At 44.1% G+C, this 121,896-nt stretch overlaps 5 protein-coding genes across 15 annotated transcripts in view; 1 reads left to right on the top strand and 4 right to left on the bottom strand.

Annotated features, from left to right (window-relative positions):
• Positions 1-1,378: 1,378 nt before the first annotated feature.
• AMPD1 (adenosine monophosphate deaminase 1) lies at positions 1,379-19,652 on the bottom strand. 2 transcript variants are annotated; one of them, XM_054026949.1, is made up of 15 exons: positions 19,569-19,652; positions 11,848-12,022; positions 10,495-10,657; positions 9,019-9,184; positions 8,117-8,336; positions 7,560-7,689; positions 7,117-7,311; positions 6,676-6,807; positions 6,381-6,544; positions 6,073-6,199; positions 5,306-5,469; positions 3,345-3,465; positions 2,491-2,664; positions 2,109-2,219; positions 1,379-1,756 (listed from the first exon to the last, which is right to left on the bottom strand). In XM_054026949.1, the coding sequence occupies exons 1-15, from the start codon at positions 19,588-19,590 to the stop codon at positions 1,598-1,600; spliced, it is 2,223 nt and encodes a 740-aa protein (XP_053882924.1). In that variant the 5' UTR covers positions 19,591-19,652; the 3' UTR covers positions 1,379-1,597. The 2 variants fall into 2 exon arrangements, with proteins under 2 accessions (XP_053882924.1, XP_053882925.1); XM_054026950.1 differs by lacking the exon at positions 19,569-19,652 and adding an exon at positions 18,724-18,818.
• Positions 19,653-33,397: 13,745 nt separating this feature from the next.
• Positions 33,398-40,143, bottom strand: NRAS (NRAS proto-oncogene, GTPase). Its single transcript, XM_054026347.1, has 6 exons — positions 40,068-40,143; positions 39,641-39,767; positions 37,458-37,636; positions 36,782-36,941; positions 35,014-35,137; positions 33,398-34,195 (listed from the first exon to the last, which is right to left on the bottom strand). Exons 2-5 carry the CDS (start codon positions 39,749-39,751, stop codon positions 35,018-35,020), a joined length of 570 nt encoding a protein of 189 aa, XP_053882322.1. The 5' UTR covers positions 39,752-39,767; positions 40,068-40,143; the 3' UTR covers positions 33,398-34,195; positions 35,014-35,017.
• A 636-nt stretch (positions 40,144-40,779) lies between these two features.
• Positions 40,780-84,212, bottom strand: CSDE1 (cold shock domain containing E1). 4 transcript variants are annotated; one of them, XM_054028439.1, is made up of 21 exons: positions 84,105-84,212; positions 78,145-78,535; positions 74,518-74,667; positions 72,234-72,432; positions 71,265-71,374; positions 70,799-70,891; positions 70,056-70,153; positions 68,704-68,785; positions 67,573-67,701; positions 67,335-67,460; positions 65,993-66,205; positions 62,677-62,817; positions 62,440-62,598; positions 61,645-61,752; positions 57,776-57,951; positions 56,761-56,873; positions 55,073-55,192; positions 54,601-54,779; positions 50,357-50,520; positions 47,919-48,051; positions 40,780-41,797 (listed from the first exon to the last, which is right to left on the bottom strand). In XM_054028439.1, exons 3-21 carry the CDS (start codon positions 74,656-74,658, stop codon positions 41,750-41,752), a joined length of 2,532 nt encoding a protein of 843 aa, XP_053884414.1. In that variant the 5' UTR covers positions 74,659-74,667; positions 78,145-78,535; positions 84,105-84,212; the 3' UTR covers positions 40,780-41,749. The 4 variants fall into 4 exon arrangements, with proteins under 4 accessions (XP_053884414.1, XP_053884418.1, XP_053884415.1 ...); XM_054028443.1 differs by having other exon boundaries at positions 74,518-74,609; positions 84,105-84,211; XM_054028440.1 differs by lacking the exon at positions 70,799-70,891 and having other exon boundaries at positions 84,105-84,211.
• Positions 84,213-86,240: 2,028 nt separating this feature from the next.
• Positions 86,241-92,238, bottom strand: SIKE1 (suppressor of IKBKE 1). 4 transcript variants are annotated; one of them, XM_054025418.1, is made up of 6 exons: positions 92,150-92,238; positions 90,851-91,017; positions 90,658-90,763; positions 89,767-89,909; positions 89,229-89,342; positions 86,241-88,575 (listed from the first exon to the last, which is right to left on the bottom strand). In XM_054025418.1, the coding sequence occupies exons 2-6, from the start codon at positions 91,007-91,009 to the stop codon at positions 88,474-88,476; spliced, it is 624 nt and encodes a 207-aa protein (XP_053881393.1). In that variant the 5' UTR covers positions 91,010-91,017; positions 92,150-92,238; the 3' UTR covers positions 86,241-88,473. The 4 variants fall into 4 exon arrangements, with proteins under 4 accessions (XP_053881393.1, XP_053881395.1, XP_053881394.1 ...); XM_054025420.1 differs by lacking the exon at positions 92,150-92,238 and adding an exon at positions 91,986-92,143; XM_054025419.1 differs by lacking the exon at positions 92,150-92,238 and adding an exon at positions 91,986-92,070 and having other exon boundaries at positions 86,241-88,595.
• A 17,596-nt stretch (positions 92,239-109,834) lies between these two features.
• Positions 109,835-121,896, top strand: part of LOC128837422 (bile acid receptor-like) — a 20,146-nt gene continuing 8,084 nt past the window's right edge. For 2 of the 4 annotated variants that reach the window (XM_054028607.1, XM_054028611.1), the window contains exons 1-3: positions 109,835-110,020; positions 117,289-117,415; positions 120,809-121,171. In XM_054028607.1, the coding sequence (XP_053884582.1) occupies positions 117,325-117,415; positions 120,809-121,171 (454 nt within the window). In that variant the 5' untranslated portion in view covers positions 109,835-110,020; positions 117,289-117,324. Of the gene's footprint in view, positions 110,021-116,514; positions 116,633-117,288; positions 117,416-120,808; positions 121,172-121,896 lie in introns of those variants that run through there. The other 2 variants (XM_054028609.1, XM_054028610.1) reach the window with 2 other exon arrangements.

Below are 121,896 nucleotides of genomic sequence, written 5' to 3'. Positions count from 1 at the left end.
GTCACTTCCCCATCATAGAAAAAAAGCTGTCATGTCTAAGCAACCCCGCAAGGCTGCACAGTTTAGGACCGTAAGTGAAGAAACATACTCTGGCTGTGTAGTGCCCATCACAAGGGAGCCTTTGCATGCTATGGGTCTACAAATAGTAATGATGATGAGATATGGCGGCAGATCCGTATGTGCTTGATTATGTTCTAGCATTCGTTACATATCACTGATATGAACAGAGCAATTTCAGCCTTCAGCAACCTAGTGAAGGATTTATTTCCAGGCATGACCATCTTTGTTCTGTGTTTGTACAGCACCTAGCACAGTGGGGGACTGGTCCATGACCCTGGCTCCTAGGTGCTACTTCAATAGAATATTAGGGGCTGAAGCAAGGCAACAACCAGCGCTTATACCATTCTGGCTGCAGTTTACCTTTTAATTGTATTTCTTGTCCCCACTCAATGCAGCCATAAGTCATGGGGATGTCATGATCAAAGTAAGAATCTAGCTAGCTAGATGAACTAACAGAGAAAGGGCATTTGTGTACTGACGACAGCTGAGAGAGAAAACAGCAGCTGTTTAAACTATTGGTGGGGACGGCTCATAGATGGGATATTAGGCTATCTGTTAACAACGACTAGGGCTGAGGCTTACAAAGGCAAGGAAATAATGTAATCATTTTGCACTTAGGATGCTGAGTAACAGTTTCTGAACAAAAATGGACCAGTGGGAGCTAGGCCAGTTATTGGCTACCACCTGGGATTCACTGGCTACTCAATTTGTCTTTCAGTCCAGTGAGAGCAAATTTCTTCCTGTCACTGGCTCAGGACACCTCCAGCACATGCCCGTGTGTGTGTGAGAGAGTGGATGCCTGCCAGCTCCACCCTTCCCTGACTCCCACCCATGCAGGGCTGCCATTGCCTTCTGGGCTATTGCTTACATGGGCTCCAAGGGACAGAGATAGCATAGCCTGGATGCTGTGCCCCCTCACTGTCAGCACTTGCCAAGAGGACAGGCAGCCTGAAGCTTTTCAGGGCTGATTCCCTCAGAATAGGCTTATCCACGCAATGCGGGCTGGTGCAGTATAACCTGTCATAGGGCTGGGAGTTATTCCGTATACAGCATCGATACAGCACGTGTAGAAGTCTGGAGCTGAGTCATTTGCTTCTGATTTGTGAATATCTGAACAGGCAGAATTTGTGTTACCACCTCTGGTGATTTAATCGCCACTCACCATATCTGATGTTTTCGTAAAGCTCCAGCTCCTGGAGTCCTGTGATTAAGAGAGATTCTCACCTTTTGCTTGCAAAAAGTACATTTCCAGCCCTCATGGCTACAGAGAAATGCCTGAAAACATGACACCAAGTGACCCAGAAACCACACAGCAAAGAAAAAGAAGCCAACTTTATTATTTGTTAAAAATCTCATGATTTTCAGGGCCCGACTAGTGATTTTTGAACACCCAGGGCTAGTAACATCACAGAGAAAGGACATGATCTCCCAGTGCTGCCACCACAAGAAAGCAAAGTGCAGTCATGGGTGGGGCTCTGGGCTGCCCCAGGCCCTGACAGAGTAGAGGAAGCGTCAGGGTCCAGGCAAGTTTGAGGATCTACTCCATGGTTTTCAGCCCCTCTGCGATGAGGTTGAGTTCATAGCACCAGGTTTCATAGCGATAGGCCATGCGGATCTGAGCTACATTTGTCTTCCAGATGTTGTTGCCTTGGGGCCCCTCCTCACGGTAATTCTCCCCCAGGAACTTGGTCTTCTCCTGGCAGAGACAAGGGAGCAGAATGAAAGGCACTGCATGGATCTATGCCCTCATCTCCTTCGGACAGCCTCCCGCTGCAGGATCCCAGCTGTCCATGCTGTGCACGGGTTAGCATTGGCAGGCTTCTGCAGTCTCCCAGAGAAGCTGCTTCTGTGTCTCAAATTCCCTTTAGCGCCAGGTCTGAGGTGTCACTCTCCGAACAGGCAGAGCCATCCCTCCAGCTCCCCCACCCACTCTGATGCACACATGGAGACAGCTGCAGGAAGGGACATCCTCACTGCCAGGCCAGTGGCAAACTGCTGAGCAGATGGCCCCTCCCCCAGGGAGATGTGGCAGACAGACAGACACGTACCTCATGGGACAGACCGCATTGCAAGACACTGTTCCTGGCAATCTCACACATGTCACAGGTGCTGAGTTTGAAGACTTGGGCAGCAATGGCGTATTCCTCCATCAGGGGCTCCTAGAGCAACACAAGCATCATATCGGGGGAGAGGAGCGTGCACAGTGCTGCACCAACAGCTGGCCCTGCAGCCAGACTCCTCCCAGCGCCTGCTGCACAGCTCTGTGCCTAGGCATTTCCATTACTCCGTTATGGCAGTGCCTAGGACCCTCTCAGAGCAGGGCCCCATTGTGCTGGGTGCTGTACAAATAGCTCCCATGTCCCCATACTGCAGTGCAATGGAAAGACCCTGGGTGGTATTTCCATGCTCAGGCCTGCCCTGGCACCATACCTTGGTGTAGTGGAACTGCATGGGGTCGTCCGTGGAGAGAGAGACCATCAGGCCTTTCTGGTGGAAGTCCAGCAGCGGGTTTTTGGCGTATTCAAGGAAGAGGCTGTTGTTGCTGAGCGGGGACATAGCAATGGGGATTTGGGCAAGAAAGTACAGGTACTGCAGCACAGGACTCTGAAAGGAAGAGCGTGGCCGTCTTCAGGGCAGAGGTGGGGAGCAGGGTGGTGGCAGACGCTGCTGCTTCTCCACTACCTACAGCCCAACCCTTCCATGCCCCGGCAAAGAGAGCTGGGAGGCAGAGCTCACAGCTGCTTTCTGAGAAGGGGAAGGTCAGTCACCGTCCTATAAATCCACGGGGAGTAGATCTGGGCTTTGCCCTTGGCTTAAGCCAATCGTCTCCTCCATGGTCTGTGCACCCTGCAAGCGCAGATTCCCACCTCCTCAGCATTTTCTCCAAGCAGACGGCCCAGAGCAGGGATCTCAGTGCTGGGGAACACGTGGTGCTCCAGGCGGGGGGCTGCATCTGAGTGACATGGGACAGCATATTACAGTTCAGTGTGTAAGAGTCATGTGGGGTGGGGCTATGGCACCAGACTGGGGCTCAGGAGACCTAGGTTAAATTGCCAGCCCTGCCACACACACCTCCAGGGTGCCCTGGGCAAGTCACTTAATGTCTGCGGGCGGGCCCCAGCCCTGCAGGGCCAGTGGGAGGGTGTGAAGCAAGAGCCACTGGCATTGGCTGTGAAGATAGGGCCTTGGCCAGACCATCCCCCTGTACCGCTGGAGCCATGCAGCTCATAAGAGCGTTGTTGGTGGTGGGGGAACAACATTAAGCGACTCTCCCGCACACTCACCTTCTTTAGGTTCAGGCCATGGGAGATATTATCTGCTGTCATGAAGGCTGCGAGCAGGTGGGTGATGGCCCCGGCTTCCCCGCAGTGGGGTCGGAACAGGAAGGTGTTCATGCCGCGTTCCCTATGTATAGACAGCAATACAGTAACCCCTGTGTCTGATGGAAACCTCTCCAAGCCGCACCCCCAGTACCCCTAGTTCCAGCACCTAAACATGGGGATAATGCAGAGAGTGGGAGGGCATTGCTGGGTGGGAGCTGAAGCTGAACAGGAAGCCCACTTCCAGGGAGGAACCCCCAGAGCCCAGCCAGACCCGCTCCCAGGGACAGGACCCCCAGAGCCCAGCCCAGCCCCAGGCCTCAATGTTTGCTCTTTTTTCTCCCTAGTGCATTCAGACTGGGTGCAAGGAGACAGTCTCAGCTGAGCCCAGGTGTTTGCCACAATCGCTCATGTCTCCCTGCTGTCAAGGAAGCTTTAGAAATGCCTGGCTCTGGGCTCCTCCACTGGGCAAGCTCCACGATGGAAGCACAGACCCCAGCAGAGCCGTCCTAGCACCGCCTGCACAGCACGAACTCAGGTCCCTCTCTGCTGGAGGCAACTCACAGCCAACATCCCCTCCCTCCATATGGGGCGCAATGCCCGTGTGACGCATGGCTAGAAAGGGTTAAACATCCTGCAAAATAAATAACCCTCAAAAGACACCCTGGGGAGATCATGTTTGTGTTTTTGTGTATTTACATATGTATGAGTAAGATCCACAATGTAATCTACAGTCCCTGTCTATGCTGGATTCTGAAAATTCAGAGTTCAAAAGAACATCCTATCGTTTAAATGAATTGTAAACACGGGATAGGTCTGTATTCATCTCTCTTTGAAATGTACAGCAAATAATCTGTGAATGATGGAGGAACAAGCAAATTGCCTTATATTAATTCTATAGCTAAGTACCAGTGATGGACCTCCTTCAAAGTCAGGCTAATCACCTTTTGAATTCCAACTTGTCAAAAGACATGAAATTGTATCAAAGATCCTTGGGTCCTGATTCTGTCATTTCAGATCTGCTTGGGCTTCATCAGGGGAAGTTTGAGTCACAAGACTGAGGTCCCAGTTATGCTGATATGCCCTGAATATGATCTTTGGATATTGGACTATAACCTATGAACTATTTCTGAAAGAGCTCTTTGCAACAACAAAGCTCACCATCTATGCGATTAATCTGAACATCAGTGAATTGAACTCATGTCTGTATATATATTGATCTTTTAACCCTACTCTCTCTTTTGTTTTTGAATAAAGTTTAGTTTAGTTATTAAGAATTGTCTGTAGCGTGTATTTGGGTAAGATCTGGAATATTCAATAACCTGGGAGGTAATGTGTCTGATCCTTTGGGATTGGTAGAACCTTTTATTTTATATGATGAAATAAGACTTAAAGACATTTTCATCATATTTGATGTGGGTACCCAGATGGAGGCCTGAGACTAGATTACTTTAAGGCAGTGGTTCTCAAACTTTTGTACTGGTGACCCCTTTCACATAGCAAGCCTCTCAGTGTGACCCCCCCAATAAATTAAAAACACTTTTTTATATATTTAACACTATTATAAATGCTGGAGGCAAAGCAGGGTTTGGGGTGGAGGCTGACAGCTCGTGACCCCCCACGTAATAACCTCACGACCCCCTGAGGGATCCCGACCCCCAGTTTGAGAACCCCTACTTTAAGGGAACTGTGTTGTTTGGACTTCTGAGTAACTGGTAAGGTAATAAAGAAGCTGTTTTATGCTGGCTTGATAAATCTAAATATTGGAATATCCACCAGCTTTATGCGGATTGTCTGCCCCATTCTTTGCAGCTCACCCTAATTGAGTGACCACAGATGGCCCCCACTAGGACTCAGTCACAGCCCGTGACCCAGGTCCCCGCCAGAGGGCACCAGCAGTACATATTCCCCGTGCGGTGACCCACCTGCGGAGGTTGTTGAGCACCACGATGTTGGCGTACATGTAGTACAGGTAGTAGGTATACGACGGGTTCTTCTCATGGCTCCACTTGTCCGGCTTGGGGCTCTTGGTGGAAAACATGTGCCCACTGTGCTTGGACTCGTCGTCCACGCTATCGAAGCCGGTGATCTGCTGGCACGAGCAGACAGGAGTGGGTCAGCCCCACCGCCCTCCGCTGGCTCCTAGGGCTCTCCCAATTGGGGGGGTCTCTGTGAGCAAAGCCAGACGTCACCTCCCTCCCCATGGGCTAAGCAACCTCGGACATCCATCTCCCCGACCCAGGACACACGGCACTGAGTGCCTGACACCGCCCTCACCCCAAGCACCACAGCACATGCTGTGCAGGAGGGGGCCCAGCTCCCACAGCACATCCCCTGCCCACCCTGCCCAGAACCCCATGCAGAGCCTGGCACATGCAGCGCAGGAGGGGTGCTGGGCTCCGCCCACTAGCCTGGGCCCCTCTTAATGGCCCAGCACCAGGCAACTCGGAAAGGAGCTTGCTCGCTCATCTCACAGGCCTCCCTCTCCTGGCACCTCCCAACCCCAACCCATTTCTCTGGTTGGGGCCAGAGCAGGGAGGGTGGAAGGCTGACTTCCCCGACCTGTGGGGGAGGGCTCGGTGCTAATGCCGAGCTTACCAGTGTGGCAGATAGTGGTGGGGTCTGAGCCCCAGAGGCACCACCCCTCCCGTCAGCGCTTCGTCAGGCCCAGGCCTCTCTGTACAGCACTCACGTGTCGCAGGAATACGCTCAGCTCCTTGTTGGCCTGAGGACTGACTGTCGCTTCAAACACCGGCACAAAAATATTCTCCAGCATCTTCCCAAAGTGGGGGAGGAAGTTCTTGGCCCTGAACACGTCACTGGGGACAGAGACCAGGATTAGCCTCCAGCAGGAGAGCTGCACAGCCCCCAGCATGGACAGAACGCCTTCCCCTGAGGCCCCTCTACAGACGCCCCACAGCTGCCACGTCAGTAAGTCAGGATGCTCCTGCTCCCGCCAGCCTTGCCCCGACACCCGGAATCTCACCCCGTGGCACGTACTAAATCCTGGGCACTTGGATCATCCACTTCATGTTGGGGGAGTAGACCCTGTGCCTGTTGAACCAGCTGGCCAGCTTGGGCCACTCCTCTGGCGAGCGCCCATAGATAGACAGGCGGGGTTCCGCATGCTGGTACCTGGCATCCTCCAAGTCAGAGCCGACTTCCTGCAGACGTAAGGGTGCAGGTGGTCACGTGTGCCCCACTCACTTGGCTGGAACTCGGCATACTGTGGGCATACAGGCTCCTTCCTGCTGCGTTGGGTTCCCCTTGTGTCCCCCTCCCCCCCCCAGCTCACCTTGATGATGGTGGCAAAGTACTCGCCATCAATGGTGTTTTCTGTCTTCAGGTAGAGATCACGCAGCTCACTGGCTCCCACCGGGTTGTACTTGTCATTAAACTTGTCAAAGCGCTGGAAGGTCTGGCGCCCCTGGGGTGCAAATCAGGGTCAGAGCCGAGGGCGGATAATGCTTCATGAACCTAACGGGGCGGGGTGTGATGGACTAAGGCCTCGCTGGAGAGGAGAGGGTTAACCCCAATTCTAGAGAAGAACATTGGCCACCCTGCCATGGGACAGAGCTGGTGCAGTATGTGCCGGGGGAGGGGTCCTGGGTGACAGAAGGCATGTGATGGAGTGCCCCTAGGAGACGTAGGTGAGGGTGCCCATGGGGCATGTGGGGACATGGCCCGGCAGGAGGGCAGGCATGGGACGTCTTACAGCAGAGGCCAACAGACTCACAGCGTGAACATCCAGAGAATCCACCGTCAGGTCATAGGGGTGCATGTTGAGCTGCTCGAAGAGCTGCTTCAGGGTGAGTTTCTTGCCCTTGGCGTCATACACGACCCTCTCCGCGTCCACACGGTACGACTTCTTGATGAAGCGCAGCAGGTGCTTCTGGTTCATGCAGGCCGCAGCATGAATGTGGGTGTCCACCTGCCAGGCAGAGGGGAGCCATCAGTCTAGCCCGGGCCCAGGTGGTGCGGAGGCAGGGAAGCCAGGCCCACAGAACTGACACTGACTGCAGCCATGGCAAGTCTGCCCCGGCATCAGGGAGCACATCAGCCTGGATCCCAGTAAGCGATGGTGACCACCAGGGACTAGCGGGGGGGTACTCCCTGTGCCTGCACCCCAGCCACGCCTGACAGGCCAGCAATGTCTGTGCGTCTGTCCCAGGCCCTCACCTTCCTGCAGTTGTAAAAATCCCGATGAGGGTTGTTCTTCAGCTCCTTCAGCTCCTCCATCTCATTCAGCATCTCGTGCACATTGAACTTGGAGGAGAGGAACTTCAGGCGCCGATGAGCGTAGGTTTTCCTGACAGAGACAAAGGGTCAGAACCCAGGCGCGTTCAGGACCAGCTGAGTGCGTGGGACCTGGGGGATGCTGCAGGTGGTGCAAACAAGGGCACGGCTGCCACACAGCTCATATATGTCATGAAATTCCTGCTGTAATGACCTGAATCCTATAGCACCAGCGGCTGGGGCAGTGGCAGCATCCTGCCAAACGCCTCCAGGCCAGGTTTCAGTCCCAGAGCGGGCCCAGTCATGGAGGCCTGCAGCAGGGCTGGGCTCCTCTGGGCACCAGGGGCCTGGCAAGTATTGCTGGGGGCCTGGCCAGCCCCTCTGACTGAAGTGGGAGCTGGTGTCCTGCCTGAGGGCTGCAAAGTTCTGGAGCACAGCCGGACTGGGGTCCCCTGACATCCCTCTGTGTGGCAGGGGTGGGGACCTGGCTGGGCACTTACATGGGTCCCTGTGCAATCAGGGCGAGGAGGAAGTTCATGTCATCGAGGAAGTCCTCGAGGTTGGGGTAGGGCAGGTCCTTGGGCTTCCCTCGTCTGGCAGCCGCTGCGTCGGCATAGACGTAGACCACGCCGCCCTGCATGCAGACGCAGTAGCCCAGGTCCTCGGGCAGATTGTCCGACCGGAAAGGGTCCTCACCCTCCTTCACAGGGGGGGTGAACACTGTCCCGAAGGCAGAGTGCAGGTGAGCAACGGGCCTGGCAGGGCAGCCTTTGCCACACGGCTGTAGTCCGGGGCTGAGGGCAGAGTCAGCACCGGCCTGCGCATGAACACAGGTAGCCCACCCTGGAACCCAAGGCCAGGCCAATGGCTGCCCAGCATGGGGCCCAGACAGACACAGGGTGCTGCCGCCAACGTGCTCCTCTGGGGGCCCTTCCCTGCCCCAGTGCCTGGGCTGCTCCCTGCCTCTCTGGTGGTGGAGCCGGCATCCCAGCTCTCTGGCTGCTGAGTCTCTCCAGGCCCGCAAAGCCTGAGCAAGAGCACGGCTTGCCCAGAGACACAAATTGTTGGCGGAGATCTGACAGCCCTGGAGGGATCTGGGGCACGGAAACGAATGAGTGTATGCGTGGCAGAGAGCTAGGGCATTCAGAGGGGCTCCACTCCCCCCACATCATGGGGTCAGTCTCTGCAGGAGACTGGTTCCAAGCTAGATAGGGTGAGGCTGCATTCCTGTAGCCTCAACAACAGGAGTCATTTCCTCCAGATAGATGCAGGTTCAGCACCCCCGGCACTGCTACCGGGGACACCCCCTTGCCTGCACAGCCCTGGGCTCCCCAGCTGCTCTTCAAAGGCGTCCTGTTTGTGCTGGTTGTGAGTTACCCTGGAAGTCATGGCTGCTAGGTACCTGGGGCATGCCCATCATCGGCTTGCCAAACCTCGCCTTCCATGTTGCGCAGATACTGGGACGGGGTCTTGGGGAACCTCTGAAACGATTTCTGCATGTATTTCTCCCGGATGCACAAAGCCCGGTAGAGGCCTCTGCAGACGACTTCAAAATCCTCAATTGTGACCTGCAAAAGTTCTTTGTTGAGGACAGTGCTGTGTGCAGCATGTGGGGGCCTGCTCTGGGCCTGTGGGAGCTCCCGGCCTGGCTGGGACGCGCAGACAGACACGCTCGCTGTGCACGTGCTAGAGAACAGCTGAATCAAGGCAAGGCCTGGGTTCCCCTGGAGCCCACCCCCACATGCCTGGCCCAAGCAGGCAGCCTGGCCGCCATTCTCCAAGCCCTGCCCTTTCAGCCTGGCTGACAGCGTTGTGTGCTTCTCAGTGGCCAGGGCCAATGGGAAAGGTCCTTGCTAGGTAGAAGGAAAGCCCCAGAGGCCAGGACAAGCCATTAGGGGCACTGTCCTGGAGCGCAACTCCCAGCTGCTGTCTGACATCTCACTCTGAAGCTGCAGCCTAGGGTGCTGCAGGGGCTATTTTAGGAGCACAAGCTGGTCCCGCTTCAATTTCATCTGACCCAGCACATCATCAGCACCTCTCATTTACTGCAGAAGGCAAGTGTTGTGTGGGCAGCCCCGGGAGGTCAGGCCAGGTCTCTGGCGAGCGACAGGAGCAGGGGATTGCCACCCAGCAGCTGCAGTGGCTGGCTGGAACCACGGCTGGGGAGTGATGCTGGAGCAGCCATCTCAGTGCACCGAGGAGTGTCTTGCCAGAAGAACCTGTAACCCACGCCATCCTGTAATGGCCCCTGCCTTTGCTGCTTGGCTCCAAGCTGACCCAGGAGGGTGGGGCTGCACCTGCGCATGGTGGGGGCTGAGGTGAAAGGGCCTCTCTGTGATTCTCCACAGGCAGAATGCATGCTGAGCATGGGCCTGGCAGTCACCGCACCAGGTGTGTGCATGCAATTCACACAGTGACAGACATAGCGCATGCACAGTCACAGCCTTGCATTTCTGCCCCCCTGCCCTGGCCTCGTGACTGGCTGGAGCAGTATGCAGGGAGATACTAAGGGGTCTCAGCAACTGCTCCATCTGCCACCCTGCAGCATCTCTTCTTGAGGGGCCACAAGGGCCCTGTGCCTTCCTAGCCATCCCACAGAGAAGAGCCCATGAGTTTCTCTGCCACATACATTGGCTTGCACCTTTGGGATCACTAGGGAATCAGCAGGGTGCTGCCATCTGCCCAGAGTGAGCTGGGAGAAGTGGCCTCTCCTATGCTTTTAAACAAGGGGCACGCCCGTGCACATTCCCAGCTCCCTGGTGATAGCAGGGATTGAGGCAAGCAGCCAGGAGAGAGGAGGGCAGAGGGCGTGGAGGGGGAGACCGGGAGAGGAAATGGCACTAAGACATGGGAGGGAGGGAGGCACGCTGGCGCTTACCCCTGAGGCATAGTCCCCTGTGATCTGCACACGCTGGAAGTCAGGCACAGACTGGTACAGTGGCGAGGCAGCGATGAACTCCTCAATGGTGGATAGTTTGGTTGCAGAAGTTTCAGCAATGGGCAGAGCAAGTGCAATTGTCTTCAGGGAAATCAGCTTCTTCCTGCATAGGACGGGGGGAAAACCTCAGCCTGGGCACTGGCAGCACCATGTGCCCTGCAGGCAAGGCAGGGCCCTGCCCAGTGCTAGGGGTCAAAGGACTATGCCCAGGTATTCAAAGGGAAATAGTGCAATTAGCAGCATGTCCTTTCCTGTCTCAGTGCAAACCCGGGCTGTCTGCATCGATAGAACAGTACAATCCAATGCCTCGGCCATCCCAGATGCTGTTTGTCTCCCTGGGTCAAACCATGGCTGGCGAGAGACATGTTCCAGCTCCTGTCCCAGGTGTGCCAAAAGGTGGGGGGAGCAGAGGCTGCAGCAGAAGCTTTGGTCCCACAAACTTGGCTCTCCGGGAGTCAGAGCTCCGTGATGTTTCCAGCCATAGCAGGGTTTGCAACTTTTAATTCAACACTAATCCTAGATGATTGGCTGGAATAACTGGACGCTGTCTGAGTACTTGCATGGCCCTTGTCACCACAGTCTCTGAATGCCTCACAGTCACTAGTGGGGGTTGCCCCTCTGCCCCCTGTGCGGCAGGGTCGGGAAAGCTAAGTGACCGGTCCAAGGGCACACAGGGCATCTGTGGTGGAGCCTGGACCAGGCCCCTGGTCTCGAGGCCCAACCCAGCACTCGTCTCTGGGGCGCAGTGGCTGAACGCACCAGCCTGTGGGCGATGCTCAGGCAGCACGATGAGGCCTGCAGCACAGAGCGACTGGACAGACAGTCTGGATGGATGGATGGCCGGAGTCAATCAGGGCTTTCAAACACCTTCACAGGGGTGTACCCACCTCTTACCACAGGGATTTGTTTGTGGGCCCAGCCCCTAAGACAACACTCCTGGGGCCACCAGACACCAGCATCCATGGAGGAGTGTGTGCTGGGGGCAGGTAATGTGATGAAACACCTGGAAACAAACAGCATGAGCTGCCCAGCAGGCGCTCCATGGGCATGGCCGGGGAACCTCTAGGCCAGACAGACAGTGGCCAGCCCAGGTTGTCCCAGAGAGTTCACTGAGATATTCCCAAGCTGTAGTTAAAGTTTCCATCGTCTTCTCTTGGTATAAGGGCATGCAGGGGCAGGACAGGGGCCAGCGCTGGGGGCTAGCAGGGCCAGGGCAGGTGTCAGAGGTGGGAAGCTTTCAGCCTGTCCCTCCCCACAGTGCCCCAGGCCTATTGCCCTTCACCCAGCTCTCACCGCTTATCAGCCGTGGCTGTGGTCTCCTGGTGGATCATGTGTTCCCTCATTTCATGGTGCAAGATGGGGCAGATTTCTTCCACATCAAAAGGTGAGATCTCGTGCCTGCTCTCCTCGTCCTTCACCTCAGAGGCAAAGACCTTCTCAGCGAAGGAGCGCATCGCCTCATCCATCTCTGCAGGGAGAAGGTGCCCTGGTGACCTGGCCAGTCTGCACCCAGCCACCCATGACCAGGCAGGACTGCTCCCACCCAGCAGGATGAGGTGCTCCAACCCCCATACCCATCTGGCAGAGCCAAACTCAGCTGTTAGCTACATCTTTGGTCCCTTCTGCCTGCACTTCATCTCCCAGCAGGACTGCGTGTCCCAGCCACCCAGGACAGGGGAGCAAGGGAACAGCTGTTGTCTTGATGCTAATTTCTCAGGGCCTGTCATGGGCTAAGTGGGGCTGGAGACTTGTCCTGACTACGGTGACCAGATGTCCCGATTTTATAGGGACAGGCCCAATTTTGGGGACTTTTTCGTATATAGGCACCTATTACCCCCACCTCCTATCCCGATTTTTTACATTTGCTATCTGGTCACCCTAGTCCTGACTTCACCCAGCTCCATAGGCAATGCTTGCTTGGGGCAGGTCCAGAGCCATGGGGAAGGCTGGGGCTGAGGGGGGAACAAGTCCATGGGCAGGGGACTGAGTGGGGGTGGACCCAGAAGGGGCAGGCATGTGGGAGAACACACAGGAGGGGAGTGAGAGTTAGCACAAGCCCCTTCCTGACCCCCCAGCTGGGTGCTGCTCTCCGCATGTCACTTACACACGCATCCAAGGTAGGATGGAGGCAGTGATGAGGCTGAAGATGGACATAGAGCTGCTCCCCAAGTGGTATATGGAACATGACAGGGGACTATACGCTCCTGAATGGTGTGGAGAAAGTGACTAGGAAAGTGTTATTTACCTCTTCATATAACTCATGAACCAGGGGTCACCCAATTAAATTATTAGGCAGCAGGTTTAAAACAACAATAAGGAATTACTTCTTCACACAATGCACAGTCAACCTGTGGAACTCATTGCCAGGGGCTGTTGTGAAATCCAAAAGAACAACTGGGTGCAAAAAAGAACTGGATGAGTTCATGGAGGCTAGGGTGATCAAGGGCTATTAGCTGAGATGGTCAGGGACTCAGCTTCATGCTCTGGGTGTCCTTAAGCTTTGGACTGCCAGAAGCTGGGACTGGATGACAGGGGATGGAGCATGTGATAGTTGCCCTGTTCTGTTCATAGCCTCTGGCACTGGCCACTGTCAGAGACAGGACACTGGGCTACATGGGCCACTGGGCTGACCCAGTGTGGCTATTCTTATATTCACTTGACCCTGGGGGTAGGACTGGGAGAGCAGGAGTTTCCCTGCTGCTGCTCCAGGGACCTTGTCTAGCAGTTGGGACCCAACATTTGCTAAAGACGATCCAGCCTGAACTGGGAGAGCTGGTGCCTGTGCTCAGTGCCATGGACGTGATTTGGTGGTGGCCCTACTCTGTGCCATTCAGGGCCTTCCACAAATGGGGGCTGAATGGCGTTGGTGTTTGGCTGCCCCAGACACCTCATCGCCATTCGGTTGCGCTCCACACTCTGGGGCAAGGCTGGGGCCGCTGGGGTTTCTGGCCTGTTTCGCTCCATGGGGCTGGGAGCACTAGGTAAGGGGACTGCTGGCCGCCCACTGGCACTTAGTAGGGTTTTTGGTTGGCCCTTGCCAGTGCTTTATTTGTAATGGCACAAAGGGAGCACTGGCACCTCACCCAGTGCCAAAGGAAAGGGGCAGAGCCAATGAGAAATCAGGAGCCTGAGACTGACAGTCCCCAGGGCCAATGGGGAGAGGTCAGTGCTCCAGGTCAGCCCGATTGACAGGGCAAACAGGCCAATGAGGGAGTCAGGAGCCTGGGGTCCTGTCCTTCGAGTGGGCTGGAGCTGCCTGAGGCATCACGGCTCCCTGCATCCAGATCACTTTCCCCTCCTGGGCTGTGTAAGTGCTTGGTGTTGCTCCTCGCTCCCCCATTCCCAGCCCCCTGGGGCAGGAACACTGGGGGAAGTGTCTGTGCATCTCTGCTTGTCCCCCACCCCGTTCCTCAGCCAGGAGGAAACAGGGAGAAATCTGGGCGTCCCTCCACGCGTCACTCCCGTCAGCCAGGAGCAAGTTCTGACTTTAAACCGGCAGTGCGCACCTCTATGCTGCTGCACGGCGCCCCCTTGCCCATGGAGCCCCCGGGCAGTTGCTTGGTGGCCCCGCCCCTAAGGCTTGCCCTGTCCAGGAATATGTCCAGCCAAAATTGGCAACCACATAGGCCAGGAAAGTTCCCCATGATAGCAGAACCATTCCTCCGCTTACCTCTAGAAAGGGGTTTCCTTAAGCTACCAGATGTTATAGCAACAATGGAGCATGCAGAAACAGGCACCTGGGAGCCCAACCAATGACCTCCTGTACCCCTCAAGGTGCAGCTCCAGAGATTGTTGGAAGGGAAAGGGGCCTGTGCAGGAGGCCAGCATAACTATGCACAACTGACATGCCACCTAAAGCTGCAAGGCACTAGCAAGGACTCAGCCACTTCTGGGGGGTTGAAGCAGTGCCTGGCCTCCTGCGCGGCCCCCTGCAGGGCACAGACACTTTGGAACAGCTCCAGAAAGTGAATGCTCCCTGGACCTAACTGCCCCACAGTGAGCCTGGGCAGCCCGTGAACGTGAGCTGAGCAGCCCATGAATGTGATGTATGGCAGGAGGGATGTGAACTGTGATGAGCAGAAGGCTGGAGGATGGCCTATGCTGGGGATATGCACATGCAACACCACTTCATGGAAGCACAACGAGCAGGTGATGAGGTTCCAGGACTGGGCCCCATCTGCACGACAGAAACAACTGCATTGGGGGAGTTCCTGCTCTGAACCCACAGCTTCTACTCGGACATGGCCTTAGGGAGGCAACAGCATTTTATCCCCTGGCATTTGAAATTCAGCTCTAAGGTTCCACCCTTGAGAGAAGGCTGCTGAGGCAACCTTGTTCCCAGCAGCTGCAAGATCCTGGGGCAAAGAGACTCATGCTCAACTCTGCATCCAGCAGCAGCGTCACTGCAAATTCAGGAGTTGTGTCCATTTCTCAGCAGTTCAGGTTTTGCTATATAAGCAGCTCCAGATCTATGTGACACAAGGGCCAGGCAGTGGTAAATTGCCGTGAGCCTGAGGGATGCACTGAGTTGTCATAGCTATTTGCATTATCGTTATCAGAATAAATGCAACTTCTGAACCACTACTCTGCTCATATCTTGCTGGCAGATGGGGACACTGGGTGTGTGAGTTTCCCAGCATTTGCAGATTATCAGTTTGTCCTCACCATGTCCACGGTAGAAGGGGAGGGTACAAGGGCCTGCGCATTGTGGGCCCCTGACCTGGATAAAGGAGACTAAGTCTCCGGTCTTGGTCCCAGTCAAGTCTGTGGATTGACTGCAGTGAGAGCAGGAGGTGGCCAGAGAATACTAGGTTAGCAAGAGTCATACAGCAGAGAAGTGAGGTACTTGTTAGATTTGGAAGAAAACCGAAATTTTTCTCCCTTTAATCCTGCTCATTTCACAGAGAACGAGATATCACCCCAAGTTAGGGTGACCAGACAGCAAGTGTGAAAAATCAGGACGAGGTGGGGGGTAAGGGGACCCTATATAAGAAAAAGACCCCAAAATCGGTACTATCCCCATAAAATCGGGACATCTGGTCACCCTACCCCAAGTTATGGAGGCCCAGCCTCCCCACTGGCCTGAGCTGCAGGCTCAAGGAGTTAAGGGTCAAGTTGGAACTTTACAAAACACCAACTGTTAAGGAAACATTTAACAATAAATAGCAGCTTTAGTGATTGTAAACAGCCAGACAGTCAAAACATCTGGAAACCAATTCTACTTGTGGTCCAGGCTGGTTCCTGGCATGTACTGCTGAGAAATGGCTGCTTCTTGGATTGTTAACATATTGCCATGGTCATTTGTCTATTGGCTATTTCCAGGGATAATTTATCTGGTTCATACTCCAGCAGCCACACAAGAAAGGGCCAATAATATTCACGTTTCTCTTCTGCTGTTGGAGGTAAAATAAAAACAGAGATGATCAGCTCTCAAGTCCCCAGATGCTTCTCCCTCCCATCAATATTAGCATTTGTGCAGAAAAATGTGCAGAATTATTTCAGTGGCAAATATTCTAATTGTTCTGTTTGCACTAGACTAGTGCACTGTGTCACTTTGCAGTGATAGGAAATATCTCAGTTACACATACAAATTCTGCTTTGACTGTTTTACAAGGTTGCCTTAATGCTACACCTGAAATAACTGTATTGCAAACATCTCATTCCTACTTGGGGGCTGTTCAGCCATTACATGGAGCCTAAAATCTGCATCAACAACTTCAGCTCAGTTCTGTGCAAAAGGTCTATCTAAAAACCTGGTCCGGGATTTTCCTATGTCCATCTGAGGAGAGCAGCATTTGATAACAGGATCTGACCAGGGTTAGATGGAGAAGAGCTGGGAACCTCCAAGGCAGCAGCTTTTGCTAATGGAGTCTATCCTCTGGCCAGCCAGAGATGGGACAGCTAGCACTCCATAATCGTCACTTAGGTCATGGCCTATTCAGAATTATATAAGAATAATTACTGAATACATTTACTCATCAAATAAGATCCAGGCACCCTTGTCAGGTGTTTCCACACTCCTGCACTCAAGGGCAGGCAGCACAATCCAGCACAGGATGCCAGAGCACAGAGTTAGCAGAGACTCCTTTGGCTCCTAACAAGAAACTGATGTTTTAGCGATTTGGCTGGTCTGGGAATTGTTCTGGATCCACCAATGGGAGAAACAAAGGTTGTGAGAAACTCCCACAGCCTGTGCCTCAGCCAGGGGAGGGTAAAGAAATGAATATTGCTACAAGCTTGCGCTTTTGATTTGGTGCCTGAGAAACTCAGGTTTATAGCATCATAGAGATGTAGGGCTGGATGGGGACTCAAGATGTCATCAAGTCCAGCCTCCTGCACTGTGGCGGGACCAAATAAACCTAGACAATCCCTGCCAGCTGTTTGTCCAACCTGTTCTTAAAAACCTTCAGTGATGGGGATTCCACAACCTCCCTTGGAAGCCTCTTCCAGAGCCCAATTATCCTTAGAATTAGAAAGTTTTCCCTAATATCTAACCCCCATATCTCTTGCTGCAGATTAAACTTCTGGTCCTACCTTCAGTGGATATAAAGAACAGTTGATCACCATTCTCTTAGTAACAGCACTTAACATATTTGAAAACTGTTTTCAACCCTCCCACCCCCCACGTCTTTTCTCAAGACTAAACATGCCCAGTTTTTTAACTTTTCCCCTCGATCAGGTTTTCTAAACCTTTGATCATTTTTGTTGCTCGTCTCTGGACTCTCCAATTTGTCCACATCTTTCCTAAAGTGTGGTGCCCAGAACTGAACATAGTACCCTAGCTGAGGCCTCACCAGTGCGGAGTAGAGTGGGACAATTACCTCCCATGTCTTACACACAACACTCCTATTAATACATGCTGCTGGAGGAATAGCAGAAGGGGCAACTTTGATCATATGTGGTGGGAATGTTCTTTCACCAAATGTTTTTGGAGGCAGATGTTCCACCAGTCTTCCGCTACTTTTCAAACATAGTTCACGCTAGGGCTTGCTTTCCTGGTTATGATTACAGTTAGGTATTGGGGAAATACCTGTCATTTATATTCAGCAAATTTCCAGCTATTATCTTTATTGAAAATCAATTGACAATAGGCATTTCATTAGCTTTATACTCTCTAGAGCTCAATATAAAAAGCTGAGCTCAAGGAGTCTCTGCTAACTCTGTGCTCTGGCATCCTGTGCTGGATTGTGCTGCCTGCCCTTGAGTGCAGGAGTGTGGAAACACCTGATCTGGAATTCAAACTATAGAGCAAACAAGTTCTATGGGATGATTGTCATAGGGGCCTGACCCGCTGCCTTTGGTTGGCTGCTGCTTGCTGGACACTTCTGATTAGAGTGAACCTGGATCAGATGAATTCCTTGGCCAATACTTCTTCCTTAATGACCTTTACCCCCTCCTACCAATTTCCTTTGGCTCCAGTCCTTCTCACATTGTACCTCTCTGACACACGCCAGACCTCTTCTATTCCACCTAATGTTTTCTTTGGTTCTAGGTAATTCAGGCTCACCGCCTGTCCCACTCACATTGGGAAGAGATTAGTGAAGTTTACTCTCCTGTCACTGAGACTGGATGATGCATACCAGAGCCCCACCATCCCCTTTAGTCTGAATCATCTGGACTAATGATCTGTCACTAGTGCAGTCTGTAGAACTGAGCACAGATTGTGAGATCCACATGTTGGGATCCCTGAACACATCCACAATTATTGATGTACAATGTATACTATATAATGTATAATCACACTTCTCATATAATTTGCCAAGTCTCAGGGGATCCTAGTTATTGCCTTGCAGGTTCCATTTCCAGCTCTTTTCTTTTGTTTGCTCCCTCTTTCTCCCATGTTACAGGCTGCTCTGTTCTTGCCCAAGGCCAGGCAATGCCAGACACTTGTTTGACACAGTCAGTGTGAAGCTGGCTGCTGGGTGTGGTCACTCAGAGAGGATCCTTTCACTTTTCCGTGTCCCAAGCAATTGGGATTTGTATCAGTACGCTAGGATGACCAGATGTCCCAATTTTATAGGGACAGTCCGGATATTCAGGGCTTTTTCTTATGTAAGTGCCTATTACCCCTCACCCCCATCCCGATTTTTCACAGTTGCTATCTGGTCACCCTACAGTACGCTGAGCCATTAACCTAGCACAGCCTTAGAATCCAACAGCCTTACACACCTCGGTATACCTGTGATGCGGGCAGACCCAGCGTAGCACTTGGTAGGAAGGCTGATCTGATGAATGCTGGAGGCTTGATGAGTGATGGAGGAGCAGGAAGGATGTTCAGTCCTGAACTCCTAAGTCAGCTCCTTACCTTTGCTGCAAACTCCCTTCACGTTTCTGCTCCACGTTCTCCCTAAGTCACAAATCATTTCTTGCTAGTTTAACGTGCGTAGAGCACCACAGCTTCACTCAGTGTCCAAATCTGCAGGAGCACATTGCTTCTCTATTTGCCAGACAGAGCAACAGGGAATCTCCAGTAGCCGCAATTCTTTTTGCCGACCTTCAGATGCATTCATGATACATCCAGACATTTGGCTTCAGCTGGGGTGCTGGCATCAGTCACCGTTGCAAGTTGAGTGTTAGGACTGAACCCAATTTGCTTCAGCACCACTCTACATGCTCAGCAGGTCCTAGTTGTGGGGACCTGTCCACTGGCTTTGTCTTCTGCATGGTGGAATCCACTCACCTGACCATTTAATTCAGTCATTTATTTACAGCCCTGTATCTCTCTTATTTGGCTTATCACCCTGTACATCTTCTATGTGAAATCCTGGCACCATTAAAATCCACCGCAAAACTCCCCTTGACTTCAGTGGGGCCAGAATTTCACCTTGTGTCTGTGCCATCTACAATATAGCATGTAGCTGATTCTTTATCCCCAAACAAAAAGCAAGAGACCCCTTTAAGGTTTGGCTGCTGCCATCTGCATCACCAGACATAATGGGCACATCAAGAGAGACTTTGCAGTTGGCAAAGAGCGTTCTCTGGCTGCTCACCTCATTGACTTTCTTTAGACCTACCTGCAACTTTCACTTGTGGCATCTTTGCTACAAGCTGTTGGAGCCCTGAGGAACTCACTGCGGTGAGGGAGTGCGGGTGGCTGAGTGAAGCTGCACAACAGCCTAACACAAATGTTACTTCTCTATATCCCCCTGTAACCAGAGTCCCTTCTCTAAAAGGAGAAGAGGGATCAGATATGGAACTATTTAAAGTTGCAGCCAAGAGCAGTCTCAGTGAAACAGGTGAAGCTGAAGGCCAGCATTCACTTTAGTGACCCTGAAGTACCAGAAAGCTAATGCAGAACTTAGAGTCTGTGCCACCAGGAGAGAATTGCTGGAATTATTCATCATGCCCTTTTGACTTGGCAAATGTTGACATTATTCCCTGATATTATTTGACTTAGCAAATATTGGAATTGAAGAGCTGTTCCTGGTTAAAGAAACACCGGGAATGCGTACAGCACAGTATGCTGACAAAATCCCTCTTCAGATTCGGACTCAGCAGTGGGGGGAACTGTGCTGCCTGGGCAACACGGGGAGCAGACAGCACTGGGTCTGTAACGGGCCCAACTGCTGGCTTTGTTTTTATTTATTGGGGAAGGGGTTAAAAGAATCTGAATGAAAATTAGTACAGCTCAAAACACCCAGGGCTAAACTTGTCATAGTCACACAGCTTGTGATTGTGCAACAGAGAAGAAAACAGACTGACCAGTTCTCCCACAAGAAGACCTTCTTTATTATTTTATTATTTGCATGACTGTAGCCCCTAGAGACATCAGCTGAGTTCAGGAGCCCATTGTGCTACACACTGTGCATACACATAGTGGCACTGCCCCAAGGAGCTTACAATCTAAACAGCTGGATGGTCTAAAGAAGTATTATCCACATTTTGCAGATGGGGAACTGAGACAGAGAGAAGAAATTATTTATCCAAGGTCACACAGGAAGCCTATAGTAGAAGTGTTGAGTCCAGTCCAGCACCTTCACAAATAATTTCCAAGTCACTCAAAGCACCTTTCAGAAACATTGTTCATTCAAGTTCTGTGGGTGTCATTGCTTCTCATGTTAATGCTCAGCTGGGTTATAATCAAGATACTCTCAACAGTTCTCGGACTATATCACTGATTTTTACACTCTCCAGTTATCTTCCCTGATGGTACATTGGGACTTGCCCTTTGCCAAAGACTCTTGGCAAATGAGTTGCTTTACTTGCCTGCAAATGAGCGTGCAGCTGGCAATCAGGAGAATGGTGGGATGGTCCATCTCATGTTATGATTATTTATTTGTATTACCTTAGCACCTGGGGGCCCTCATCATGACCCAGACCGCATTGTCAATCAAGAGAGATTTCTGTGTCCTCTCCTCGGGCCTGGGCTTTATGATCTTGGTCTAAGACACTATCAGATATAGAAGACTACTGACTAGAGCCAGGGCTTGCACTGCTTCCTTCTAGCCCTGCTCCTTTGATTAACCTTTATAAATAATAAAATCTGAGACTTGGTTCTAGGAACCCAGACCCTACATCACTGTCTGGATGATTCTTTTATTTAAATACTATAAAACCACTGTCTCCTGCACATTATTACTCTATAAAGGCTACATTTGCTTATAATCTTTTTGGGTTGGATGTCAAGGTCAGAGGATTCACATCAGAAACCAAGAATGACTTTGAAGGCTAAAATTTCTTCTTTTTCCTATGATCTCTCGATCCTCTCACTGTTTTAAACTGAAAAGTCAGTTCAGCTGAGCTCCACTGATAGGGTCTGTGACATTGTGCAGTCTATATGGTTTTATAAAAACATGATAATAAGTGAATATAATGTAACTGGAATATGCTTCATGCAAAAGGTTTCTTGTAAGGTATCATTACAAAGCTTATAATCTACTGAGTGTGATCCATCCCATTTGTATAAATGTACCACTCTTGTATCTAAAACTAGAAATATAAAATATATATAAAAAATATAAAATATATAAATGGAATACAACTCTGAGGGCCTATTGTAATTATGCAAAGTGTGGGCCATTAATGGTGGTTTGGAATCTTGATGACTCCCATTAACAAGGACCATTGTCTGCAGATGGCTGTGTTTTACCTGTGAGTCTTCCTGTATGTGTGTGTGCTGGCAAGTGAGTAATGAAGTCTTGCAGTGACATGTGATCATGCAGTGGGAGCTGCAGCAGGGGCTGCTCCCGAGTCCCGCTGCCCAGGTGGGGAGAACAGCCGCCGCCTGGCCCCGCGCGCCGCCCCCCTACTCTCCCTACCGCCCGAATGAGTCCTGCCTGCGCTCGGGGCCAGGCCGGACTCTCACTCACCCCGGCCCCGCGCTTCCCCTGCGTCTCCCGGGCCTCCCTCCAGCGCTTGTGGAGGGAGGAGGAATGGCGTGCTTGGGAAAGAGGCAGGGATTTGGGGAGGGAGCCAATGGGGGAAAGAGGGGGCAGGGGGGACACGAGCCCTTCCGGGCTCCGGAGCCTTTGCTTGTTTGTCCCGTGTCCCGACCTAACATTGCTCGGGACACGGGACAAACAAGCAAATATCGGGACAGTCCCAATAAAATCGGGACGTCTGGTCACCCTAACCAGGGGAAAGAATTGTGCCCAGGCCTGGAAGGTGTCCAGTCTGAGAAAAAACTTACTGAAGCATCTCTGAGGGTGAGATTATCTGTATTCAGTTTGATTAGACATAGATTTGCACATTTTATTCTATTTTGCTTGGTTACTTTCTTTGTTCTGTCTCTTACTACTTGGAACCACTTAAATCCTACTTTCTGTATTGAATAAAATCACTTTTTACTTAGTAATTAACTCAGAGTATGTATTAATATCTGGGGGAGCAAACAACTGTGCATCTCTCTCTATCAGTGTTATAGAGGGCGAACAATTTATGAGTTTTATACAGGGTAAAACGGATTTATTTGGGTTTAGACCCCATAGGGAGTTGGGCATCTGAGTGCTAAAGACAAGCACCCTTCTGTGAGCTGTTTTCAGGTAAACCTGCAGCTTTGGGGCAAGTGATTCAGACCCTGGGTCTGTGTTGGAACAGATGGGAGTGTCTGGCTCAGCAAGACAGGGTGTTGGAGTCCTGAGCTGGCAGGGAAAATAGGAACGGGGTAGTCTTGGCACATCGGTTGGCAGCTCCCAAGGGGGTTTCTGTGATCCAACCCATCACAGGGTCATCTGCAGAAACATTAGTAGGGATGTGTTATGTGATACAATAATCAGAATTAAATCTTCATGAAGTTGAAACACTGAACATGAATGCGTGATCTTTCCACTTTTGTCCAGCTGTGACCTTTTTCAGCCTTTGGTCTGCATCACTAGTGAGCCATTTACTCTCACCCTTAAGCAGCCTGACCAGGCACAGGCCTCAGAAACCCAGCACTAAATTCCTACTAGTCTTGCTTGCTCCCGGCCGCTCCTCAGCACAGGCCTCCTTACAAGAGAGGAGGCTGAAACATTGTCCGACAGTAGGGCAGATCTAAGCGTGTAGCGACATCCTTCTCCCCAGTCTTGCTGTCTCTAGGTGCACCTGTTGCCAGATGAGGTGTCCAAATCCGGACCCTTGGCTGACAGTTTTGCCAGGCAAGCCAAAAGGCAGCCTCAGTTGTCAGAGAAATATTACATTTCCATTAATTTCATAGACACACCCTGGCTTGTGAATGATGTGATGAAATTCACGCAGTAGGTCCTCACCAGCACACTGGGCTAGTTATTAGCACTAATTCCCAGAGAGAGTTCCTCTCAGCCATTCGCTATTCATTGACCAGATTCCTCCAATACGGGCTGAGCCTGTTCAGTTAAATGGCCTTGCATCCCACCCTGCAACATAAGCCACTCAGATCCCAGGAGGAGGTCAGTAACAGTCAGAGGGACAGACCAGAGTCCTGCCAGAGTAACGATTTCCCTATAGCACCAGAAATAAAATGCTGTTCTACGGTAAACTTCACCTAAACATTCCACATGGCTCTCTCAGCGTCTTATCAGCTTCATTTACACTAACAGCAATCCCTGATGCTTCACTGTTGTGTCATCTCTGCTCAGATTGCAGTCCTCAGCTCCAAATTTTACAACAATAGTTTCCCCCATGGGAGCTGGGACTTGCTGTGTGATTGTCACATACTCCATTTCTGTTGTGCCTGTTTGGAGGGTGAGGAAAATAAGTACAAGTGATAGGCCTCATCCGACCTACTTATTTTGGGGGATATCAAATAACCATGCAGCTAAACTCGACTTTGGGTGACCTTGAAGGCTACAGGGCTGGCTGGAGTTAGCAGCAAAAACTGGCAGAAGTCCATTGCCCAGAAAGAACTGGAAACCAGCACACTCCTTACATGCAGCGGCCACCACCTGGCAGATGGGATTTCAGTCTGGTGCGAAGCAAAGGCTTGCACCAGAAGGCAGCATGGCACTTAATCCCACTTGAAAGAGGCAGCTTCCTCCATCCATGTCTTCACAGCCCACCTTGACTTTAACACTCTGTTAAGGTATAGCTCTCTCAGGAATTGCGGTGAACAGTAAGTGTATGGAGGGAGAGCAGTAGACTCCAATCCTCCACAAAGCTCACAAATGTGATTCCTAAAGATGGAAAAATAAATGTTTTAAGACAGTCTTCTTCTGCATGACCAGAGAGGTTTGGGGTGCATTTAGATGGGGAGCTCCTCAGAGTGGCTGTACAGAGCTGAGAACTGTCAACATTTAAATAATGGCTTAAGTTTCTTTGAAAATTGAACACCACACCAGCACTCTGGCAGCAGTGACAAATATGGCATAAAAACCTAATCAGAGTTCAGACTTGTCTCACTTGTCTGTGATACTGTGGTTTCAGTGATTCACGCTACTTGGTTTCACGCATAGAGTTCATACGCGTAGACATTGAAGTTACAAAAATTCAAATTGGAATGGAGGTAATTTTTTTTTAAAACAGCAAAGATTCTCAATTCCCCATCAGTTGGACTCTTTAAAACAAGGTTGAATGACTTCCTAAAAGATACTCTAGTTCAACCACAAGTTATTGGGCTTGATGGGGTCACTTATGTAGGAGGGAAAATGAATTCTCTTCACTGCCAGATTCACTGGGTGAAACTCTTTGCCCTGCAATATACAAGAGTCAAACTACATCACAATGGTTCCTTTCTAACATTAAAATCTATTAATCCGGATTGTTTAACATCAGTGTTCTTTTTATTCACTATCATTTCAAATTGTGAAGCATTCTGTGACTACAAACTCCATAGTATTGTTCCTTTTTAACATTTAAGGAACAGTCTAGATTCTGTCCACCACCAAATTGCAGCAACATGATGGCAAAGAGAAACATACACGTGGTCTAATGGTCCTAAAAGAGCACTTGCAACCCACTGGATGCAGAAAACCTGACGCCATAGAATTTATTAACTCAAAGACTGAACAATTGCAAAAGCTATTATAGAACAAGAATTGAAGATGGAATTTTCCCCAGTACAACTGATTTTGCATCAGGGACACTGATCAGCAGAGAATGAACAGGAGGTATGCAAATATTTTTCACACTTGTAGGAAGTGTCCTGTTTCAGGATAGTGGCCACCAAGAATAGTATTGGTCCCTTGTAGCAGTTTCAGTCCCCCATATAGCTCACAGATGTATGTGTGTGGCTACTGCTGATGCTGAGAGACAGTGATGACAATTTGAGGAATTGTTCAAGAAATCTACAATTCTTGCAGAGAAAGGATGGCCAGCACTGTCCAGTGAGCATGCTGCAGTAAAGCGTGGGTACCCTTCCCCAGTTAATGATCCCCAACACATATAAATAACCAAAGATTTCACAGGATTATTCTTTTAAAAAATAATTTTATAAGCAAAATAACTGACTTTAAATTTAAATCAATGAGAGTCTATTGAAAACGGAACATAAAGTAGCCCTTTGATCCAGGATACAGACTCCCGACAGTTCCCATCTATCCCGCAGATTGCACATTACCATTTTCATCTGGGTTTGGCAGTCCAAAGGCATGTGGAGTGTCATGTGAATACAACTGAAACACCAAAGAGCCCAGAAATTACTTGAAACCAAATCTACCCTTTGTAAATACCTGAATTCTATTACAAACAGTAGAATGAACAGTGAGAATAATACATATTGAACTTTCTTAAACATTAGCAGGGGGGGATGTTAAAGCAATATTGTGCTAGTCACCACTTTGCTATCTGGTTAAAGGGATACAAGGGTAGTCAGGATATAAAAATCATGTATTTAAAAAAATATCTTTCCTCTGTTACCATCACTTGAGATTATTAACCAAAGATTACCTTTAAAAAATAATCTCATTTTCTTGGTCTCATTTATGCTGCTTGTGTCTTTGTTTCTCTCAGCTGAGACAGTGAAAGTAGCATTGCGAGTTTCACTTCCAGGCTACTGTGCACTAACAGACAGTGGACGTTCACATTGGAAGACCTCTCAACTGAAAAAAGCAATGAAGAGTCCAGTGGCACCTTATAGACTAACAGACGTATTGGAGCATAAGCTTTCGTGGGTGAATACCCACTTTGTCAGACACGTGACATCAAACAAAGTGGGTATTCACCCACGAAAGCTTATGCTCCAATATGTTTGTTAGTCTATAAGGTGTCACAGGACTCTTTGTTGCTTTTTACAGATCCAGACTAACACGGCTACCCCTCTGATACGCTCTAAACTGACTAACTTAAAAAAAGAAATTACATTAAAATATTGTTTGTATTTGGATTTGTGGCCCCCTCGCTTCCCAACTAGCCTTAAAAAATTCCTGGGTTTGAGTCCCACCCCCACTACACACAGAACTCTTACAAGTGGCCGACGACACACTGACGGAGATTTGGCCACAGCTATGTATATGCAAACCCAATGTAAAATATGTTTTAAAAATAATAAATCAGGTTTTGTAGCTTGACAAATCCCAGCAGACAAAAGCATTAACCAGCAAGATGAGTGCTGTGCTGGTTTCACGCTATATGCTTAGATTTTCCCCATTTAGCTCTCTCCCAAATCAACTCAAAACCAGTAAACACATTACACTCTGTAATGGATGTTGTGCATGGAGGATACAGCAACCTTATTCTTAATGGGTGTTAGAATCAGTCAACTAGCTTGCAGTACCAGAAAGGATTTATGGAGAACAATCAGAACAGCAAACATACAGCTCAGCCATGAAACACTTGGAAGGTAAATATGTTTGCTGCGAGTTTTATTGAGATCACCCCATGGGGTAGCAACATATGCAAAGGAGGAGGGAGAAGAGAAAGAAGAAGAAATGAGAGTGCATAAGGATGAGTCCAGTTTCATCATGACCACACACCTGGTTTAGATTTGATGTTTGTAGTAACAGAGCTATGGTGTCAGTGCTGATGCTAAGAGGAGTGAACCGCTAGAAAGCCCTTAGATAGATCAGACTTATCCTGGCAGGAGATCACCACTGAGCAATATGGAGTATGAGAGCCCATGTACAATGGGTCCGATTCAAAGCCCAGTGAAATCAATGAGAGTCTTTCCATGGACTTTTCTGGGCTTTGGATCAGGACCTAGGAAATGACCTGATGTGACCCAGACAACAGAACCAAGGAGAACAAACAAAACAGAAGAGCAAGGAGAAGAGAAGAAGCCTTCCACCAACAGAGGGACATAGCTCAAGGGCCTGCTCTCATGCTGCAGAGGCAATGGTACAGAATGCAATACTAGGTAAGAGCTAAGCACACAGACGAACTAGCTCCCAAGTGAGTTTGGGCTTGCACTTGACCATCTCATCTACAGTCTCTCCAATTTGCCTGCCACAGACTTTTGCCCAAACATGCATTTCCCTGATCAAGCCTGTCACTCTAAGTCTCTGGACTGGGAGAGAACGAGCCTCCTACAGCAGGTTACCCTGAGTGAACGAGGGAGGGATGTGCTCAGTTTGGCTTATGGCGCTCAGCTGAATAATAGATTAAGGCAGACATTCCTGAGGTGAGAAAAGCACCTGTCACAACACCACTTCAGGTGTTATAACACACAGGGAAGAGGGCTCTTGAGATCTTATGTACTCTGGTGTGGTGTGCCTGAGACCTGAGTGCACTGGGGGCTGTTAGAGTTAATGGCCTTTCTATGAAGGTGATTACAGTTAAATATAGCTAGGAGGCAAAGTACAGTCAGTTGCCTCACACTGGTCTTAGCCACAGTTTTTGAACCACTTTAACAATACTGGTTTAGGAATACATATAGTTAATACGTGCAACCCCTAGTGTGGATGCCGTTATACTGGAGCTTGTTATCGAATTTTAGAATCATAGATTAGAAGGAACCACAAGGGTCATCTAGTCTAGCCCCCTGCCAAGAAGCAGGATTTGTTGGGTCTAAACCATCCAAGACAGATGGCTCCAGCCTCTCTTTGAATACCTCCAGCAAAGGAGCTTCCACTACCTCCCTCGCCAGTCTGTTCCCCTGTCCTACTGTTATTACAATTAAGAAGTTTTTCCCTGAGATTTAATCTAAATTTGCTATGCTGTAGTTTGAACCCATTACCTCTTGTCATGCCTTCTGGGTAGCAAGAGAGAACAACTTTTCTCCATCTTTTTTTATGGCAGCCTTTCAAGTATTTGAAGAGCGCTATCATGTCCCCCCTTTATCTCCTCTTTTCCAAACTAAACATACCCAGTTCCTTCAGCCTTTGGTCATATGGCTTGCAATTCATCCTTTTGATCATCTTTGTCACTCACCTCTGGATCCTTTCCAGTTTCTCTACATCCTTTCTATACATTGTTGACCAAAACTAGACACACTACTCCAGCTGAGGCCTCACCAGCGCCGAGTAGAGCAGTACTATCACCTCCCGTGACTTGGATTCCTCTGTTAATACAACCTAAAACAGCATTTGCTTTTTTTGCAACGGCATCCTACTGCTGACTCATGTTGAGGTTGTGATCCACCACAACTCCCAGGTCCTTCTCCGCAGTGCTACTGCCAAGCCAGTTATCCCCCATTCTGTATTTGTGCATTTGCTTTTTCTTCTATAAATGTAGTACCTTACATTTATCTGTTGAATTTCATTTTGTTGTTTATAGCCTAGTTCTCCAATTTATCAAGATCCCTCTGAATTTTAGCTCTATCCTCCAAAGTGTTGGCAAATCCCCCCCCTCGTTGTGTCATCTACAAATGTGATCAGTATGCTCTTTATTCCTATATCCAGGTCTGTAATAAAGACGTTCCACTTTACTCCGTGCGGATTAGGCCTCAACTGGAGTACTGTGTCCAATTCTGGGTGCCACATTTCAGGAAAGATGTGGACAAATTGGAGAAAGTTCAGAGAAGAACAAAAAAATTTATTAAAGGTCTAGAAAACATGACCTATGAGGGAAGATTGAAAAAATTGGGTTTGTTTAGTCTGGAGAAGAGAAGACCAAGAGGGGACATTATAACAGTTTTCAAGTACATAAAAGGTTGTTACGAGGAGGAGGTAGAAAAATTGTTCTCCATAACCTCTGAGGGTAGGACAAGAAGCAGTTGGCTTAAATTGCAGCAAGGGGGGTTTAGGATGGACATTAGGAAAATCTTCCTGTCATGTAGTTAAGTGCTGGAATAAATTGCCTAGGGAGGCTGTGGAACCTTCCGTCGTTGGAGATTTTTAAGAACCGGTTACACAAACACCTGTCGGGGATGGTCTAGATCAGTAGTTCTCAACCTATTTACCATTGTGGGCTGCATCCACTACTACTTATATGGCCCTGAGGATGTCACATGGACCACAGCTCTGTGCTAATTGGGCCGCAGGTTGAGAAGCACTGGTCTAGATAATACATAGTGCTGCCTTGAGTGCAGGGGACTGGACTAAATGACCTCTCGAGGTCCCTTCCAGTTCTATGATTCTATGTTAACCACCACCGGATCCAGACCAGATCCCTGTGAAACCCCACTTGAGACCTTGCTCCAATTACTAGTTACTCTTTCTTTGCAGTTATCAGTACAGCTTATTCCTGTACACATACACCAGCACACTGGGATATTTGTGGCCACACTAGAGGATTGAACTGCTTTAACTATAGCTGTTTCTAAACTCATATGATACAGAGACTGTGAAGGTCAACCCTTGGGAGAGTCCTACAGAACCTCCCACTGAATCCCCTGTCCAAGGATCCTAGAGTAAAATCCACATTACACAACCCTTGTCCAGTCTCATTAACTTTACAATTTGGTATTTCCCAACAGGAAGGGTTCTACTTAGGGGGGCTATAGAAAAAGTAGATAGAGTTTGCAAGCTCAAACATTAACTCCAGAGCTTCCCAGAAGCTGGAGTCATAGTTAGTGTGTTTTTAACAACAAATAGCATGTGTTACACTGTTTTAACAGGGAGAACACATCTCAGATGCACTTTCAGCTAGTTAACATGCTGCAGACCCAGCCAAATAGGATATTTAATCTTCATATGGTTGAACTCATGACCTTTAAACATCAAATACCAGCTGTAAAGGAACAAGATTTAATACTTTCCTGTGAGTGTGCTCTGACAGCACACTTTCTAAAGAGATCCCTTAAACACTGCACTCGTCCCTTTTCCCACACAGTCTGGCAGAAGAAAATAGTTCACATTTCCAGGTAATCTACAAAATTTGCACAGACCTGGCTAAAAGAATCTTAGCGGCCAGAGACACCTGCCTCTCCTGCACAGGGCATCCCCACGATCTTTCCAGGTGGGTTCTTACTTTCAATAACCTGAGCAGATGCAAGACACAAGACCCAAAGTCCTCACAATAGGGCCACCTCAGAACACAATCATGGTTGCTTAGAGAAAGCAGACAACACATTGTGTCAGACTCACAATTCTCGTGTCCTCCTGCCGACCCCGGACACATAACCAACCACCAGCACAAGGTTTTAGGAATGTTTTTGCAAATCAAGAACTACATCTTGTCACATAAGAAAATGTACACATTTCCAGTTACTGACAGACAAGACAGTAAACGTTTTACTACCAAGGGTTTTCTTGGACCTGTCCCCGTAAGGAGGGACCTGTGACTTCAAACAGTGGGATCAAGAAATCACAAGACAAAAGGACCCCTAGTCAAGAATCCAACATGCAGATCTGAAGCAGCTCTCTCCATAATACTGCCCTTCCCTGCGCACATGTGCGTATCATTGGAAGCTAATGTTTTATGTACAGAGATTTTACTCTGAAATAAGGTATCACTTTCACACCAGCCAAAAGCAAAGTTATTTTAGGAACTACACTTGATTATAATGTCACCAATGATTATTTGGGGGTATACAGTAATTAGAGTAGCATTCCCCTCTGCATTTGAGGAGGAGGAGCAGGCATGTAGCTGATTATGGAAGAATCATTAAAGGGCTAACTTTATCTCTCAACATTTTCTAATTGGAGGAGGAAATCTCAAAGTAAAATCTATGATCCTGCTATCAGCAAGCTGAAACAAAACCCTCACCAGCCGCTATCTGTGTGGGGTCCATGTTAGGGCTCTGAGCTCCCTCTGTCAGTTATACACCAACTGCTCTTCCTAGAGCCAACACACTATCAGGTTGGATGGGATTTGGAACCACACTTTGCTTTGGAATCAACAATGGACTGCATGGCAAAGGCAGGGATACTCCCTACAGCTCTAGACCTAGCTTTTCCACTGTCAACCAGATCTTTACCTTCAGACGGGTTTTTGAGAAGGTGTCTGACTTTAATAAGCCCTGAACAACACTTTGTATAGGCTTCTGTCAGGCCTTTGATTCAATGCCTCAAGTAAGTGTGTGGGATCTGATGAAGTGATTTATCATCCCTAGGAAGATAGTGTCATTGACAGAAGAGCTCTATAATGGAAAGGAAAGCTGCATTTGAGTTAATGGCAGATACACAGCTTGGTTTCCTAGCTCCACAGGAGTTTGGCAAGGCTGTGTTCGGTCATGATTGTTGTTCCGTTTCGGCACTATTGGTTGATGGATAAGCTTGAGGCGGCAGCTGTTGGTGACGTTGAGCTGAACACCACTGCGCTCCGAGATCTTGAATACGGAGATGACATTGTCTTGTTGGCTCAGTCTGGTGCATCTACAGCTGATGGCTGATCTGGTCAGGCGAGAAGTAGCAGGCATTGGTCTGGTTATTAATCCAGATAAAATTAGGTCCCTGGCCATTACCATCAAGCAACCTCCAGCTCCAGATTACAACCAGTTTACTATTAATTTGTTTGGATGAGATACTGAAAAGATGGGAGCTGTCAGATAATTGGGCAGCGTCACTGACAGTGCTGGAGGATGCTTGAAAGATGTGGACACTTGTACAGCAGAACGTGACGTCACATTTCAGGCCCTTCAGTGGCCGCTGTGAGGATATCATAATGTCGAGCTTGCTACAAAGCTGTGGATCCATAGAACCATGGTTATATCAACTCGGTTGTACGGAAGTGAAACATGGGTGCTGAGGAAGGCTGAAGAACATAGGCATGACATTTTCAATTCTCATCGTCTTCATCGGCTGTTCCGTATCAAATAGCAGAACAAGATCAGAAACAAAGACATTTGAAGCTGAACCCAGCAACCACGTCCTTCAGCACTGTTTTTTTTCCAGAAGCTTTCTTGATATGGACATATTATTAGTATGAAAAAACAACTAATTCTGAAGCACATTTACTAAGGAATGCTGCTAGATGGCCAGAGATCATGTGGGTGCCCAAAATTTTAATGGTGTGATAAAATTGCCAGTGATAGACCTAAACTGAACATCCAGCCAGACCACCTTAAGGTCCTATCCAGAGACTGATCCAGGAGGCACTTGATCTGCAAGGAGGCCATGTCCCTTTGGGATTTATCACGATGATGACGACGACGACTGGTTTTGAAATATGCTACTTTAGCTCATCTGGTCACAGAGTCCAATTCCAATGGTACGTTGGCTAGTGAAGGACCCAACATACCACAGGGTTGTATAACTGGGAGAGTATTACAAGAGTGCCCTTACTTGTAAGGCCTAGTTCATGCCAACTAGCAAATGGTATCTTGCTCCAGGAAGAATCTCCATGATTTGTGCAAGGATTCGGTCATACTCTGCTGGGGGTAGAACAAGCACCAAAATCCCATCAGCAAACCAAGAAAACTTCTCTATGCTGATCACTGAATTTCCTTCCTCATTCTGCCAACCCCTGCCACAGATGATTCTGAAGTCAGACATAATCAGAAGCTAGATCAGTATTCTGTGCTATATTTTATCGCTAGCTTCTCCCCCACTTTTGGAGGGACTGCATGCACTGCAGTCTGGAGCAAACACTACACACTGTGCAAGCCAGTCAGAAATCCAAGACTCCTTCCCCATTGAGAATGTCCTCCAGCTACTCTTCTCAGAGATTCATTTGACAGAGGCTTTATTTGAAGTTTGGTGATGAGGCAAATCATTTTAAAATAGAATTGCAAGTTCTAGACAAATCTGAACAATGAATAGTCACCCAAACCGGTAAAATCCACTGGTGTGGTTACCTGTCAAGTAGCAGATCACATATATTTCCAACCAACATTAACAAGAGCAGCTGATTAGTTTGGTCCTACCTGGAGATGAAGGAAGCCCTGGCACAGTGACAAAGCTAGAGGGAATGTACGTGAGTCTACCCACTAAAACAGAACAGAAAATAGATCCATCGCCTTGTGCTCCTTAGACATGGAGAACTCCTCCCACATGTCTACTGGAGCTTCCAGCCGGGAATTTTCTCTAGATGAAGAGGCAGAGTCCAGTAACGCAAATAAATTGACCATGTGCATTTCACAAAGACATGATAATTTACAAGTGCACCAGCTCTCAAGGGAACCTGAATCCTTGATAATTCCTTCAGTTTGACAGTGGGGAAAAGCCCTAAAGCTCCTTTGCAAGCAGGCACTTAATTAACAAAGATCTCTCCTTTTTATTACAGAAAGATAGAGGATCGGAGTAAACGGCATGACACAATGGTGTGCTGTGAGTAGGCTGTGTGGGGCACACAGAGGGCAGATACCAATCTGGAACAGGTAGCAGAGTATTAAGAAACAGTGGCAAAGCCATTTCTGACATTATCTGCCAGTCAGTGATTAGTGACATTTCTCAGTTAGCCCTGCAGGTCTTAATAATAATATAATATATGGAGATACCCTATCTCCTAGAACTGGAAGGGACCCTGAAAGGTCATCGAGTCCAGCCCCCTGACTTCACTAGCAGGACCAAGTACTGATTTTTGCCCCAGATCCCTAAGTGGCCCCCTCAAGGATTGAACTCACAACCCTGGGTTTAGCAGGCCAATGCTCAAACCACTGAGCTACCCCTCCCTGCCTGAGCTATTCCTCCCCAGGTCTTAATCTGATACAAAGGAAACAAACATCACTTCTAGCATCTACTCTAGAGGTAAAAATGTTGTCATCTTTTTCACAGTATTCGGTGTTTAAAGTTCGCTTTTCTTGTGACCAGTTTTCTGTTTGAACCTACCCAGGAAAAAAAAGAAAAAGGAAATCCCAAGTGCATCAACAGACGCGGCTTTCTCTGCTCAGTTAGCCGAGCAAGGAGGTAGCTGTTCAGAGATGTTCTCTTCAGATGGAGCACAGAAAAGGACTTTATACTGCTTGGCTGGCACCAGGGTATCATCGTGAGATGCTTTACAGTGGCATCAAGACTTGTCCTCCAGCTACATCTGAACCAGGTATTCTTGGTGGCTAAAAGGGAAAAGCATCTTTGATTAGCTTTTATACTATTTCATGATGGACATGTGATATGACAGGGTGTCTGTGTAACGAGTACTGGGGTAACCTACCCACTTTATTCAGCAGGGCAATGCTTTCAGAACAGCTGTTGGAAAGAATCTAACCCTCCATCACAGCGTTCTTCATTTGTTTGAATTACTGCAGTTTTGTTTGAGCTGCTCAAGAATGGCACATGGCTCTCCCTCTGTTGCCTGTGAAGATGCAATTACAAACCCCCCTTTCCCCCCAGAGCTGTGCTTCCCATGTTAGCTGTACAGACGCAGGTCACAAGCAAAAGCTAATTTTAGAGCTATGAAGATCATGGGTGGCATTGGTGTGAGAATAAGGAAATATGAAGTGTGTGCTGGGCTTCTCTGGATTAAACCAGTGTTTCCCAAAGAACAGAGGCAGCTGGCAAGGGGACACAAAGACGGGAATTGCCATTACATGCATCCGACGAAGTGGGCATTCATCCACGAAAGCTTATGTTCCAATACATCTGTCAGTCTTAAAGGTGCCACAGGACTCTCTGTTGCTTTTTACAGATCCAGACTAACACGGCTACCCCTCTGATACATGAACAGACTATTCACTTTCAAACTTTGCTCCTAATTGATGAAACAAACTTCAGAGAAGTAACTGGTTCTAGGTCTGGTTAAATCTATGGGACATCAACCAACAGGTTCTACAATATAGCAAAGGCTGTGGCAACTGGTCCATTATAATCTACTTTTGCCAAGGCTTATAGATGCATTCATATGAGTTAAATGAAAGATTTAATCTCAGCTTACCTCATCACATCACAATGCATGACAATCCCATACAGCCTTGATTCCCATCTTCACTACTGTTGAGCTTTTTCATCCGGTATTGGCGGATCTCTCTCACCAATGTGTAAAAAGCGTCTTCGACACCCTGAATGCAAAGAGTCCTGGTCAGGTATTCTCTCCCCCTGGTGCTTGGACATCACTTTGCACTCCATCCATCATTTTACTATTCCGCCAAAGTATTCTTTGACATACTTACTCAAAATGCATTCCTCTTTCCAGGGCAGCTCCTAGCCAACCGGGAGCCAGGAGCATCAGGGGCCAACTTATCCCACAATTCATTGCAGCAGGGAACCAATACTATACGCCCACATTTCCCACAATTACATTCTTGACTTTGATAATTTTCCCTCTGAGAAAACCGTAAACAAGCAGCCGCCTTCTAACGATGGAGGCAATGGCTGACTGTAGCTATAGGAGGAGGTAGGTTTCTGAAGCTTATGTCCTCAGTAGGAAATGGGGTTATTTCTTGGCAAATTGCCTCCCTGTTCAAGTTTCATTTTCAGACTATTTCTTAGCAATTTATTGCCCCTTTCCAGATTCATTCTGAAAAACGATGTGGATAGAGCAATGACTTGGGGGAGCTTACTGAACAGAGGGTGATAAGTGAAGAATGCTCTCTATATAAACACACACGCTCTGAGGACATGTCACGGACTTCGCTTCAACACTGGCCTTAATTAGAAGCCAAGGGAAACGTGGCAGTTTGGGACAAAATCTCATAAGAACAGCATTTGCTCTTACTACAAACTACTCCAGAAGAGAGGGATGGCTGAACTCTCATCTGGTTGGTAAGGACTTGGCATTTTTAGAATTCAGCTACTGAGGCCATCAATGTGAGCCTGAGAAGTCACTGAGGTGTTGATATCGTCCAGAGCAAAAGAAATTAAATAAAGACAGAAAATATCATATTGCCTCTATATAAATCAATGGTACGCCCACATCTTGAGTAGTGCATGCAGATGTGGTCCCCCAGCTCAAAAAAGTTATATTGGAATTGGAAAAGGTTCAGAAAAGGGCAACAAAAATTATTAGGGGTACAGAACAGCTGCCACATGAGGAGATTAATAAGACGGACTTTTCAGCTTGGAAGAGACATGACTAAAGGGGGATAGGATAAAGGTCTATAAAATCATGACTGGTGTGGAGAAAGTAAATAAGGAAGTGTTATTTACTCCTTCTTGTAACACAAGAGCTAGGGTCATCCAATGAAATTAATATGCAACAGGTTTAAAACAAACAAAATGAAGTGTTTTTTTCACACAACATACAGTCAACCTGTGGAACTCCTTGCCAGAGGATGTTGTGAAGGCCAAGACTATAACAGGGTTCAAAAAAGAACTAGATAAGGATAGGTCCATCAATGGTTATTAGCCAGGATGGACAGGGATGGTGTCCCTAACCTCTGTATGCCAGAAGCTGTGAATGGGCAACAGGGGCTGGATCACTGGGATAATTACCTGTTCTGTTAATTCCCTCTGGGGCACCTGGCATTGGCCACTGTTGGAAGACTGGATACTGGGCTAGATGGACCTCTGGTCTGACCCAGTATGGCCATTCTTATGTTCTTAAAGTTCTACTCTGCATGTTCCGGTTGAACTCAAAGGTAAAAACGGGAAAGTGATTTACACATCTCCATCTCCACCCCCTGGCCATCAGTACCACACAGAATCCAGGCTGCTACCATATTTATAGCACCAAGGAGAGAAATGGAAGAATGGAAGCTCGTCACCTGTCTTGTTTTGGCTGACGTCTCAATGAAGGGGATCCCATAGCTCTTAGCTAGTTCTTGAGCCTGTTTTGTATCCACTGTCCTTGTGGGCAAGTCGCACTTGTTTCCCACTAGCACCATTGGCACATCATCTGAATCTTTCACTCTCTTAATCTGCTCTCTGGAGAAAGAATACATTAAAAACCAGCTTTTCTTGTACAAAAACTGAGTTTTAAACTGACATCTTATTACAAACCAGACATTAGTGCTGGAAAGGACCTCACAGAACTTAGCCCCTAGCCCATTAACCAATATGTCCCTCTCCTTACCCCATCAGTGCATCCACCTTGATGTGCTCCCCCTTCGCTACTATTTCAGGTGTCTTGTCCTGTATGCTACGCCACTGAAATACCACCTAATCTTCAACACGCTATCTTGGTGGCTGTTCCATTCTCCATTTGTGGACAATTTATGTACCACTCTAAAACACTGAGTCTGATTTTAAAAGGCATTTTGAAACCCAGTATGGAATTTTTCCAGCATTTATTATTTGAAGATCATTGATTGTCTTGCAAGTTTGGTCTCCACTAATTCCAGTGGTGAATAATGTTCAATGCCAGTTGAAGATTGCGCCACTCCAGCCTTCCCCCTCCAAAATAAAACTAGGAAAAACTTCCTCCCGTAGAGCAGAACGTACCTGTAGAGATTGATATCAGCAAATGATTTGCTGTTATTAATGGCAAAGACACAGAGGAAGCCTTCACCAGTTCTCATGTACTGGTCTCGCATAGCACTGTACTCCTCCTGCCCTGCAGTATCCAGAATGTCTAGCAAACAGGTCTCACCATCAATAACTACCTGTTTCCGATATGAATCCTGAGGGAGATACAAAGACAACTTTGAAAACAAAGACAAGACTTAGTGCTGCTGCTGCAATCCCTTACTTCAGACTCTATTAGTGAGTGTCTTAAAGGCACCTCCTAGTCTAAAGCTTAAAACTGGCAGCAGTGCCATGTCTTGCCCCACTTTCTCTTGAACTCTAACTGAGGAAGCATTTCAAGTGCAGGGTATATTACTAGTGACCTTAACACAGCATGGACTTTTGTGACAAAAAGGCCTTTCACCTCTGGAAAGGCAAAATACTGGCTTCTACTGCACTGTTGCTGTAGGGGGAGGAGGAACCTCTGCTGTGATTCATTGAATATATCTACAGGAAGTTATAAAACTGTAGATCAGCAAAGGAAACCCGAATATCTTACAAAACAGCCCCCATGATGTACCTCTGTACCATGCATCAAGGAGAATATGCCCCTAGATACAGTGGACTCTATAATCCCCAAACAGAATCCCAGAAAGAAGAAGTTAATATTGAGCATGACTCAGAAGAGGTTTCTCCAGTTTATGTCCTTTTTAGAAGAAGCAAGTGTCCAACATTTGGAGGTTGCTTTATATACTTACATCTATTTTTATTTTTTATGCATGTCTCACCTCTAAAAACAAATAATTCAATGCTATTTACCTCATAAAACATTACTCAAATGATACAACTAATGATAATTTTACTGCATTAACTATAGGATCATCCTGGTCAGACCAGCACCAAATAAAGCCCCATTAAGTCATCGACAGCCTGTCCTGGGAACCAAATCAAACCAGCCGTGTAGGACACAGGAATGTGCTTCCCCCGGATTTATGACCCTACTCATAGTTACTTTTATTAGTTGTACCACTGTAGCAACTAGGAGATTTAGTCATGGACCAAGATGCCATTGTGCTAGGGGCCGTACAAACACAGAACAAAAAGGTTTCAGAGCAGCAGCCGTGTTAGTCTGTATCCGCAAAAAGAAATTTGGTAGTACTCCTGTTCTTTTTACAGAACAAAAAGGTGGTCTCTTCCCCCACAGAACTTACTCAACTGACAGAGCAATGGAGAGGATGCCCCCCCTTTCAGCAAAATAGTAATGATGAAAATACATGTAGTGATTGATTACACATACAGGCAAATAAAGGATACATGAATATGGGATGAAATGCACACAGGTGCCTACCTGTACTGTAGTGCACTCAATAGTTGTGTCTCAAAATAGTCCTTCAAAAGAGGCTCAAACTACAACCACTTATATTTGAACCACTTATACAGACAACACCCATTGTTTGCCTCATGATAGATATATTAGTTTCCCAAATAGTTTCATAATCAGACAGCACTCTCCCTTGTCCTTTCCCTCTCTGTGGGACAAACTGGAGGAGATGACAATCTACGCTGTAAAGCATCATGTACAGAAACAAATAAGCTGTACATTAAGGTACATGCAACTGACCCGCTTCAGCTCAAATGGCCATAGTCTGGTTTACCTGGAGTAGTGGACCTTCAAAATAAACTTTTTGTAGATCTGAACATGAAGACCAATAACAACTGTGAACTTCTCAACTTGGAAGTCCAGCATGCTGTCAGCACTTAGCTGGGTTGTACAATGTGGCATTGCGTGGGAAGCCCAAGTAATAAATCTGTGTATATGTTACAGTGGAGAAGGGTGAATGAAACCTGTTGCACTGAAGTGCATTACAGCCTAAGTCAGCCCCACCTGGAGAGCTCGGCGAGGGATTGTACTACTGCACTAGTTTACAGGAACTACAAATGCGTTTGAACCTTGTTAGTTATTTCTGAGCCATGCCACTTCCCTGAATGGGTTCAGAAGCTGCAGTGCAAACACAGCCCACCTGCAAAAAGTGACCGAACGTCAAATCAGCCCGAAGAATAAATACGTCTGTTTCAGGAGCATTGTACAGACCAAGCTTTGCCTCCATGCGCCCAGCCTGCCACGCCCAGCCTGCCACCCCCAGCGGGGCAGCGAGCGCCCGCCCGCAGCAGGGACTCACCTCTATGGTCGGATCGTACTCGTCCACGAAGTGGTTCTGGATGAGCTGAATGGTCAGGGCGCTTTTGCCAACGCCACCAGCTCCCACCACCACCAGCTTGTACTCGGTCATCGCCCTGCCCGGGAACCTGCGGTCACAGCACACGCGTCAGTGGGGCGAAGGCCCCGGCCCCGCTCCCCCCGAGACACGGGGCGGCGGGGGAGAGCCGGGCCTCGGACCCCCACCCCAGGGGGCGGGGGCAAAGGCCAGCCCGCCCCCCCCCTCCCAGACACGGCGGGGCCTTGGCCCCAGTTCGGACAGAGCCCTGCGGGGCCCCGAACCCCCCAACCCAGGCTCGGGATGCCGGTCCCGCGCGGTCCGGACCAGTGACAGCCCCGGGCCCAGCCAGTCCGGAGCGGGGCGGGGCACGGCCCAGGGAGCCTCTCACCTTGCGAACCGACAGGCTCCGCGGGGCCCGAGAAAGCGGAACGCCCCTGCGAAGTGGGTCCGTCCTTCCGGCTCCCAGCCCTGACGTCATCAGGCGGGGCCGGAAGGGCAGCACGCCGCTCGGCGCCCCATGGCCCAGGCGCAGCGGAAGCTGTAGAGCCCCTGGGGGCGGGGCCCAGCCGGCCCAGGGGGGCGGGGCTCCTGGCTGAGGAGCGTTGCAGGGCCTGGCGCGAGGGCAGGTCTATTGCCGGGTGTGCAGGCGGGGACTGCATCAGACAGCACCGGCGTTAAACAGCCCCACTTCGTGTGAACGCCCCGGTGCTGGTGAGAGGCTCCAACCCCTCCTTCATAAGTCCAGCAGGCACTGCTGGACACTGATGCAGAAATAAGAGGGCTAACTGAGCATTAGGCTTGGGAATTAAGATACCTTGAGCACAGAATGGGTACGTTGAGACAAAACTGGAGGCATTTTTTTTTTCAAAATCAGTAAAACTTTATTCTATTTCCATTCTTTGCCATTAACAGAAAATTGGAGAAAGCAATGTTTGTTTCACAAAGATAATGCATCTCCCAGAGAAGAAAAACCCTAAATTGAGAATAGAGGTAATATGGAGGGAAAAAAAAAAAACACAGTACTGCCCTCTATTCAAAGAAAATAACTCCTGATCTTTTTGGTTAAAGTAATACTTAGACCAATCATTCAGTTTTCTTGCTTGATAAAGTGTGACTGGGGAAAAAAAAAAAAAAAGCACACAGACATTAACTATTTCACCTTGATGAAAATCTCAATACAGCTATGGAAAGCCTAAGTATTTATTCTTTTACAGTACACTGGGTGCTGGCTGCAAAAAGAAAAAAATGTATTCACTTCAGGCACAATTTTTAAATTTAAATCGGTAAAAGAAACTGGGTTTAGAAGCTGCAGTGTTCTAAGCAGCAGCAAAATTTGTGCATTGTTTTATATATTTAAATTACCACACCGATGGCACACCTCATCCTTCTGAAATTCTGCACTGCACATACTATTTGCAGAAAGTTACAAAAACAGATCTACTCTGGAAGGTACTTTCACTGAGATCTAACAGAACTTTCCTACCTGGACTCAAGTTTAAATGAGATATGAAAACAACATTGTAACATTTGGCCATCAACTTAATAAAGTTATCTGAATGCTCATACAGATTTATATAAAAAAAAGTTAATATAGTCCACCCTCATATGGTCCTCAGAATTAGATCTGAACAAACAGGAAGTGAGCCTCCCACGTGGAGGGGAAGATAATGCAACTGAGAGCTAAGGCATAGTAACACCTTGGTAGAAATAATGAAGGTAGAGTATATATATATCTTTTTAGTGCAGAATTTCATAAGGTCTACCAGAGTAGAACTGTCTATAATGTTCACTTACATAGGCAATGTAGATTTGCAGTTACCAGTTGCGTTAAATGCACCATTCAAAAAGCGTCTAAAATGTGATACTATAAGGCGCCACCTTAAGTCTTCAGGATGCAACTGTGCATAATTTTAAAATGGTTTCATAAATTTTTTAAACATAACATGAGGAAGGTGTTAAAACTGGTGTAACAGCTTCTTAGAATTTGGAAGGGATGAATAGGGAGATATTCAGTACCCTTCACCAGCTCCCACTGCTTGATCGTACTTAGTTATGTGCTTTATGGATCAGTTAGTCAATAACACCAGCTTGACGAATCTTTCTCTCTGCACCAAATCCCTGTAATGACATAAAACCTCATTAATCAACTGCAATGTGAAATAATGCATATGGTTAACAGAGATGGAGAAATTGAGAGAGCTGGAATATTCAAGTGTAGCCCACTGTTCAGGTTTTGTTTCTAACAGGATACAGTGTTAGCAAGGTTTCTGATGAGCCAGCTTTGTCCCCAAATACGAACAAGTTAGCACAGAGCTCCCATGCATTTGTCTGCAGCTAGGCCAGCAGCGCAGAGCACTGTGCAGTAGTTTGGAAAGAAGGGGAATTTTGGATAGGAAGAATCTTTTCCACTCCATGCTAACCAAAGTTCCTATGAAATTCAATGAGCTGAGGCTCCAGCTCTTTCCCCTTTCTCCTAGGTGGATTATTTCTGCACAAAGGAGAACAGGTTCTTTCATTAGGAAGCTGTTTCTCTAGGAGTTTTAAACAGGTTGTTCCAGAAGAGTACATTTTTCCTTCTAGCAATCAATTTGTCATTCTTAAAGACAGTTAGCGTCACCCGCCAGTGGAGGTAACTATACACCCAGCTCTGAAATTTGGATTAATTACGTTAGTGCAAGGTGGGCATGCATTACAGTCCTTTCCGGGATAAGCAGCTTGAGTGGCAAACACAGCAAGATAGGAAGCCTTGATTTTTGACTTTTACATTTAAATGGATTAAACAAATTAAGAACAGTTTTACCCTTAATCAGCATTTAGCATTATACAGGTTATGAAAAGAACGGTTACTTACCTTCTAGTAATGTGGTTCTTCGTGATGGGTCATGCACACCCATTCTGCTCTTGGTGCATATGTGGCCGATATAAACAAGTTGCGATATAAACAAGATCAGATTCTTTTAGCCGGTAGTGTCCTCTGAGGCTACCCGTGCACCCTAATGTTCTTGCATCCCCATGCCAGATAAAGAGCAGAGCAGGCCCAATCTTCCCCACTTCCTTCACCAATACAGAATCCCAGAGGAATAGGAATCCACAGTAATGGAGAAGGGTGTGTTGTGGACCCCATGTGGACAACACAAGAGCCAGTTACAGTATGGTAAGTAACCCTTTTCAGACATTGGTCCACATGGATGCACTTTTGGGGACTCAAACCAAAAGTTAGGCGTTTCCTTGGCAGGGTGGGTAATAGGACTCATACTTAGATAATGACTGTAAGACAACCCTATCAAAGCAGGCATCCAATCCGGCAGCCTCTACCAAGGAATACTATATTGTAAGTGTGGGGACTGAACTCCAAGTAGCTGCCCTAAAGATTTTAGAAATAGGAACAGTCTTCAAACACGAGAAAGACTGGGGGGGGGGGGGGGGGGGGGGAGGAGGAGGAGGAAGGAACGCAAGTTTTAAAAAAAATCTAGGCTTTGAAGGGTGGCAAAGTACAGTATGGCCCTGAATAGGAGTAGGATGTACAGATTCTGCTCCCAGATGGACCCTCGGAAATATTCCACATTGTTTCAGGGCTAGTCAGCAGTTCACTAGTGCTGAAATGAGCAGTCAAGGGCAATAGCTAGGGCCACTGCTGAAAAGGATCCAGGGATTACTGCTGACTCATTCAATTTGCAAGCCAAGAATACTATGTCCAGTTCCGGTGGTCACAATTAAAGAACGGTGGTAAATTGGAGAGGGTTCAGAGAAGAGCCATGAGAATGATTAAAAGGAGGTGAAAACACGCCTCAGTGATGACTCAAAGAGCTCAACCTATTTAGCTTTACAAAGAAGGTGGGGTGTCTTGATTAGAGAGTAACTACATGGGAAACATTTAATAATGGGGTCTTCAATCTAACAGAAAAAAGTTTTAACATGATCCAATCGCTGTAAGTTGAAGCTAGACAGATTCAGGCTGGAAATAAGGTACATTTTTAACAGTGAACATAATTAACAATTGGAACAATTTACCATGGGTCATGGTGGACTTTTAGAAAAGAAACCAAATCTTGATTTTAAGAGCTTGGCTCTAGGAATTATTCTGGGGCAAGTTCTATTGCCTGTGTTATACCTGAGGTCCGACTAGATGATCATAATCGCCTCTTCTGCCCTTGTAATCTATGAATAGGGCAAGGGCTGTTATAAAGAGGACGGTGATCAATTGTTCTCCACTGAAGGTAGGACAAGAAGTAATGGGACTGAATCTGCAGCAAAGGAGATTTAGGTTAGATATCAGGGGGAAAAAATTAAACTATAAAAGGGCAGAAAAGTTCTGGAACAGGCTTCCAAGGGGGGCTGGGGAATCCCCACCATTGGATAGTTTTTAAGAACAGGTTGGACATTAACTGGTCAGGGATAGGTTAGGTTTATTTGCTCCTGCCTCAGAGGGGCTAGACTTGATGACCTCTTCAGGTCCCTTCCAGCCCTACATTTCTAAGATTCTATGAGGCCATGTGTCTCAAGAGTCCGAGAGGCCAGTCTTGCTAATGTTCTTGAGTGATCTTGATAAACCTCGAACAACTTAATCTCTGTAAGGTAAGCTCTCACTGACCTGGAATCTAACATGGCTACTATGAGTGCTAAGTTTTGAGTGTATATGGATTTCTCTTGGACTTTGAGGCCCCAAATGGTAAATTTAAGGTTATTTAAATTGGTCACATGTTGGAGGTGGGGGAGATCTTCCTTGAATCAGTCACTCAAGGTATATAGGTAGATCTGGATCCCTCGTCTCCTTATATGAGCTGCCACCAGGTGTTTGGCAGATGTGAACATCCTCAGTGCCATGGAAGACCAAAGGGCAGGATCCCACACTGGTAATGAGGTGTTCCTACCAGGAATCTAATTCATCTTACCCACAGGAAATAACTTTACTGTAAAAATAGAGGAGTTCTGCAGGTCGAGAGCTCTGAACCAATCTTGTGGAAGGAATTATGGAGGCTAGAGTCACCATCCTGAAATTGAAACAGCAGATGAAGGTGTTGAAACAAAGGTCCAGAATGGGAGGCCAATCCCCTTTTCTGGAATAAGTAATGGGAATAAAGACCCTTGCCCCTGACTACCAAGATCACCTCTTCCACTGCTTAGTTGTAGGAGTCCACTGTTTTAACAGAATCTTAGGAGAAGGATCCATGAAAAGGGATGAGAAATGGGGATAAGAAGTAGGAAGGGATTGTAATTGGCTTGGTTACAATTCCTTGGACCCACAGGTCTGAGATGACTGAATCCAGATTTCTCAAAAATAAGAGGTGGTTGCCACAGGGGGCAGAAGTGACTAGATCCTCTGGAGGTTCTGCTAGGCTCATGACCACTGTGTCAAACTGAATGCCAGGGGAAAGACATTGTGAAGCACTAGAGAAAGAGTCAGTCACTGTTGCTGAAACCTCTACTTTCTCAGCAACTGAGGTCTCTTGAGGCTGGTAATAGTAATCAGCAGAGAAATAGTGCCCGAAAGTCTAGTCTTGCTTGCCTCTTTCTTGGGGCCGAGAGGCCCAGGGAGCACAGAATGGCCCTAGATCCTTCAAGAAATGTATGGCCTCATCCCCCTTTGGATTAAGGAATTTGTTGCCATCAAAGAGAAGACCGTCAGTTGTTTGAACCTCCTTGGGAATCCCTGATGATCAGAGCCAGGGAGTTCTCATGGCCACCAACATAACCATAGTATGTGGTGTTGTGTCGGCCACATCTGGCACAGCATGTAAAGACATGTGGGCTATGAACTGTCCTTCAGACAAATAGTCTTTAGTTACTCTTGGTGTTGAGGTAGCCTGTTCACATACTGAGACAGCTGAACAGGAGAGCTTTGTAATCAGTGACATCTGGAGGCTAGTACATAAAGAGGTTGCATGTCCAACAGGTCCAGTCTCTGGGTCTCACACCCTAGGTGTAGGGTTGGAAAGCCACTCCTGCTAGGACTTTTCTTGGACCACAGCTATCACAAACAACCCTGGTAAGAGGTGACAATACAAGTACTCAAATACCCTTGTAGAGACTTGACGCCTCCTGTCAGCTCACTGATATGGGCAGAATGGACACTGGCTTGTGCCACAGGTTTTCTGAAGGCTCTAACAGTCATTTTTAGGAATGGCAGGGTGAAAGATGTCCTTGAATCTGAGGTTTCTTCTGCACCACTTCCAGAAATATCTAGAGTGTCTCCCATGTGCTTAATGGTGAGGTCCTGAAATACCTTGAAACCAGTCAAAGGAAAGGAGCTGAGGGATATTTACTGCCCAGTTGGAACAGGATAAGGAAGTGGCAGCAGGGACAAGTTCTTCCCCTTCTAGATGTTGTTCCTCTTCACTCCCCTCCTTCTGCAGTCTCAGATCCTGGAAAGGCATTAGCTGACCTGGCTGTGATGGTTTATTTTGCCTCTTTGGGGACGGTGAACCTACCCTAGAAGGGGCTGATGATGCAGGCTTATGTGACTATGGCTGCATCCCACCCTCCCACAGCATCCAGTATGGCCCAGGGAAGTACCACATGATCATCCTGAGAGTCCTAGGATAGCAGGAAACTTGGAGACTCCAGTACCAGGCCCAGTGAAGACTCACCTAGTAGGTTGGGTACCAAAGACTCAATATCAAGAGACATGGTTTGCAGGTCCACTGGATACCATTGGTGCTCTTAACAGTTGATATGAGGATGCCAGAGGGACCCTTCTTTAGCCGTTGGGTGCCCCTTCACTGTTGAGAGGCCTAGAAGAATCTTGTGCTTTAACTCTTGTCGATTATGGCAAAATCCTTTTCGCTGGCCTTGACAAATGTAATCTTGCCCTATTCATATCCATTCAGAATGCTGCTGCAAAGATCATTTTCCTAGCCTGTCACTTTGCCAATATTGCTTCTCTTTGCATCTTTACTGGCTCCCCTTCTCTATGGATCAAATGTAACCTGCTTGTTGTCATCTTAAAGACTCTTCACAGTCTATCCCTGCCTTATCTCTATCTTATTCATCTAGATACCTCAACTCTGATTGGCCTATGGTACCAGTCTCTCCCCACCTGTTTGTAAAATTTTCAAAAGCAAGCAAGCAATTTCATCCTTTCTCCCATGCTGTCCCTTGTGCTTAGGAGAAGCTCCCCATAAGCATCCACAAAGCTACCTTATTATCCTCCAGCTGCCGTGATGCCTCTGAAAAACTTGACGATGGTTAGACCACTGATGCACAACTGCCTATTATGCTTACCAACATTGTCCTGTTTTCTTGTACTCTTCCCCAGACCCTGTCTATATCCAGCTGCTGTCCCTTGTCCTATATGTTGATTGTGAATCTTTGCAGCACGGACTGTCTTTGTACAGCACCTAGCACCATACTGTCCTGGTCTAAGACTAGGACTTGTAAACACCACAGTGATATAAATAACTTGCTCAGTAGGGATAGGTGACCTACACTTCAGCTCAACTCTGGCGTGGCGCTCCTTCCTACCTCAGAGGTTGAAGCTGGAATGGGTGCAGATGCTGGGGTCTCTTGGTTGAAAGCCCAGGGGCTTGGGGTGGAATCGCTCTTCACCGAGGTGTTCAAGGAAGACTGAGGTCTAGCTGCATCCTTCCTTTCACTGTCCAGGAAAGCTTCCACAGAACACTCCAGGAGGAACCATTTTCAGCAGGTTTTTTTTCCAGTTCTTTGAGTCACTCAGATCTACATACATACGACACATTGCCCGCAGTAGAATGCTCTCCCAAAATAGGCACCAGGTGCCCATTAAGTGGCACTGAGGTTTGGCACAGAAGGGCAGATTTTAAATCCTGGAGATTTCACTTTGGCTATTTTGCTAGAGCCCTTGTACAGAGGGGAAGGTTTCTGTCCTAAAAACCAGAAGCTGATTAAAATAAGGATTTTTTGTGTACTGCCAACTGGCAACAAGCCTAACACACAACTACATACACACAGAAGCAAGTGGATACTGCAGAAGTTTCATCTCATTGCTATCAGAATAAAAAGGAATTAAGATAGTTGGGCCTACTGCCCCCCCCTTTACATCCTTCGATGGAGATGTGTATGTTCAAGGACAGAGCACAGGCACTGTCCCCAATGGGTACTGCTGGCAAAAAAGAATCTGATCTCATGTATCTGGGGTACATGTGCACCAAGAATGCAAATCATATGAATAATACATCTTGAAGAATCACGATTCAATTACCATTATTTCTAGACACTTATGTAGAGTAATTCTGCACACTAGGCTATTATCGTAAGAGTGTACCTTTGAGTTATCCGGTCCCCTTGGTTGACGAAGAACTGTTAGGCGAGGAGCACTGGCATCATCTAAAGTAATGCTCTTTAAACGATTAACAAGTCTATCAGGACGCGGAGCAGCAACAGCCTTTGCGCCTTCACTGTAACAGAAACGGAGCTAGTTACTTGGAGCAGCAGCCATTCCCTGGACAATGTGCTAACATTTGGGAAGAAGGCACATGACATGACAGGGAATTGGATAATTTGTACCAAGACAAAAAGGAAATTGAGACTAAAGAACTCATCTTATTTTGAAATGGGGTTTCTGGAAAGTATGTTATACCAGCCTCAAGGTCCTAGGATATCTACTGCTGTCTCTGGATTCTCAGATGGCAGCAGGGGACCACAGAGCTTTATCCTCTACAACTAGCCAGAAAGCTACAATCTTTCTTCTCAATGCAAACCTTCAACAGTCAGCCCATGTGTTTGTCACATCCCAATTAAGCTTAATGCCAGTGCTCAGGAACCATTGATATGCTGTAGTGCAACATGCCAACAACTCTCCAGAATCTCTGGAAAAACAACTGGCTGTTACAGTTGCAGAGATTACCTCAAAAACGTAAAACGCATGAGTCTGCAGAGCTTGGAGCAATAGCTCTGACTAGCATGAGATACCTATTCATCTCAGAAGGGGTTAGTGCAGATGCCCAGTGATCCTGATATTTAAAGTAATTCCTCACATCAGAATTAGGGGGGTATGTAAATTTTGCACACAGTCAAAGTCATAGGTCCCCAGAGCCAATGGCTCCTCAGGCTGATGCAGTTAAGGCACATCAATTTCATGGCCAATGGTACAGGAATCGCATCCAACCACCTTTGACTGCCCTCACAATGGATCAGGTAGCCATATTGAAGCCAGGTGAACTGGAGGCAGGCTCTCACAGTAGTGGGTTAAGCGAGTCAAACCCATGACCTTCAGAATTGTAGTTGAGCGCCATAACCACTCAGCCACTACACCGCTGTATGCAGAGCTTGGAAAAAGCACCACACCCCCCCCTAGCCTGGCTGCTCCTTAATGCCCTTCTCTTTAGGAATATGCTTGAAATACATCTGGAAGATCCAGCAGAAAGCCTGAATTGCCTGCTTCCTGAGTGGGGCAGGCCACTGTGACTGCACAACTCCTACATTCGAGTCATTACATTGGACTCTCAATACTTTAAGTTAATTGAAAAACAATTGTCTGGGACCTAGTTATCTAAGACTGACTGGCCCATACCTCTCACAGCATTTAAGAATAGCTGGGAGGCTCTTGCTGTCAGCTTCTTTGTTAAACATTTTGCAAATGGTGGCAGTGTTCTCCCTGGTGGGCCCCTCGCTTGAGTGTGACAGAAACAAAGGCTATTAGCTCTAACTCAAATGCAAGAAGCTTTTTGATTTAGCCTTTTCCCATTTTTGAGAGTGACCACATGGCTTTAAAGTTTGTGTGTGCCTAGCTACTACTGCAAAAGGCTTTTTAAAGTAAAACTGATGTATTAATGGTCAGCTATTAAAAAAAAAATCAAAGCAATTTATTCAAACATCTACAAATCTCTACCTTGATTTGTGCACTCTTAGCCAGCACAGGGCAGGAAAGTATTTCTTCTCTCCGTGTTCTACACTTGCTTCAGGGTGATTTCTCCCTCAGTTTGGCATAGTTTTCAAAAGCTCCCTCAGTGCATAACACTCAATTTTCCAAAGCACCCAAAGTTGGCTGCCTGCCATATTTTCTTGCCATTAAATGTCTACCAGTAAGGGATTAGTGGAAAGAAGTTTATAACACAAGTGTGCAGCCTCTAAATACAGCAGAGCTACAATGAAGTTTTTTGAATATCAGTAAAATGCTAGTCATAAGCTTTGACTCCAACCCTTGTTGAACTGCCACACATTTTGCGTATGTTGTATGCAATGCTGTTGTAGTTATGGTGGTCTCAGGGTATTGGAGACAAGGTGGTTTACCTGGACCAACTTCTGTTGATAAGAGAAGCTCCGTAAGATTGAAGAGCTTTCAAACTTATGCAGCTTGTCTCTTACCAACAGAAGTTGGTCCAATAAAAGATATTACCTCACCCACCTTGTCTCATACTTCACAGAGCCCTGTGGCCCATTCTAGTAAATCTTGACTTCTAATTTAATTATTTTACTTGGTTTACCTGTGCTTCCCATTGTAAATTACAATACTAATCCTTTCAATAGGCAGGAATGCTGCTGTCCATCCGGTGGCTATTAAGAACAGGATTTATACAACATGTTTGATAACACAGGAGGCAGTCATTTACCAAATATACCCAGTTAACACAAAGCACATTAAGGTCTGTCATGTAAAACAAGCATCACTTTCCCACACAGGAAACTTTGTGCTTTTCCCCCCCCAAATGCAGATATTTGGGTATTTGTTCCTGATTAAACCAGATAATCCCAATTCCTCACCAGACACGCCATACGTTACAGGCACTGCATTTCCCTGTGCGCTGATTCAGGATCACCGAGAACTCTACTTCATCTCCAGCCTGCAGCTCCACACCATCTTGAACTTCTTTCACATGAAAAAAGAGCTTTTTGCTGTCACCCACTTCATAGTTAATGAATCCAAACTGAAAAACAGCAGTGCAATTTAGTTCATTTATGTCATTTCAAATGGACACACTATTGCATTTCAACTCCACTTTTATGTTGTATTAAAAAGGGACAGAGTATAGGCAAGGTTTTCAAAAATGGATGCCTGACATCAGCCTTCTAAATCCATATTTAGACACCTATTAAGCCAAAGGGCACGGTTAGTGTTGCAGCATCATTTTTGGAAGTCAGGCCTCTTATGGTCCGAAATATGGCCTTAGAAGCCTAACTTTTACGTATTCGTTTTTAAAATCGTGGCCTAATACTGATCCTGTCATCTTTCTTTTTGGGAACACTTATGTGGAATACTGAGTTAAACTGCAGACACTCAGTCTCAGAAGTCTGATAGCAGAAAGGGTCCAGAGAAAGCAAATGAAAGGAGGCAGGAGGTAATATATTCAACTCTTTTGAAAGTATACATAATAAGTGGCCGAAAACCTCCATCAGGTGCTCCTATCGACTCTTAATACAAGAAGCGAATGCCCCGTGAAATTAAGGTGGCAACATATTCCATCCTTCCACCTCCTGCACTCAGCTCTTCCCAAGCAGATTGTGGATTTTACTGCCACAAGATACTTGCACACAGAAAGTTTAGTAGAAAAATAAAAAAGGATTAGACATTTATACGAATAATCTATTGGCAGTGACATTAGCTAGGATAAAAACTGAAGGGATATCAGCCCTTATATTTCAGGACACAGCTACGACTAACTACTTGAAGTTGGAACAGACTTCTCCCATAAGAAAAACATCATGCATATCAAATGATTTGAAAGCTTATTTCCAAGATGAGGTAGGATATGGGACTGTCCAGTGGTGCTGTTACCATGGATGTGGGTATGAACAATGACACCATCAACATGTTAAAGACCACTTTGAATTGTTTGCATTAATTTGTGTTAAATTACTATGTATTATTTCAAGACACTGGATTTCTTTGGGACCTGAAAGCAACAACAATCTAAAAGCTAAACATAGCCAAAACTTTGTACAGGTATCACTGAAATGTAATAGTGCTGGTGACATTTCTAGTTATCAGTCATGTGCATATGGGATACCAGTCTTCACTGCCTTGGAATGTACACAGTTCTGTGCAAGGAAGACTTAACTTCAGATAATTAGTGGATTGTGCCTAAACAGTAGCATCACTGCAAAAATAAACTCCTGCAGAAGCTCAAATGCTATTGGATCCTTGAAGAACATAGAAAGTAGTTCATCATCCACATTTTTTCACCCATGTTGCAATGATGATCCAATATCTGGTTTACCTATGTGTGAAGGCATCCAAATCTGTTTGCCAAGATGCTCTTCTGACATGCTCTCAGAACAGTCCTCACATGGGGAGAGTTTGGCCAGTGATTTGTTCTCTTTGATGGACAGATTGAGGTGCAAGCAATTCAGGTCTCTGTGGAGCTCCTCCTCTCTCTTTCTGGTCATGCAGCACTGCTACCAACATCCTTGCTGCAGAAATTGTGGCTGAGTTGTGCTCTCCCCCAATTTGGTAGATCTCTGAAGCAGTGAGCTCCATTTGTTTTGACAATATTAAAAAGGTTCCCTCCCCTCCCCCGCATATAGCAAATAGGGGTAGCACAGTCACATCGCTGGAGGGGCGCGGGGAAGAGGAGGAGATATGCTCCTACACTCAGGTGCATTTTGAACCATGTAGTCAGAAATTTTTACAAGCGACTGCTTGCTGGTTGCCACTTTAGTTTAGAAACTTTCTATGGAGGCACAGGGCATCCGCCAGTCAAGCTATTTGTTGCATCCAATCTTAGAGCCTATCCAGTGCGGTCTTTCCAAAGTTTTCAGAGTTACTGTTGTCATATTTGTCAAAGATTTTGATTACAGAATTAGCTTTGTCAAATCCTGTTAGGACCTACCTCAAGTACTCAGCAGCCAATTCAGTGAAAGTGTGGAATGCGTCTCCAGCCATTTGTATGACAGCCATGGGCATTTCTAATGTACACCGTGGTTTCTTTGTTGCATGCTCTTAGCTCTTGGATTTTCAGCTTGAGCTTCCAGGTGATGCCCTAATTCAGTTTAGTCTGACCTTTTAAGGGCTTGTCTACACTTAGAGCACTGCACCATGCTGCACCACTGTAGCGCTTAGTGGAGACCCTACCGACACAGACAGAAGAGATTCTCCCATCAATGTACATATTCCATCTCCACAAGAGGCGATGCTATGTCAATAGGAGAAGCCCTCCCATCAACACAGCACTGTCTACACCAGGGGTTAGGTCAGTATAACTATGTCGCTCTGGAAACGCTACACCCTCCACCCGAATGACAGTTATACCAATGTAAGTTGGTAGTGTTGACCAAGCTTAAGTGTTCCATCAGCATGGAAGAGGGGCAGCGGCACAGGTCAGACTGTGTGACTAACAGTTGCCATGGAAACATTATCTCTGCATCTTGTGAAGGACAAGGCTCTGTGGAAAACAAATTTCTGGACTGACAGCTGCTGTGATTAAGTCCTTCCCTTGCCAGACTTAAATTCAGTCATCTTGACCATGCCAGCAAAGTGTTTTAATGACAGATGTATTGACTGGGCTGAAGTGGTGTGTCCCATCAGAATCAAGTACACCTCTCACAAATCTCTATTTGTTCTTCAACATCTGGTATTTTCAGTAGAGACAGTTGTAAATCTGAGGTTACATGCAGTCCAGTACATAAGTTAATAAGCACCTCTGGATGGGATTCAGAGTCAAATGGATTTGTCATATTGTTGGTGACATGGCTGGTCAAGAACTGTACCATGCTCTTCATCCCTCTTCAGTGCAAAGAGAAGGACTTGTTTGTGGACTGTCCTCACTACTTCTTGTTAGGCCACTTCTCTCATACCTTTTGCACATTCATAGTATGAAGTTGTGTACTGTCATTTCTAACACTAATGACTTATGCATAAATGTCACAATTAAAAAGCTAGTTTCTAGAATATTTTAAAGACTAGTACTACATGCCTAGGCAAATTACAAATAAAAACCTAGCAAACAGGCTAGAAACTACATTGTATGTACAAAGCTTACAAATGGAGAAAAATTACATTAGGAATTCTCACATTTACATCTATTCATTATGCAGTACAAAACTAGGGTGCACAACCTATAGCTACGGGTGCACAATCTTAATTGTGACACTGATCTGCTCAGCATATGTCAACTGAAAATATAATCACTGTACAATATTCTGACAACTAAGATGTGATATGAAAACAGTTCATGTTAACATTTGCAGTATTCTATTTGCCATTTTTGCCACATGCTAAAGTTCTTTTCTGGAAAAAAAAATACCTGTCCTTGCAAAACCAATACAAATCTTTCAATACACCATTGTTTGGTAGCTTTGATCACCACAAACATTAAAGTACTGAAATTAATATCAACAAACTGCAATCCATCATGTTGGAGTGTTTCTGGAACTGTGCACAAAGTCACTCATTTTGGGTACCATTGTTTCATCTTCCCCAGAGGCTTATGGCACCACTTAACAGCTCTACATATTACCTCATCTAAACATACCCAAAATAAGCTTTCAAATGATACATGATGTGGGTGTGTAGTGTGGGTACATTAAACTCCAAAAATACGGCTCTTTTTAGAGAATTGCCGCGTGCCTACTGAGGCTGAATGATGCAAGCTCCCATGACTCCTTGACATAGGGAACTGTGACTGGGCACATGGGATAACAGAACAAATGTTGCTGTGTAATTTTGTTTTCCTTCAAAATTCAAGTCCCAGTATTTCAGATCTTCACAAGTTAGAACCATTTGACGGTCACTCATGTAGTAGTTAGGAAGTCTTTCCTAATACAAAAACTAACTACCCTTATAATTAAGTTCTGGAATTTGTTGACTGGGAGGCTTCCAAGGGAGGCTCTGGAATCCCCATCATTGGGAATTTAAGAATAGATAGGACAAACATCTGTTGGGGATGGTCTAGGTTTACTTAGTCCTGCCTCAATGTGGGGGCTGGACTTCATGATCTCTCAAGGCCCTTTCCACCCCTGCATTTCTAGGATTATGTGAAAACTCTTGTCTCAAAGAAGAATCCACTAACCTGATCTTTCACACATTCCACAGTGGCTCTGCGGAAAGGTGTAATGTTACAAGCCATCGTCTGTTCATTCTGACCAAGGACGCAGAGCTGGAACTTGACTGTCTCCCCCTTTTGCAGGCAATCGCCCTTGTTTGCCATCCCCACAATTCCAAATGGATAGACCTCTCCTTTCATCTCCCCTAGCAGAGAGGGAAGGAAAACACAGTTTAAGAACTATTTCTGTTCCTTCATGAGGAAGTATTTTGAAGTGTTTCTACATTGGACACAATGGTTTTTCTAGCTAGAAACTCAAAGAATTAAAAAGTTTACATAAGTTGCTAGTTTATAGGTTACTACGCTACAGCCAAAGCTCATTGTCAAACTACATCAAGTGTGCGCTGAACAGACCCATTAACAAAGTAATCTCAATTTTACAAACAGTATGTTGGCACTTTAATCAGAGAAGTGCTGAGTCAGGTTTGTTTCTACTTACCATCCTCCATGACCTCAATCATTCCCTGGTATTCAGTCTGTGTGGGATCTACACTCCGCAGGGGACGAATTACTTTACCCGTGTAGACAGTTGGATCAGCTTCCTCAGTAGCACCATTCACTGTAAAACAGACAGTACACACTGTTTAGATTATATAATTTGGAGCCTAACCCAATGAGACCTTTACCCCTGATTGGGGCCATTCGATAACACCGCAATATTACTAGCAGTTTCTGTATTCAGCCCAATACCTGAGACACACAGAATCTAGTAGAGGGATGGGCAAGTGTTAATCAAGAACCCAGAAGCTTCTAGAAACTGGATAGCAAACCAAAGAGTCAAAGTATTCTCATTCTACCCCATGACAGCCTATTCAGGAATGCTGAGTGGGTTAGAGCATCCTGAGCCATTCTAATCATTCCCATTGTAGAAGACAGGAATCCGTGAGGTCTCCACAGGCATTCTATAGTTTTCATTTCATTTTAAATTCTTCCTACAAGAACCAAGGCTATTCAGCTGCAGCTCTCTTTTCTGGCGTACTTGATTTATGTGCAGGAGTAAAGAATATAAGTATGGCCGTACTGGATCAGACCAAAGATCCATCTAGCCCAGTATCCTGTCTTCTGACAGTGGCCAATGCCAGGTGCCCCAGAAGCAATGAATAGAACAGGTAATCAAGTGATCCATGCCTTGTCCCTCGTTCCCAGCTTCTAGGCTTACAAATGGAGAAAAGTTACATTAGGAATTCACACATTTACATCTATTCATTATGCAGTACAAAACTATGGTGCACAACCTATAGCTATTGGTGCACAATCTTAATTGAGAGACTGATCTGCTCAGCATATGTCAATTGAAAATATAATCCAATTCCAATATATTTTTTTGAGATAGGGTGACCACATCTGCACACAGTATTCAAGATACGGGTGTACCATGGATTTATATAGAGGCACTATGACATTTCTAAATGCTCTTTTGTAAAGCATTTTTTTCTTCTGCTTAACACAACCATGACTTCTCACTCACATGTTCTTTCCACCCTGATCTTCTATTGCTCATCATTTTATCTCTCTCTCTTCTATGCACTGAATTCCCTCTCACTCCCCAAATATCAGGGCAACAACCCTTTCCTCAAATCCTTTTGAGAGACCTATTTTTGTTAGGAATCAGCCCCCAAAACAAATGAACAGAATTTAAAAGTTTGAGGAAAGTTACCCAACAACTCTTCCTCAGGGCCTCACACAATCTACTTTACGCCCCTCCTAGACTAAGCTTTTCATAGCATGGGTTGCCAATTGTCTTGTACAGTCACAAGCACGTTGTCAGTATTTGGTAGACAAGAGTAATCCAATCATGATACAACTCAGGCAGCATACTCTAGAAGCTGGAATCAGGTAAGGGCCACTATCTTTGAGCTGTTGCTGTCTACAGACTTCTTGCTTGATTAGCTCCCACTTCTCCTGACACAGTGAGCAGCTCTCAAAGAGCTCTTTCTGAGGGATCTCTCCCCTCTTCTTAGAAATCCTAAAGTGATCAGCCCAATTCTGGTCTGCTGTGCACCATCATCACAATTTCCGTAATCGTGTTCGATATGTACTTTAGACCAGAGTTCCACTAATCCAGGACTCCTTACAAAATTGCAAGTGCCCTTTTGCTAAGAGAGAAGTTATTGAACATAGTTTTACCTGCATGTGTTTTGTTCACCTTTTCTGCACTGACTTTATTTCCTTTGCCTTTTGACAAGCTGTATTCCACCATGTCCCCAAGTTCCAGGCTATCGACATCACCAGAGAATTCACTGCATGAGAGAAGTTATACACGTTCTGCTTTAGTTACATGCTCATCAACAAAGCCACTCAGCAACAAAGTGGAAGGGACAGAACCTTTACACTTCAGCTGGCTCACCATTTTCATTACTACAAGATGTTACAGTTTGGATGCAAGCACTTTGCTCAATGTTTACAGATTAAGTTTGCCCAATAGCCATTTTCCTCTTCATATAAGAAGTTTACAGTAATCCATTTGGCTATTGGAACAGAATGAAATAAATTATGCTTCCCATGAAGCAGGTTACTGTCAGTAATCCAAGTTCAGGGCATGAATAACTAGACTTAATCTGAACCAGCAACTGTTAAGATAATGCATTAAATTCTGTATGAAGGATACACCAAAACTGAGCATCCCTTAAATAAACCCATGTTAAATGAAACGGCTGTTCCAAATCCCAGAGTTTCCCAGCTCGTTAGAAGTCAGGACTGCATCTCTGATCAATTCCCAAGTTCTCTGCTGGGCAACTTACCTGATGTAGGATATTGGTTCCTTACCATTACACATGCTTGCCAGAGTCTCTTCAACCTGCTAGCAGGCAGTTAAGACTGATTCAGAAAAGAAGTCTGTCATTCCCATTTCTCCTAAGGGAAGTCCTCTCACAGAATACTGAGAGCATACCTTTGCACCAGGAGTCTCAACCTGCATAAGCCACCACCAATGAAGCTCTAAGAAAGTACAATCCTCTAGCTGTAGTTATACTACTAATCTACAGTATAATCTCTGAATACTTAAGATATAGGATGTTAAACAGCAAAGCCTGCAGCAGCCCTGTGGAAGTGGTTAATGAGAAGTTTCTCAGATATTTGAACTTATGCACATGATGCGTAGAAAACAGATTGACTCCCTTTTATATTGCTGAGTGTTACTCACCTGTAATGGAAGAAGATCTCCTTATCATGATTGGCCGTTTCAATAAATCCAAAGTTATCTTTCAGGGTTGCCACATACCCCACAAGCCTCTTGGAGCTGTAGTTGCGACCAAGCATTCTGACAGAAACTGCTGTCTGTGAACCTGTTCTCTTCACTTCACAAACACTGAATTCAACCTGTTTGAGAAAGAGAGAGACTTGTCAAAATGAAGAAAAAAGTAACTTTCGTATTTATTTTATTAGAAGGGTTAATGAAATGTCTGCACTCTGGGGAGGAAGAGAGAAAGCAGTATTACTCCAGCCACTGCTCTTCACCCAAACAAGGTAAAGTTATAACATCACACAATAAATGAATAAACTAAAATAATTGGCTATAATACAAATGTACAGATCTATCAAACCTTTGCATTTCTGATCTTATACAGATCAAAAACATGGACATTGCTTACAGAAGACCTCAGGAAGCTGGAAGCATTTCAGTGACTACTATGCACATGATGGTTTGATTTTTATCAGCAATAGGTATGTATTACTCAGATTTTAAAGGCCACAAGGGACCACCATGATCATCCAGTCTAACCTCCTGAATGTATTGCAGGCCAGAGAACCTCAACCACCCACTTCTGCAGGAGGCCCATAACCTCTAGTTGAGTTACTGATGACTTCCAGTTACAGAAAATCCACCATTTACTCTAGTTCAAAGCAACAAGTGATACAATGCTGCAGTTCCTCCAATATTCCTGGATGGAGATTATACAGGCCTGTGGATATGGTCCCATTGTTTGAGTTTGGCTTCCACCTCAGATGTGGTAATTTCTACTTCCTTATCCCCCCAAGTCACCCTGCCACTGCCCCCAAGCTCCTCACTATCCCTGTTAAAAACTGAGAAAGTATTTGTTTAGGAGGTGGCCCAAATCTCCACCCCATCCTCAATGCTTAGCACTCCCATTTCTTCCTTTTTCTTCTTTAAATATGGCTAAAGAATCAGCTTTAATTTCCTTTGCAAGGTCCAAAGATGCATGGTTTTTAGCAGTTCTCACTTTCCCCCTATACTTTAAGGCAGTGGTATCCAAAGTGGGGTATGCAAGAGGATCCTTGGGGGTGTGCAGCAGGAGGAGCGTTTTTTCCTTCATCCGAGCAGCTTTTTTTTTGGTGCGCTTTGGCAGTTCGGGCGGGAGTCCATGTGGCCTTTTTTTTGGGGGGGCGCTTTGGCAAAAGTGGTAGAGCCAGCGCGGCAGGGGGTGCGTGCTCAAAAAAGTTTGGAGATCACTGCTTTAAGGCCTTCGAGAGGTAGCGTTCCTTGCTGATCCATCCATTCTGCTTTCCTCACAGTAACTTGTTTAGACGCTTTTTCCATCCAATTTGATCTGCAATCCATCCCTACGAATTTCTTCTGCTTGCTTGGGATGCAGGCTTCCGATACTATTAAGTTGCAGAAACTAATTTCAAGCCTCCTCCAACATTCAGATCCCTGAATTATTCAAAATCAACTCCACTTCCCTAATTCCCTTAATTTTTTAAAGTTTGCCCTTTCAAAATCGAGGACCCTAGTTGGAGACCTATTCTTGTTTATCCCTCCACTTAAACTGAATTAACTCACGATGACTCGAACCAAGTTTGTCCTCTACAACCAGTTCTTCTGAGGTCCTCAAGACTTAACAATACTAACCCTAAAATGGTTATGCACAAGCACTATCCCAGTGGAGCCTCTGTTACCGTTCTCTCTCAAGTGATTTTGACCCAGTTTCCATTTTATCCATTCCATCACTGCTACATTTCTCTAGGGTATGTCTTCACTTACCGGAGGGTCCGGCGGCAGGCAATCGATGTTCTGGGATCGATTTATCGTGTCTGGTTAAGACGCGATAAATCGATCCCGGAAGTGCTCGCCGTCGACGCCGGTACTCCAGCTCGCCGAGAGGAGTACGCGGCATCGACGGGGGAGCCATCCTGCCACGTCTGGACCCGCGGTAAGTTCGGACTAAGGTACTTCGAATTCAGCTACGTGAATTTGTGTACCTTAGTCCGAAGTGGGGGCTTAGTGGAGACCAGGCCCTAGACTACCTCATCATTAATAAACTGCTACTCTACCACCCTTGCCTTTTGTCTTTTTCTGACCAGCACATACCCTTCAATACCTATATTTTAGGTCTGACTACTATTCCACCCTGTTTCCATTATCCCCATGATATATGGTTTCAATTCCTACACCAGTAGTTCTAGCTCCTCCATTTGTTACCCAGTGTCTTTGCATTGGTGTACAGACACCTGTTTCTGCTTGGCTTCACCCATATTCCCCACCCAATTACATAGTAATTTTACTGCCAGTATTGCCTACCTGTTACTGTCATCATATTTCCTCATTATCCATTTGCCTATCCTCTGTTCCTTTCCCCCATTACTGTATCATCTGAGTTTATTTTCCTCCCTCTCAATATTAGCATCTCCCAACCATCTATCCTGAACTCCTAGTTTAAAGCTGTTCTGCCAACCTCCATCCCAGAAGTCCATCCCTAAGAACAGTCCTCTGTCCAGAAATACTTCCTAGTGGTTAAACATCCCCAAACCCTCCTTCTACCACCACTGCCTGAGCCATCTATTGATCATCATAATCTTGTCCCGCCTTCACACACTTCCTCTAGGGACAGAGAATCCCAATGAGAACAGGCCTTCAGAAGACTGAAGTCACCGTCTGGCACTTTTTGACCATATACTCTGCCTCAGAGATAGAGTCCCACACATTTAGCCCTCAAGACTGGACTTGAGCTCAAGAGAAGAAGTTACCTGCCACGGTCTGATGGCAGTCACATAATCGTCCATCATTATTAACTTGGTTGCATTGGATCAGTAATAACCCTGTCAAGCCTTTAGATACCTGGAATAAAGCTATACAGTGTAGCCACGGACACCAAGTGCTATGGACCTTTGCTAAGTGGATTCTTGATGACTGCTCTTCAAACATTTGCCCATTACACTTATATCTACTTCAATAGGTTCCCTTTGGACTTCCCTTACTCCATTTGAAGCAGCAGGTGAGCAGTAAGCAGCTACTGCTAAAGGCAGACTAACCACGTAGCATGATGTATCAATTCTCTTACCCACATACAAGGCATAATTTCCCTATAGTTCACCTTTCTGTCCTACAGTTGTCTCCATCCTCAAGAAGCTTGAGTGTCACAACACTGTCCATTTCAGTTTAGGTCTTGTGGCGAGGAAGGGGGTTATTAGCTTGAACAGTATCTTCATAGTATGCCATCCGAAGACCACCCGCTCTCTGTACCTGGGATTCCTTCCAGATCTTCATTGGTCCCTGCCTTTTATACTACCACTCACAGTAAGAATAGCTTCCTACATACCATGAACAAGCAGTCTCCCTCTCCTTCAAATCCACTTTGCATAAAGTCTTCTTTCATCCATCTCCTCTTGGACAGTCCTCACAGGAAAACATGTAGACAGTTGTCCCATGCATATTAGACTGAATTAGTATATGTTCTTCAGGAACAATCTCTTATCATTTGAACACCCTTTACATGTATGATGCCATATAAGTAATTACCAGTAAAGCAATGTATAACTCTTAGATGAGGCACACCTTAAGAGCTTCAGAAATATCTTCTGTATAATTGGTGGGGGGGAAGGAGGGAGGGAGTGGGGCTATTCACCAGGTCTGGTTGAAGAAGTGTTCTGAATACCAAAATGGGAAAGGGAATACCTTGCAGAAGAGTAGAGTAAAAAGGAAAAAAATTCACACATTCTTCACTCCTTTCTGAACTAGTCTTTGACTGCAATAGCTATGAAAAGCAAAAAAGTCACACTTTGTAGCTCACAGAAAGATCATATATATATATTTTGGGAACTTAGTTATATTGCCTTATCTCCTATCTGAGGGTTAGTAGATCCTTCCACATCCTTTGCCTGATAAGGAACAGTCAGTTTCTCTCCACAATCATCATATGCGATTATTCCCTCTTCAGCTTCCTAAAGAGAAATAGCAAGATTCATTATGAAGCAGAGACTAATTGATAGATGCATGCTTTTTAAGTGCTTGAGTCAATACAAATGCAGTTTATGTAACATGTTTTACAAGACAGCTGTCCAGTACTCTGTAAAGGCAATAACCAAATGGCAGACATAATTCAGAACCTGAAAACAGGAACAGTCCCAAATTTTATGCTATCAGTTAAACACGGTTTACCTATACAACATTTTTGAAATGGGCATGTGCCACTATTTCAAATAGGCATTTAGCTGAAACTTAAGTAGCGAGCACTGTCACTTTTCATGGTGCAAATTTAAACACTTGGGAGACACGGATATGCCTACTCTACCTCTAGGTTGTGTTTTGGAAAATTCACGCATCTTGGCAAACCACTACCAGAGGAGAAGTTTCCCACAAGTCTCTTAAGACAATTATCCCACACAAAACAAACTAATTTTTTCAGCTACTACATCCCTTCTGAGAGCCAGAAGTTGCACTTCTATTATTCTGCTTCAGCCAAATACCATACCAGTTGTTTGGCTGACTTTTACCATTAGCCATGCAGTACAGTCACTCATGAATAGGCAAATATTTCCAGAAATTAAGTTAAATACATTTTGTAAGTGTATCCTCAGTTCGAAGCAGAACACTAAATAGCTAATGCACACCTAGAGAAACAGCATTACCTTTTCTTTGCTTTTATTTGGGCTAGTGGCTTTGGCAGGAGTGGCTTCTTTTTCTATAGTGCCCACAAAGCGGTGATCTGACTGGCTGTGGAATGAAACTGTGCCCTTAGGAAGCTTCTTAATCCTTATAGCATGATTTCTTTGGGCAGACAACATATCCTGGAAAACAAGACCCACAGTACTTTAAAATGAACACAATACTTGTATTAGTATTTTAAAAGTTGTAATTTTACTCACAGGAACCACAGTAAACTCTACTTCATCTGAAATGTGGAGCTGGTTTCCATCCAGAATTTCACTGAAGTGAAAGAACATGCGGGCATCCCGGTCAACACATTTAATGAAACCAAAGCCATCTCTCATTGCTGCAATCACACCCTGGGGACACACAAAGACAGAGGACACCTTGTCAGTTGCTGCAGCCAGTGAAAAGTAATTAGAGTTCTTAGATGTCTGTCTGAACAGAGCTGCACTTGTGGGATGTATAATATCCTTAGTGCATGGCTAGAGCATTATAAGAATGATTGCTGGTACATGCACATGTTCCCTTGTAGATCATAGTACTCAACCCCAGGGACAAGAGGAGATGCAAAACAGGTTCAACCAGTTTCTTTTGCATCTCAAAGTCTTTGAAAAGGGAGATGAGTGTAAGTATGGATCTTTATTCAAGTAACATCATCATAGGACCTAATCACATCAGCCATACCATCAGGGGCTGGTTCACCTGCACATCTACCAATGTGATATATGCCATCATGTGCCAGCAATGCCCCTTTGCCATGTACATTGGCCAAACCGGACAGTCTCTACGCAAAAGAATTAATGGACACAAATCTGACATCGGGAATCATAATACTCAAAAACCAGTGGGAGAACACTTTAACCTGTCTGGTCATTCAGTGACAGACCTGTGGGTGGCTATATTACAACAGAAAAACTTCAAAAACAGACTCCAAGGAGAGACTGCTGAGCTGGAATTGATATGCAAACTAGACACAATCAACAAAGGATTGAATAAGGACTGGGAATGGCTGAGCCATTACAAACACTGAATCTATCTCCCCTTGTAAGTATTCTCACACTTCTTATCAACCTGTCTGTACTGGGCTAGCTTGATCATCACTTCAAAAGTTTTTTTTCCTCTTACTTAATTGGCCTCTCAGAGTTGGTAAGACAACTCCCACCTGTTCATGCTCTCTGTATGTGTGTATATATATCTCCTCAATATATGTTCCATTCTATATGCATCCGAAGAAGTGGGCTGTAGTCCACGAAAGCTTATGCTCTAATAAATTTGTTAGTCTCTAAGGTGCCACAAGTACTCCTGTTCTTTTCACCTAGAAGAGTTACAGTATAAAGAAGCATCTTTCTCCTTTTCAGAATTGCTGATATAGATCCTATTTTGGGAAACTAGCAGTAACAACTCTTAGAGGGTGGTCCAAAGGACAAAAGTAATTCCAAATTTCCAAGACATCACCCCAAGGCTCAAAACCTGTCTCTAAGCTCTGCAAGCAATGGACAGAAATCCTAAGACTCAAGTGAGGAAGGATCAGTAGTCCGTGTAAGAACTTAATAGGATGTACTATTAGAGGATTCATGCACAACCGTAGTTGTATGCAGATACAGCTACCAAGTGACCCTAACAGAACTCAGGGAAAGTCTGGAACATTTGACTGAAACCAAATATTATATTTTCAGCTTTAAAGCATACGCTTCTCTTGTGAAAGATTTATGGCTGCCTAGAAAGATTTATTTTCTCATTAGCAATCAGTATCTGACCTCATGACTAATGCCTTGATCCCAGCTGCCAGAAATATTTGATCTTGGTGAAGAACCTGCCTGCGACAGGACCTTCACATGAACTGGAAGAACCACCAAAGGTTTGATGCTAGCAAAACTGAGAAACCGAAGTTGAAGTTTAGTACGTAACTGGGAAGAAAAAAATCATCCCATAAGAGACTAGATCCCCACTGTCTAACAAAGTAGGGACTCAAAATACATAGTTTTTACAAAGGAGACATTTGAAGACAAACATCAATCCCTTTGAGACACTTCATATTCAACATTGCATTTTCAGCTCAGGTAGGTTCACAAGGTATTTTCTTTGCTTGAGCTGGTCAAACAGTATTTGAACACAAGTAATTTAGGTCTTTCTGTATGTGAGTAATTCCTGATTTCTGCCAAATAGTTTGGACTAAGTTCAGACCTTGAATACTTTGTGAATTGTTCATTACAAGTATCCACTCTCTGCAATAAACAGCATGCAACTGGTCACGTGGTATCATTTCTACTCTGTTACTAGAAAAGAGACTAACAGGCCAATGGTGAGTAATCCAGATCTGGGGAGAATTTCAGGAAACATGAAACATTTGTGAAAACTTTCATGAGTGCCAGTTGTCATCCAGCTACTCAAACAGTATGACCAACAAAGGAAGAGTGAGTTATTTAGCAGCAAATATTTTTTCTTTAATAAGTCAATTAGTTCCAGGACTTTGTTGAGTAAATAAAATGCTACTCAAACAGCCACTTAACATTGATACCAAGAGCAAGCTCCTCCTTGTCCACTTCTATAATATATGGAAAATGCATGTCAGGACTTACAGCAGATGAAAAGTTCTTTAAGGCAGATCACCTAGAATTTAGTATATTTTATGATGTCTGGTTGGATTCGAGATGCTGAATTATATGGTGGCCCAAGCAACTTCCCCAAATTATGCTGAAAACCACAATTAATTCCTTTTCAACTGTCTATAGGGATGAAAGGCACCCCCCTCAGCACACATTCTTTGGTGTTGTCCACCACAGAGTCTGAGCTCCTGAAATCACTAGGGAGCATAAACTGTCCTGTGAAGAAGAAAATGAAGTCTTTTAACCAGTTTTCCATTACACCATACTGAAGGTGTCACATGTGCAGGAAGCCTTAGGAAGAACCTTATGTAGCAGTCAAGTAGATCCTGCAGCAGCTTTTACCTTAAGCTTCAGGAATCTATCCCTTGCAAGTATGCTGTTAGAGACTTTGCATCCAAAACAGCTCTCTGAATTCCACTATGAATTGGAGCAAACATGGAATTTTTTATGCTTAATTCTTAAACTAGAAGTAGAGAGCACGCACAGTTTGAAGAGCTAACAAGTTCTTATGTGGATTTAGAGAGGAACAATTGGGGTTAACATCAGTTTACAGAGTCTGAACCTCAGGGCGAGTGGATTGATTTAAAAGTTGGCAAGCAGGAAGCCTTAATTTAAAATACAGTAGAACCTCAGCAATATGAACTGACTAGTCAACCACACATCATTTGGAACCAGAAACACACAATCAGGAAGCAGTAGAGGAAAAAAGCAAATACAGTATAGTACTGTATTAAGTGTGAACTACTAATAAAGGGAAAGCATTTTTCTTCAGAGTAGTTTTCAGTGAAGATGTCAAAAGATGCATCAGAATATATCAACTTAAAGCAAAAAAACCTCAGAACAATCCTGATTAAGCCATCATACCCCCCCCCCCCCCGAGTACATGCCTATGTACACAGATCCATTTAAAAAAAAAGATACTTGCCATTTCTCTAGCTTCAGTAGTAAACTGGAAAGTATTGTGAAGAACTTCAATATTGGTGGCTCGTTCCAATTTGTCACGTCGATCTGTAGAAATGTTGAATCTAACATGGTCACCTTCCAGTAGTGTCACCTTGGATTTTGTATCTTTGTCTCCAAATGGAAGTTCCTTCGGAATCACAAATTCAACTTTGATACGTCCAGGCAATGGGTCATTCTAGTGACCATGTGGAAAGAAAAAGAAATTTTTCATGAACCAGCAATTCCTTCCAGACTGTAAACTGAGCCTTGTAAGAAATTAATTAGTTGTACTTCAATTGACTATGAACTGGTCTCTGAGTTTTCCCGGAAGTATTGGTAGGTTACTACTTAGGACTTCAGAACTCAGATTTACATATGGGAACACTAAGACAGATGTTAAGTGACCTGCCCAGTGTTACAGCAATTCAGTGGCCTATGCTGTCTGCCACCTACATAAAACTAATAAGACTTCAGCTGTTGCCCCAAAACAGAATTAACGTTTTCAAGCACTTGTTGAATAAGAATGTCTACTTGTTTCTATATTCAGTCTTCTGACCTACAGATGGGGTAGTATGTCTAATGTAGGAGTCCCTTTAGCCTCAAGACAATAATAGGACACTGAGATACCTTCTATGATAGAGTACTTTCTTGAAGAAACAGGGATACAGCAACACAAACTGTTCTGAAAGGTAAGGTACCAAGCATACACCTATTAGGCTTTCCTCAAAAGACAAACATCAAATCAATCGATGTCTGCATTTAGGACCTTGGATGTTGTCTGGGTTATCACCCACAACAATCCTCAAGGAGAAAAGACAAAAAAACCCAACCCCCAAACTTTTCAACCCAGCAGCAGATGAAAATATCTTTCTCCCCTTTTGTCTCTCTCCTTTTAAAAGGCAGGATTCTCCCCTCACCACAGTCCCTTTCTTTAGCTCACATTTCTACAACAGTTCTTTACATTCAGATGATAGTTTTTAACATTCACATAAATATGTGGAGTCACCTTAACACTTGTTCTTTAACTTTCCCCATTGGTAGCAGCCACTACAGATACATGCAGTGATTATATAGTAACATAACAGCCATAATAATGTAATAATTTTACTTTGAATGATGTTATGGGACTACGATGCCAGAGTCTAAGCTGTGCTGTTGGAGATAAAGCCCTCATTCATACCACTCTACAGCAGTATTTTCATGTTTCAGCATTTGTGCTGAAGTGTACGAGTAGCACTATACAATTCGGACTAGATGAATACCTTTCTTCTATTTCAGACATGCAAGTGTTGGGAAGAAGACCTCTAGGAAATATTTAAATTTACCTGATTTTTGTTGGGTACTTTTGGGATTACTTTGGTTACAGTCCCATCAAAATGTTCAATGCTGATATCTTCAAAAATAACAGTTCCTTGAGGCAGTAGTCTTACATCTGTTGCGACTTCTTTACCCTATGAACAGAAAGTAAATCAAAACAAAGATGGAAGCGCTATAAGTTACTAGAAGACTCATCTTTTATATATATTTGAATCTTCTCTTCAATTTTACTGGATTTGATCTTACATTTCTGTCTTTGATTGTAAACTCCACATCATCACCAGGCTGTAAGGCTTCTAAGTCACCTTTAAATTCACTATAGTGAAAGAATATCTCCTTTACGACATCGCCCCTTTCAATAAATCCAAAGGCCTCCTAAGAGAACATACAATGTTTAGCAAATAGTCAACTGTCTAAAACACCAAGACAATAGCTTGTACTTTGAACTCTGATAAAAAGCAAAGTTCTCAGATAAAACCAAGCAATGAGAAAAAGCCAAATAAAATGTTACAGACTAAGTGTGCCCCCAGATGATCTACAGCAGGGGTTCTCAGGACAAATTTTTTGGTGGCCTCAGAGTGCAGCCTCCAACTCTTGCTGGTGGCCGCTCTCAGTTTTTCTTAAAATACTTAAATATGCGCATATACGCATCCAAATCATTGTAATTTATTTATTGCAGTAAGTCTGTTGTGAAAAGTGATATTAACAAGCATACAAGTATTGCTTTACACAGCAGACTTACTCAGCCCTGTCAAGCCTGGGGACAAATTAAGCCCTGGATAGGAGGTTTGGTGGAGGCAGCGGGGACTGGGGTAATGGGGGTGGGGGCCTGAAGCCCAAAGCCCTGTGGCCAGAGCCTGCCTCCCCAGGGCTGAAGCCTAAAACCTGAACCCCATCACCCCGGAAAGATGGGGAACTCACCAGCTGCCTGGTCCTCCAGCATTGTGCCCCAGGTGTCTCTACAGGGAGAGCAGGGCCCAACCACTGCTGGCGGCCCCAGCAACCAACACCAAGACAGTGCATCCAGGAGCAACAGGGCGGGGCTGCTACCTCCCTTCCTCCCCCATAACAGCCCAGGAGGCTGTGACTGCAAGCAAAGCCCCTGGTGGCCGCATTTGAGAAACGCTGATCTACAGCTACTGAACCGTTCGTATAAAGATATTTTTGAAACTTAAGACACACAATGGGAAAAACACACATTAAGATGGCTGTAGTAAAGAAAAGGAATAGTCAAGAAGAGTAATTGTGTTAAACTGTTAATGGATCAAGTTCTGAAGTGTTTAAGTGCCCTCTGTGCCCAACCTTTACTATGGAGAGCATATACATATATTGCTCCTTTCAAACAGCTTTAAAAAGTTAAGAGTAAATTCTGCTTACCTTCATGGCACAAACTACTCCTTGACAGCGGGCTTGTTTCTTTTTCAATAGCATAATGTTACGAGCACTTACAGCACCAGTACTAGGAAAAAGGGTAGATTACGATGACAAAGTAGACCTAAGCAGTGCCTCTAAACAATGAGACAAATGTAATAATCATATCAGATTTAACGCAGCCTTCTTATTTGCTATTTGACTGGGCAAGGTAGAGAAAACTAGAACATACTACTCTTACCAAATAAACCTAGAAATTTTAAGTAAAGGTCTATTAGCTAATCTTTTCTTGTTTTAAATATACACCCATTTGCAATTTAAGATCTTTGAACTAAAGCAAGAAATGCTAGACTTATGTTTGAGATTAGATAGATCTTTACAGTACTAAATATACAAGATACTTTTAAACTTGATGATAAAGTAATTACATCAGACATATGGTGCCTTTGGCCAACACCATCAAACAGTTTCAGGAATTCTGGTAAACAAGTTTTGATTTCTAAATCTTGTGTGTAACCACTAACTTCTATGATAAATTGAAGAATTGGTCTGAATTTAACCAGATGAAACTATATACATACAGAGCTAAGTACTACATTTAGGAAGGATTAAAAAAAATCAAATGCAAAACTACAAAATGGGGAATAACTGGCTAGACAGTAGTATTGCTGAGAAGAATCTGGAAATTATGGAGAGAGGGAAATCAAACAGTCAATGTGATACAGTTGCAAAAATGGCTAATATTCTGACATTTAACAACATGAGTGTCATAAGTAAGGCACGAGGTAATTATCCCACTCTGCTCAGCACTGGTGAGGCCTCATCTGGAGTACTGTGTCCAGTTCTGGGTGTCACATCAGGATACATGGGGACAAATTGGAAAGAGTTCAGAGGACAGCAACAAAAGTGGGCAAAGGTTTAGAGACCTTTGAGGAAAAGTAAAAAACCAGGTATGTGTAGTTTTGAGAAAACAAGACTGAAGGAGGACCCGATAACAGTCTTCAGATATACGTTAAGGGCTGATTCAAAAAGGACTGTGATCAGTTCTCCACGTACACTGAAGGTCGGACAAGTAGTAACGGGTTTAATCTAGAGGAAAATTTAGGTGAGATATTATGAAAAACTTACTAACTATAAGAATAATTAAGCTCCGTAATAGCATTCCAAGGGAGGTGTGGAATCCCCGTCATTGGAGGTTTTTAAAAAACAGTTTGAACAAACACCTGTCAGGGATGGTCTAGGTTTACTTGGTCTTGCCTCAGTGCACATGACTTCTCAATGTCCCTTCCAGCCCTGCATTTCTGAAACACCACATTGTTAATTCGGTGTGTAATCAGGAAATAGAAGTATCAACTTACTGTTTATTTGTATCAATTACAAAATTTATTTTATCTCCAGTTTCCAGCTGTACATTTCCATCAACATCCTCAGGGGTGTAAGTTAGGTAAAACACTTCCTGCAAATTAAGGTTCACTAGCATTACTCTATTTGCAAAATGCAGCCGTGCTTTAAACAAGATTAAATATCAATGTGGCATTAATTTAATAAATTATTTTCCATTTCAAGTTACATTATTTTAACATTTGTGAAAAGTTGGAAATTGTGAAAACGTTGCATGCGAGAACGTTTTGGTTCCTTGGTGCTCGTGGTTTTGCTGAGTCCATACCCAGCAACTTGAGGAGTTGAAAGGTTTGTACACAGTATTGCCATTACATTTAAATTGATTTCCAAAGGGTAAAAGAGTTAAGTCCAAGAAAATAAAGATCCTATGAACAGTTAGTTGTTAATATTAACTGACATTAAATCATAATCATAACTAGTAAGAATCTATAACTAGGTCTTTAGTTCTACATTAAATGCTTTAACAAAGGTATTATGGCAGAATAAGTTGTCAAAAACATATGGAAGTCAACAGAGGTTTCTATATTTGTGGTAATTAATTAGTGTTTGTAGTTCTTAGAAAAAAATTAAGACTGGGTGACAACTGCAGTTTAAACTGTCTACTTCAAAAACAGTGCCAATTTTTATTTTTATTTTTTTTCTGTGTACAGATCACACTGGTTGGTCACTCAAAAGTTTAAGTAAAATACATGAGTTTTACCCCATTACGTTCGTAGCATACACTCCCTGTTGGACTCTGACCCGGGGCAGCTGGAGATTTACTCTCTAAATTGTGAGGAACAGCGCACACAACCTACCAGTCAAAAAAAAAAAAAAAATATCCATTGCTAATCATTTCAGGAGCAGCACTGTGCAATACAAACTGAACTTTAATATCCTCTACTACACACTCAGGGATGCACTTTAAATGTAATCCACAAGAGGATGCCATGCTGCAAAGTTTTAAACTCACAGTACTTCTGTTGACTGTAAGAAGTGTTTGGGGTTAAATAAAAGCCCAAACTGAATCTTCATATTTTTGCCAAAGTCAGATAAAAAACACTTTCAATTTAATTGAAAAATTTATGCAACTAAGATTATGCGTGCAAAAATGGGATTTGTCCTTTTGTATTAGAGTAAAACGGATATAAATTTGCATATAGAAATTAGACATCACAGCAACTAACTTGTCCATTTATTCGCTCTTCAGGTAAAATTTCTGGTTTTATCTTCACCAATTTAACAGCAATGGGTTTTCCAGTTCGGCGGTCAGAAGATACTTCAAATTCAACATCATCTGCAAGAATCAAAACCATAATAGTGACACAGGACCCTCCAGCTCTATGTTTACATTAAAAATTAAAAAAAAAAGTCAAAAATAAGCAGAGAACAAAAGGACGAAACGAAAAAAAAGGGGAGAGAAAGGAGAAACATGCATACAGTAATGACATTTATTAGCTCTACACTCTGCTGTCTGAACACCATAAGTGAATTCTCAACTCCCTTACTACTGTTGGAGGTCATTTTGCTTGTGGAAGTTTCTCCTGATAATACTCAGTTTATTCGCCCCTTTTGCTAGTGATCTAAAGGTCTATGTTTTAAAGTCTTGCCACTTCCAACCTAATTTTAATACCTTCAGTTGACACAATACCAGACACCAGGTTCCATGACAGATGCGTTGTGAAATTCTGTTTTTAATCTTTACTGCCAGATCAAGCAGAATTGTGGGGGAATAATGTCTCCCTATTGAAATAAGGTCATCCATCCCTAGTGCAACTCCACTGAAATTAATGGAGTACATCTGGGAATAACATAGCCTATGGACTCACGAACAGGGGGAAGTAGGCAAAAGATGTATTGCTTTTTGTATATAGTTTCCCTATCCCTACCAATTAAATTTGTCCCAGCATGACTCCTTCTCAAAGGTAGCCATAAAACAGTATCACTGACAGAAGACAAAAGCCTTCAATTACCCAGAATTTTCTCTTTGGTTTTCCTTTCTACTGGGAGATTTCTGATTCAATTGTCAGTTTAGCCAGTCAGAAGTAACTATGTGTCTGTAGGGGTGGTTAGATGTATCAGAACGTTGTGTTACAAGGTATAAGACTGCAATTCTCAATTTAGAATGGAGAGAATCTTACTGGTTGACTTATTACCTCCTACTTTAAGCTCCTGCAGGTTGCCATTATACTGTGAACAGTGGAAGAACAGTCTAGCTTGCCGTTCTGAACACTGAATGAATCCATAAGAGGTCAGCAGTTTTTCAATAACCCCAGTTTCACGCAGTGCTGCCGAAGTACCATTGGGGTACCCGTTGTGTCCATTGTTGTGGAGAAGGTTTGGATCAAAGCTCATCTATTTAAAGAAATGAAAGGTAAGCTATAACTATTCGAAAACAAAGTTTCTCTTCCCCACCCTTGAAAATCTTATGCCAATGCATGATAAGTATAATAAATATGAAGTGAAGAGCCTGTTGAATTTTATGAAAAAGCAACAACTGACCAACAGGCAAATAGAATTTTGGACAATTCTTCGTGATAAAACATCTCTAAAGTAGTTTAACTTAAGATTGTAATACTCAAATTTAAGAAACTAATAGATTTAACAGAAAACATGCTGTAATGACTACATAAAAATAAAGTTTGCTCATCAAGTCAGATTTCATTCTAATTTACCTAGACTTTTTTCTTTTTTTTTTTTTAAATTAAATACTGTATTAAGAGCATCCTCAGTAGAAGAATTCTTATATTCACTGCTTTACATTTGACAGTCTTAAACCAGAATTAGCATCCAGGTAAAATATAACCTGGTTTCACTGATGAAGTTGGTCATTAAGGAAATTAGGCAATATTAAGATTCTTCCCACATGGAACCAATAAATATTTATAAGGCTTTTAAATAGCCAAATTTTATTTGTGTTTGCGCATACATTTGGTGACTGTCAAAGTTAAAGTTTTAGATAACCAGTGAAAAAGTTTAACCCGATTGTCATAGTAATTAAATGTTGGCTGGAGCCTGGCAGAGCTTTTAAAAACTTCATTGAATAATAATGGAGTTAGAAGGAAAAAAGTTAGATTAATTCAACCATCCTTTAATGTTTCTCTATAAGACTCTTCTTTAGAGAGAGAGACACAATTCTGAAATGCATTAAAAGAACTATTTCTTTAGATTTATAAATATGCAACGTGGGAGCCCTCCATAAGAATCTCTTCTTCTTAACACTTTGATACTTGGAAGTAGAAGTGTGCTATTTATGTTTTAAAAGATGACCAAATTAGTAGCTATTATAAAGAGGAGGTCCTAACATTACAAGAAACCATGAACATCGTGCAATTCACAGAGACCATTCAAGACAAAGTGCCATCAACATGCAGTTTGAGACACTACATTTAATGTTTTCAGTTGTTGCAGTTTCCAATGTATCTGTTTAAGAAACTGATTGCAGGTTTCCTTTTTGTTCTCAGATACCTATATATTCTGATTTGTCACAGCACCAGAGTAACATTCAAAACCAGTTAACATTAATAGGGTTAAAAGGCTTCAGAATAGCTCGTATAATGGCAATACTTTTTACTATAGAACAGAGCATTAGGCACTCTGTGTACTCAAATCTATGGTTAAGGCAGTGCATGTTAGAATTTGCCGGCCAGAGTGAAGTTATTGATCTCGAGGCAGGTAGCGCAACTCTGGCTGTAAATTTCTTAAGCCACAAAACAGTAATGGATTTCCTGCTAAGTAGAATGGACAGTAAGCCTAGGGCAATCAAATGCCTGCAAGGGCCAGCTTCTGACTCTTTTGCAAAGAGAAACTACATCAATGCTTTGGGTGGTGGCATAAGAGAAGAGTGACATGATTTCCAGTCTGGAAGTTATTGCTAACTGAGGGTACTGTGCTTGCTGCTTCTCAACAGGACTTCACTTGGAACATATATGTTACATACTGGCTTTTTAAAAATGAAGGAGTGTCATGTAAGGGTGTCAACAGACCACAAGTGCTGTTTTAGTTCTATGATCCATCCCAGCCCCTCATTTTATAGTTTAAGATTAAAGGCAGATGGGGTAGCTTATACCAGGAAATAGTCAAAGTCAATAATATACATCCCCACAAGATGTACTTGGACCAAGTGGCAGTTAAACACACACACACATACATAGCACCAAATAAAGTGGTGGGGGGGGGGGAGACGCGTGGCGGGTGCACGGGGGGGAGGAGAGAAAAATGACATCTTCATGTGGTAAAAAAGTTTCTGAAACAGATACAGGAAAACAAAAAACAGCTAGGATTTCTAATTGGCTCAGAAGGAATTGGATTCTTTAACCTGTTAAAAGGTTTGATATTAGAAAAGTTGAAAAGAGAGAACGTATGTGCAAAGTTGTTAGCCCCTAAGACTCCCCATGCTATTAAAACACAACAGATGTATAGATTGCTGCCCTGACTTACAGATCTCTGATACAGGGGGGTCCTCTTCTGCTTTTTAGACCCAGATGAGGTAGAAGATGAAGAGAAAGGTAAAAGAAGAGAAGGAAGGGGAGCTGCAGGAGGGGGGAGAGGATCTGATGACACAGTATAATGGTTCTCCATCTCATACAGCTGTGATAACATAGTACAATATTATAACTAGTCAATATTTAGCACAACTTTAAACACACGCAAGTCACTGTTAGTCAAGTCCATATCCTATAAGAGGTTAAACTAATTAGAACTTCACACAAAAATATTAAACCCACATTTCAGTTGTTTGCACAGGTTTTCTGAATTGTTTTCAAGAAAAGCATATGTGGCTACGTTTCTAGTCCTGCATTTCCATTTTCTTTCCACTTACAGGCTTGCTCAAACTAGCAGGAGCATAGCCAGAGCCTACACAAAAGCTAGAGGCCAAAAGGGGATAAACACTGGCAGGAGAAGTGTATAGAAGTACCTCTACAGCAGAGGTAGTTATACATGGACTAATTTAAAATCCTCTAAACTGCAATTATAATAGCAGTTGCTAAAAGTCAACTCAGTTCAAAGCCCCTTCCATCTTCAAACTTCTTCCATTGTACAGTATGCTCCCCACTGAAAATAGGATAGGTAGTGTTTTATTGTTCCATTTTAAAGGGAGAGCTGCACAGGTTAGTTTAAGGGAAGCAGTAGTTACCACTTCAGCAAGATTGAACCTGACACTACCAACAGTTGTCAGGGGACCGGATATGGCTCCCATTGAAACCTGTGGGAAGATTCCCATTGATTTAAATGGGTACATGATCAGGGGTTTGCTTTGTATCTATGCCAGTGAAGAGCTCCCCCAAATTAAATTCTGTAGAAATCCTGCGTCTAGCAATACAAAACTCAAATTGGAATATCTGAAAGCTGAGAGACTAGTTAAGTCTGAGAGAACCTACAATTTTAGGAAGGCTTAAGTATTTCTCCTTTCCCATTTTTAACAACTTTCCATGTCTTTCATTACAAGAGCTTCTCTGTGAGAGAGAGGGCAGAACATAGACAGAGAAATCCTGAGAGGTGCTGAGCACCTGAAAACTTCCATCTATTCTTACTGGGAACTGCAAGTGGTACACTTCCCACAGGATTTGGCCCTTCATGTAATGTCAAGAGCAAGCTGAACCCTTCTACTGCCCAGGATTTTAACTGTTCTCCGTTTGGTATAGTACAATGGCCAGCAACTTTGCTACAAGCCTTAGTTTAGGCAGTTGATTTCTCTTCAGCCATACTTAGCATTTTATTAAAAAGCCTTGAAGCATGTCATAGAAAGATCTGTTCTTCCATGGAGCTAGGGTACAAGTGAAAATACTGAAAACTAATCATTTATGGTAAATATTAGATAAAAAATGCAAATATTGAGTTTTATAAACAGTTGCTGTACAGTCAAGTTAACTATCCCAGGTTTTGTTGCCATCACATTAAAACTTGTTGCTGAATAAAAACAAGTTTGGATAAGTAAAGTTATATGTGGGGCAGAACACTTTCCTTCTTCTGCGAAAACAGTAACTCCACCAAGCCGCTTCAAAACCATTTTTACTATTTTCTTGGGACATCCCAAGTGACAGGAAAGATTTCATATGCAGTTACATCAGAATAGGAGAGATTTTTCTGCTACACTGGAATTTTTAGAGCTTTCTGATAAGTCATAATTCTATATGGATTCATTCTTTTAAGTAACACCCAAGAGTGAAAAGCTTTTAAGAAACCTGACCACTTTACCTGAGTCTTGTTCAGACTGATGCAATTTCTCAACTCAGTAATAACCAAGGTTCATAACTTCTATGACTGAATAAAGTGTTTCAAACAAATCAAGCACCAAGAAATACATCAACTAAAGCTTAACACAAGACAGTTACATCCTCAGTTTAAATATTAGCAAGTAGTACAAGCTTTAGAGAACACCTAAAGAATTTCTAGTAGCTATGCCAAAATGTACTAATATATGATATAATGGAGAGAATATCAAATGCACTTACCACTACAACACTAGCTCCAAAGGCAAAATTCTAAAACTACAAGAAGCTTCAAAACCATAATCTTGGTATATTCAGACAGATGCTCAAAGTATCTTTATTCCTTAAATGTTACAATGATCAGAATGCCCTCCACAGTTCTACACTGTAGCAGAGCCCACTGCCATAAGCATAAACCAGACCAGAATTTCAGGCTTTGGGATACCCACGTTCAAATTGGTGCAATCCCTAGGGCACCTTCCTTTGTGAGGCAGACAGCATCAAGGGAAGGCAACACCTTTAAGTACTCCCTACTGATTGGCTTTAACAGCCATCAGCACTAAAATTTATTTAAAAAAAGAGGAGCTGGTGTCCTGCAAATGGTCAATAGTGAGGAAATGGTTGGGGGAAGGGAATGAAATGGTTTTCAAACTGAAAACAGCTCAGCAACAGTATGGGTGAAGCAACTAACCTACTTTGAAAGAGCTATAGTGAGGGTGGCAGACACCTCACATTGATAAAAGGGTCCCAAGTTTTATGAAATCCATTTGAAAAACGGCCTCTGCATGCTTCTGAAGAACTGCCAGTAAATGCCATTAGAACTAGAGGTATTCAAGTGTTACAAATATGCAAAAACATTATAAACTACATTCAAAAAAACCTCAACTAACAAGGTAAAAACACTTTGCTGTAACTTCTCTTACTCAAAGGAAGTTTTTGCATTATATCATTTGAGCTAGTTTGGGTTTAATGTTAAGACTATTTCTAGAACGGTGAAAAAAAATTACTGATTGGCTATTAGATGATAAATTCAGTCCAATAGGAGATGCATTGCCCAGGTTGGCACTAAGGTATGCAGTAGGGGGAGAAAACAGCAAGGAAAATTCAACAAGTTCTTTCCAAGTGCTTGACATATTTCTACGCCTATTTCAACTTAATTTTATAATGCTGAATAAAACAAAATCAAATAAGAACCTTGTCGATTTACATGTGCCACTTATCCAGAGTCCCATCACAAAAGGTGCTCTTGAGGCAACTTCCAACTTTTTTTTTTTTTTTTTTTGATCTGGCCTCTTCTTTGGAATTGCTGTACTAGTCTACAGAAGCTTGGATCGCTTTTTGCAATGCGGAAGCCAGATGCTTTTTGCTAGACTGGACCCATGGGTACTCTCCAACTCAGGAGTCCACTACCAAAAGAAGTCATCTTGTACGTCTAACCTGCCAGTTTACAGAAGTGGGGACTATCAACTGCAGCAATATCAGTATTTGAGGATAAATAGGAATTTTATTAATAAAAGATACCCATCTAAAGCATTAGAGTAAACTGATTTCAAGAGAAACCTGGAGAAAATTGTAGAAGCTTTGAGAAATGATTGCATGCATTTACAAGATTGCTTTCCATTACTGGCCAAGTGACCACAAGCTACAAGTGACAATTCTTAAAGAGACTCCATAAATAATTTTAAATGGAAGGAATCGGGTTCTGTTAATTCTATCCTCATACATTTGAGACCAATAAACACTAGTCTAGGCAATAGTGAACATTTGTTAACAAGTTGTGTTATATTCCAAATAATTGAAGGATTTAGTTCAGAACCATTTATAACTGTTTAATAGAGATAGTACATGCACCAACCTCGCAGTGATATTCAAATATTGCACTTTCAGTAGTATTCGCTGATTCTTCTGTTTCAGCACAGGTTTCAAAGTACGAAGACTGCTATTATTAAAAAAAGACAGCGAGAGGAAAATGATCTATGAAGCTAATAAAGAATATAACTGCTGCTGCACTGGGGAGTTTCAGTGCAGCACTGGAGAAAACAAAGACTACTAGCAGCGTTGGGACGTGCTCTTTTGAAGCTGTTGAGTAGGCACAAACTTCTTGTTTCAGATCAAGTGTTGTGTCTTCAGTATAGGTTTACTCTTCTTTGGTCTTGTTTTGTTGTTACAATGTGGCGTTTTCCTTTCCTGATCTGAACTTGAAGCAGCAGTTTCAGGTGGTAAATTCTGTTCTGTTACACTTCATACTGGAAAAGAAAAAAACAAAACAATACACACTAAGTATAATTGGAATAAACATATTATAAACCATAAATTCCTACCACCAAGTACTTTGCCACTACCTTAATGCTGCAGGTTTGTCCCATGTTGGACAAGATTATCTGCTTTTATAGATACACTCTAGTTTTCCCATTTTTGGTCTTAGATTCCCAAGAGGATCCACCTCCAAACAGGGACAGAACAGAAATATTTCCAACTCATGACAGCCTCTGCAGATGCAGTAATGCTTTCCAAGAAAGCTCCAAATTTTATTACATATAAACACACTGCAACAGTAACCTTGCTTTGATCGATACCAAGTGAATGAAAGGGGTAGTTTATGTAAATTTGAACCTTTTCTCCTAAACTGTTTATATGATCCATTTGACAGCACTTTATGTCTAGTCAGTTACACTGTTTAATCAACAAGCCTCCCCTGCTGTTGGTATGGGTCTTTGATACAACCAGAAACTTTAAAAAAAACCAATATGGTCAGGGAGATATACGTGCAGGTCTAGTACCTAGAACTACTTTGAATTTGTATAAAACTGAATTGCTTTGCAACGGAGGGTGTCCCTTGAATCTGTCATTGCTGTAAGTGAACAGCCTGCATATTCTGACACAACATAGACAAGTTGTACCATCATTTATCATTTTATGACATTTCAAAACCTCATTATGCAACACCTAGTACAATTATGCCGTTCATTGGCTCTATTAGACTATTCCACTCTGTAGTAATGACTGGGCATTACAATCCTTTCTGAACACATACTGTTTCAATTTCCACAAGCAGAGGGCTTGAAACAGAAACTGACATCTAATACCCTGGACTACTAGGTGAAAGAAACCATTGAGGGCATAAGTGTACTGGCTTGTGTGCAGGATAGAAGTGTGTTCCCTGGGTAGGAAATCAGTGAAGTTACATATCACGCAACTGGTTGAAACACTACTCATTGAGTAGTTATCAATGGCTCACTGTCAAACTGGGAGGGCATATGTAGTGGCATCCCACAGGGGTCAGTCCTGGGTCTAGTATTTAATATTTTCATTAACAATCTGGATAAGGGAATGGAGAGCATGCTTATAAAATTTCCAGACAACACCAAGCTGGGAGAAGTTGCAAGCATTGTGGAAGACAGGATTAGAATTCCAAAGGACCTTGTCAAATTGGAGAATAGGACAGAATTCAACAAGATGAAATTCAATAAAGCAGTGAAGTAATTTGCACTTAGGAAGCAAAAACCAATGGTACAACAAAATGAGGAATAACTGGGTTGGTGGTAATACTGCTAGAAAGTATTGGGAGGGGGTTAAAGTGGATCACAAATTAAATGCGAGTCAGTTGATGCAGCTGCAAAAAAGGCTAATATTCTGGGGTATATTAACACAAGAGTTGTAAGTAAGACAAGAAAATTATCCCACTCTGCTCAGCACTGGTGAGGCCTCAGGTGGAGTACTATGTCCAGTTCTGGGTATCACACATTAGGAAAGGTGTAGAAAAATTAGAAAGAGCCCAGCAGACAGCAACAAAAATGATCAAAGATTTAGAAAACCTGACCTATGAGGAAAGATAAAAAAATCAGGCTTGAGAAAAGAGAACTGAGGGGCTACCTGATAAGTGTGCAAATATGTTAAGGGCTGTTAGAAAGAGGAGTGTCATCAATTGTTCTCTATGTCCACTGAAGGCAGGACAAGAAATAAAGGGTCTGATCTGCAGCAAGGGAGATTTAGGTTAGATATTAGGAGGTTCTGGAATCCCCATCAGAGGTTTTTAAGAACAGGTTGGACAAACATCTGTCAGGAAATGTCTAGGTTTACTTGGTCATGCCTCAGTGCAGGGGGCTAGACAGGATGACTTTGAGGTGCCTTCAAACACTATATTTCTATGATATTCCCCACATCATCTGGAGGCTGAGGACAGCAACTCAGCCTGAGTGCCTTCTTTGAAGCATCATTCCCCCTTTCTCCCAGCAGGACTTGAGAAACCATCATCCACTGTGAAGTATAATAATGACTGAGTCCACACTGATTTCAGATTATGGAGGAGGAATCTTAAAATACCATACCAAGAGGGAAATTTTGATCATCAGAAACTTGTAAGACAACCCATAACTGTTAACACAACTATGCTACTATGGAGATACAAGAGGGTTTCAGGTACTGCAGAAGCACAAGGCCTCTATGCAAATAGCTCTGATTCAGTGGATCCCTGAAAATTTTATTTCAGGGATCCACTGAAAACCTCTTAAAAACCTCTGATGGGGATTCCAGAACCTCCTAGTATCTAAATAAATCCACAGAGCCAGATCCACAAGGATAGACTCACTGTTTTGTGGCTAGAGGCCCCCCAAGGCACTAAAGCGCGCACACACACACCTTAGCACTCAAAATGAAGGTTTTTTTCAGATATACACAGTCCTAGTTTATCTCAGTAATTTTCCACATAATTAAAACACACCAGCAGTACAAGTTTGCATCTCTCTGCATGACCCAGCCTGGAAAAAAAAAGACTTGATTTTTGATGTTTCTTGAAAGTTTAAGCTTATGGCCATATCATTAATGCTCCGTCAGGAACAGGGAATTTGAATTAACATTTTGGTGAAACATGGGTGGGTCTCTCTCAGCTCTGCATTTCATCCAGCTTGTCATAAAAAGCTGAGAATGTGCACCAAATTTTGAAGTTATTTACAAATGTTTCCAAGCATTAGGTTTTTAAAATTTCTCCCCTCACTACACCCACACAACACCTGCAAGAAATCAAGCTATTTGAGAGATGCAGAAGAGAGTAAATTGAGAAGCTTTACCAAAATCAAGCGACAGTATCCACTTGCCCATAATGTACAGAGACCATGTTGTCTTAAGGAGGGCCAATTGGTACTATATGACATCATCAGTGCAAATGGGGCTTCATGTCTCAGTATGAAGATTTTATACTGACTTGCTACAGAAGACAACGGGGAAACTTAAGGGACATAATAAGAATGGAGAGAACCTATTGAGATTTGGGGGTGGGGGGAGATGCCTTGCAAACAAGCCAGGATCCCCTTATTAAAATATTTTGAATCCAAATTGCCTAGCACACTATTGGTACTGTTAAATTAATGCTACATTAAACACTTTTTAGCCCTGCAGGAACATGACTTAGTTCTTTCATGAAGCAATTCAAAACATTTCTTATCCTAATTACGTGTCTGCCTAGGGCTAATTTAATTAGATATGGAGAAAGTTTTAGCACATACTTTCATTTCATAATTTTGGTTTGATGTAGAGATGAGTTTACCATTCTTACAGTATTGAAAAAGGTTTAGTCAAGTTCTGTCTGACTCACCAAAATCTGAATTTGTGTCTGCCTCAAATTCTTTACTTTTCAACTCAGCTGCTATAAATACTCCTCCCAGCCATAAACACAGAGCAGCTGCCCAGCCCTCGTCACACTGGTCTCTGCATTTGTATATTTACAACAGAGAGGATTAACTCAGAGACAAAGCTAAAGCTATGCATGTTTTGCAGTTTAAGGACTTTCAAGTTTTAATTAATTTAAATAAGAGGGTTATTAAGTACTCTGCACATGCATGTTTTCAGTTCACCAGAATAAAAAAAAATTGCCAGGCTGCAGCCACAGCCATTTTCTGTTACATCCCAGTTTTGAAACAATGGGTATTCTCATGTAGTTTCACACACAGCAACAGATGGGGTTAAAACACCATTTGTTTAACTCAAATGTGTTTATTTAGAATATATCTTAAGAGAACAATGCTGCCATGTTTAATGGAAATTGGATGTTACAGTTTTAGCTAGCAAGCCACAGTTCTGAAGACATAATACTAATTATTTTATAGTAAGGTTTCTTTTGGAGATCTTTCAAATATTTCATTGTTTAAGCACCTATCAGCTAAAGGTAACAGTAAGAACTCCAGAAAGCTCCATATGATATCCACAAACCTGGGCCAATGAAGTAGCAATTGTCAGATGCCATTACTTGTTTAAAAGCATTTGAGAGAGAAGGGGGGGGAAGAGAGAATCAAGACAGAGGTTGAAGTGACAAATTTGTTAGTGGGCCATGAAAGTTAACAGATATATTTAAAAACAATTCAAACTGAAACAAGGGTAAATATTAAAGCAAAGTTAGTTTTTTCCTTTAAACTGGTTTAGACGTTATTACACCAGACAAAGAACAGAATCTGATGCATCATTCTCATTAGCAGGGCCCCCACACCAGGGCCTGCAGCAAACCAAGTGGCCTATGCAGACATTTACAGTGTACTGGATATTAGGAGAAACTATTTCACTAGGAGGGTGGTGAAGCACTGGAATGGGTTACCTAGGAAGGTGGTGGAATCTCCTTCCTTAGAGGTTTTTAAGGCCTGGCTTGACAAAGCCTTGGCTGGGATGATTTAGTTGGGGATTGGTCCTGCTTTGAGCAGGGGATGGGACTAGATGACCTCCTGAGGTCTCTTCCAACCCTGATATTCTACGATTCTATGGTATCCAGGGGCATGTTAGGTTGGAGGGAGCAGCAGCCTCCCCATCCAGGCCTCCAAACTGGCTTCAACACATGTTACTTTGCAGCAAGATGGTGGCGGCTGTGAAAGACTGAGGAGAAAAAAACAACCCAGGGACGCCCTGGCTTGGGGTGGTGCCGAACTCCTCAGTCCCGGACGTGAGGAGCAGAGAAGTACCGCAGTCCTGCCGGGGGCTTAGCGGAAGCGGGTGAGGGACTGGAGACCCAGAGCGTGACAAAGCATCGGCCCGGGCGGGCGCCCCTCCCCGCAGACCCGCTCAGGCAGGCCGTAGCCCCATGGGTCCGCCGGCCATGACGGCTCCCCGACGAGCCAGCAGGGGCCGGGCCTGCGACCCTCGCCGCATACAAAAGGGGGGGGGGGGGGGGAAGGAAAATGGCGGCTGCTCCCCCACACACAAAGGAAGAGAGGCCTGCGTTCCCTCCCGGGCGGGGCTGCCTGCGCGCTGCATGCCGGGACCTGTAGTTCTCCCCGGCTCCAGACACGCAGCGGCCCACACTCCATCCCCCAGAGCCCTCGGCGGGCCCCTCATACAGCACCTTGGAACCTATCGCCCTCCCCGCGCCCAGGCCCCACTAATCCAGCACCGCCCCGGGCTCCATCCCCCAGCAGCCCCGGCAGGCGGCCCTGCTCAGCGGCACTCGGGGAGTGTAGTCCTGAACCTGCCCAGGCCCCCGGCCCCACGCAGCTCGAACTACACCCCCAGCAGTCCCCGCGGCAGGCCGCCGCCCACTGCACGCTGGGACTTGTAGTGTTCTCGCTGCTCAGGCCCCATCATCGGCCCACCACCCCCGGGCCCCCAGCAGCTCCCGCGCCGGCCGCGGCCTGCCGCGCCGGGCCCCATCGGCCTATCCGCGCCTCACCACAGGAAGGGCGGGGGAGGGGCTCTGCCCGCTCGGGACCGTTGGGCGGAGAGGGCGATGGAGACGCGGGCTCTCAGGCCGCCCCAGCCCCTCCCGCCACCCCTCAGAGCTCACGGGGCCCGACTAGGCGGGTGCGGGCGCTCCAGGGCCGCGCCTCAGGCCGCACTTACCCCAACAGCTCAGCGCCCCCGCTCCAGCGCCGCCATGAGCAGCACGGCACAGCACGTAGGAATAAATCCCGGCCTCTCGCGAGAGACCCGTGGGGAGGGGCCGGCAACGGAGGAAGAGACGCGCGTGCGCGCGGGGAACCCGACTCACGGAATGAGGGGAATGCGCAAGCGCATAAAGCCCCCTCGCTGGGGATAATGCGCATGCGCGCATTTCTCCCCCCCATCCCCGGGGCAGGGGGCGATGTGCGCTTGTGCGGGAAGCGAAGCCAACGGGCGAGGTGTTAGGGCCCTAAGCCCGTGACAGCAACTGGTGGTCGCGCGTGCGCAGCCCCGCGGGCCCCTTGTGCCCAGGCCGCTGCTAGGGGGCGCGGGACCCCAGGGCCAGCCTGCATGGCGAGAAGCGGCAGCGCCCCCTAGTGGCAGCGCGGGACTCGGGCACGGCAAAACAACCCGGCTTTCCACGTGCAGGGCGTGTCTCGGCGGAGTGCCAGCCACGCTGCCGGCATGGGCACGCCGGTCCTGCTGCGTCGGGCTCGCAAGGCCGCCCGTCCGCACCAAGCGCCTGCTCCGCTCGGCCCCTTCAGCAACAATCCCCCAGCCTCACAACAGCCCCCTGGCTCTCTGCACGCATGGGCAGGCAGGGCTGGTGTGTTTTACACCAGCTCAAGACTCGCGCCAACAGGCTTAAACGAGACAGTGCTTAGAACAGCATTCGCTCTAGACTATGGCTTCCAACGGTGCTCACAGCAATGAAGTTAATCGGTCTAGCTAACTGTAGGCAATCTTTGTGAAGTTTTGCTTTTCTAGAAAAGAGGCAGCTCCAATTGTGTAACATCTAGAGTTGACAGCATTCAGTTCGAAGCATTTGAAAATTATTTACAATAACTTACAAAGCCACAGAGTGCTCTACGATCCAGGATGAAAGTACTATTTCAAAATAGCCTTTCAGTGTCAGTCATGAGACCTTAAATTGCTGATCTTGCCCTATGCAATAGATCTATTCCTGGCAATGTCCATACTGTGTTACAGACAGCTGTTCTACTTTTTTGGATTGTTAACAGGGACACGAGAAGCAGCACAACCAGTAAACTGCAGGATTCCTTTGCTCACATAAAAGCCTGAAATAACTCCAAGAAATGAAGCATCAGAAAAAAACCAAAGATACTGATGCTGGATGGATTTGTCCTGTTACTCTGTTAAGGGTCAGAAATGTTCAGACCTGAAAGCGAAAACAAAAACACTCAACAAAGTTATTAGGAATAGAAATAAAGATTTGATAGCTGTTCCCTACAGGTTTTTTCAATTGGGCCCTACTTTGTCTAAAGAGACATTTCAAAGTTTTGGGAGAAGGGATTGTATCCTTTCTCTCCGTGGATTAAAGTGCTAAGCAGAAAGCAACAGGAAGAACAAAGTGGTCTTTCAGATGTGGATAGCCCGTTTAATCTTGTGTTGATAGGGAGGGGGAGCAGGGCTTTTCCATTGTTGGCCCCCGTTACACAACTTCCACCATCAATATCCATAAGAGCACTTCACTCTTACAGTAAAGCTACAGTAGGGGAGTATATGGTCTCCTACAATATACACATATGTAATTTTACCAATTCACAGCCCTGGTATTACAGTAAAACTCATCATGTGCTAGAGGTTATGTGGACATATAGGAATACAGTCCTGTACCCCAGAGAGCTTGCAACGTAAAAGCATTCAGAGAATGTTCCTCAGTCAAATCTGACAGACAGCTGGAATTTCTCAGGAGACATTGCTGCAGATACAATATGTCACCCTCTCATAGAAATCAAAGGCCACATTAATGGAACTGTATCAGGGGGTAGCCGTGTTAGTATGTATCTACAAAAACAACAAGGAGGCCAGTGGCATCTGAAGAAGTGGGTTTTTTACCCGCGAAAGCTTATGCCCAAATAAATCTGTTAGACTTTAAGGTGCCACCAGACTCCTTGTATTAGTGGAACTAACTCCTTTTTTCCCCTTTTCTTATGCAAACTGGATGTTTGTGCACAGAGCACTCATTTTTGTTTTGCCTCTGTTATAACTTCTAAATAATTAGTCAAAGTAATTGCATTGCATGGGGCTACAAGTGTTGGTAGATAGCCATCTATATAAAGCACAGTCACATGGTAATACTTCAAGAGATTTATTTCAAGAAAAATAAAAAACCAATATACATACTTGATAAACCTGAGCTGTAAAGAAAACTGGTTCAAGTCAGCTGACCGCTTAGAGCAGGCAAATGAGAAAGAATTATCATAGCACACCACAGTAACACTAATTTATTCATAGTATCTCCTCCCTTAGAATATTTACAGTATAAATCAGAATCAAACAAACTGGGCACATATCTGCTCATTACAGGAACTCATTTGACACGGAAAGTGGCACTGATGGCATATTTAAAGGCATAAAGCTACAACTGGTGCTAAGGAAGTTTCTACTAAACTTGAACCAGTTCTACTAATTAGTCTATGTTTGTATAGCACAGAGTAGCAGCAGTTTTCCTGTCAATTCCACGTTCTGTACTCAGGATCCCAGTTCCTAGTGGTTGCAGTATGGTCATACAGGATGTAGAAAGGTGCCAAATTATTGCTCAGCACTTCCATTGGGGAAGATCAATTGTGGAAAGTGAAGCAACAAGGAGGTATTTTGCTCTTGGACTGAAGTTCAGGTGCTGTGATGAAAGGTTGGATTTTCAACAGTTAGGCACCTAACTGACTGACTTCAATGGGAGTTAAGCCCCCTTATGCTCTTCTGGAAATCCCTCCAACAGCAATAAGTCACACTCACTACATTTAGGGTCTCAGATTCTACAGTGAACATTTATGTTTAGAGAAGTGGACTAGCAGAAGTACTCATTAAAACAGCACCCTCTTGACTCTTCTTCCTAGTAAGGATTTCAGCGATGACTGTCTGAGAAGGCGACTGCTGCTCAGCTTCCAATTCCTTAAACTCCACATCTTAATCAAGCTGTGGTACGACCCAGTGTCGTGTCATGAGGTGGAATGCATTTACGCCAATCTCACAGCACACGTTGCCATAAAAGCAAGAGCCATGATAAATAATTACTCTGTTTGCTGTCTGGTCTCAAAGCACTGAGTTCTTCAGAAAAATAGCGTACTAGGTTATTTCATTTATTCTTCAACTGAGATGGAAGAAAGGAGAAGAGAATTTTTCTCCCATTATTTTCCTTTCCAGAAAGCCCTTGTCTCTACCCAACTCACACTTGCCAAAGATGTCCTGGGGTGAGGGAAGGAAGTCTCTTCCACTCAAAAACATAAGGCCTATATCCATGTCCAACAGAACCCTCACTCACAGAAGAGGATGAAGTAATAAGTACACTCGTGTTGGAACTGAGACGTTTAGTATTAATTCATGAAAAGAAATCTTTTGAATTCTTGCTAACAGGGATGGAAAGCCTGCATTTAAAAATTGATTGTTTCTGGATTAAGAGTGATGTTTTTAAACATTACCTAGTTTTCTGGGCTTTGGGTTGTTCACTCCTTCCAACACAAGAGCTAGAAAACATGCTCAACTACAGCTCTGCCATTCTCTCGGTCTGTTTACAATAAAAAGCAGAGAGTCTGTATCTAAGGCCTAGTCTTCACTTACCGGCTGGTCCGGCGGCACGCCATCGATGTTCTGGGATCGATTTATCGCGTCTGGTTAAGACGCGATAAATCGATCCCGGAAGTGCTCACAGTCGGCGCCGGTACTCCAGCTCGCCGAGAGGAGTACACGGCATCGACGGGGGGAGACTTCCTGCCGCGTCTGGACCGCGGTAAGTTCGGACTAAGGTACTTCGAATTCAGCTACGTTATTAACATAGCTGAATTTGCGTACCTTAGTCCGATTTGGGGACTTAGTGGGGACCAGGCCTAAGTGACATTGTTAACCCAGCCAAATACTGTTTGGAGAGTTATTTAAAGCAAAATTAAATGTGTGATGTTTAATATTTACAAGACAACTTCTCCAATAAATGCTTTCACTCATAATCTATTAGATAAAAACAATCATAACTTGTAAAATGCTCTGTAACCACCGATGAAGTGAGAATGCTAAAGTGGATTTGAATTGCTGCCTACAGAGTTAGATGTCTCCCATTGGGGCTGATCCAGAAACATTCTTCATGAGAGGAAACAAACAATTGCAAGGAGTATAGCTGCATAAATGCCTCATTGTTAAGCTGTTGAATACTGTTAAGACTGAGCAGCAATGCAAACCATTGCCATCAGAGGGTGACATCAGACAGGGATACCAGGAAACACATGAAGTAATAAAACATAACTAAGATAAAACATTTTCCTGTACAGTGGTTGGTTTCCATAGAGTCTGAAAAGTCAAGAGTTTGGAGAGAGAGTTATTTTGTGGCTTGAGATGCAATGTCAGGCAGCTCCTCTCGCCTCATCTCGATAGTTTCTTTGCTGATGGATAACAGCTCCCGCAGCTCTTTATTTTCAAGCTGCAAAATCGACATTTTGGCTAAAACAGAAATGAACTAATTCATAATTAAACGACAGTACTAAATAGCTCTAAAATACTGAAATTGTGCAGTGGGGAACATCTCTGCACTGGCAGAGTGGGGAACTACATTCTCTTAATTCTACACATACAGACACACCCCCACACACCACAGAAGAACCTGGGGTGAATGGAGAGGCATAGGGGCTGTGCTCTTTATTCCACTTTTAAATGTTTTATTTTGGTGCCCAATACACAAAAATAGTGAGCACAGATGTCTCTTACTTTCTGCTCTTCATGAATAGAAGCAGCATTTCATAACAGGATTAGTGCATAATATACAAAACAGCAGCCTCTATGATGTAAAATCCTAGCTGCTGACTGCTACAGAAATATTAAATATAGAAAGACATGTCCTTCTAAAGTTGTTTGCTATTTGGTCAGTTTTTCCTAACATTTACTTACTGTATGCAAAATTTAAAGAGATTGTTAGGATTTCCCTTTAAAAAGCCAGCCTGGGTCATATCCCTGTATGAAGCAGAAAGGATTTCTCCGAATCAGTCAATATCCCAAAACCTAGATTTACCCTTAGTGAGTACAAGTAGGCAACAGGTCCATCCCACAACCAACTTCAAAGCCACACCAAGGTCTTACCTCCAACTGGGCTAGTTTTTCCTGAATTTTACAGAATTGATCATCATCCATCTGAACAGCTTTTCTCATCGCTTCCCCCATCTCACAGATTCTGTCTACGTGATTCTCAATTTCCTGCAAATACATTGAAGCAGGACAATACTATGCTCAGTTCACAGTGACACTGTTTTACATCTTCCAAATACTTTTCCAATAGCTACAAGTAGGACAAATAGTCCTACTTGTCCCTTCTTGAATGAAGTTTAGGATGTATTTTATTAGTTCCTTTTTAAAAATGTAGATTTTATTAAGTTGAAGTTGGCATGGAACTCTGGGTTATTGTTGCAGTGTTTATAGGAAGGAATGGAAGGTGCAGGAGGTTCCATGGCTTATGGAATCAGGAAGGATATTTCAGAGCAGAGTTGTTTGTGGGAAAGGATACAAAGCAAACATAAAGGTAAACAATAGTGGCAGAGCACAGGGTTTTTAAAGTACAAACTTTATTCCCAACACTTGCCAGAAACAGGTAAAATAATGATTACCGCCCTCCCCAATTTACCGAAGAGTGAGCCTCATGCACTTTTAGGACTGGCTCAGCATCCACATCTTTTCTTCCCATTATTAAATGTAACATCTGCTTCCTGTACTTGCTCATGATAAGTTCCAAAGCATCTTGATGTTCCTCCAAGGAGATCCACAACTCTACAACATACAATACAAGCATCATGAAACAACAATCTTGAAGGGCACCTTCCTCACTACAGTTATATGAGGTTACCTTCCATTATACACACAGACTTAATAAAGGCAAGTTCCTAGCAGGTGTGTAAAATCTCCCACACTTCCTGTTCAATTAAGTTACTTCAAAAAGAACATACTGTAAAGTTTTCAAGCAACCCAATTTCCCTCCACCTAGAATTGCACATTTGATTACAAACTAGAGAGAAATAAACCAATACATTACACTATGATGGAAAAGTTACTGGCCTCAGGACCCTGACGTTTTATTTATGCAGCAAACATTTTATTCAATATAATAGGCTCCAGAGAAGAAATAGCCTTTTCATAGAAGATGGATGCCTTTATTTTCATTGTTCCTCAAGTCATTACAGGTGTTTCCAAAATGCATGTTTCTAAGCTCCCACCTTTAGCACACTTTCTTAACAATAGAACCCCATCAAGAAACTCCACTGAAGGGATTCTTTCTTCTGAGACCGTAGTGACAGGGTTATACCACTTAAGAATTACAAGAAGCTATTGGGTAAAATGTAAAGTCATATTTGTTGGTGATGCCTTACCTTTGCACATACAGTTAAGCACAAGATGCTAGGTATTTTAGTGCATCTGCATTCCCTTTCATGTTATGCTGCTTATAGGTATATAATTTACTATTCTAAAGGTTCTAGGCATTCAAGTGTGAAGAGCACTCATGTAGCTCTAGACTACTAACCTCTGTTTTCCTGTTGCAAGTCTCTGATCTGTGTGTTTTCTTGTGATAGCAAGATGTGAGGTTTGTATTTAGATATGTCCTTCAGATCAGTTGCATCTTCTTGGTACTTGTAAAACAAAGGGACGCTTTTACCAAGGATAATATACATTTGTATAACTCTTTTGGATAGAAGAATGGTGTCTCCCGCACTAACCTTTTCTGATAGTGACGTTCCAATCTCCTTCATGGCTGCCACCCGATTATGGAGGACAGTAGACTGATCAATGAGAGACTCTGCTGCATTATCATGGTCTTTCAGCCTTTCAAGCAAGGTCTTGGCATCTGTTAAGATCTTCTCTATTGTGCAGGTCATAGTGAGCACTGAGAACAAACAGCGGTAGTAGGCACCTGCTTCCCATGTGGGAAACGTGCCCTCCTGTGCCAGGTGAATTAACAGGAGATTGGCCTCTAGCGGGACCTGTTTGGGGGGGCCGGGGAATGCCGAGGACACTATGATGGGGGTGTCTGTCCCCGGCCCGCTGTGTAGGGCTTGCCCCTGCAGTACAGCTGGGGAACTGCCCTAGCGCTGCTAGCCCCTGGGTTGCCAACTTTGGTTGGATGAATTCCTAGAGTTTTCATCGCATGATATTATCTTTAATTAAAGATTAATCTTTTAATTCCTGGAGACTCCAGGACAATCCTAGAGGGTTGGCAACCTACCCCCCCACTCCAGCTATCCCCACTGCAGCCACCCCCCAACCCCAGCACAGCCACACCCACCCGCTCCCCCCGCGCAACCACACACCCCCAGCCCAGCCACCCCCCAGCCCCAGCTCTGCCACCCCCCAGCCCCAACTCTGCCACCCCCCAGCGCTGCCTCCCCCAGCCCCAGCGCTGCCACCCCCCAGCCCCAGCGCTGCCACCCCCCAGCACAGCCTCCCCCAGCCCCAGCGCTGCCACCCCCCAGCCCCAGCTCTGCCACCCCCCAGCGCTGCCACCCCCCAGCCCCAGCGCTGCCACCCCCCAGCCCAGCCACCCCCAGCCCCAGCTCTGCCACCCCCCAGCGCTGCCTCCCCCAGCCCCAGCTCTGCCACCCCCCAGCCCCAGCTCTGCCACCCCCCAGCACAGCCACCCCCAGCCCCAGCGCTGCCACCCCCCAGCCCAGCCTCCCCCAGCCCCAGCGCTGCCACCCCCCAGCACAGCCACCCCCAGCCCCAGCGCTGCCACCCCCCAGCCCAGCCTCCCCCAGCCCCAGCTCTGCCACCCCCCAGCCCAGCCTCCCCCAGCCCCAGCGCTGCCACCCCCCAGCCCCAGCCCGGCCACACGCACCCGCAACGCAGCGCGCTTACCCCAGGCCGAGCGGGGCGAGATCCGGTCCCCGCCGGAGGGCGCTGAGGGGACAGGGAGGGGTTCGGGCAGGTGCCCGAGGCCGCGGCGATGGACGCTGCTTAGGCCCCTCCCACAGACGTGGGGCGGGGCGGGGGCAAAGGAAGCCCGGCGCGCGGACACTCACCTCCTCAGCCGCCGCTTCCGCGCCCCCACCCGGTCCCGGGAGTCGGCGCATGCGTGGTATCTCCCTAGGACGGGTCTTGGCACCCTCGCGGGCTACGGGCATCTACGCATGCGCAGTACCCGCCCTGGCTTGAGCGCAATAGTGCCTGGGCAGATCTCTCCCCAGTCCTCGCTCAGGGTCCCGCCGGAGTCACTGGTGCAGCGGCCCCCGACCTCTGCCTCCGACCCCGCCCTGTGACCCCGGCCCTACCCCCAGCCTGGCGCTGCCTCCCAGCGCTGTCAGTCCCAGGGCCGGGCGCTTTTAGCGTGTGCAGAGTCGTCCAGCCAAGCCAGGGCATCTTCAGTGGCGTGACACAGACCTAGCCAGCGGGCATTCATCGACAATGTGCGGTGGTGTCTGTGTTGCACCGCAGCTGCACAAGGGCTGTCACCACTGCCCAGCGATACTGGTTGGCTGCACAGAGATCTTGCCCGGTCCGGAACCCGTTCACCAGGGACCATTGGCGACGGGGCAGTTCAAACCCAGGCGGGCAGATTGTGGGGTCGGCGATGAGGGACTGGTTGGGGATTATAACCGATCCATTCCTCTCGCCAGAGTGTGTCCGCCCTAACATCCTGGCATGGCGGATGAGACCATAATGGGCGATGCGACGCCAAACGTGCATCTGGTGGTTTAAAAAGGTCATTGTGCAGTGGCAGGCTTGAGTTGGCATGTACTTTCTCCAGTAACTAGCCAGTGGCAACCTCTCATCTGATAGGAGGAGGAGCAATATTGCTCAGAACTGGGAGCCATGGGGATGGAGTCGGACGCAGGGTGCTGGAGATGGTACACATGGCGGCACGTAACTGCGTATCCACCAGTTTGGTGTGTGACAATCAACTCCAAACTGGTGCGCAGTACTCCACCACCAAATACAAGGTGGCAAGAGCTGATGTCCGCAAAGTTGGAGCACGAGCACCCCATGACGAACCTGCCAGTTTGCTAAGAAGATTGTTGCACATCTTAACTTTAACTGCTGTCTTCTTCAGGTGGGCATGGTAACTCAATGTGTGGTCTAAGGTCACACCTAGATAGATGGGTTCTACTTCATTCTTCACCTTCTGACCAGGCGCTGAGCCCGGGCCGCTAGGAGCCGGCAGCTGCTGCTGCAGCATCACATCATAGGTGGCTCGTTGTTACAGGCCAAAGCGAGCAACACAAACGAGTTGTCGTCAAACTGCTGAGCGTGCCAGCGATCGCTAAGGCCAGGTGTCTGGCAGGGCACGCCCAGGAGGCAGTCCTGCAATCTCCGGCTTTGCGGGGGTCGCTAGCTGGGTCAGTGTGCAGACAGACGAAACATTTTCCTGTGGTTTTGTTTTATTTCCTTCATTCAGCTTCCTTGCACATAGCATTTTCCAGGTATGACAAGGCTGTTAACCAGATGCTGTGCCTTGATGGCCCATGAGATTTGGATAGTTCTTCTGGATGGGCCGGGGACCATTCCTGTGCCTGGGTTTGCAAGTTCAGAACAAACATTTTCAAAGTTATAAAGCAAAACGTACATATTTTCTTATTGCATGGAATACCGACATTACAAGTGAGATTAATGCATGCAGAAGCTTACAAGCGTTTCACAGAGTCTAAACACTAAATACATTCTTATCAGACTAACAGCTATTTTGAGGAAAACTAACATACAGATGAACTGGTCTGAACTCCAGCTATGAGTTTGTCAGTTCTTAACGAATGCCTGTAGCCTGGGCAAGAGCTGGCATCTGGCCTGCCGGCATCACAATGTCATCATGCCTTTGTGTGATGTCATCCCACCTCTGGGTGGTACTCAATCACTCCAGATGTGCCCTGATTAGATGTGTTGCTAATGACTATACGTGGGGCCCTCTTGACACCCCCTTTGGCACTGCGGCCAGTCAGAGGAGGTAGGCCACATACTTGCAGACTGGGCCCATCAGCAAGGGCTGCCTGGTTCACTTGTGGACTGGCACAGTGCCCTACCCTCAGCTGTTGACTTGTTCAGACACTGAGACTGACACCTTGACTTGACCACCATCTATGTATAGTAGAACCTCAGAGTTACGAATACTTCGGGAATGGAGGTTGTTCATAACTCCGAAATGTTTGTAACTGAACAAAATGTTACGGTTGCTCTTTCAAAAGTTTACAACTGAACATTGACTTAATACAGCTTTGAAACAACTATGCAGAAATAAAATGCTGCTTTTAACCATTTTAATTTAAATGAAACAAGCACAGAAACAGTTTCCTTACCTTGTCAATTTTTTTTTTAACTTTCCCTTTACTTTTTTAGTAGTTTACGTTTAACACAGTACTGTACTATATTTGCTCCTTTTTTTTTTTTTGTCCCTGCTGCTGCCTGATTGTGTACTTCTGATTCAAATGAGGTGTGTGGTTGACCTGTCAGTTTGTAACTCTGGTGTTTGTAACTCTGAGGGTCTATTGTAAATACAATTGTAAAACATGCACGTGCACACACACACAGAGTGACAATGCTGTATCACAAGGATGTGCAGTAAAAGTCATAACATGAAGAGTGGACAGCTCAAATGGTAGTGCCTGGGTGGATCTGGTGTGCATCTTCTGAGACATACATCTCAATGTGAGGCAGCTGTGCGCACATAATGTCCATGATGGGACAGACTTTCTGGAAATTTCATCATAATGAGTTTGGGAAGTTTGTTACTCCACAAGTGACCCAGTCACACATTTAGTTATGCAGCACATCCCAAACCAGTGCGGATAAACTTTATGTAAGATGCATATATTTTTATTGTATCTGTATATAATTATATATGTAAACAGTGTCTATCACACTGCGGCTCTGATTCCTGATTGTGGCCTCTAGGTGCTTGTATATGAGCAAGTTTGAAACCTAGGATATTGTGCATGCTATGAAGTTACACACCATTATAATTTGTACAGCACCGACATCCTACTCAGTGCTGTTCAAAACAGGGACACAGTCTCTTTCCCCAAGAGTTTACCATTTTGAGGCCCAATTTTTAAAGTCTTTCATGATTTCAGTGGGAATTGCACATGCAGACGGCTTGGATGATCAGGCCTGCCATGTACTTCTGTACCAGATAAGGGCTGGTCACAGGAGATTTCTTATACACACCAGATGCATTCCATTAATCATTAGATCCTTGAATGCTCTTCCAGGCATGGCTGAAGTTAAATAAGGTATTTCATACAATGCCACCTAGTGGCTGAACAATATAATACATCTCCCCTTTAAGTTCCACATTCCTACCATTTATAATATTTACACTATCACATGGTTTTTGAAGTTCAATACATATCAGTCTGTTAAGTGTCTCTGAATCATACTGGTTTTCTAATTACATGACCTGAACGTGTAGCATCTTGGTCATCTGGCTGTCAATTAGTTGTAATGATGGGCTGTGGTCAGTCTGGAATCTAGGGTCACCAGACAGCAAATGTGAAAAATCGGGACAGAGGGTGGGGGGTAATAGGAGCCTATATAAGAAAAAGACCCAAAAATCGGGACTGTCCCTATAAAATTGGGACATCTGGTCACCCTATTGGAATCCTCGAGTCTTCTTGTTCTCCCTCTGCCATCTACAGAGTTTACTCTGCTGATTGTTCTTTTTGAGGAACAAACTGTAGATGTTGATGGTTTCTGTTGAACTCCGTTGTTAGTCTCGATTACATATGATCTGGGCGCTGAATTCTTTTTCATCATGACAGCTAGAGTTATCCATCCTTTTTCTCCATCCAATTTGACATGAACATGGTCACCATATTCTAGACCTCGCAGTTCTCTGAGTAACATCAGTTATAAAAGTGTTCATAAACTCTTTTAGCCTTTTTATCTGATTTGGCCACTCTCTTCATGTCTGGCAACGTTGGAGATAGATTCTTTTCCAAAGTTGGAACAGCAGTTCTGATTTGTCTTCCCATCAGGAACTGTGCTGGATTATATCCAGTAGTTGCTATTGGGGTTGATCTGTAACTCAGAAGAGCACAGAATGGATATTCCTGATGTAGGGTTTTATTAGCTATCTATACAACTCTCTCAGCCTTTCCATTCACTTGGTGTTAAAGTGCTCCGCTGATAATATGATCAAAATCATATTTAGTTGGGAATGACTTAAATTCTGCTGCAGTGAATTATGGTCCATTGTCCATCACATGTTGTTCTGGAAGACCAAAGTGAGAAAAAGTGCACTTCAGTTTCTCGGTAACACTGCAACATCTTATGTCTTTAATTACATTATTTCTATATACCTGGGAAAATAGTCCAATACGACCAGATAATGATGTCCTCTGATTTTGCATAAAGCTGCAGCTAGCCTCTCCCAAGATCTCTTTGGTAGAGGTGTTTGTAAACTGTATGGTTCAACGTTGTCTCTTAAGTTGATTTATACTGGATCTCCTTTCAAAAGTCCAATATCATCAAATCCTCCAAGTTCTTCCACCTGTCTCAATAGGCCCATCAGGGTGGCCACACTGCATCTGAGAAGGCTGGTGGTCTTTGATCCTTTGATCACATGCACTCTGAATGCAAAGCTTTTGTGTTTGTATGTTATTTCTGTGGTGAACTGAACTCTGCAGTTCAGAATACTTCCAGGATTAGTCAGAGTTCTTTCAGGTGTCTTAAACTATGGGAGGGTTGAAAGTGATTGTAAATCCCTTCTGAGATAAGAACATAAGAATGGCCATACTGGGTCAGACCAAAGTCCATCTAGCCCAGTATCCTGTCTTCTGACAGTGGCCAGTGCCAGGTGCCCCAAAGGGAATGAACAGAACAGGTAATCATCAAGTGATCCATTCCCTGTCACCCATTCCCAGCTTCTGGCAAAGGGGGGAGGGATAGCTCAGTGGTTTGAGCATTGGCCTCCAAAACTCAGGGTTGTGAGTTCAATCCTTGAGGGGGCCATTTAGGGATTTGGGGCAAAAATCTGTCTGGGGATTGGCCCTGCTTTGAGCAGGGGGTTGGACTAGATGACCTCCTGAGGTCCCTTCCAACCCTGATATTCTATGATTCTATGAAACAGGCTAGGGACACCATTCCTGCCCATCCTGGATAATAGCCATTGATGGACCTATCCTCCATGAATTTATCTAGTTCTTTTTTTTAACCCTGTTTGAACCACAGATGACTGAGAAGTCAGCTCCCGAGTCAATTTTAAAATCAATAGTCTTGCCCTGAATATTCAGTTTCCTTCTCCAGGCAGGCTGTATGCCATCACACATCATAGATCCCAGAAACAATGGCTATTGATTGTCTGTAATATGAGTGAACCTCCTAACTGCTTTGGTGTGGCAAACTGATGCAAAATGTTCCTATTTTATGCATATGTCATACTGTGTGCCTCTGGCTAGACATACATCATCTCTTGCATGTAGGCTGGAATTTGTCCCTCTTAGCCTGGGAGTGCTCTCTCTTTGCCTCAGGCTGTTTATGATCATGACTTTTAACACTCAAATGTCTGTATACAGTCTAAGATAGTTTCAGGTTTTTCAAATTTGTCAGGTTGCTCTAGGTTTTGCTGTTTCCAGCTCAGAATACATTGCTCTCAATATAGCTGTGGAAAGAGTTAAATCCCTCTTGAACCGTAACTGCTGTGAACGTTTTTTATCTGGTAACCCAATAATCAACCTGTCTCTGATATTTTCATGTTTTGCATTCCCCAAATCACAGTTTTCAGCCAATGTATGCACGGCTCTTATAAAACATTCAACATTTCCCCCTCATTCTTGAATTTATTGGGGAAAACATGCTCTTTCATAAACAACATTTCTCTGGGGTATAAAATATGCATCAAACATAGCCAGAAACCTTTCATGGTCACCTTTAAAAAAAAGAACAGGAGTACTTGTGGCACCTTAGAGACTAACAAATTTATTAGAGCATAAGCTAATTTGTTAGTCTCTAAGGTGCCACAAGTACTCCTGTTCTTCTTTTTGCGGATACAGACTAACACGGCTGCTACTCTGAAAAATGGTCACCTTTGTGACTGTTTTCAGTGAAGTCAAAGGATTGAAATATATGTTCTGCTTGCTTCCCTCTAGCATAAATTAGATACCTGTCTATCTCCAGCTTCTTTGTGGAGTTTGTTTGTAATTCAAAAATCTTGCAAAATACTGCTTCCAGTCTGTCCGTTGTGAAGGTTTGTCAAAGCTGAAGTTCTCTGGGGCAATGATGAGTGGCATGTTGATGAGATCCTGCAACCTTTGTTGCTGTTCCTGCTGTTCCTGTTCTTGGTTTACTCCTGACACCATGCCATGTTTCTCTGTGCCAGATATGGACTGGTCACAGAGCTTGCACCAGGTGTTTTCATCATAAGATCCTTTAATCAGAGGCGCCAACTTTCGTTGGTGGCGGTGGGTGCTCGTGCCTCCCCGACTCCGCCCCCTCCCTGCCCCTTTTGGACCCCTCCCCAAATCCCCACCCTGTCTCCTCCCCCAAGTGCGCCGCGTTCCCCCTCCTCCCCCCTCTCTCCCAGACTTGCCGCACGAAACAACTGTTTCACGGCGCAAGCGCTGGGAGAGAGGGGGGAGAAGCAGGACTCAGCGGCGCGCTCAGGGGAGGAGGCGGAGTGGAGGTGAGCTGGGGCGGGGGTGGCGGGGTGGGGAGCTGCCGGTGGGTGCTAAGCACCCACCAATTTTTCCCTGTGTCGGCGCCTATGCCTTTAATTATCAGAGGGGTAGCCATGTTAGTCTGGATCTGTAAAAAGCAACAGAGAGTCCTGTGGCACCTTTAAGACTAACAGATGTATTGGAGCATAAGCTTTCGTGGGTGAATGCCTGCATCTGACGAAGTGGGCATTCACCCACGAAAGCTTATGCTCCAATACATCTGTTAGTCTTAAAGGTGCCACAGGACTCTCTATTGCTTTATGCCTTTAATATTCTGCCCGGTATCGGTGAGATTCATTTAAATAAGGTAGTTTACACATAGAGCCACCTAGTGGCTGAACAGTATAATACAGTTTAGCATTCTATTACAACAGGGATGGGCAAACTACGGCCTGCCAGCCATTTTAATCTGGCCCTCGAGCACCTGCTGGGGAGCAAGATCTGGGGCTTGCCCTGCTCCGGCGCTCCAGCCGGGGAGCAGGGTTGTGGGCCGCTCCGCGTGCCTCCTGGAAGCAGCGGCATGTCCCTCTGGCTTCTACGTATAGGGCAGCCGGGGGCTCCACTCCGCATGCTGTTCCCACCCAAAGCACCGCCCCCACAGCTCCCATTGGCCAGGAACTGGGGCCAATGGAAGCTGCAGGGGTGGCGCCTGCAGACAAGGCAGTGTGCAGCAGAGATGCTTGGCCGCGCCTCCACGTAGGAGCCAGAGGGAGGACATGCCGCTGCTTCCGGGAGCCGTTTGAGGTAAGCACCGCCTGCACCCCACTCTGCAGGGTTGCATAGGTGTAACTCCCAGTAGCACTGTGAAAATTATGTGGTGACGTCCTTGCATAAAGATGACCCTAACATTTCTCTGGTTTAGTTCATTTAATAGGTTGTGTATAAATATATATATGTTTTGTGATTGAGTCTCTTGAACTAGAAAATGTATTTTCTAAACAAACTCAGATTTCTCAGAAAACAGTTCCTTAGGGTTGTTTCCCTTTCCCCCCATCCCCCATAGGCACTCACTGCAGACATAGCCTTGGAAAGCAGAATAAAAACAAATTAGACTATTAAGTCTTTTTAACATGTTTTTGTCTAGAGAAAATAAATCTTAGTGAAAATGACTACAATAAACATTTCCCCTAATTAAGAACATTAGAATATAAGCAATTTTAAAAGACTGTGGGGTTTTTTAAACACAATAAATAAAATTAATCCCTAATGTAGCACTCAGTAAATGGAATTCTATTGGGATGATTTTGACTCAGTATTTACTACTTATGTTGGTATATAATGAATGCCAGTGCCATGCAGCATTGTATATTTGCAGCAGGGCATGCATCCTTGACCCAAAGGGGTTCTGGTTACCTGTTTAAATACCCCCTTAAACACTGTTTGATAAATTCTGGGCTGAGTTCTGTTGATCTATCATCTTATCTAATATTCCTGTTTGTTCCTTTTCACAGTAAACATCCTCCAAGTTAAAATAACAGAATTTCTGTTATGCTGACTTGATTCTTTGTTACTTATTTGCTAAGTGAAGCGACTGTTAGTGACATTTACTGTCCTTGATGCTTAATGTACCTTTTACTACAGGGCTTTTAGCTTTCCATTATTATTACCAAAAATATTACATTTTTCAAAGCATAAGGCAGTTATAGCCACAGGATTCCCATTGACTGTAGTGAGCTAAATCTACAATACTTAAATAAATTTATCCCTTAATGTTTCAAAATCTGTCAACAGAGAGACAGAAAAATAATTTTGAAGGCTCTTTACTGGATAAAAGCTTCTTTATTATCACAGAGACAAATATTCCAAAGGGCCAAGTCAAGAATTGCTGAATAAGACAATTTCAGATCAACAACTGAATTTTAGGATTTTATTACGAGTCAATTAGGTATAGTTTGAGCAGCCATATTTGGAATACTTATACAGCATTTATATAATTAGTAACATATTAGAGTGACTCATTTGGCAATCCTGGAAAATGTAATGTCACTTTGACTACGGTAGGTCTTTTATGGAAGTAGAAACTGGCCTGAGTTTTATAGTGTAGTTTTCTGTTACTTTCTGGGCATTTTTCTAAGTTGTCTTCTCATTGCTGAATGTTAAGCTTGGAATATTTTTAGTATCTGTTTTCCTTTTTCATATTGGGTGAATAAGGTACATTCATGAATGCTCACACATGCTACAGTGATACTATAGGCACTTTATAATTACCGAAAGAGGACAGGTGAAAGACTGATGACACTGGTCTGAGATGGGCATAGTGCCCCTCAGTCCTACTTAAAGCACACCTCTACTGTTCCAGGCCTACAGCTCTATCAATGCATCTTAATCCTGACCTACTGTACACAGGGTTAGGCCAGTCCTAGGCTTCCAACTAACTCTCTCAATTCATTTCTGTCTTGCCCCACAGCATCTCCTGCTGTTCCAGTCCTAACCCAATCTCAACTCTGCTGATGCTGAGGCATCTCAGATCTGACCTGTAGCAGGCTCTGCTATATACTGGGTGTCTTACAGCTTTCTCAGTGCATCTCATTACAAATTGACAGAGCTCCTGAACTGTTATACAGAGTACATCTGATATGGTTCTGTGGGGGCAATGGTACATATGTACAAAAAACAGTACTCTGCCTATTTGCCCAGTATAAGGAAGAGCTCATTGGATCGTCGGGTAGCGTTCGATGTATCGGGGATCGATTTATCGCATCTCGATCCGCGAATTGATGCCTGTACTCCACCTCGGCAGGAGGAGTAAGCGGAGTCAATGGGGGAGCCACGGCAGTCGACTCGCCGCCATGAGGACAGCCAGGGAAGTTGAACTAAGATACTTCGACTTCAGCTATGCTAATAGCGTAGCTGAAGTTGCGTATCTTAGTTTGAACCCCCCCGGCTAGTGTAGCCCAAAGAATGTAGAATATAAGGGGGTTAATAGGAGTTCAGTCCCACAGTCAGGAGACCATCTGCAATGAACCATATCCTACATACAGTGCATACAACTTTAAGAACCATTCAGAACTTCAGTGCCAAGAACTCTAGTCTAACTCTAGTCTGCTGAGTCCGCTAAAGGAACAGCTTCACTAGAGCAGCAAGCAGACCATCAGCAAGTCCATCACCTCTGCTGCAATATAATTATATAGTTCTATGTAATAGTCTTTGTCTCTGGCCTGTCCCATCCCAGGCATCAACAATACCTGGCTTCAAGCCATTTGTCTTTCTGTTGGGCTTTAATGATTATTTATTATTAATTTTTCTGACTTTAAAGAAGATTCAAGGCCTGTCACTCCTGGAGAAGGACAAAACCAAGAAGAGGGGTAAAATGGAGTATATCACTGTTTTAGGTTTCCATTTCAAGAAGTAAGGCATCCCTGCTTAAGATTCTCACTGGCTGAGATATAAGAGCCAAGTGAAGAGAGGGCAGAAGCAGCAAGTGCCTTACGGAGGCCAATCTGCATTCTCTCAGGCTCAAGGATTGGGCTCTCCACTCCCCCAATAGAATATTTTGACAAAAATAATTTGTTAAATTAAAAAAGAAGTGCAGCATAGGAGCAGGGATCCAATGTCCCAGAAATACAGAACTCATTTGAACACTGGAAATTCTCATCAGTTGAGGTTTTAGTCTAACACCACAAATGGAGCAGTCCTTTTAAAACTGCAGCAGCAAAGCTTATACTACAAATCAAGTGATGAGCATTGTCTGTACTGTGGAGTCTTCTTTCTAATTCCTTTGGCTTCTTATCACATTGACTCTGTATAAACTGCAGAGAATGTATAAAGTTGGCCTCTCAAACTTTTCAGTGTTTAACTTCAGTTCGATTAAACACTTATGTATGTGTACAAAGTGAAAAATGAGGTTACAAGAGGTTAATGCTTTAATGCTTTTAATAACTCTTAACCACATGGCTGTATTTTGTCAAATAGAACATGGGTTCTACCAGGAAAAGCATGTGCTAGATAGGAAATGATGCTTCCAAAAAGAACAAAAGTGCTACAATGCAAAATGCTTCTAGGCCATCTTGAAAAGTCACACATAGTATTTCTGCACTGGAAATTAATGTAAAGTGTTTTACAAGGTGTAGCTCACAGCATAAACCAGGAAGGAATGGATTTTTTTGGGTCAGACTTGCAGTTTAGAGAAAGAATTCACAAAACAGCCTGGAGAATTCCTCAGCACTGGGCAGGATTGAGGGGTTTTATAGAGTCCTGAGTGCAAAACAAAGTCAGTAAAACGAGGGGCAACCTCAAGAACTGGTCCTAGGGGCCTTAAAACAGTGCCATCATGTGTGCCACTCCTCATCCATGGTGCCCCACTGGCAGCCAAAATGTTGGAACTGGGAGAAGTGGAAATAAAGCAAATGTTCCTTCTTTGTATAAAGTATCAGAGGGGTAGCCGTGTTAGTCTGAATCTGTAAAAAGCAACAGAGGGTCCTGTGGCATCTTTGAGACTAACAGAAGTATTGGGAGCATAAGCTTTCGTGGGTAAGAACCTCACTTCTTCAGAAGTGACCCTCTGTTGCTTCTTTGTATAGTGAGTGTCAGGAGAAGGACGAGACAATATCAGAGATGTGGATGGTAGCTGAGAATGACTGAAGAAACTGGCCTCCTCACCACAGGAGATTCTTGCATTTAGTCAAAAACAGCATTAGACTGGCACCAATAATCACTATTAGTGGTGGGATCAGCATGGTACAAGAGACTATGGGCCAAATTCCCTGCTGGTTTAGTTCTCATAGAGTACTGCCAGCAGAAATGGGCTCTGTCCCTGGCTGGAAGTGTTTCTCCTCACATCCCTGCTAGTTGGAAAATCCATTAGATTCAGTGGAGTTACTCTGGACTTACACCAATGGAAGTGAGAAAAGAATTAGGCCCAAAAGAAGCCAATTCTTGCCTTGAGGTGCTTACAGGCTGGATATCTCGGCTCACAATTTAGAAATTGAACCTAAAATATAATTAAATAATTATTATATAAATGTAATTTGCAATTTTTGGATGGCTCACTTTAAAAAGCTGTTTGATTATGGTATTAATGTGAAGGGCAGGTAATGTTGTGATTTAATTGCTACTCACCTTGACAAAAACTGTAGCAATTAGCAGCATCCACAGAATCCCCACAACTCTCTCACTTCACTGACTAAATCCTATCTACCCATTTCTTATCCTTATATTCTAATGTGTACCATTGCTGTGCAAAACAGAAATTCGGTGACAAAGGAGTACATATTGGAGGAAATGGATTTCAAAGTTACTAAGAAATGCAGCCCCATTGTTAATCTTAATTACCCAGTTTTGACAAATCTGGAAGAATCACCCATAACACTGTGTAGTTTAAGTTAATGAGTCTAATATTCTTTATATAATTAAAACAAACTTCCATAAGATGGAATCCAGGTTGGAAGAAAAGAAAAACATGATAATTGATAAATGGATGAAATATACATCTAGCTATTTTAGTCTCCCTGCAGCTACACTCCATTCCTGATAAAATGCTGATGGATGCATTCCACAATAATTATTTTGCAGTGCTTAATATAGGGTGTCAAGATACTCTGCCTTATGGAAAGCAAGTTTGAAGTCTGGGATCTCATTGATGTACTTACAAAAACATAGTTTGGTATTGTAATGAGCTGAATATTTCAAATCTTACCCTATAAGTTCATTTAAATTCACCAGCATCACAAGAATTTGTGATCTAGCATTGATTAGGTGTAAATTGGCCACTTGCTTTAATATGTAGGTGCTTTAATATTTTATATGTAAATCCGCAAATATCTGTGCATTGTAATATTTCAGGAACAAACCTGGGTTTCTGTGCTTAGATCAAGTACATGACTGTGGCACAGGGTGTTCCATGGCAGAAGGGGAAGCAAGCCTGCCATTTTGTTAGCATTACTATCCACAGCCACTACTGGAGTCTCAATGCTGAAGTAGGCTCTGGGGCTGTTGTCCCACCGGCCAAGTGGGATAGTGAGGAGGTTTGGCCAAAGGATCTGTATTATCATGGAAGCCAGCTCCCTTATCCCATCCTATCATGGTGCTTCAAAATGACCCCCACGGAACAGCAAAGTTCAGCACAGCTCTATGAGGTGAAGGGGTGCAGACACCCTATGCAACCTCCCTGTTTCCTATCCTATCCATGCACATTGGGACTGCGCCAGTTCTGCTGCCTACCCAGTTGACCCAGTTTCTGAACACCCACATCTTTGTAGATGGAATAATGCCATTTCCAAAGCTGACGGAGACCTAGGATAGGATTTTCAAAGGAGCCTAAAGCAGTTAGGCACTCAAATCACATTGAAATGTAGCAGGAGTTGGGTGCCTAACTATCTTAGGTAGCTATGAAACACCCAGTCCTCATTCCTGACAGTATAATGGATGAATAGTGAGAATAAGAATAAAACTTTGCTTTTCATGATTGCAAGAGAACATAATGCAGTGTTTTAAGAATAAATAATTCAAGCGCATCTTTCTCCCTGGACTGAGATATTTTCCCACCACTTTATTCTAGGAAAGCATTTGAGAACTTAATGAGAATTTATATCTTCCATTGACATTATTTCTCTATTAATTTTACTAGGAAGATTTCTCTGATGTCTTTGACATTAAACAGAAGAGTCTTCATATTATCTAACACCAAGCCAACTGGAATAAGCTCCAGAGAAGAATGAACACCCTCTAATGCTAAACAGGAGCTGTTCACTGTATCTCAGAGCTTTTTCTCCCTGGGTCATAGCTGAGTAATGGAATTTTTGAAATCTGTGTAAATCCTAGTTGAAAGGTGCTGCCTGATGAAATTTCCATGGCTGAAGCTCAATCTCTGGTTTTCACCCCCATGCTATAACATCGAATTCTGCCTTCTGAAGACTATTCTTCTTTTTGATTTAACTGCATTGTACAAAAAACTACATAAAGGGAAGGTTAAGATTGCATAAGTAAGTGCTCAAAAGTCAGGAAATGCCAAACAAATCTTGTTGCCAGAGCTACAGAAGTGAGCACAAGCCTGAAAGTTGCCAAAGAAGGAAACCACAAGATGAACTTGTATTGCAATCAAAACTATTCCCTCGTCCCAGATTTCAGGGCTTTAGATTATTATTATTTTATTATATGTATAAGAGCAGGGTCTAGAAACCCCAATCAGGTTGGGGCCCCATATTGCTAGGTGCTGTAGACATATAGTAAAGATAGACCCTGGCCCACTGAGCAGGCATTTTTAGATTAAGACAAGATGCAACAGGCTAGTGAAATAAACAAAGGGGGATCAGGTGCCAGGGAGAGGGGATGGGGTAACAGTAACATTTCTCACAGACTAGCTGTATGCACCTAACCCTCCTAGATCCTTTAACAAGGAACAGTAACAAAGAATTAAGATCCCTTTGACCAGTGGTTCTCAGACTTTTGTACTGGTGACCCCTTTCACATAGCAAGCCTCTGAGTGCGACCCCCCCCCTATAAATTAAAAACACTTTTTAATATATTTAATACCATTATAAATGCTGGAGGCAAAGCGGGGTTTGGGGTGGAGGCTGACAGCTCGCGACCCCCCATGTAATAACCTGAGGGGTCCCGACCCCCGTTTGAGAACCCCTGCCTTTGACTATTCCTCTCTTTTTCGTAACAATACAGCATGTGGCTAGAACCCTTTTTCTGGTTCTTTCCTCCCCAGCCTCTTTGTAATCAGTAACTTTATATGAGTAAGTGACATCACTACAAAAGCCACCCTCATCCATTCTACAATTCCTAGGGCCTGAGCTGCACCCATTGACATCAGTGGTGAAGGAGTGGGCCTCTAGTCACCGTCAATGATTGTACTGCATCATGAAAGGTGCCATAAAGTGAAGAGCAAGCAGTTGAGATCGTACTGTTCTGTCATCTCCCCATTCAGGCCATGAAACCCCTAATGTGCAGGGCAGGCAATTATTTTCCTTTCATATGCATTGCCATTTACATGAGTGGCTGCAGAAAATTCCAGAACATGCTGAAGGACAATTTCCATTTTGGCAGATATTGGCTCCAATATTTTTATCTTGGTACATGTGAACTAATCATTACAAGTGCAATGCCAACAAAAATGTATCCAATCAGGTTGAAACTGATTGTCATGCAGAGAGCCAGCAGACGTGCTTGGCACCACTTACACCCAGAAATCTTAAGTGGAATCTAAGTAGTGGATAGGCTGTGGGGCTGATCTTCTGCATGGGGTGAATTTCACCCCTAGTTCATAGAATTTTGTACACTAGCTTCTGCATGACTGGAAAAATATACCCATACCAGAAACACTGCAAGGATATCTGTACCTTTATCACCTTAATAGATTAATGGGGACAATTATTCATCCAAAAAATAGGTGAGCAGAAAACTTGCAGATTTCGCAGTTTCCCCAATAAAATTTCTGTAATTCTCAGAACACAGTATATTTGGCATTTATTATTTTTTTCAGTATACCTTTATGCGTGTCTTTATTCCTGTAAAATTGAAAATACATACAGCCAAAATTAGACTATTTTTGATGAACAAGTATTACATTCATTTTTAACGGCTCTCTTTCCCAGTTTTGAACATTTTGCTGCCATCAGTTATGCTTCTTTTACATGGCATATAGTAAAAAAGCTTTAATAGTATAATCAATCATCTTAACATATTTTCTGTCCCACACACAACAACAGTCATTGTGGTGCAATCAACAATGAGTTTTCCAAGGATTCCTGATTGTTTTGGGTTTGACTCTTCTTTTATCATGTAGTGATTTACAGTAAAGAACTGAAACATCAGTATTTTACATTGAAATGGCCAACATTACTATCCAGGCACTGTTGCCCCTATATAACAGCTCTCAGATGGACTCTCAGAGAGTTAGCCAAAAGCAATAGATGACTCCATAATTTCTATTTTATTTTTAATGAAAAACAACAAAAAGTGACCACAGTGATTTGCAATCAAAGTCTCAGTAGCTTTTAAAGGACTATTACTTTTCTGAGATTCTGCCCTTTGTTTAAATTTTGTTTGACAAGTGCTTTATAAATGAGCAAAAGAGGTGGTTTATGTTTCATTAATGAGGTTGATAGTGGTTAATTACTGACGTGGCATAAACAATCCAATGCCAGATCAAGCAGGAAGGGTCAATTATGCAGAAAAGATCCAGCTGGAACAGATATGATTTCCTTTAACTATTTGAATACCAAACCATTTATAGACAAGATCTCCTGAGAACTCGAACCCATAAGAGTTCTGAATTCTATGGTTCTAATTGATGCTGGGCTTGGAACATAAAACAGGATTTAGGAACAGCAACTTTCTGTACAAGCTGTCTGCTGAGCTCAGACTCCAGAAGACGCTCATCACATTTCTTAGACCATTGAATAGATAGAGACATCTTCACCACATCGGATGGCCTGTAGAAGGGGCCACAATGATGCTAATGAATGAAATGAGGTTGCTAAAGTAGTGTGGCATGACAAATATAAGAGGGTCTTTCAGGTCAGACTCACAGCATCATCACAGCTGATTATTTTTGAATATGAACTTACATGTGCCTTCCATACATTGTACCGTGGTATTTCCAGACTCCAGCTCCTGACATACACAACGTGTTCTATCAATCTCTGGAGCCTGAATATATAAGTCAAATGAAGTAAACCTTCCCAGTCAAGCAAAGCATGTTCACTGAATTGGGTGATTTCCTTTGCCATCATGCTGTCGACCAGATAGGGTTAGTAGTGTTTTCAAACCTGAGCTATGCCTTATTGTTAAACAATTTGTAATCAGTTTATACTGATTATTTGCCTCATATGATTATTTTGATTTGTTTGTTTGAATTAATTTGCTGTGTTGGGAACTAAGATATGCTATCAAGATTGACTGGTTTTTGTGAACAATCTATAGCAAAAAATGAGAAAAGTTGTGGCTTTGTCATAGCAAAAAAAAAGTATAGAAATGAGCAGCTAATCCTGTGGTAACATCAAAAACTGCTGTTGTAAATGTGAAATGTCAGTAAAACCAGGGGCAAATATGAAATGTGACCTGAGTCCAAATTTAAACCATCTGATGCTTCCTTAACATCATATCAGGCAGGGAGTAAGAGAATCATGATGCTTAATGAGAGAAGGCCCTAAACCCCAAAACTCTTATATTGTACCCTAGGAAGTCCTGAAAGCCCATTGCTGTAATAGCTAAATCAACAAAAATCTTTCAGAATGGAGGAGCTTTGAGTTCTTTCACAAAAGTGAAATTGGTATAAAGAAATATAGCTAAGCAACTGTTCTCTAAGACTGCTCAACTACAATGCAATATGCTAGAATACAGAACAGCACCGTACTACAAAAGTGTGCATAATACAATGTAGCACAAATTATTCTGGTTAATTTAATGAAAAAAGTAGCACTAACTTCTTCATGGGCAATTAAAGAATGCCAAGGGCCAGATTATGCAACATTTTATAAATGAAAAGAAACAACAGAAAATCACTACAAAAGACCCACATGCAGAGATTTCCTAAACTTCTCTGGAGCCCATTCTGGAGGTGTGCACATCAGAATTATGTGCTGTTGGGATCCTGAGTGATCCTGAGCTGTAAAATTCTAGGTATGTTCAAATTATGAAATACACAGCCATAACAGCTGCCTAAGTGCTTACAAACAAATGGCAAAACTATAGCCAATGTGTAGTGGAGACATGGATTAATCTTCCTGTACAATACAGCAGCACAGTATGTTAAAATTAAAATATGTAGAAAAAGTTTAATGTTTACATAGTTTAGAGACACTGGCCTCACATAAAGTTTCCAAATTCAATTTATTATGGCACATATATATGTTAAAATAATACTATTGCAGTGCTCTCTTACTAAGCAACGTATGTTATCTATTAATGTGCAGAGATGCCAGTGTTAAGCAATTAAATTAGGAGAATGTCAAACTCTATCAAGAAAGCAAAATATTTAGTAAGCTGCCTAGAGAGAACTCTGGGAAAATATGACGTGAGACTCCCAGTGGCCTCTGTCCCTGATGATACAGTTATTATTTGATTTATGTGGACTTGCAGCTGCCCTTGCTTTGACCCTAGGAAGGGCTGTGTGGGAAGTTTGTGTCTCAGATAGGCTGAAGCGTTGGTCTGCAGAGTGTCTGGAGCCTAAGTGAATGCAAAGAAACTGATAAATAGGGAAAAGGCCCAGTTTGCTCCAGCTGGAAATCAGAAAGTTGAAGTAACTGCTGCATCCTCACAGACCCACTCTAGGAAGAGAGGGCATTCTCTCCAGAACTACTGTATGTAAGTATTTTATTCAGTTCTCTAAAATCTTGTGGATTTTACCGTATCAGTCTACACAAAAATTAACTGTGCTCTATTAAGATATTTGCAGTTTAGAACACTTTTGTCATCTGATTTTTAAAATGCTGATCAAGGAACAATAGAAAAAATTATACCTTTTAAATAAGGTGTTCTTTACTGCCAATCGTTTTGTTTTAGGAGTATTAGACATATGTAAACTGCTTTGGTGACCTACAATATACTGGCCATTCAAGAGATGCATTTTTCCCTCCTGAAGATAACAAGGAAGTGCAAAATTCAGTGCAATAATAATCAGAAGTATTTTAGTCATATAATTATTATGCAATGGCAGCTTCTAAGCCCCAAGGATTCGGTGTGACATTCAGGATTAGATTTGGTGGTAAAATTAATCCTGTGTCTGAAGTACAAATGTGTCTGTTAACTGTGTAAAAATTTAATTTATTTAATTGTTGATGTCCTTCTAAACTAACTTTTTTTTAGTGGTGGATCCATTTCAATGTTACCCATTCTCAACAAAGCAGACAGGCAGACATCAAAGCTATACAGTTATAAAGGACCTGTCTCCCTTTATTTTTCCAATTAATTTAAATTATTCCTTTTAAATAATTACACACATAGCAATTATTTAAAAGTAAGTAGCAGAGATTACAAAATCGTCACATACAAAACTATCCATCAATAGGATAAAGCAATCCCTGTTACGGAAAGTCCCAAAAAAGACACCATACAGACAGATGAACAGAGCAAATACCATTTACGGGATGGGGGGGTAAGCTTTTCTCAGAGAGCAGTTTGATTTGGGATTCTTCACATATTAAAAAACAAAAATCCAAAATAAAACAAAAATCCCCACCAGAGCTCATATTATTAAAAGGCCTGATTTATGCAGCACTATGTTATCTGATTCTATTAGCTTTCTTTGCAAAATGAATCCACTCTTAGTTTAATCACCGATGTGGTTAGAGGATTGCCTTTTGAGTGCAGCCAAATATACTACCTGGCATATCAGAATATAATAGCCAGTGAGAGTGGCTGGTAACTTCTTGTCAATTCTTGGTTTAATTTTCATAACTTCAGAAAGTACAACTCCCATTCCGGAGACAAAACAAAGCTGGAATCAAAACTGAGATTGAAATCCACTGCCTAATTCGTGTGGTTGTTCATTCATGCTTTCTTTCCCAGGATATAGGGTGCACTAAATAAATCTAAAAGACCTTCAGCTCAAGTTCCTGACATTCCTTTGGAACAAGAAATTTCCCTTTTGACACAACTGTCAAAATATTTACGATAGATGTTAATGTACTGTCAATTCAGACATTTTGAAGAGCTCCCTGGAGGGTCTCCTTAAAGAAATATGTTCCACATTGTAATAGTTATCATAATAAAATTATGAAAAACAACATAGCATCTTCTGCCATTAATAACATGAAAACAGATGCACAGTATGTCTTCAGTTTGTATACGTGACTTCTGGTAAGTGACTCAGATGTTTTTGTGTCACGAGTTCATACTTTACTTTTTATACATTGATGAGTTTACCATTAAAACGTCACTTTCCCTTCACTTTTGATAAACTGAAGATGACTGACAAATCCTTTGATTAGGACTAATAGCTGAATATTCCCGAACCTTTGTATGACACACAAGATTTACAGTGGATGGATAACCTACTGTTTCAGTAGATGTTCCAGTTTACATTTTGTCACCTGATGGAGATTTAATACTATCAAAAGTAAGGTTAGAAAAGTAAAACAGTATGATTTTCAGATGTGCCTATGTTACTTAGGAGCCTAAGTACCATTGACTTTAATCTTTGTCAATCAATTAGGCAATTCTTAAAAATTTCCGCTAACTCATTGTGGAAAGGACATTTTATTTCTTTTATATGCTTCCTAATAACTATGAAAAAAGACTTTCCATACAAAAGGCTTAGCAGGAATAACATCAGAAACAGTAAAAAATGAGCAGGGCATAATGTGTATCTTTATACATGAAAAACTCACCTTAAAGCAGCCTAATTAAGGACTAAAGTGTTGGGCCCTAAATGTGGCACTAATTGTGATCCTAGATAACTGATATGATTGCTCTCATTAAGGTGTGCATCACAGTTCCCAGTCTAACACCCTGTTTTCAGTCGCAACTTTCAGAAACGTTTACTTTTTAGGTTAAAATTCCCCAGACTTCATCTCTGTGCAAAGGTGATTTTTTTCTCTTTTCTTTTTAAAGTGTAAGTAATAATGGTTGAATAAGAGAAGTGTGTGTGTGTGTGTGTAATATTCTTTTTCCATTATAAAAAAAAATGGTTGTAACTCTTCTGACTGGGGTAAAACATTAAAATTTGTCAGAGAAACAGCTGTCATTGAGGAGAAGAGCTTTTGAGTGTTCTCATGAAATCTGGTTATGATTTGATCAAGTTATGATACTTTGAAAATTGCATGCGGAGCAATTGATTTTTTTTGCTAAGTTCAGCATGGGCAACTAAGGAAGGCTGTGTTCTGTATGTATGCATGCCTAACTTAGAGTACGTGAAAGGAATACTGCAGGTAGACATGTGGGGTGAGGAAATACTTCCACAGAGTTCTTGGTTCAGTCCCTCCAGACCTCGTAAATTGTAAGAGTTTAGAGACAGCTACTGCACCCATTGTAGATGTGCATGTAGGTGCTCTGCTCTGAGGCACCACAAGAACTCTGCACTTCATACAATTTGCAGGTGAAGGCCTCATTCTTGCCGACCTCCTCAAGTGTGAGAGATAGAGTTTATAGATTCCAGTTTATAGCATATACATATGCTATTGTCAATTTTGCAAACCAGCAGAGCTTTAATGTCCTGGAGATTGAAGTTCCTTCTTTTAGTATTTTTTCTATTTTCCATATTTTTTATTTACTACTCACCCCTCCAAGGCAATTTCATACCTGAAAACTATATTAAAAATGGTGTCTCAAAGTCAGGAAATTCCAGTTCCTTGTGCATATGCATCATGATGACAATATACAGCCTTCAGTTAATTCTCAAATAAACATGTGGTTCTTCATTTTAATATAATTTTGATTGTTTTCTAAAGTGAAGAAATACTCCAGTTTACACTGACCCAGTGTAAGCTGAAAATTCAGTGGTCACAGCTGACATTCACATATATAACTGTGAACATATAATTAAGGACCCTGGGCTAGAATCACAAAGGGACTTAGTTATTGCAGTGCTTAGCACTGTAATGCCTAACTTGTAGGTGCCTTGTCACCCAGTGCAATCCACAGACCTGAGTTAAGCACCTAGGCTCCCTATATAATGCATGGGGAGAGTTGGGTGCCTCAGACTAGGATCCACAAAAACCAACATGCTGAGCAGGGTGCTGCCAAGTTAGCCAATAGGAAATGCCAAGGAAAGGGGAGCGCGCTAAGCCCTAGCCTTGCAAGGAGCTGGGTGCCTATCTCTGCAGGGATTCTCAGCTGTGAATCTTCTCCTGGAGTTAGGCACCTAAGTTGTTTTTTACATGAAATGTTGGGGGCAGGAGGCAGTAGCAGCAGTAGTCCTCTTATCTTTAGCCCAGTAGTTAGGACCCTCAACCAGCAGGTGGGAAATCCAGGTTCAATTCCCCCATCTACCTGCTATGGAGAATGGATATGAACTTGGGTCTTCCACTTCTCAGGAGAGTGCCCTAACCACTGGCTGTGTGTTTCCCCTGTTAAAGTTATACCACTTTGTATACATAATTAACTATGTATTGGGTCAGAGAGCATGTCAGACTGACTCTATAGTCCAGTGGTTGGGGGACTCAGCTAACTAGAGGAACACCCCAAGTTTAAATCCCTTCTCCACATCAGGCAGAGAAGGGAAATGAGTCTGGGTCTCCCACATCCTGGGTGAGTTCCTTAACCACTTGGTTATAAGGGAGGCTGCCATCTCCTCCCCCAGCCTGGCTGTTTTATGTGGGGTCAGGCATGCTCTGATTATGCCTACTGTGTTGCATCCCCCAGGGTAGATAGACAGATGCCTAATTTGAGTATCCCACTGGGGCTTAAGTGTGAGATAGGCACCGTGTGCTTAGACTGAGGCAGCTGTGGGTAAGCTCACTAGCAGAAAATTACGTGACTTGGGAATTTAACAGTGGAAATATAGATATGTAGGAACTTAAGGTGCCTCCAGATGGCAGCAGCTGAGCAAGAATTTTGAGGACCCCCGTGGTGCCTAAATGTTGGCACCTATCTCCTCTTGTGGAACTAGCCCCATACTGTAATGCATACAACACAAGAGGATAGAATTAAAGTTGAATGTTCAATCTTAACTTTGGCATTTCCTAACTGTGGAGAGCTTTGCTATGCAACCTTAATGTTCTCATGTCATTTTTTGGATGAAATATAGAACATAATTTAACTTTTGTTTCTCCACGACCTTGAAAGACCATCACAAAGAGCCCAATCCTGAAATCCTTTCTCAAGTAACACTCATTTGAGTCCGTGGAAACTTCGCCTGAATAAAGACTAATTCATTATATCAGGATCAATTTAATTAATCTGACACATTACAGATGTGAATGTGGGTTTTGTACGCTCAATTTACATTTTTGATAGACTGGATCAGTGTAACTTTATTTTACTTTGGAATACTTTTTCACATAGAACAACCAACAAAAGGATGTTGGAAACACACACATCAGTTTTAAAAAATGCATATTTACCGAAGGAAAAAATTTAGACTTTGTCCATGCCAAATTGATCTGATTGATAAGGCCCCCACCCAGGATTCATTGAGTCACTCTCTTTCAAACAAATATTTACTAGCAGAGATAACACAATGGCAGCATTCCAGCCTCACAGCACCTTTTCTCCTTGTGCTGGTGACATGAGGGGAAAGTTTTCTATTCCATGGATATGTCTATGCTGGGGGAGGGTATTAATGTATATTTTGGGAGAGGAGGTATATGCCTCAAGATATGGCTTCAGTTCAGATTCCCTGGAGTCATAAAATCATCTTCTCAGGTACAGTAGATAAACTATTCCATGTACCCTGCTGTGACCATCTTTCAGGTAGCCCTTAAGATCCAAGCTCTTATCTGCTCTGCAGGAGTCCTTACTGATCCCATGATGCCGTCATTTTCTTTCAGAGTACGGATATGTCTACATTGCAGAGGAAAGTGTGCCTACCAGTTTGGGTAGGCAGAGAGCCACATGCTAGCTTTGCTCAAGCTAGAGCATTAAAAATAGCAGCATGGATGTTGCAGCATGAGCTACCCACCCAAGTACAAGCCTGCCTGACCCTGTGGCTCCAAGCTCAGGTGGCTAGGCCATGCTGATGCCCAGGCTGCAATGTCTACACTGCTGGTTTTAATGCATTAGTTAGAGCAAAGTTAGTCTGTCTCCCTAGTCTGGGGGTAGTGCTCCAAGCTGCAGTGTAGACATACCGTAAGAGTTTAACCTAGGATCTCCCCCAAACCATTGTGGAGCATACTATGTGCTTAGTGGCTGCAGTTCAATAATTTTTGTATCAACTGTGAATTTCGAAGAAGTGGGCTGTAGTCCACGAAAGCTTAGGCTCTAATAAATGTGTTAGTCTCTAAGGTGCCACAAGCACTCCTGTTCTTTTTGCGGATACAGACTAACACGGCTGCTACTCTGAAATTTGGGATAAAAGTTTCAGTAGAAATGTAAAAAGTGCATCTCTCTTAGGGTTCATCTACATTTGATCCTGGGGATGTGAATGAGGCAAAGCTAGTGTGAGTACCTCTGTGCGAGCTGGGAATCACATCTCCCAGCTCAAATACAGATGTATCCATAGTGTGAGTATATACTATATTCTTTTTCTGTAGCACATTTCAGCATTTCATACAAGTTTTCAGTTACAGCATATGTTTTGTACACACTACATATTTTACATAAAGTTTATTTTAGAAATGTTTTAGACATTTTACATTTTTTTAGACAGGCATTCCTTGTATCCCTCCTCCTGGGAAGTAAGGTGCCTCATTTATCATGAGTCCAACTGTTCAGTACTTAGAGAGAAAATTATGATGATTAATCAACTTTAGAAACTTCTAAATATTACCTAAAATAGCTTTACTGTGATGATTTCAATAGTCAGAAATGTGGCTTAATTACAGTATTTTCAGCCCAGTTCAGTAGGTGTTAATCTGAAGTTCTCTAGCATGCAGCATTTTCATAGGTGTTAAAGCCCACATTATCCTGTTGTTACCTAAAATAACTGCTGAGTTTTGGATTTTGCAAAATATTGACTTTATATTGAATCAAATCCTGTAATTCTTTGAAAGCAACTTCACAGTTAACAGAATGAGCTTTCATTTATGATATTCTGTGACGTATAAAATAGCAAAATCAACATCACAATTAGTGCTAATTTGCCACCCTTGTCTGCTGTCTCACCCCCCTACTGGTCACAAAGCTCAGCAGAGGGGTCAAGAACCAAGTGAGCCATGGAGAGTTAATGTCCCTTCTCATCTCTACAGATGGTTCCTCCTGAGCTGAGTTGAAGCATATTGGTTGGGGACAGTGCTGGCCAGAAGTCTGCACTGCCACTGCCCATCTTGTACTTGCTCTGGGGATATGCATAGAACTTCTGAGTCCGAGGCTGTCAGACTGGTACTTTTCATCTCTTTGACTCTCTGTACTCACTCCTATCATGCACTTTTTATTTTTACCAATGATTATTTGCCTTCTTCATCTTTGTCATCCCTCCTCTTTGCTAAAGGAGAGACTATTAATATCTTAGTGGTGAGGCCCCCTTTGGAGCCTCACCTCTTCTGGAAAAGTCAAATTGACTGGTACCTTTAATCAATGCAGTTCCCCTAATCCTTCCCCACTGTGGAGGGAAGAGAAGGACACTAAGGCTATGTATGGCAGCTACACCAGACTTTAGGCTGCAGTAGTGGCTTCAGAGCAACTCCACTGCTGCTATGAGATTAGTGTTGGAGAATATTAATCCTAGGCTAATTATTTGGAATGGGAACATAGTTTAGAGTAAAATCAGTGACATGAGAAGACTTATAAATGAATCCTCAACCCTGTTCATTAGCACCAACACAGTCTGAAATGCTGTAGACTCACAGTGACTTTCCACCTATCTGCATTTCTCTCATAATTCGCAAATGGCCTCATTATCTGGAGATGTTTCTTTTTTTTCAGGGCTGTTTAACCTGCCTCCCACAACAATTCTTTCTGAAATAATGTTTGTCTTCTTTCTAATGAAAGCCTGAGTCATGCCTTTTGAAGTAACTGGCAATGTTCTACTTCCTCAGATTTTCTTCTTAAAAGCCCATCATACACCGAAGTGAATGAAACAGTGGGAGCTGGAGCAGAGTATGGCAAATACCTTTGTAACTGTATCTGATGGGTACTGTCTTGCTGAACCCATTCAATATTATGGTGAGTAAAGCAAAATGAAAGTATTATGAAAACTCAGACTGTCTGCAGCAGTTACTCTTTTCTTTTGGTTTATTATTACAAAAGGTGCCTACCTTAAAGATCTAGGCACTTATACATTCACATGGGGAATGATAAGCAAGCATGTTTCTATTGAGCTTCCACAGGGATCAGTTCTTGGCCCTATGCTATTTAACATTTTTATTAATGACTTCAAAGAAAAGGTAAAGTCATCACTGATAAAAAAGTATGAGATGATATAAAAATTGGCGGGAGTGGTAAATAACTAAGAGGACATGTCACAGATACAGAGCAATCTGGATTGCTTGGTAAACGGGGCACAAGAAAACAATATGTGTTGTATTACTGCTAAATGTAATATCTAGGAGCAAAGAATGTAGGCCATACTTACCGGATGTCATGTGGGACTCTATCCAGGGAAGCAGTGACTGAAAAAGATTTGGGGGTCGTGCTGGATAATCGCTGAATATGAGCACCCAAAGTGATGCTATGCCCAAAAGGGCTAATGTGATCTTTGAGTGCATAAAGAGGGGAATCTCAAATAGGACTAGAAAGCTTATTTTACTTTTGTGTTTGGCACTGGTGTGACCCCTACTGGAATACTGTGTCCAGTTCTGGTGCCAACAATTCAAGAAGGATGTTGATAAATTGGAGAGGGTTCAGAGAAGAGCCACGAGAATGATTACAGGATTAGAAAATTTGCCTTATAGTGATAAACAGATTGAGCTCCTTGATTCTATCTTAACAAAGAGAAGGTTAAGGGGTGTCTTGATTACAGTCTATAAGTACTTACATGGGGAACAAATATTTGATAATGGACTTTTTTTGTTGTCCTCTGGCACACAAAGGTTAAAAGTCTAGATGTCATTCAACTATTCCAGACATACTGTAAAGGCCCTATGACTATTGCTTCCGCTCCAATGTGATTGTGTAATTGAAGTTAGTATCTGGTTCTGAATGAGTGAACACTAAAGTCCTGATCAAAAGCCCATTTAAGGCAAAAAGACTTTCAAGATACTTCAGTGCTCCTTGGATCAGGCTTGAAAGGTAGACTGAAACATGATACATAATGTACTGAAATATGCACACATATTCTTAACAAGAGGAAAGAACAGGTTAAAGAATATTCAGATAAACTAGAAGCATTCAAGTCAGCAGGGCCTGACGAAATTCATCCTAGGGTAGCTAAGGAACCAGCTGAAGCAATCTCAAAACCATTAACAATTATCTTTGAGAGCTCCTGGAGGGCGGGTGAAGTCCCAGAAGACTGGAGAAAGGCAAACATAGTACCTTTCTTTAAAATGGGGAACAAGGAGGACACGAGGAATTATAAACTAATCAGCCTAACTTTCATACCTGGAAAATACTGGAACAAATTATTAAACAATCAGTTTGTAAGCACCTGGAAGATAATACGATAAGGAATAGTCAACATGCAGTTGTCAAGAATAAATCATGCCAAACCAACCTAATTTCCTTCTTTGATGGGGTTCCTAACCCAGTGGATAAGGGGGAAGCAATAGATGTGATATATCTTGATTTTAGTAAGGCTTTTGACATGGTCCCATGTGACCATCATAAGCAAATTAGGGAAATGTGATCTACGTGAAATTACTGTAAGATGGGTGCACAAATGTTTGAAAGATTGTAAGCCAGGAGTAGTTATCAATGTTCACTGTCAGATTGGGAGGGTGTATCTAGTGGAGTCCTGCAAGGGCAGTAATAGCTTCAGTACTATTCAATATTTTTGTTAATGACTTGGGTATTGGAGTGGAGGGTATGCTTATAAAATTTGCAGGTGACACTGCGCTGGGAAGGGTTGCAAACACTTTGGAGGACAGATTAGAATTCAAAACAACCTTGACAAATTGGAGAATTGGTTTGAATTCAATAAGATGAAATTCAGTAATGATAAGTGCAAAGTACTTAGGAAGAAAAAAATCAAATGGACTACTAAAAATGGTGAATAACTGGCTAGGTGGTAGTACTGCTGAAAAGGATCTGGGGGTTAGAGTGGATCAGAAACTGAATATGAGTCAACAAAGTGATGCAGTTGTGAAAAAAGCTAATATTCTGTGGTATATTAACAGGAATGTTGTATGTAAGACATGAGAAGTAATTATCCCACTCTAGTCAGCAGTGGAGTGGCCTCAGCTAAAGTACTAAATACACTTCTGGGTACCACACTTTAGGAAGGATGTGAACAAACTAGAGGGAGTCCAGAGAAGAGCAACAAAAATTAAAAAAAGGTTTAGAGACTCTAAACTATGAGGAAAGGTTAAAAAACTGGGCATGTTTAGTCTTGAGAAAAGAAGACAGGGGGGCACCTGATAAGCCTTCAAATATGTTAAGGGCTATTATCAAGAAGACTGATCAACTGTTCTCCAGGTCCACTGAAGATAGGACAAGAAATAATATGCATAGTCTTTAGCAAGGGAGATTTAAGTTAGATATTAGGAAAAACTTCCTAATTATACAGGTAGTTGAACACTGGAATGAGCTTCCAAGGGAGGTTGTAGAATCTCCATCATTGGAGGTTTTAAAAACATGTTGGACAAACACCTGCCAGGGATGGTCCAGGTTTACTTGGCCTGCCACAGCACAGAGGCTGGACTTCATAGCTTCTCAAGGTCCCTTCCAGCCCTACATTTCTGTGATTCTTGTATATTTTGTTTCATTTTTAAATCAACTGCAAACATGATAAATAACTGTAAAAACAACTGCTATCACAATGCTGTACAAACATATTAATGCAAATATGACTATATGAAATCTGGGTTACACAAAGAAATATTAAATAAAACATGTTCTGGCATTTGTGGTCTGTTGAATATCAGCTTTGAGATGTGTATGTGATGGTAAAATATGTCACCCTTTGGAATTTCTGAAATGCCCTTCTCTGCTTGTTAATGTTTTTCATTTTCATATATTGTGCCTGGAATGTGTTTTAATACAAAACATAAATGTTTCCCTACTTAAAATGTTTACTTATTTAAGGGTAAATTTTCTGCTGGGCTGATACCCAGCCTCTTTTCTGGAGCTCAACCTTAGTCCACATTAATGAACTACAGGCATAAGTGTGAGTATACCAAACTCTCACTACCTGAATTTCCTGCAATTTAATGATCAATGGAAAATGAAATTACTAATCTACAGGATTCCAGTAGCCCACAATATGACACTGACCAAACACACGAAAAGAATTTACTAAGAAAAATTGCAGGCACCAATTTTTAGGTGCAGAAGTGAAGCTACCCTTCTGAAAATTTCTCTTAATATTGACACATTATAAAAATAATTTAATATTTTCAGTATATGAAGTCACAAATTCTTCCACAACCTTTTTGTTTTATTCTCATTTTTTTCATTATCTAGATGTTTTGCCAGAGCACATCAATTATCAGCTGCAAGACTCAGACTTTCAGGCTACTCCTTACTGCCAGTATTCAACTGTTCAGTTTCCTCCAGTGTTACAGTCACAACCTTCCCAGTCACAATACAACACATACAGCCTGGATTCTCAGTACAATGATGGGCAGTACATAATCAGTAATTGTGAATTAAACAAGCCCCCCTGCATGGTTGCCCATAATGATGATGATGTATATCATGGACTAAAAAGGCCAAGACTAAGTCATTCCTCCTTGCGAATGAAGGGTCAGGAAGAGCTCTGTGTTGTATGTGGGGACAAAGCCTCAGGATACCACTACAATGCGCTCACTTGTGAAGGCTGTAAAGGTAAGGGAGAAATACCGTATATACTCGATCATAAGCCGGTTAGTTTATAAGCCGGTTAGTTTATAAGCCGACCCCCCCCCAAGATGGATATGTAAAAATGGAAAATTTTTATGACCCGTTCATAAGCCAACCCTTTAGTTCACGGGTCAGCAAACTTTGGCTCCCGGGCCATGAAGAGAAGCTGCTGGCGGGCCGAGATGGTTTGTTTACCTCGAGCATCCTCAGGCACGGAGATAAACCTAAGTAAACAAAGTGTCCTGGTGCACCAGCTGCTTACCCTGACGGGCCAGGACAGCAACCGGTGGGGACATTTTTTGTGGGGGAGAAGCTGGGGGTCAGGGGAGTAACCCCTGTGACCACCCCCACATGACCCCACCCCTAGCCCGGGATCCCCACACTCTTCCCATCCCATCCCTTCCCACCTTATCTGGGAAGGATGTCTCTGGCCTGGCTGGAGCTGCTCCAGCAGGTTGGGCAGCGCGGCTGCAGGCTGCTCCGGCGGGCCAGACCAGGCAGTGCGGGCGCAGCATATTCCAGTGGGCTGGGCCGGGCGGCACGGCCACAGCCTGCTCTGGGGGGCGGGGCCGAGCGGCGCGGCTGCAGCCCGCCAGCCTTGGAGCTGCAGCTGCTTCGGAGGCTGGGTGGAGAGCAGCGTGGCCAGAAGCGGAGAGACTCTGGCCCCGCGTCTTCCCTTCTGGCTGTGCTGCCTCTCCTTGCTCCCTCTG

The sequence above is a fragment of the Malaclemys terrapin genome, chromosome 4, assembly GCF_027887155.1.
Source record: "Malaclemys terrapin pileata isolate rMalTer1 chromosome 4, rMalTer1.hap1, whole genome shotgun sequence".
NCBI lineage: Eukaryota > Metazoa > Chordata > Testudines > Emydidae > Malaclemys > Malaclemys terrapin.
This window is presented reverse-complemented; position numbering and strand designations above follow the sequence as displayed.

Excerpts from the sequence above, each read along its gene's own strand:
- AMPD1 (XM_054026949.1), bottom strand. The coding sequence starts at position 19,590 with ATGCCACAAGTGAAAGTTGCAG. Across the intron at positions 6,808-7,116 it reads ATTCTCTGGATGTTCACGCT|GGGCGCCAGACCTTCCAGCG; the intron begins GTGAGTCTGTTG and ends TTTGCACCCCAG. Across the intron at positions 1,757-2,108 it reads AATGCGGTCTGTCCCATGAG|GAGAAGACCAAGTTCCTGGG; the intron begins GTACGTGTCTGT and ends TGTCTCTGCCAG.
- NRAS (XM_054026347.1), bottom strand. The coding sequence starts at position 39,751 with ATGACCGAGTACAAGCTGGTGGTGGTGGGAGCTGGTGGCGTTGGCAAA. Across the intron at positions 36,942-37,457 it reads GCTGATATCAATCTCTACAG|AGAGCAGATTAAGAGAGTGA; the intron begins GTACGTTCTGCT and ends TTCTTTCTCCAG. Across the intron at positions 35,138-36,781 it reads CGTCAGCCAAAACAAGACAG|GGTGTCGAAGACGCTTTTTA; the intron begins GTGACGAGCTTC and ends CTTTGCATTCAG.
- CSDE1 (XM_054028439.1), bottom strand. The coding sequence starts at position 74,658 with ATGGAGAACCATTATACTGTGTCATCAGATCCTCTCCCCCCTCCTGCA. Across the intron at positions 71,375-72,233 it reads GCAGGAGCTTAAAGTAGGAG|ATGATGTTGAATTTGAAGTA; the intron begins GTAATAAGTCAA and ends TGATTCTTGCAG. Across the intron at positions 54,780-55,072 it reads GATTGAGGTCATGGAGGATG|GGGAGATGAAAGGAGAGGTC; the intron begins GTAAGTAGAAAC and ends CCTCTCTGCTAG.
- SIKE1 (XM_054025421.1), bottom strand. The coding sequence starts at position 91,009 with ATGACCTGCACAATAGAGAAGATCTTAACAGATGCCAAGACCTTGCTT. Across the intron at positions 89,910-90,657 it reads CTTGCAACAGGAAAACAGAG|AGTTGTGGATCTCCTTGGAG; the intron begins GTTAGTAGTCTA and ends TGTATGTTGTAG. Across the intron at positions 88,576-89,228 it reads AAAAACTAGCCCAGTTGGAG|CTTGAAAATAAAGAGCTGCG; the intron begins GTAAGACCTTGG and ends TCGATTTTGCAG.